Here is a 144179-nt window from a genome sequence, read left to right as displayed (position 1 = left end):
CATGGCAATGAGGATCAGTGGGAATGAGACAATAGGAGTGAGACAGGTACGTAGAGGAGAAAAGAGGGAATGTTGACCTGGTGATAGAATGTAGCTGGTAAAATGCAGACAGGTTACCTGGGGTTATCAGATGGCAAGCAGGTTATATAATGTGTCATAAATCCAATATCTACATTTACTCCATGATTTTTTGTATCCAGTAGATTATGAAGTGAAGTTTGTAGGCTTGTCTATGAAAGGTGTTTTGTAGATTCCCGTTGTGGATTAGAACTGAGACTGGAGAGAGGGTGTCTTGTGAGTAGTGTACGCACAAGTAATTGGGTATTTCTGTCTTTGATCGATTTTCAGTGTGCATTCATTCTGGTAAGCAGTTGCTGTTTGGTTTTTCCTACATATTTTCCATCAGGTCATTCAGTGCACTAGATGAGATGTATTACATTTCTGGAGGTGCAGGTGTAAGATCTAGGAATGGTGCTGGTTCTGTTGTGGAGTGTGGTTATTGTGGGAGTAGTGAAGGTGTTTTGGTAGGTTTTACATTTTTCGTCCTGCCATAGTCTGGATCCATTCAGTGTGCTCTGGGCCAGAGAAAATTTGCTTCTGGTTATGAAGTTGGCAGGGTTTGGTGCTTGTTTAAAGACTAGGATGGGTGGTTCTGGAAGGATCTCTTTAAGAATTGGGTCTTCTTCTAGTATGGGTTGCAACTGTTTGAGGATTTTTCGTATAGGTTCCAGGGAAGGATGATAAGTTATATGTCACTAATGGGGTGCGATTCGTGTGGATTTTCTTTTTTTACTGCAGCAATTCTTCATGTGGTATCCGGGTGGCTCTTTCAAAACTATGATTTCCATCTCTGGAGGAGTGTCCTTGTTGGGTGAAAGCCCTTTGGAGATTTATGAGGTGACAATCATGGGTATTCTCCTCAGTTCAAAATCAGTGTGTCAGAGGCCTTGGCTGTATATTACAGCTTTCTTGGTGTGTTTAGGGTGATTGCTGGTTCTGTGCAGATATGTATGTTGGTTCATAGATTTCTTGTATATGCTGGGTTTTATTGTTCCATTCTAGATATTGATCATAATATCTAAAAAGGAAATGTTGGTGCTGGAGTATTCAGGAGAGAGTCTGATGAAGGGGTGATGGTTATTGAATTTGAAATCAATCAAGATGTCATCTATATATATCTTAGGTATAGTATGGGCTTGATGGTGCAGTTCTTGAGGAGTTCTTCTTCTGGGTGGGCCATAAAAAGGTTGGCATATTGTGGGGCCATGTTGGTGCTCATAGCTGTGTCCATGGTCTGGAGGAAGTATTGGTTATTGAAAATGAAGTTGGTGTGTGTGAGGATGAAGTGTATGAGTTCAGTAATATTTTTAGGTCTGTATTCTGAGTTGTAATCTTGCTCTTGTAGATATGAAAGGCAGGCTTGGATGCCATCCTGGTGTGGGATGCTAGTATTTAAGCTGGTAACATCCGTGGTGGCTAGGAGGGTATTTCTGGGAAGGCAGATCTATGTTTTTAAAGTTTTCATAAAAAGCCTGTTGTGTCTTGGACAAAACTCGGTCCTTGGATGACAAGATATTTTGGGATAGATTCAATGAAATCTGATATTTCCTCAGTTAAGGTTCCATTGTTGGATAGAATAGGTGTGTCTGGGTTTCCTTGTTTGTGGATTTTAGGGACCATATAAGAAATCCCTGGATTGGGTAGTGGAGGGGAAGGGGAGGATCAAGTTCTGTAGTTTTTCTTGTAGTTCAGATGGAAATGATATATTGGTGGTTTTGAGTTTTAAGGTGAAAAGGGAAGTTGGATCTTCCACTAGTTTTTCATTGTAGGTGGTGTCAGAGGGTTGTCTGTTGGCTTCTTTTATGTAGTCTTCATGGTTCAGGAGAACTATAGCTCTTCCTTTATCTGCTGCTTTTATTACTATTTGGTGTTTGGATCTTAAAGATTCTATGGCTCTTCTCTCCGAGAGGGAGAGATTGTTATGGTGGTGTTTCTTGTTGATTATGTCATTGTTTATTCTTTCCCTGAAGGAGTCAATATAGTGGTTGAGGTTTGAATTTCATTCACTGTGAGGTGTCCAATTTGATGGGTTTTTTGGTGCTAATCTTTTCTTCAGTGTTGTCACAGGATGAAGTGTTCATAGATTCATAGATGTTAGGGTCGGAAGGGACCTCAATAGATCATCAAGTCTGACCCCCTGCACAGCAGGAAAGAGTGCTGGGTCTAGATGACCCCAGCTAGATGCTTATCTAACCTCCTCTTGAAGACCCCCAGGGTAGGGGAGAGCACCACCTCCCTTGGGAGCCCGTTCCAGACCTTGGCCACTCGAACTATGAAGAAGTTCTTCCTAATGTCCAACCTAAATCTGCTCTCTGCTAGCTTGTGGCCATTATTTCTTGTAACCCCTGGGAGCGCCTTTGTGAATAGAACCTCACCAATTCCCTTCTGTGTCCCCGTGATGAACTTATAGGCAGCCACAAGGTCGCCTCTCAACCTTCTCTTGCGGAGGCTGAAAAGGTCCAGGTTCTCTAGTTTCTCCTTGTAGGGCTTGGTCTGCAAGCCCTTAACCATACGAGTGGCCCTTCTCTGGACTCTCTCCAGGTTATCCGCATCCCTCTTGAAGCGCGGTGCCCAGAATTGCATGCAGTACTCCAACTGTGGTCTGACCAGCGCCCGATAGAGGGGAAGTATCACCTCCCTGGACCTATTCGTCATGCATCTGCTGATGCATGATAAAGTGCTATTGGCTTTTCTGATGGCTTTCGTCACACTGCCGACTCATGTTCATCTTAGAGTCCACTAGGACTCCAAGGTCCCTTTCCACTTCCGTGCCACCCAGCAGGTCATTCCCTAGGCTGTAGGTGTACTGGACATTTTTCCTCCCTAGGTGCAGCACTTTGCATTTCTCCTTGTTGAACTGCATTCTTTTGTTTTCTGCCCACTTGTCCAACCTGTCCAGGTCTGCCTGCAGCTGTTCCCTGCCCTCCGGCGTGTCCACATCTCCCCATAGCTTTGTGTCATCTGCAAACTTGGACAGAGTACACTTCACTCCCTCCTCCAAGTCGCTGATGAAGACATTAAAGAGTATCGGTCCTAGGACCAAGCCCTGTGGGACCCCACTGCCCACACCCTTCCAGGTCGAAACCGACCCATCCACCATGACTCTCTGGGTTCGATCCTCTAGCCAATTCACCACCCACCGGACTGTGTAGTCAAAAGATTTCCTGTGGCCCGTACGGGGATTGAACCCGCGACCTTGGCGTTATTAGCACCACGCTCTAACCAACTGAGCTAACTGGCCACTTGATTGTTGAAAGTGGATTTGTTTTGGTTATGGAAATATTCCTCAAGACAGAGATATTGGAAAAATTCTTCTAATTGCCCACATTGTAGTATCTTATTAGGGTATTTTTCCAGACAGAAATTAAGGCTTTTAGAGAGGATAGATTTTTCAGCTTTGGTAAATGTGTATATGGAGAGATTGATAATATTTGGGGGTTGACTGGTTCCTTCAGTTTCATCTAGTATGAGGTTGATAGATTGTAAGGTATTGGTGTTGTTTTGTGTCTGGGAAAGTTGTTCCTATAGCAATTGGCTCAATTTATTGTTTTTATGTTGGATGGATGTTGCAAAAACTATTTGGTAGTCTTTAGTAGTAGTATAATGTTTGGGAAGATATCTGGATTTCTCTCTTTTAAGTTATTGTAACGTGTTGATTTCCTTCTTGAGTTGATCTCTTTTGGAGTAGGTTATGTGGGGAGATGGTTTCTAAGTCTTTTTGAAGTTCTACATAGCTGTGAAGCATATTTGGAGTTGTGTGTAGTAGTCAGAGGATTGTAGATGTTCAGTCTGCTGGGCACGATGTTGCGTTTCTTGCATAGGCTTAGAAAATATGTCGCTTCCATGCACTTCAGGCATATCTACTCCATTGCTTCAGTACAGACAGAAGCAACAGTTTGGACAGCCTACTTCTGTGGCAGAACCTTTAGCCCTTATGGATTCATGGGCTAGGGACAGAAATTACATATACACCTGTGTAAGTGGTTAGAAAATCAGTTCAGGTGACTCACTGAGGCACAGGCCACGTGTCACTGGGGAGGGGGAGCACAGGCAATGTAGTGGAGGGGGCCACGGTGTGTGGGGCATGGGGTTGCAGCCAGGCCACACCAGCTCCAAAGGAGCCACCTCCATAGCCCGGTGGGTGGGAATCTGTGCGGGAGGGAATGCCGTGCCACCATGGCCACCAGGGTGAGATGCCCCTTGCCCACCTGGCAGCAGCAGGGGACAACTCCACATTGCTGCCGCTGCCATCCTCACTATGGTGGCATGATGCTCCCTCCTGCACCAGGTCCTGCCCACTGGGCTGTGGAGGCAGCTCCTGCCCGGATCTGATCTGGCCTGGATGCAGCCCCACACCCCAATATGGGTGCTGAAATCTCAGGGGGCTTGTGCCCCTCATGCCCCTTCCATGTTGCCTGTGTCCCCCACATGAATTGCCTGTGCCCACACCCTCCCTTCTCCACATTCCCAACCCCCTTCCTCACACACTGGGGGCTGGGGGCAGGGGGCAATAGGTCAGGAGTGAGGGGCACCCAGCAGGGCCAGGAAGCTGTGGCTTGGGAGTGAGAGGCAATGGCAGGGGCAGGGCACCGGCATATCAGGGCTCCCCAACACCACAAAGCAGCTGGGGGAACAGCCACAGCTGGACCAGTGTCCTAGTGAGTGAAGGGGGCAGAGGGAGCTCTGATTTACCATGATAAAAAAACCAAAAGCAAATGCCAAAATATATAGGTATTTAGAATTTATTGTATTATAATGATAGAGGCACTGGTAGGCTTCCAAGTTGCTTTAAAATGGTAAATAAATTGTAAATATCAATAAAGCATTGTGTTCAACAGATACTTATAGGTATATATAGTGGAGCTTCATTTTAATCACAGAAAAACATGGATTTTGGGGATTTTAATCAGAGACTTTGGGATTTTTATCAGAAAACCTGGAATGTTTAAACAGAAAAAAACCAGGATCCCTGGCTAATTAACCACCAAGACAAACTCCCAGGAGAAACAGCAGATTCTTTATCTCTCAATATTTTAAAATCAAGGCCAGATGCCTTTGTACAAGTTATGCTTTCCTCAACAGGTACTGGGCTCCACACAATCGACACGAGGCAAAACTCAATGGCTGAGAGTCAGACTAGGGCCTTGTCTATACTGTCCTGGGGAGCATGTATTAAGCACACCCCACCACCTGAGTCTGCTGACCTACTCCAAAGAAAACAATTTGCCAGTGGGACTGCTCAGACTCACCCCTAACACCTTCTTGAGCAGTAAGGGCTTGCTGGGAATGAATCCAGAGCTAACCCACTGGTGAACTTCCTGTTCTGGAGCGAGTCGGAGAACTTGGGTGGGTGGAGATGCTAAGCCCTGTCCTCCTCAAAACCTACCACTGCTGATATGGTACAAATGTGTCCTAGGCATGAGCAGGAGCCAGAATTTAGAGAAGTGGGGTATGGGAGCAGTGCCCGGCACTGCAGGTGTGGCTGTACCCTGGCTCCCAGCCTACCTGCACACACCAGGGTAGGCAAATCATGCTATGCCCTCCCTGCCCCTACTGCAGTTCTCAGTGTACCTGAGGGCAATGGTAGAATCATAGAAAAATGAGGGTTGGAAGGAACTCAGGAGGTCACATCTAATCCAACCCCCTGCTCAAAGCAGGACCATTCCCAACTAGATCATCCCAGCTAAGGCTTTGTCTAGCCAGGCCTTAAAAACCTCCAAGGATAAAGCCCACAGCATCTCTGGGTAATCTGTTTCAGTGCTTTACTACCCTCCTCATGAGAAGGTTTTTCTCTAATATCTAACTTAAACTCCCCTTGGCTCCAACTTGAGACCATCGCTCCTTGCTCTGTCATCTGCCACCGCTGAGAACAGTCTAGCACCATCCTCTTTCAAACCCCGCTTCAGGGAGTTGAAGGCTGCTATCAAATCCCCCCTCAGTCTTCTCTTCTCCAGACTAAATAAACCCAGTTCCCTCAGCCTCTCCTCATCAGTCATCTGCCCCAGGCCCTAACCATTTTCGTTGCCCTCTACTGGCCTCCCCTCAATTTGTCCAAATCATTTTTTGGGGGGGGCGGGGGGGGGAACTGGACACAGTACTCCAGATGTGACCTCACAAGTGCTGAATAGAGGGGAAGAATCACTTCCCTCAGTCTGCTGGCAATGCTCCTACTAATCCAGCCCAGTATGCCATTAGCCTTCTTGGCAACAAGGGCATACTGTTGGTTATATTCAGCTTATTGTCCACTGTAACTCACAGGTCCTTTTCTGAAGAGCTGCTGCTTAGCCAGTAGGTCCCCTGTATCAATGCATGGGATTGTTCTGCCCTAAGTTCAGGACTTTGCACTTGTCCTTACTGAACCTCATGAGATTTCTTTTGGTCCAATCCTCCAATCTGTCAAGGTCTCTCTGAATCCTAGCCCTACCCTCCAGCATATCTACTACTCCCCCCAGCTTGGTGTCATCTGCAAACTTGCTGAGGGTGCGCTCTATGCCATCTTCCAGGTCACTGATGAAAATATTGAACAAAACTGGCCTCAGGACTGGGGAGGTTTTTCTAGTGTAAGGGGAGGCTCCAGCACTACTTCTGCCTAGCTCTAGCTGGGCTACACATGGAGCTAGGCTCAGCTAGACACCATGCCGTTCCCTTCCCCCACATCTGGCTTCTGGGAGCACCCAGAGAGATCAGGCAGGGACAAGGAACCAGCCTGCTGCTGGTGTCCCTGGCTCAACCCAGCTCCATACGGAGCCCAGCTGGAGCAACTTTGGAGCTCCCCCCTCTGCCCAGTGGTGACATGTAGCGGGCACATGTACACCCCCAGAGAGCACCGGTGCACCCCCTGATGGCTGCGCTTGCCGCTTAGGCGATGGGCAGGGGGGCAGGTGGGAATGCCGACGCCCCCCTGCAGCGATCAAACAGTGCTTGCTCCCAGAAGCGGCTGCAGCCACTCACGGTCATCACGGGATCATCCAGGGCCACCCCCCGGACTGCAGAATCGCCCATGGGGGACTCCCCCCTCCAGTTGGTGGAACTGGTCACAGGGGGGCCATGTGCCCCCCTGACTAAGGCAGCACCAGTCACCCATGCCTCTACCCTCATCCCCAGGATTGCTGGAGTCAGTGGCAGCAGCAGGTGAGGGAGTTGGGAGGAAAAGGGAAAGGGGGTGGGGCTCTTACTTGCTTCAGGAACTTAAAAAAAAGGTCCCGGCTGCTACCCCCACCGCAGGATTGACTGAAAGAGGGGTGTGTCTGTGCCACTGCTCCTCCTGCATCCATCCCTGGTCCCTGGTGACCCAATGGCCCCTTCTGGTGCAGCCACTCTGGACTTAAGCTGGTGCATCTAGAGGTAGCAAGAGAAGAGGAATTGTCGTCACAACATTGCATTTAGAATTCTTCCTCTTCATGGGAAGAACGGCACTTTTGCTTACTGCGACCTGCTAGATCAGGGTGTTAAAGATACTGCCCACAGGGTGGATCCAGCCCATGGAGCCTTATCATCCAGCCAGCAGTGCTGCCCCTGGGTCTCAGAGTAGACCCACAGACTGCATGTGGCGCTTGCTGCACTGGCCCCATGCACTGCATGTAGGGCCAGGGTGGGCACTCATGCTTAGTGATGTGTGTAGGGCTGCAGCCAGAACTGGCGCTCACTGCATGCAGTGCCCAAGCCAAGCCAGTCCCTCACGCTGGATCTGGTATGCAGAACCAGACAACAGGCCCAATCTGGCCCGCGGATTGATGAGTTTGATACCCACGCAATAGATCAAAAAAGATACAGGTACTCCTCACTTAATGTCATAGTTACATTCTTGCAAAATTCCAATAGCAAAATTATGTTAAGCGAATACAGTTACGTCACAGTAGTTACCTACTAGCAGGCAGCGGCCAAACAACGTTATAACCGAATACTGCACAACTTTAAACCGGTATGTTCTCCAATAAGATCAACAGTATAATAACAAAACAACGTTAACTGGGACAACATTAAGTAAGGAGTACCTGTACTATCATGTCTCCAGCACAGCACCAACTGCAATATGTCGGACACCACAGTCACGTTTCTGAAGCCTGGCTTTCTGGGAATGGAGCAAACTCCTCATCTATCTACCATCTTTACTTGTGTGTTGGTGAAGCTGGCCTGGTTCAGGTGCTCCTTTTTCCTTTGTTGGCACAAATTTTGCTTCTGACTCCATCACTTAACGCAGCCCACAACCATTTTAAGAACTTCAACTGATGAACATGGACTTTTGTATCTTGTTTATGAAAGGACAATCATTTGACCTTTTAAAGGAAGCTTTACATAATATGCCCAGATTCTTAGCTGGCATAAGCCCACATTACTAGAGTGACTTCAGTGCTGCTAGGCCCATTGGGCCCCAGATCTTCAAGTTAAAGCCAAGTGAACTGCCTCCCAACTAGGGTCTTTACAAAGGGTGCTGTAGGAAACGGAGCTGTGCAAACCTTAAGAAAGTAGCCAGCAGTTCTATGCTATCAAGAATTTGCCAAGCGGGAGTTGCTCTTCCCACAGAGGATAATTATTCAATTTTGTTCTGCAAGATGCAGATGAACATTGAGGCGTTGCATATTAATTCCTGCTGTTTGTTTGCTCCGATTTGTCAGAACCTCTTTTCTGCACCCCCAGGCATTTTCTATATTAAAAAGCATGTGCAAAAATTCAGCCAGATCAACAGCTGCAAGGAGATATGGCTCATTATACTCCATAGCTATAGTAACCAAACCAGTCCTTGTGTGAAATTTCATCTCACAGGTTTCCTGAGAGATGAAGTAACTCCATAGCATACCGAACCCCCTGCCTGGTCAAAGCAATTCACAGAAATGGATTTTGGAACTTTACTAGAATCACAGGTGTCCATGGGATTTCAAGGTGATGGCATCCAGGAGGGAAAGAAGAGATTGCTTTCCCATGTCATGTCTTGCTTTTCCTCTGGAAAGATGTACTTTGGTGCAAACTTGCACTATAAATTTCAACTCCCAACAGGCACGAGTAATCACTGAAAACAGGCAAAATCTTCCAGTCTGTTTCAATCTTTGCAGATCCCACATATGCAGACTTGGTAGATTGGAAACCTGTAATATCTTGAACTACTTTGCTTCTGAAATGAAAGTGAATCCATATACCCAGGCCATTTTATACCAATAAAAGTCTAGCCTAAAAATTTCCAAGTGCTTAAGTGACTTTGGTGGTTACAGGCATGTACAGTTCTACGAGGGCAGAAATGATGGGAGGGTCTTGCCCCTCCAGACAGGAGGACATGGGCTGAGTGAAACTGTCTCATCTGTTTGTTCCTATCCCACCATGAGTGAAGCCAAGCCATAGTAATTTAGCACAAATGAAATGGAGAAATTACTGCAGTAACTACATGCATCTTAGGTTAGGTGCAAAAACAAAATGGATACAGATTCTTCTGTACTGTTACAAGCTCCCATGCCTTTTACAGGGTCCACCTAGTGCAGAGGCGGGCAATTATTTTGGGCAGAGGGCCATTTACTGAGTTTCAGAAAGTCATTGAGGGCCACATGACAGGCAGCCCAGGGCAGATTAATATTAATTTTCTAATTTTTTTAGGAGCCCCACGGTCTGGATAGAATGGCCTAGAAAGCTGCATCCAGCCCCTGGGACACATTTTACCCACCCCGATCTAGTGTCTTTTACTCTGGTCTATCCATTCCCATACCTTAAGCCTTACTTACAACAGAGCTCCTGAGTGCCTAAGTTCATTGATTTGCATGAGACTTAGGACCCAACACGCTTCTAACACTTTTGAACATGGCACTGAGGAGCCTGAGACCTTGAGTCACTAAGCTGCTTCCACCACCAGAAGCCCTAGTGGCAGATAGCAGACACCAGAGGAACACCACGGGAGTGTGCACGCACCCACAGCTCCTGCTGCAACTGCAACATTCAATACCACATGAGGCGAGGTGAACTGCGCTGTTTTGCGTGCAGTAGTATAAGTGGTGAAATGTGCGTCAGCATGCAGAAAATGGCAGCGGCGTGCTTTCAAGCTAAAGCACTTCTGATGTGTTTTAGTTCAAAAGTGCACCGCCGCCTGTTTTCTCAGCACTGACATGCATTTCGCCACTTATACAACTGCAAGCGTCGCAGTGCTGGGTGCTTTTCAAAGCACCTGGAGCTGCGGCACTTGAACGTGTAAAAATGACATTAGGCATTTGACCAAGTGATATAAGGAGATGGATTCTAACATCATTACTGGCAATAGAAGCAAGAAATTATGAAAATCACCTGCTCTATCAACTGTTAACCAAAGACCCAAACAGATGGAGACTTAAACAGCTTGAAAGTCAAACTGTTTATACAGGAAGCCCACAAGCTCCTAGAAGAGACTGGGGATGCTAAACCAAATCAGTGGGCAGCACTGGAGTAGGCCGACTGCTGGGTAAGGTCAGACCTATTCCTATAGCATTTTATACCAACGCCAAAGGAGTCCCCCATTAGGCACAACCTTGACAAAGAAGCGTGGGTCAAGCTGAAGAGACTGAGGTCTGGATATAGACAATTCCAAACAACACTTCACAAAATCAACATCTTGGATAGTCCCCTGTGTAAATGCAGTGTCCAACAAACAGCACAGCACTTAATCAAAAGCTGCAATCTTTAGAAGTGCCCAAACAGGATAGATGGGATCTGTACACTGAGCAATAATACCAGACAGTGGCTCGTAGATCTGGAAGTTGATATCTGAGGCCATATGAAAGAGAGAGAGCAGTGCTGGTAGGCCACTCAAGGTAGACAGAGCCGGTAAGGGGGACACACAGCAGCCTCGGGAAGGCAGTGGTTGCCTTCTGCTGGTGCTGAGTTGCAGCAGGCGCCTTACAGAAAGCTGAGTTTCACTGTAGTGACAGAAAGAAGAAGCCCTGCCTTCACAACAGAGCAGTGAGTATTCACTTTGTACCTAGAGTAGGCCCAGGTCATACAGCAAAGACCTCAAACAATGCCTCAGTTTCCTTCCTCAGCTCTCCACTAAGCCATTTGCATGTCATGACCGTTCAGACAAACATTCAGAAAAGAAAGTGGCAAATAAAAAGAACAGGCTGGTCTCTCTGGAATCAATAGCTGCCAAACAACCCTCCAATTCCCCTGAGCTTTTAAAGCAATCTAGGGAAAGAGTGTGTGTTGTAGGGGAGCGGGAAATCTAATCAAATATTAATTCAAAAATCAACCCAGATTCAAAGGTCCACAAACCTACCAGAGAACTCAGCACGGGCGTAGCCAGGCAGCACCACTGCCAGTTGCTGTGATGCTGCGGTTATGGCTATTTCTGCACCCTTCTGCAAATGGGGCACCTATGGCAGCTTCCTTATTCACTTCTCCCTGTGCCCCCTCCCCCCCCCCCCAGACCCCCCATTACTCAGCTACTGAAACTCAGCCTGGGGTTTATTTTCCTAAAGAGTGCTGACAGACATGCAGCTCCCCACTAACTCATGGCGCTTCGCAGAAAGCTTCTTCCCCCTAGCCCTGCCCCTCCCCTCCCAGCTCCGGTCCTGTCTTCAGGATGCCAGGGGGCAGAAGGGAGGGGAGGGAGCTCTGGGCTGGGGTTTGCCCAGCCTGAGCTGGAGAGGGAGGGGGTTGCAGGTGCTGCAAGGCAGGGGGCTCCAATACACCTGCCCCTCCAAGCTTAGGCTGTGCATACCCCACCCCAGAGCTCCCTTCCCTCCCATCCTGCAGACAGCACTGGGGGCAGGACTGGGCTGAATCAGCCCAGCCCTGATGGTGCACAGGGACTAATAGAAGTTAATGAAGATGCTCGTCTGAGCCCTCATTAAAGTGCTCTGCATCTGTGCACTTCTGTCAGGGCATGGCTATAGAGTACTTTCAGTGGGCCGATGACGTGACAAATGTCACTTCTGTCAGTGCCTGAACTTCATGTAAATCCTTCCCCAGAGGTTTGGGCTTCACCTCTCCAAGCAAAATAAGGGGCTCAGAAACCAAATGACCTTGTAAACAAAAACACCCAAGATGATTATTGCTGTTTATTCAGTGCTTGAAACTACTGCATGACAAACTCAACAGGGAATATTACCTGAGTACTAACTACTGAGTACTACCTTAGGGTTAAATCCAAACACTGCTGTTCAGAAGTGCCAAAAAATCCTCATTCTATGAGTTCTGTACATTATGATGCTTTTTCTTGCGTTAACTGAATTTAAGCCATTTTTTACAACCTGAAAATTGCTGTGAAAAAACACTTCAAACATCTAGTATAGCAGAGGGTTAGATGCAAACTGTGATGTCTGGCTCCCTTTATATTTGTATAATATAAACACTAGGGCTGCATCCAGACAAGTGCGGTATGCGGCACCGCAGACTCATCTGTGGCACCACACACCACACATTCAGGTGTTCTCTGCGCTGCAAGGTAGCAGTGCAAGTGGGGGTGTTTGGACTCCGGGAGATCCCGGGGTCAAAAAAAACCCGTACAAAAAAAAGTGGGACAGCACACATGGGGGCAGCATGCACTGGCCAAAACCAGAGCCTGGCCAGCCAGAGCCACACTCTAGCTGCCGGCCAGGCTCCAAGCAGCAGGACTGCTGTGGCTGCAGCTCCCAAAGGCCCCCAGAACCCAAGGTAAGGTTGCTGGTGCTGGCCCCAGACTCCCCTATCCCACCCAGGGTAACCTGCCTCATGCCAGAGGGTGCATGGCATGGGCATTCCCTGGGGTCAAGTAGCACCAGCACAAGGTATGCTGCTGCTTCTTGCCCCCAGGGATTCAAATGTCCATGCTCGTGTGGGCAGTTTGGGAGTGTTACAGTTAACACTCCTTGCTTTAGTGTTAAGAAAGCTGACTGTACATATCTTAAGCCATTCAACCAGTTGAGGATCATAGGAAAGCAGGACTGGAAGGGACCTCACAAGATTATCTAGTCTAGCCCCTCTGCTCAAGGCAGAATCATCCCTAACTAAACCAACCCAGCCAAGTATCCGTCCAGTCTGCTTGCGAAGATTTCCCTAGGTAGTTTGTTCCAGTGCTTGACCACACTCAGAGAAACTTCTTCCTACTCTCCAATTTAAATTTCCTCTGCTATAGTTTGAGGCCATTGTTCCTAGTCCTGTCTCCATGTTCTTGTGTTTTGTTTTTCCATACATTCATCAACCCTACACACCTTTGGCTGCTTTACACTATTTGGGATGAGATCCCAGTTCCCCATGTCTCCATCTTTTCAAAGGGTTTCATGTCCCTAATCCTTGCTTCTTATGTTGAATTTCCACAGCTCTGATTATACTTGCATTCAGTTCAGGGTAATTCAAGAGTTCATCATTACTGGAACTGATGAAGTGCCCCCAGTATAAAGTTAACGCAGGGAAGATCAGAAGCAGGTCCCGTATTTCTAAATCACATAATTACCTGGAAACCTCATTTCATTTCATTGGAACTTGGAACATTGTAGTTGCATTTATTAGACAATATGTAAATGATACCTGACTGACAATAAGCAATTGAGCTCAAATCACTTCTGCGTTCCATAGCTTTTCTCTAATGGCCTTTTGAAAGGCTTTTCTGACAGCCGGGTGGGCAATGACATAACTTTAATAATCCCCTCCTCTAGGCTCCAAAGTTAAAAATGAAGCTTTATAATCGAGCAACAGAAGTTCAAAGATACATTATCTTAATGCATTAATTTCTCTATTGTTCGTGTCCAGTGCACTGGAAAAAAAGACGCATTGTTCTGACATGCTTCACCACGAGTGTTAATGTTCTGTTGGCAGGATTGCCTTGGTGATAAGTGGAGTTTATGCATCAGGCAAAGATGGAAACGAGGCCTCTTGAAACCAAGCTGCAGTGTCCCCATCGAATCCAATTAGAATAATCTCACAAAATGGTTATGCTAATCCAAAGGCAGTCAGGAAAATAAAGACACCAACAGGCCTGACGTCTGGTGAGCCTGAGAATCAAATCACTCTACACTGAACAGGAGACCAACAATCTCTACAACAGGCTGAGCAAGCCCCCTAATTCCACCCCCCTCCAATCTCTGGGAAAATGTGGGTCTGGGTCCTAGCTTCGTGGCTTGGGGCATTTCCATCTGAAGTCTGTGGATCTGCAGGATCCTCCAGATTGGAGAAGGGCTCCCACCTGAAGCCCTACCAGTTTCAAGGAGAGTAGTTTGCAGGACAAGGCTAGAACAGGCAGAACCTATAGGCATTTAAATACATGCGCTGGGGGTGGGGGAGCAGGGCACTTTAATAAGAGCAGCTCTGAGAGCTGCCTTAATTAAAGCACCTAGAGAGTCTCGAGTATCAGCATTCCCACGCTTCAAAATGATGGCAGGGACGCTTTATCTGAAGTTCTTTAGACAAACTTTAGATAAAGTGTCCCCACTGCCATTTTGAAGTGCAGGAATGCTGACACGAGATGTGGAGGCTGGCTGGAGTGCAGTACTTACCACACTCCAGCAGACTCGATTAACTGAGTCTGCTCCAATGTGCTGTAATTACGTGCAATTACAGCACATTGGAGCAGCCTCCATCCTCATGTAGAGGCAGCCTGTGTTCTTAAAAGTTCACAAAATGCAAAACTCCAGAACTTTTGGCTCAGAGATGATACCTTTTATTAGACCAACTAAGAAATCACAAAAAAGAAAGAAAAAGAAAAAAGAAATATTTTTTTGTGATTTTGTTTTTGCAATTTTGGGGTTTTTTTGCGATTTCTTATTAGCTCTAATAAGTGGTATCATCTCTGAACCAAGAGTTCTGGAGTTTCGCATTTCTTTGTCTCAGACCAACGCAGCTACCAAATACATCCACTTAAAAATGTATAGGATTTATTAGTGCATGGGCGCGCGCGTGCACACACACACACACACACACACACACACACACCGTTTTATTATGAGCACTCCAAAAATAACTTAGGAATGGCAATAAGTGATTTTGTTGTATATTCAGCCAAGTCGTGCAAGGCACTGACAAAAATCACAGGAAGAACATTATTGCCTTGGAAGGGATACAGCATGCGCTGTGAATTATTGCATCCTGAGGAAGGAAGGGCCAGGGGCCATAGTGCTGGCCCAGCATTTGAGAGACTCATCTTCAGTTCTCAGTACCTTGTGTGACCTCAGACCAGTCACTTATTGTCTGTGATCTAGCTGTCCATCTGTAAAGCAGGGATAAACACACTTCCCTGCATCAGAGAGATATTGGGAGGGTAAATATACTGGAGACTGAGATACCTAGGGTGGCAATGGACATTGCCACCCTAAATATTGTTATGGTGGTGCAAATGCTGAGCAAAGGACAATCAGTGGCATGACACAGGGTGGTAATAGACTCTGCTGCTTTATTGCAGTGGGTGGCTATTACTTCTGTGGTACTTTTCTGGGCTGGGCGAGGAAAAATCCATTGTCTGCATTCCTTGGATCACCCTATAGAAGTCTTTAGAGTGGACTCAGCCCTCCACGATGCTATGTAAGTAGGGTGACCATACATCCCAGTTTGGCCAGGACAGTCCCAGATTTCATAGGCCATTCCGGAATCCCGGCGAGTTGGCTAAAATTGAAGCAAAAGCCCTGGATTGGTGGCACCACCCCACTCGCACGTGCCCAGCTCCTCCTGAGCAGCAACTGCAGGCTGGGGGGAGAAGGAGGCAGGCTGGGCTGAGCAAAGCATTGCTTCTCTTGGCTGGAGCAGGGATTGGCTGGGGCTCGGGCACCTGAGCAGGGAGAGCGGGGATGACCACCTGCTGTCAGCAGCCTCATGCCCTGCCACTGTGGCTGCTGCCAAGGCCTGGGTTGCATGTGGTGGCCTCAGGTGGCTGCCAAACAGTGGTGGGGAGGTACTGTGTGGCCGCGCAGCATGGGCTGGTAGAGCCCAGAGGATGCGGCAAAGGGGCCACTCCCAGCCGAGTCGAGCTTCTGTGCATAGAGGATGGAGCCTGGCTGCAGGCCTGTGTGCTGTCCTGCCTCACCCTCAGGAGTCCTGGGACCTTTGGGGTGTGTGCGTGTGCATGCATGTGCATATGCATCTCTTCACACCCCCCACCCCCTGTCCTGGATTTCCTTCAAAATAATATGGTCACCCCATTAGACAATTCATAAAACCTAGAGGAAAAACACTCAACCATGTTCCACAGGAGGTGATTCCTTGAGAGGTCAGTGCCTGCTAGGGAGGGAGAAAGCCACAGCAGCTCCTCTGGTGAACTTCCAGTTTTGGTGCACGACACTGCCGGCATGTCAGATGTGACCCAATGGCCTTCCATTAGGGGATTTACATTTGTTGAGTGCTAGTCATGTAGCTGGTCTCATACAGGACACCCAAACACTATGCCTGCTAGGACTATAATTATTATTTTTGTTGGACAAAACAAGCATGCAGCATCCGTAACATGCACTGGCAAATGACACTTCAGATGAAATGTCCAATGAATGTTAAGATATCTTCTTATATACTAAGATTTAAATAATGCACGAGATTTAAATATCATTGCTCTAATTTACATATTTCTAAAGTTCTGATCACCACAAAGTCCAAAAGCATTGGAAATTTGTAACCAAAAAAGTCTCTCATACTTCTAGAAAGTGATTCAAAAGTGAAGGGGCTACCTATGGGTTAGGAAGGGAAGAACAAATACTGAGTTTTAGCAAACAGCATAGGAATAGAGAACTCAGCCCTGCAAAAACTTGTGTATCTATAAGTATGCAAATAACATGGGACCCTTGTACTTCAATCTAAATTCATGTGTAATCCTTTGCAAGACTTTAGTTAGTAGGAAAAGTGACTGAATGAGCATAGAAAACTTGTGTGCCCTTTGCCTCCATGTAATGGTTTTCTGTGAGCCAATCACAGATCCTTTACAAGCATCAGTAATCCTAGGCTTGAAGTCAATGGTAAATCTCCCATGAACTTCAAATATTCAGGACCAGCTGTAAGGAATGAATCCTTAGGACTATATACAACTTTCCCAAACTTTGGCAACAATATGAATATCTTTACTTTTCAAAGCTTGAACTTCATCCCTTTTGTTTCAAGAGACCTAGCTAGTTCTACCAAGATAAATGTAGGGGATATTGTTGAAACATGGAGAAATGTTTAAGTACCACCACCATATTTGTGCTACATTTCCGTTATCTACAGGGCCAAAATCTGCAGGATGGGAGTCCAAAAAGCATTCACTAACTCTGCTCTTTTTGATTCCCAAGGATTTCTACGATTCTATGATTTAGGTATGTGCCCTCTTGAAATCTCACTCATGCAGCCACGAAAAAGCTGTTTAGGATACAGGAAGATCTGCAAGCTCAATTGCAAAGGACCATCATACAGCCCTAGAGACACATATCCTACCAATACACTGAAAACTAATAGATGAGATGAAACATAATGTTTCTTTTCCTTGTCTTTTATACAGTCTCAGGTATAGCATTTCGTTACCCTTCAAGTTTCCCTATGTGGGAGCCACTCATTAAAGTCCTTTCATTATTAAGCACCATCTGTAATGCTTTCCTTTAGACCTCAACGTGGTGCATAGGCTTTTATTTTCTCCACTACCTTTGCCATGAGTGAGAATCACAATGCCTTAAGCTGACACATTGCTCTGAAAACGTACCTTTTCAGTGGCTTCATTTCTAGGTTTCAGCTTGAATGGCTGTACTGGGATTTGAACAATGGATTCTGGTGTATGGCCTGCCACATGCTAGCTGCCAGCTATGGCACACTAACTGCTGCACTGACCCATAATTTACACATGTTTGTTTGACCTTCGAACATAATGGAATAAAACAAAAATTATTTTAGGAACAAAAAAAATAGGTAGTCCTCTGAAGCATGAAGTGTCTTGTTAGACAGCCAGATCTTTATAAATTAATCTTTGGTTTGGAAGTCTCTTTAAATGACAAAAGCATTTTGTTCTTATCAGGTCTCATCTGTCTAATCTGATTAATTCAGACATAACTCATAAAGTCCACTGAATAAAATGCACACTTGAGGGAAAGCAAAGGTGTTTAGCAACAGCACCATGAAATTGAATTTGTGGTTCCCTTTCAGTTAATCTGTATTGAGCAGGGGAGAAAACAAAATTGGCTCCTACGTGAACCTCCAGTGTAAGCGCTTAGAAAAAGCGGATCTTTTATTTTTGTGAAATCATAGCTGAATTGCAATCAGTGAAATGTTCCCGGTGGCATAAAAACATCCCTCAAAGAGAAATTCTATTTATGAAACTACTGTACGTGTGCGGTAACGGTTCTACACCTCCACGCTGGAGTGGTGACACATGCCATTGCTTTTGAAGTGGCAGAGCGAACAGCTACAGTGAAAAAGGGTTTGCTAAGCAACACTGCACCCACTCTCAGGTTGGTTTGTAAGAGGGTGTTCAAGCTAGAATGCAACAATAAAAGTGATAAATGCTGCTTTTGTGGGAGACATAAAAGTACGCTGTAACACGGGCTTTCAGCATCACCTCCGTGTGTTGGTTTTGGCAGGAACATAATGCATCAGCTTCAGTGGAGTTATAAAACTGGAGTAACACAATGGTGAATCAGGGTATTTTGATATTTAGCAATAGGTAAAGGACACCTGGACAATCACATCTGTCCTGCTTGCTATATTCTAATGCATTGTCCTGCTTTTTGTTGATCTTGGAAATATCTGGGATACAAACTGAGGTACCTCTTACCTGAGGGCAAGAGAGTATCCAACTGGTTGTTCCAACATGTTAACTAGCTATGGTTCCCAAAAGACTATACCTTTGGTTGACAGCCAGTAGAGCACAAGTGGCCACTATCCAACTCCCATGCTGGACTGGGATGTGGAGAAGCCAGCTGACAGATGACCCAGCTAAGCCAACGTTACATCAGCCAAGTGTTCCCCCATGCCAAGAGAATTGTTAGCTCGTCAGACCACACCAGAACCCAAACAGAGTGATGCAAAGTGGTCAAAACAGGTGAGAATTTGGCCCAATAAATATTACCCTGTAACACCAGAATAATATCTTCTTTCATGTAACTAGCTTCCTATTCCGAATAGGTTCCATACCTCTCCCTTCTTCCTCGTCTCATGTAAAATTGCTTACCATAAGTGCTGGTCTTCAAGGCTGATGCTTTCATACTCCAGGGTCTCCTCAGCAGGTATCTGACTGAATGATAGATTCCTTGCAGATGAGGCTGTTTGGTGGCCTATGAATTGACAACACACATCTCTTATAGACACCAATACTCACAGAAGTCTATGTACAGTACTTCCTATGTAAGTATGTTTATGAAGCTAATGACGGTTAAAAAAAACCTGCCGTGTCACATGCGCTGTGTTTTGGGGGTAAGGAAGGCACACTGGCTGAACACATAATCAGTTGTTTGTGTCACCAAAAAGCTGAGCAGAGAGTTTTCAGTCTTATTTTAGAGAAGGAGAGGACCACAATTTTCCCTTGTTTACAAACAAGCTGCTTTTTATGGGCAGGCATCATACCGTTGTCTAATAGGCTGCATGTATATCTTTGGGTAAAACTCCCTCACTTAATGGCATAGGCTCCCAGATATTAACATATCACACTGTGGTCCTGATCTCTACCATTGTATACTGCTAATCAACTAGTAGGATGGTTGAAGGCAGGGCAGAGTGACACCTTAGACACTAACTGGTTCAGACCAGCCTTCACAGGTGACAGCCTAATTCATCTGATGCTATAAAATGCCAAACAATTTTTCTACCATCTTGTCAGGTGCTTTTAAGACACTTGAGGAATGAGTGAGGTAGGTTTGCCCATTCACACTAGAGTGTGTGTGTGTGTGTGTGTGTGTGTGTGTGTGTGTACACACACACACACACACACACACACACATTAGTTTGATCACAGCAACAGAATAATGATCTGTATGGTCACAGATTGTACATTTGGCACTCATATGATGTCATGCACGTATCCAGCTCTCACTGGTTTAGCTTTGAGAGCCTCTGGATAGACGAGAGAGTTAAAGTGGCTATTTCCCCTACATATACTATCATTCATTTTGTTTCCATAAGGAGCAGGGCTTAGTTTTGAATCAGGGTTTTGCCAAATTAAAACCCCTAACATCATAGGCCTTTAACTTAAGGCTGCTTATTTCCCTGGGGCATTTTCTTGAATCCAAGGAAAATAGGATTAGTCCTGCAGGTTCCTTAAGCAATTGAACTGAGATGTCTTATGGCATTTCCATTCTTTGGCCTTCCTTCTCAGATTTTATGGAAAGATCACACACAGAATTTTAAGTTTAAACATTTTCATGGGGGATGGCTAAAAATTTTGTTCTTAAATTTAGCCAACAAGCAACTCACATTTTTCTGTTCTTGTGATCAAACTAACCTTATCTCAGACACAGAACATAGGTCTGCAGATGTCTGGATCCAGCTTCACACAGAGTGCTACCAAATTAACACATCACTTGGAAGATGCATTTATAAGACCAAAGCAACAAGGAAAATAGAAGGACCTGGTAGAACATTCGCAGGCTGAAAACCACTGTGTCTTTAAACAATATAGGGGAGGAATATATTACACTCAGAGAAGCCATTTATTTTTGGCACCCTGGCTGTGTCCATACTTGACAACACACAGAGAAAGGTCAATATTGAAACAAGCCCATATAGTTTTATCCAGTTTCCACCATTTCTGAAGCAACCATGTGTAATCTTTCGCCAGGTTCTGCTGGCAGTAAAAGGGGGCAGATCTCACCTGGGAATTCCTAGTAAAAATAAAAAAACAACACTACCAGCTTGAGCTGCCAGCCAGAAACCCAGGAAACTGAATTCTGTTGTCTGAATGCTCATGACGGATGCACCTCCTCTCAAGCGGTAAGTTCAAAGGTTTGGACAGAACTTTATTTGAGGTGTGAGGTATGGAACCCCCTTGGGATAAATCAACCAGTGTCTGCTTTAGGGTGCCTTGGCCCTACCCTTAACTGCACTCCTCCTCTGTAGTGGGTGTCTAGGGTAGCAGTCAGCAGCTGTCATCTGTCCTTTATTATGCCCCACAGTGCATTATTCAGGACTGAAAAAACTCTTGATTGTGGGGCATCTCCCACTCTCGAGACATGCTGTTTCAAGCAGTCTACCACCCATCCCACCTGAAGTAATCATAGCACTGGGGCCTGGCATGGAGGTCCTTCCTGAAGCCTTTCGATGAGGCTGATTGTTACATTACACCAAGAATTCACAGTTCCTGTTACCACCATGGCATTTCTGCTCACCATCTCAAAGCTCCCAACAAAATCATCTCAGCTCCTCAAAGAGGGAGCACACAGAACCAAGGCTTGATGCTGGAGAGCAGAGTCCTTGAACACCTTCAAGAGAAAATTGGATGCTTGTCTTGCTGGGATCCTACGACCCCAGCTGACTTCCTGCCCCTGGGGCAGGGGCTGGACTCGATGATCTTCCGAAGTCCCTTCCAGCCCTAATGTCTATGAAAGGAAGTCCTTCCTCCCCTCCCTTTGATTTCACTCACTTGCTTAATTCAGGGCATCTTTACCCCTTCATTCTAAACTGCAATTGCCCTTGGGGTCCCCCCCTGAGCCCCAGGCTCACTGATGTGGATAGCTTGTCCATTTACTATCTGACAGGGACAACATTTAGCAATCCCAATTCAGAACTTAACTGCATTGCTACAGAAGTGCCCAGGGGGGTCCTATAACTAAGCTGCAATTGAGGCCTGGCCCAGCCACTCTCCACTTCTCCCCTCTGCGGCCTGGGCTGGTTTGGAAGCCAGGGGCCACACTTCTTGCTCACCACCGGGGGGGGGCAGTCAACATTGAGTTCCCAAGGCTTCAAGCCACAGGCAGACTTGGAGAGCTGCCTCCACCTCACCTCACAATGTCCTGCCCATCCTGGGTACTGGAAAAGACTGTTCAGGAGGAAGCACATAGATTTAATCTGACTCTTTTTGTTCTGCTCAGCAAACACTTAGAGATAATAGCTTTTCCAACCCTGCCCAGAAAGTACCCTATTAAAACTTATTAAGGTTAGTTGAACAGTTATCCCATGAAGTCATGCTTATATGGAAAAAGAAGGTTTCAACACTGGAAAGTGAGTTATTGCTTATTACTGCAAAATCTTAATTTCATGCTCATGCTCTCCCTGCAATGATGCAGTTAATGCAGGATTTCCCACATTAGTGACTAATTGAAACCTGATCAAAAGGAAATACCAGGATGACTTTAAATGGCTTATTTATAGGCAGTGTTTTCCCTGGCAATTAAGCCAAACATTGACATTTAATTATTAGATTTCAAATCCCAATAATGGGGCTGAATATGGTTCCATTAAGTTATTTTCTTCACATTTTACTGCCAAGGATTTGAAATTGGTTGATATTTTAGAATGGGAAAGCAAAGCAGTTTTAATGGCTGTGGATTTATAGGGGATATTGTTTAGGCTAGATTAAAAGAAATGAATGGGATGGGTATTTTATGAGCTAATTTAAAGTAATCTCTTCTCCCAGGCACTGCACTCAGGAAGCAAGAATTAGACTCTGGGAAGTACTGAGCTTCTCCTGCAAGATACTCAGCACCTGCTCTTGAACAGGAGTTGTGAATATTTGGACGCTCTTAGGATCTGGCTCTGGACTGAATCAAGGGAATTGAAAGGGAGTTTGAAGCTCTCACATGGCACCTTCTATCCAGGAAGACTCCCAGTGCCTTTCACAGCCTGCTGTCCTTGTTTTCTTTAGGGCACGTTGGAATTTCTCACAAAGAAAAATGTAAAAGGGCAGTTTTTACATTTTTCTCAGTGAGAAATTCCAACGTATCCTAAAAGAAAACAAAGACAGCAGGCTGTGAAAGGCACTGGGAGTCTTCCTGGATAGAAGCAGAGGTGGAGGTAATAGTAGCCTTTGCTTGCTTGTCCCCCGTTCTCTTACTTTGCTAAATATAAGACCAGGAAACAACAAACAAAAACCAGTGAGAAGTCTCTTGTACTCATAAATTATTTAATACTTGGCCTTTTGGCTAAGATCAAACGTAGTACCTTCCCCCATATGCTGTGCAGCTGCAGGCCGCACGCCAGAGCCTGGCAACTCCGCCACAACGCTGTCCAGGACCGCCTGGTGAGGGCCATCCCGGCCGCAGCAGGGGAGATCTCCACGAACCGCACCGTTCCGGGCTGCGAGAGCCAGATGCGACCCAACATCATGATCACCAACAAAAAGATCAAGAAGGTCATGATCATGGACATGACCATCCCCTTCGAGAACCAACGCCAAGCCTTCACCGACGCTCAGGCTCGCAAGTGGGAGAAGTACGCCCCGCTGGCCGACATCCTGAGGGGCCGGGCTATGACGTGATGGTTGACACGCTCATCATGGGAATGCTCGGAGCCTGGGACCCCAGCAACAAGAGTGTCCTGCGTGCTGCTGCGTCTCCCGCTGCTACGCCAAGCTGATGCGCTGCCTCCTGGCGTCCGACACGATCCGCTGGTCCCGCGACATCTATGTGGAGCACTTCACAGGCCACCGCCAGTACTCCGACCCCAGCAGACTGACCACCGCCGGACCAGACCCAGAGGGGACCGCCTGCACCCCCTCTGCACCAGATGGACTTCACTTCAAGAGGAACCTTCAGCAACGGACCGCCCTGCTCCACCTGAAGAGGACCACCGTGATGTGACTCTATATGGACTGAGACACTTTCTTCGACCTACTTCCTCCATCACTGCAGACCGTTGTACGGGTTTGCGTGTATCCATCTTCTCTCTCTCAGTGTTGCGAACCCGCTCCCTCCCCTTTTCCCACCCCTCCTCCCCCAGCCCCAGGCTTAGTTGGCTAACATCGTATTTTCTGTAACATAGTTGCGCTCCCCTCCTCACCCCCATCCCTCGCTCAGGTGATGTGTATTGCCCTACTGGCTTTGTCATCTTTTTGGATTCACAATCCTAAACATCTAATAAAATTCAATCAAGCAGCTAGTGGTTTTCATTACATTACTTCAGTAATCAGACTCCATGAGCTGGCACAGACCTACATGGATACTCCATGCTAAATCCCAATTTTGTTTCACAGTAGAATACGAAAGCCCATTTATTTATCGTAGACCAGGAAAACCCGTGTTGTTCCTGAAAGGGGCCTATAGGAAGTTAAGTGGTTACTTAGGGAGGGTGTGGTCTTCTTTGGAGCACAGGGTAAGTTTATTCTTGGGGATGGATGACTACTGCCTTCCTGGTTAAATAAGGAGATATGAAAGAATTGCTGTAAAAGCTTACCTGAGCCTACTGCAAGAAAGAAGGTATAAAAGACAGGCCCTGGGAGTAGCTTCTTTATCTTTTGTTTTCACTTCTGCTTCAAGTGCCTCTGTAGTAACAAAAAAATTTGCTCTGCAGTTAAAGGAAATGAACCCCTACGTGACATGATGGGACTAAAACGACAAATCAAATGCGCCCCCCTACCGGTTGCTTTGTTACATTTATTATACAAATACTTTAAACAAAATCCCAGAGGTGTCAAGCGTTTAAAATATTCAGCAGCTCCATTCACAGGAGTCACCTTGTTGGCTTAGAAACCCAAATACAGACATCCCCCACTTAATGCTGTTTCGCTTAGCGCTATTTTGCTATAACGTTCATTTTAAATTGATACCTGGTTTCACTTAGTGCTCAGCAAGTTTCATTATAGTGCTCATGGTCACCATCTTGGGTCATCAAAAACAATTGCAGTCGCTATCTTGGATCATCAAGGATTTTCGGTTTCACTTAACGCGTTCCACTTGACACACGTTTTTTCAGGAACCGATTAAAAGCGCTAAGTGGGGGCTGCCTGTATACAGCAATGTTTTTTGAAGTACGTGAATGTTCTTGCTGTGATTTAGACTGGAAATCTTAGGAATTGATATATTGAAGGCTATACAAGAAGGCTGGGCGCCACACTTCAAGAAGGCTGAGCGCCACACTTCAAGAAGGATGCAGATAACCTGGAGAGGGTCCAGAGAAGGGCAACTTGTATGGTCAAGGGCCTGCAGACCAAGCCCTACGAGGAGAGACTAGAGAAACTGGACCTTTTCAGCCTCCGCAAGAGAAGGTTGAGAGGCGACCTTGTGGCTGCCTATAAGTTCATCACGGGGACACGGAAGGGAATTGGTGAGTATTTATTCACCAAGGAGCCCCCGGGGGTTACAAGAAACAATGGCCACAAGCTAGCAGAAAGCAGATTTAGATTGGACATTAGGAAGAACTTCTTCACAGTTCGAGTGGCCAAGGTCTGGAATGGGCTCCCAAGGGAGGTGGTGCTCTCCCCTACCCTGGGGGTCTTCAAGAGGAGGTTAGATGAGTATCTAGCTGGGGTCATCTAGACCCAGCACTCTTTCCTGCTTATGCAGGGGGTCGGACTCGATGATCTATTGAGGTCCCTTCCGACCCTAACATCTATGAATCTATGAAGCTTGATACCTGAATGCATTGTTAAATAAAATACTCATTTAACTATGGTCTGTTCTAAAACCTCAAGAGGTATGACATGCTATAGGTTTGGAAAAAGCGCCGTCTTGAAAGGAATCCTGCCACTCTTGGCCCTTTAGCAGAGCAGCTAATAAGACCAGCAACACTGCATGCTAGGAGACCCAAACTACCCAATGAACCCATAACAGTCATAGAATCATAGAAGTCAGGTCAGAAGGGACCTTGTAGATCTTCAGGTCCGACCCCCTGCCTGGGCAGGAAGAAAACTGGGCTCAAATGGCCCCAGCCAGGTAGGCATCAAGCCGCTTCTTAAAGACCCCCAGGGTAGGAGCCAGCACCACTTCCATTGGAAGTTGGTTCCAGATCCTAGCCGCCCTGACAGTGAAGTAGTTCTTACAGATGTCTAATCTAAACCTACTCTCCAACAACTTGTGGGGCGCTAGGGGAAACAAGGTCTCCCCCAAACCCTTCTGGTCCCCCCAGTGAGTTTATAGACAGTCACCAGGTCCCCCTCAGCCTTCTCTTGTGAAGGCTGAACAGGTTCAGGTCCCGTAGCCTCTCATTGTAGGGTCTGCCCTGATGTCCCCAGATCACGCAGGTGGCCCTCCTCTGGACCCTCTCAATGTTGTCCACATCCCTCTTGAAGTGGGGTGCCCAAAACTGGACACAGTACTCCAGCTGTGGCCTAACCAGTGTTGTGTAGAGGGGGAGGATCACCTCCTTGGCCCTACTTGAGATGCACCTACAGATGCACAATAAGGTTAGCCCTGCCGACCGTGACCTTGCATTGTTGGCCCATGTTCATCTTGGAGTCAATGATGACTCCAAGATCCCTTTCTGCCTCCGTGCTCTCAAGAAGGGAGTTTCCCATCTTATAAGTGTGCTGCTGGTTACTACTGCCGAAGTGCAGCACCCTGCACTTGTCTGTATTGAAATGCATCCTGTTTTTGTTAGCCCACCCCTGCAACCTATCCAGGTCTTGCTGCAGTCTTTCCCTCCCTGCTAACGTGCCCACCTCACCCCAAATTTTGGTATCATCAGCAAATTTGAACAGGTTGCTTTTCACCCCATCGTCCAAATCACTGATAAATTGAACAGTGCAGGCCCGAGGACCGAGCCCTGGGTGACTCCGCTGCCCACTTCCCCCCAGGTCGAATATGACCCGTCCACCACCACCCTCTGAGTATGACCCTTCAGCCAATTAGCAATCCATCTGACCGTGTAGGCATCAATGCCACAGTCACCTAGTTTTTTAATGAGGATGGGGTGGGAGACAGTGTCAAAGGCCTTGCTGAAGTCCACAAAGACTACATCCACGGCGACACCTGCATCCAGTGCTTTTGTGACCTGATCGTAAAAGGCAATCAGGTTGGTCTGACATGACCTGCCCCTAATGAAACCGTGCTGGCTGCCCTTGAGCATCACCCCCGATGCCGGCCCATCACAGATGTGCTCCTTGATGATCTTCTCAAAGAGTTTCCCCAGGATTGAGGTAAGACTGACAGGCCTATAGTTGCCTGGGTCCTCCCTCCTCCCTTTTTTAAAGATGGGGACCACATTCGCTGTCTTCCCATCATCTGACACCTGGTCCGAGCACCACGGGCACTCGTAAAGCCGTGCCAAGGGCCCTGCAATAACCCCTGCTAGCTCCCTCAACACCCTGGGGTGGAGAGCATCTGGACTTGCTGATTTGAACACGTCCAGCCCCTCCAGAAGCACTCTAACCCGGTCCTCCTCAACCTTAGTTCTGGAGGCATTCCCCTCGAGTCTGTCTTGAAGCACAGTGGGGGAGTCCCGGTCCCTGCACAAGAAAACGGAGGTAAAGAATTTGTTAAAGTCATTCAACTTCTGTCCTCCTCTCACATGCCTGAAGGTACCTGGTGCTTTACTGAACTTGTTTGGCTGGGCAGTAGCTTTTAAACATTTGTATCTTTTGACACTTCCTGAAATTATACCTTCTAACAGCATATCATTAACTGTCTCACTGAATTAAAGAAGGAAACATTGTTTCCTTTGTACTCCTCAGAACAATACGAGTTCAATCATACACGACACTTGGAATCTACTGTATAATCACTAGCCATGCGAATCAATAATTGTCTGAGGAGTGTCATGTACAGAAAATGGTGATAATATGTCTTTGTGTGTGTGAAATAGTCTGTGAAGTAATAACTAATTAAAACTGTCTGAATTCCACATTTTCTCATTCAAGCAAACGAAGAGTGTATTTTGCCCAATTTCAGTTTAATTTGAGATGCATTCAAATCAAGTTCGAGTTTTCAGATGTTGTGCAATGCAGATGCCTGTCCTCGTTCCAAAAACTGTCAGTGTATTATAACTTTATATCTTCAGCCATTCAGTCCAATCCAATCCAATCCAATCCAATCCATGTCATCTGTATTACAAAAGGACCTCCCCAGAAAATGCCTGGGATTGTCATACCAGTGGTTAGGGGCAAGAGATGATCACACTCCACTGTTCTAGCTGCAAGTCACCTAGTACTTTTGTTAAAAAAGACATCCGAACTGCATCCCTCAGTCTCTGTAGATAGAACAAAAATGTCAAACCATTATAAACTGAGGTAAATTAAATTTCAGACTACAAATGTGAATGGTAAAAAAAAAAAAAAAAAGGCAATGCTGCAATTCCTAACAACGGACTGCCGGCCTAGTAACCCAACAACAGCCCCTCCAAAGTGAGCCTGCCCACAAGCACCGTGTCAAACTGCTCAGAGCATCAGCACGGCTGCTTTGACGGCAATAAGACCTAGAGCCAAAACCCATGAGAGAAAGCAGTATTTCCAAGAGTGATTCCCTTACTAAGGCCTGATTTACACCAAAAGGTTTTTGCCCATGGATGTCACCTTTAGTTGCTACAGCTTTGTCTGCATCTACCCACACATTCCATCTACGCCAATAAAACCTCACCTTTCCATCACTTGACTAAAGCCACCTTCCAGAATGGCCTGAGCTCTCACCTGACAAACAGCAGCTGGCACAACACCAGCATGGGCCATTTTCTTGTCAAAACAGGGATCAGAAATGCGAGATGCTGACAGTGGTCCCTACCCTGACTCGCACATAAGCCCAACTACCCCATGCCAGCTACAGACAAGTTGCAGCTGTCACATTGGGGTGCCAAAATAAGAAACTTGGGGCAAGAATCAAAAGTCTGCCTCTGCCCTCACACATTCCCCTTATCCCAATAATCCCTCAGGAGAGCCTTCCCATGACTGCCACCCCTTGGAGTCCTGCAAAGAAGATCATCCTATCATAACCCTACCTCAGCACCCCAACCAACCAGACAGCCCCCAACTCCAGCTGCAGAAAAGTAAGAAGGCTCCAAACTCTCCTTGGCCAAGTTTCTCTCTGTTATGGCTGTTGCAGCATTTTTCTATACCATCTCCCTGCAAGGTCCAGGACTGCAACACCCAACTGCTCCTGATTCCACATGTCCCAGGATAGCAATTAGGCAGAACAGGAGGCCTACTGGCCATAAACCTCAGTGCTGCCCTCAGGTTCTGCCTCCATCTGGGGGAGTCTGAGAGCAGCTCTGGAGCATGTGGTCAGGACCCGTCTCAACCATCCATCCTACCTTAGCTTGGGCACAGAGAGCAGGAGCAAATGGACAGGACTTGGTTCTTGGAGGCAGTCCCGGGGCCTTAATACGAGGATAAGAACAGGGAGAAACAGGGAAGTCCTTCATAGAATTGCGCCCCAACCATTTAGTTATCACCAGTTCTTTGTCTCCCCTACCCACCTGCATATGATCCTCCCCATCACTTTCACTACTGACCCTCCATAGTCTCCTACAAATCTACCATTACTGACAACCACTGGGGCGGGTAAAAAGTTTAATCCATTGGCAGCTGACTGCTTTTCTATATAGGACCACAGGTGAGTTTTCATGAGGGCATCATGGCTGGCTGGAACCAGGGTGAGCAACCAAGACTGCACTATGGCAGTCAAAGCTACTACATACCAAGGTCAACATTCACCCCAGTGATAGCATGCACAAACCAGTGCAAATCAAGAAGTACAGCTTCATCAGCTATGTCATTACAGAAGCAGCTGAAAACAAGCACTTTAACTAAGTATCTTCTGTTCCATCTTTCATAGGTGCCCTGGTAAAATTATTTCAAAAGTATGGGCTACATTCACTTCTTTCCCTCCAGGTTGTTTGATCAGCATTTTAAAACTAGCAACACTTACTTAAGAGCACAGCAATGGGCTGAAACATCAATGTGATGCTTTCTGTTGAACTGTACACGCTGGTAAATGAAAAAAATTAAAGGGACTTTGGCATTTGAAAACAATACTTATTCCAGGTCCTTTGAATATGCATGACACTAAAATACAAAAACAATTGAAAAAACAATGTGATTTGAACATGGAATAGTTGAGGCCCACCACCATCAGAGAGCCTGAAGCAGTCAGAGAAGGATGCTTGAGGTAAAGGGAGTTAGAAAGTAACTGTGGTACTAATATTGCAAATGTTAGGGAACTATTTTTAAATATCCCCTGCCCCCTTAATTATTGTCCATCTTCAGAACATTGACAGAAGTCCTGTTTGAGGACTAACTTGGTACAGATTTTTTTTTGTTTTTTGTTTTTTTTAAAAGTGGACTGGAAAGCCTACAGAAGACAGAATACCTACCCCACAGTGAAAGACTGAAAGGAACTAACATCCATTTAGTTTATCCACTAGAAGGTTAAGAAGTAATTTGGTCTCAGGCTGGAAATACTACATAAGGGGATTGCTGATAGTCAAGGCCTCTTTGATCTAACTGAAAAAGACAAAAAAATCTCAATGGCTGGAAGTTAAAGCAAGATATATTTGGACAGGTGATAAGGCGCCGATTTTGAACAGTGAAATTAATTAATCAGAGGCACAATTCATTTAGAGATTTGCAATCTTCTGTTCACAGATCTTTCTTAAATACACAATTTATTTCAACTGCAAGTTACCAGGCAAATGATCTTTCCATGTATATTAATAGGCTTACCTGTTCTTTACAGGGCTATCTACACAATCCAATGGATCAGACAAGCTGAATGCCATTTGTAGATCACTGTGCCTCCATACTACCTCCTCTTCTGTAGGAGCCATGTACCAATGGCACCCCCCACCCCCTTGTGAAACCGCAGTCTCAGGGTGGGGAAAGCGAGCAGGACAGGGATGCAGAGTAGAGGCAGGGATGGCACGAGTAGAATGATACTACAAAGAGCAATCAACCTTGCTTTTTCCTCATCTGCAGAGCTTAAGGTGGGTTGAGAAGAAGCAAGAGTGCAGAGGTAATATCTGCTGTCCCATGTGCCCTGTCTTTTGCTCCCCTTTGGTCTTGGCTGTGGCTGCAAAACAAGGGGACACCACTACCACTGCAATACAAAAGTTTATAATGGAAACTTTGACAGAACCAGGGAACGTTAAACTACCAGTTCCACATTTTTCCATCACGGAGGTACCCTAATATTTAACTTGCACAAGAAATGGTATCTGATGACTGGAGAAACAGGGCTGAAAAATGGTATGTGGAATTTAGACTGAGGGGAAGGGGGCAGGGAAAAAAGAAAAGCCAACCACCTAGGAAACACTTCATTGCTTCTTTATTGAGATGCACCCACAGTACAGAAGCCTCTTGCACACGTGCCAGAGGAAGGTTACACATTTATAACTGGGAGCACCATTGAGTTTGTTTTGTTGATACCATTTTTAAGAAAGTAACTCATTTCCAAAGAACAACATTTTGAATCCATGTGTTTAAGACCTGCTTTACCCCGAAGGTGGAAGATTCTGTTTTCCTTGTATTATTACTTTGATGTAAAGTAGAAGACTTTTTCACAGTCTGGTTAGACCAGTCTATATATTTTCATATGCAACTTTTCATATATAAAAAAAAATGTTTCATTTTATTCCCCTGACCCACAGATAGTTTCTAAGTTTAAAAACAGCAATGGACCAGAGCTTTCCTATGGGGAGGGGGAGGGAGGGGATGAACGTCTGCTGCCCTCTCCAGCTTAAACAATGAAATGCTAAAATATCAAGACAGCTATGAATCTAATGCTAATTTAAACAAAAAGCATGACAAGTCATTCTTTATACTACAATCAAAAATAGGACAACAATAAGAAATGTATTGGTACTATTTATATTTGAAAAATCCTCATGGAGACATGAGGTTATGATTACATCTTATTTACAATAAGTGATCCAAAAACAACCCCAACAAAACCTGAATCCAGAGAGGTCATGATAAAAAGAGTGTCTGTTTCTCTTAAACAAATGCCGCAGCTTCTGTTGACAGGAAGCAACGCTGCATAAAACCTTCTTTTAAATTAAAAAATGAGTTGTTTTGCTCAAAATACACAATCCTTTTACAGGCTTTGAAAATGCAATATTGGGGAATATAAAACTCACTGCCAACACCACCTAGAAAACCTAATTTGTGACTCATTCCATATCTGATCTGGGAAGCAGGTGAGCCAAAATACAAAAATAAAATATTCACGTGCAAATAAAAACATTCGTTGATCATGTATGTTGTCACCTTTATTTTGTTAGAGGACTGTTACTTTGTGATGCAGCATTTGAAAAAAAAAAATTCTTAGCCAGTTCTACACACCCAATTAACAACAGGATATATTTTTGGAAGGGAGAATCTATCTAGTTTTCCCCGTCTCCTTTTCCACAAAACAATAATAAAAAAAAAGCTTTTAAAGCTTCTAATATATTTTCTTTTTCCATAGTGTAAGAGAGCCTGAGGCAATACTTATACATGTACTATACAAGTACAGCTGCTGCAACTCTCAAGCAATTTTCTTGGCTATACATCCTAGAATTTTCCATATATAGAAGGAGATAAAAATAAATTAAATCCTTCTATTTATGTTAACAAAGCCAAGATTAATTTACTATAACCCTGCCTGTGAATACTCCAATAGCATTAGAGTATTTTTTTTAAAGCATTCAAATATTTGGAAGAGACACAAAAACACTCAAAAGCAATGAAAAGAAAACCATAAGGGAAACTTGCAAGATGAAGAAAGCAACACGTGCTCAATTAAAAGTACCTAAGAGGAACTTTACTTTACAACCATTGTACCCCCATGGCCTGAAGCAATGCCCTAGTAACAAACATGTAGGGGAATGGGGGGAGTTTTTTGTTGGTTTTTTTGTTTTTTAAAAACTTTTACCTGATAACATTTAGTCACCTGAAACCAATATGGCACAGGAGATGAGCGACCACCCATCAACTACAGTGCTAGCAGTCTGTGAAAGACATTCAACAACAAAAAAGGTAGTTTCTGGAAATCATGAAGCAAATAAAAGCTTAATTAAAGAGATGCACGGATCACAATCAACTTGGGCCCATATACTGCCTTCATCTTTGCATAAAACTCCAACTGTTGCTCATGGGAGTCTTGCACATGGAACAGGGCAGAATATTGCATCTGGGTTGCAGCCAACAGTGGATCGTATGGGTGCTGTTGTACTACTGTGACAAGTGCTCCTTTAAGTACATCACACAGTGCAATTTAAGATTATATCAGCTTTTTAGTCATGTGACTAATATCACATTGTCTCATTCAATTTAAAGAAATATTCCTTCTTGGAAGTGATATATCATCTATAAAGTTTAGATATTCCCCATTCTCCCCACATTAGAGGTAACACAATATTGCAACCAGCTAGGTTCTCGTTAGTTTTGTATGATTAATACCAGGAGGTCACGCTGAAGTTAAGAATATCCATGAACAGTCAACACTCACCTCATCTCTAAGTACAGGACAAGGTACCTTTTCTAATTTCACATTGTTCTATTTCACTCCCATCAGGTAGAAAACATGGAATCATTGAGATTTCTTTCTTCCATAATAGCTCAGTTTTTGAAAATTTCTCAGTCTAGCCAGGCATATGTCTCTCTGCCCTCTCAGAACGCATGTTAACTTCAAAGGTAAAATTCACATTATCAACTTTAACTCTAATTCAAATTAAAAACAAAAGACTGTCAAAACCACAGGGCTAAAGGGACAGTATTTGTTATAAATTTATTTAGTCTTCAGTATTTAAGCTTGCACCTTTGCTCCAGCACTTTGAAAATAAAACGTTTCACCTATGACAGTATTTGCCAAATTAACACAGTCCCAGTCCATATTTAAAAGAAGCTTATATTAATCCCATTAAACCATGTTGTGTTTGGTGCTTCATGACTAGTTTACTTCTGCTTTTTCCAGAATTAACAGCGTCAAGATTTTACAAAGCTGTTCAGTTTACAACATCCATATGTGCAGACCCAAGTATACAAACTGTGACCTGATAATCCTGAAACAGTCTGTAATCTGGCAATTGAACCTTTTTCTTTCCTCCCCTCCCCACCCCCCCTTTTTTTTTGCACTTGGAAACAGTAAGACCTCAAATTCTACTGTATGTTTAAATGGTAGGAAGAAAAATATATAAGCTTGTATTTATATTGTATTTCTATCAATGGCAACAGGTCATAAAATTCATGTTTGCAACTATCACAAAGACTCAAGAACACCAAGTCAGCTTTATACTGTAAATACTGCTGGACTGATGGTTTAGGATTATCAACTCACTGTTGTCATACATCTATAACAGTTCAAAAGCATCCTGGAGAAAAATCCTGAAACACATACCTTTCGGTATATAATAATGCAACTGCATTAGCTAAATATATACTGTACATAAGTCTTATCAGCATTTTACCTACCAAAGATGTAAGATTCCACTTTTAAGTACAAAGTAGATAGCCAATAATGTATACTTATAATACAGTCCTCTTTTTCTTGTTGTTTTGTTTTAAACAATTTGGTCACAATGCACCTTTGATATAAAAGCATTTTAAACTTTATTATTAATACTCAGGACATTAGGATTTCCAGAATTTTTTTTTTTTTCAGTAGCATTTGTAGAACCACTTTTGGTAACAAATACAGTAGTTAGGAATGAGCATCCAGTTCAGAATGCAGGAAGTATATTATCCAGAATCCTTTCCAGCTAAAACCAAAGGGCTGGTGCTGCGATGAGTAATAGTACTAGAGTCACAAAAAATCACTAGAGTATGTTTTTCAGAGGCTACATCCTCTTTTGCTGGAATACTTTATAAATACATATTAAAAAGTAAGGCAACAACTCCAAACAGTCCAAACTGTTTGCTCAACTCTTTTCCCAATTAGATCCATGACCACTTGAGACCAATTTCAGGCTTGTACTGTTTAGCGTTTGTCTTTATTATTTCAAAATGGTCCAATAAAAACGTAGATCTTGTAATAATTTACCTATTAGTAACAGCTCTAGTATGTGTGTCCAATAGCATATCGCTAATACTGGTTAGGTACTGAACTCTGTTCGTGTTACCAGTGCCCATTTTCAAAGGATTCGAGACTAGTTTAGATTTGCAATAAATTGATGCATGAATCCAAAATCCCCTTCCCCTATGTTGATCACCTCTTTGTGTTTACTCAATGTTCAAATCAAAGGAGCACCAGTGCTTGACTGGTACTAGAAAATGTTTGCACCAGTAAACAAAACTTTATTAGGGACCTATATTTTCCATGGCCCTGATCTGCATGGACATTCAACTCATGAAGATGTGCAAAAGGAAAAAAAAATGTCAAAATTACAGTAAAGTTATCCAGAGAAGGAGGATGTTACACAAACTCATAAGGAAATGACAGTCTTTTTTTTTCCTCTTTTACTATAAATACATTTAACAGTTTAGCAGAAAGACAAGCTAAATTTAAGATTGTTCACATCTGAAAGTTGTATCATACTCTCTGCTAATGATAAATAAAGAACAAAGTCCTGACAATGGAATTCTGACATAGCAATTTTCATCAACAGATCTTTGAAGACTGGTTTTAAAGAAGGGTTAAAACAATTATTATGTTTGCAAAGTTCTGAGAAGTCCATCTGCTGTCCAAACTTTGGATTAAAGTCCTTATTATTCCTTTACTTAGAGACAGGTATATACAGTGCTGTTGTAATAATGAAACAAATGTGAAATCTACTGTAAAGTTGCACAATACAGAAAACTGTTGCTCCATCTTCTACTACATAAATGTGTGACTCCACAGGTTAATAATGTTGTTTTGTTTCTTTTGTTAAGTTGGAATAATTCCATCACGTCTAAGACCTCGCTTTAATTCCAAATCCTCCAGTTTTTTCCAAAGTTCTTCACGTTCCTTTTCCTTCTTCTTCTCACTGGCAGATGAAATAAAATGAAGTGTTAACAGCCAGGAAAATATAACAACATTTTTCAAAAAAAATTACTCTGATGCAAACTACCAGCACTAATTTTCCCAATGTTCACACATTTTTCCTACTTATTTTTGGTTTTGTTTGGGTTTTTTTAGCCCACAATTTCTGGGTTTTGTTGCATACATCACAACAACTGAAAAATACAGAAATAGAAAACAGAATAAAATTTAAGCTAAAGGCTAAAATATCTTTATTAATTATAAAGATATTTACAATCTAAGGCTAAACAACTTTTTAAAGTACAGTCAGCCATCTTATAAACTTACTTAAAATGCACTCGAATGATTTTAAAATAGTTTTTCTGAATCAAGTGTATAACATTTACAAATAACACAAACTTTTAGGGCCAAGTTCTATTCAATAATTTTCAACTTTGTGTATGGAGTTAATACAGACGTCTTTTCTCTTTTGCATTCCATAATGTAAAAGTCACCCTATTTTCCAGAACGAGTCTTCCATTACTATTTTAGGAGTAGACTGACTTTAGTACTGCTCCACTTGCGTGCAGGCATCAGCTAGCTCAAGTCAACTTGCAGGATCTGAAACTTCTGTCTATGCTTTTGTTTCTTTCATCCAGCCATATCCCTAAAAATAATCTGTGCAGTCACAGCCTGAACAGATTGCCCTGGAGGATTTGATGGAATTAAATAACTAACGTAGGAATTTCTTAAGTTCATTACTGTCTCAAAGTGCCATCTCTGCTGCTGATGCTACAAGATGCAGAGAACTTCCCATCTCTTTTTTTAGTCACCTTACAGCACATGAATGACTGAGAGCTAAGGATGCTGAATCTTAACTTGCCTGCCAACGTTTCTAAAAAATTTCCAGTGATTTCAAAGTTTTATTCTTATTCATCTTGCTTCATGCAGACTGCAAATATTTGGTCACAGAGCAGTTATTTTGGCTCATCTAGTTATATATCTATTTTTTCTGGAATCACTTTGACCATAACACATACACACAACAATTCATGAATAATGTTTTTTCTTGAGCATCTATTTTATCCTTAATTTCTATTTCTATTACATACAAAAAATATTCAAAATAAACCATAAGAAAAGGTGAAATGACCTACAACTTACCTGATAACTATCATCTAATCCTTGTACTCCACATGGTCCTCTTACTAAAAGCAGTCCAGTAGTTTATCTCCTTCCTTCTTAATTCACACATGTTTGAACACTTATCCTCATTGATACTGAAAACTGCTCTGTGAAGCTTTCTTATAACAACCATACTGCTTTTATTTTTATAAATTTTGTTCTAATAAGGCACCCAATGGACGTGTATTATCACTTATTTCTATTCTGAGGCCCTGATTCTATGAAGATGTATGTAAGTGGATAATCCCAATAAAGACAACGATTCATCTCTTCCATTTGGGGGGCGTGTTTTACCTTGGAATTTCATTCATAAGTTTTCCATATTAAGTAATGTTATTTTTTGAACTCTGCCACTTTTGACTACATGACACCCTACAAATACTAATGCACTTACATCAGCACATCAAGATGTTTGAACACTATGACATGTTTAACAGAGAAACCTAATGGTGTCGCAGAAAACAGTGACTGTTTAATTGTGAATATTAAAAAAAGGTTTAATATTTAAGTTATATATTCCATTGTATACATTTCACGATACACTTACACTTTACTTTAAAATAGCATTTTGTAAATAAATGTAGTAAAAGGATCAGCACCAGCCCTATTTAAGTTAGATGCAAGCATTAACTTAATGCAAGCATCAAGCATATGCTAGGAAAATTCTTCACACAGCTTGATTAATGCAAGTCACATCCTCTGCTGAGAGCCTTGTGTGGGATGTGTGGAGAGCACTTCAAGCAACAACTCACTTCACTAGCAGCAGTGGCTTCTTACCACCTTGATGGATCTAACTCCTTGTTTTAGAATTCTCTGGTCTCACTGATTACAAAATATAAAATGACTGCATCACCTGATTGGTCTATCTGATAAATTAAGGCTCATCTATTAGGGCCTACAAAGAAACAATCAAGTCTCTTGTGACTTAGCGCAGTTTTAAACCCAAGTCTTCAGAAATAAAATTATTATTAATTATTTCATCTAACCAATCCATCAGTTACTGATTGTAAATATAAAACTTCATGTTTGCATATCTAAAATCAAAGCAAAACAAGTGGATGGTGAACTATGAGTCTGGTCATTCAATAATATATCATGGCCTCCAAGTGCCTCCAGAGGCTATACTAACCTAACAAGGTTTGATGACATACAGTACCCTTCGCTTTGCTTGTGGGAACCCTGAGTCACACAAAAGGCACGACTTAAACGAGTCGGAGTTCCCGAAGTTTCCTCATTTTTTTCACCTGCCGCTTTGGATAAGCTGAAATTTTAGACAAAAGATGATGCACTATAATTGCAATATGAAAATTAAAGAATATAGACAAAACACATTTTACTAGGGTGCAACTAATGATTGTATGAATGGTGCCTCTATTGGATCCTGCACTCTAAAGGACTCAGATATAGCAAGATCTTTCAATAAGAAAAAAATGAAAGGGCTGAGAGGTGCCTCTCTGCTTTAAGACCATATCTAGGATAAAGCAAGCTCTCTGAATGAGTCCCATGTTGTGGTTCTCCCTTATGTCTCCCTTTTAGCCTCTGATGTGATCTTTTTAAAGTCTTTAAGCAAAGTGATATCTTTAAACCCTTGCGTTTTCTTTATTACTGAAGATCTTGATATGTTTAAGTCTTTTGGAATGTGGAGCAAAAAGGAGTTCTGTGAGGAATGTGGATTCACAAGCTACGCAACGGGTACTGTATTTCATAAGGGGAAAACAACCACCTGTACATGATATTATCAGGTATTTTGCAAGGACAAGGCCAATGAGCATGCAGGAAAAAAAAATGGGGCATTGCAATCAATTATGTGTGAAATTATGCAATTCCAGCAAAGTGTAAGGAAAACAATAAGCAGCAGGCCATATGCACAGCTGACAAAAAAGCTTTAAAAAGTTACCGCTGACGATCTGACTTGTAAGTGGCTGTCAGCTCATCAAACATGGTGCTGTTCATTTCCATAAATGCCTTCAACACATTGTAGACTAAAGCCACAATAGCCCTGAAACATGAAATGAAAAGACAAAGAAAAGACATCTATTAGTGTCAGATGAAATAGGAGAAACCAAAAATAACTCCTTTTACCCCAACTTTTCTTAATGGAATTAATGGAGCCGATTCTATTCTTTCAGCTATGATGATGTAATTCCTTTGACTTTATAGAAGTTGACTTATGTACTTGTATAAGGCAAAAATCAGGCTTTTCATCACTTTTTATTGGTTAAATGGAGCAAACAATAGTTAAACCACTTTCAAGGCAGTTAAACACATATATCTGCAGACTTTTCACTATAAAGTTCAACAATTCTGAATGCAACCAAACAACTAAAATAATTAATCTAGTTGACATAACTGAAATGCAATAATCAAATGTGGATGGTTCATAGAAAAAAGTATCAGCAAAAACTTGAAGACAAAAATAAGAGAAGCTAGACAACATAGCAGATTGGTGCATAATATAAGCCTGAGTTACTAAAAACTGTAGTAAACTAAAACATTAGCCCCTAAACATATACCCCACTTCATGCTGTACATGTGTTCCTGGAAAATGGTGCATAACTCTAATTCGCATAAAGGGAATCCACTTTACAATGTAACAAATAGGGATACGTTCCAAGACCTTGACTGTACTGACCACCAGATCCATTTCTACTCCTTCTCCAAGACAATTTTGGTGTTTACCAACAGCAAACAGTACACACAAGCACAGGGTGGCGGTGAATGTTTAGCTGGTGTGAAGAGGGTGGTGAAGAGTCTTCAGGGTCAGACTCCACCATCACTAGAAGGTACAGGCAGGATAACATCCACAGGAGAATCAACAGGCACGGAGCTCTCATCACCCTCCAACACAGGTGGGGTGGGGCCGGGGGTAATCAAGCAAAGATTCAAGAACTGGAACATCCACACAATAGGCTATATTTTGGTGTGCATCACTCCCACAATGCACTGCACACAGCAGCTGGCTGCGAGCTTCCACCACATCAATGGCGTAACAGTGAATTTACCTCACATATAATGAATTTTTGGTATAAAAAGGGTCATCACACAAGAGCAAATTTGCACATATAAAACCCGCATAAAGCAAGGGAAACCTGTATTGTATCCACCAAACCCTAGACATGCTTTGCAAGCCAGGCAGCAAACAGATGAGATGTGTGCGGAATAGTTTCATGAAAACTTTCTATTAACTTCCTTATAAAATATAAAATCCAGATTAACTGAAGAGTTGCATTTTCTTGATCACGTGAAGAGCCAAATATATTCTTAAAATAGTGTGTGGTAGTAGTTTTGAGAGCAGAGAGTTTTTAGAATAATAGTAAATAACCTGGATATCACATAGGGTAATTTAATTTGGATTTATGATATTTGATTACATTAATGTAAAAGACAGTGAATCTGGAAAAGTATGTGCATCTTTAGAAGAATGTAGCTGTTGAAGAATACTTGTTATAAGAATTATGTACCTACAACGATTTATTATGACCAAGTGGTGTTTCCTGGGTAACTTATGGTCCAATTCAGTGAGCAGGTTTAGGGCATAACTGCATTAACAGAGCATCAGAAATTCTTGGTGCTTGATAGCCTTCCTTGGTAAATATCTCATTTCTATTATTTTATAGTTATAATGTATAATAAACACGAGGTTTTAAAAGAGGATAAGGTTACTTGCAGTCGTTGCTCCTATATATTCTATCATAAAAATATCTACTTTGCTTTTGTTACATAAAATTCAGGCTTTTTTGAACTGCATTTTCTAAGCCAAGTTACGCTGCGGTTAAAATTTCACTGGCTTTAACCAAACGGCACCTGCTTTTGCCAACTCAGAATTTAGCTCTTCGTTATTTTCTTTATATGAATTTTCCCAAGTTAAAAAAAAAGACATTTTAAGAAGTGGAAAGGCTCCAAAACTTACGGATTCCAGTGTTCTTTGGAAATCCTATAAAGACTGGAAAACATGATAGGAAGTATAACGTTGGAGTTCTCCTCTATTAAACTCATGATGTATTCATTATTCCAATAATACAGTGCTCTTTCTGCCACCTTTGAGAAGAATAAACCAATTAGAAAAAGTTCAGGGACTGACATAACATGTAATATTTTAAAGTAATAACAAGCCACAAAATATACTGTGCCAGAACAAATTAGTGAAAGAGTACTATTTCTATAATGTAACTGCCATTTTAATCAGTTGTATAACTTACACTAATGTAAGAGACAGGGTGTGTGAAGCAGTCCACATTCGATTCAGACTTCGCCCAATTTGGCAGACAGTAATTTGATTAGTTGATTCAGATCACTGTCTCGATACTATTTGGCCGAATCCGAACCTGAAGATTCGATTCTGATTCAGAGAATAGGCGATTCGGCCATAGACACAGCTTTGTTTTCTCTACATACCTCGAGGTACCAGGAGTGGCTCATGAATGCTGAGATGTTGGGGCAGATGGAGCATCCCACAGGAGCATGGGGGGTGGGACCCTCACGTGCTCAGTGGTGGACCCAGAGGTGGACCAGAAGTACTTCCAGTCCACTTTCGGGTCTGCTGCTGAGCATGTGGGCCCCCCCCGACGCTCCTGTGAGATGCTCCATTCGCGCCAACATCTCAGCATTCACAAGCCACTTCTAGTACCTCGAGGTATGTAGAAAAAACATATAAAGCCGTGTCTACGGCCGAATTGTTGAATCTCTCTGAATCGATGCAGAGGATTCCGATTTGATTCAGAGAGATTAAAGGGTCTCTTGATTCAATCTGGATTCAGAGATTCGGCCGCCGAATGGGCCAAATCTCCACCAAAGCAAATCAGCAACTGAAGCTTTACACAGCCCTAGTAAGATAGTCTTCCAAGTATATTTAAAATAAGATTAATGTTAAAATTAAGGTACAAACATTCTGTGCTTGAGTTCCTTGCAAACTTTCACCTAGTTAAGAAAATGATTGACACCTAAACGCATGGCAGACACAGAGCACAATATGGAGTGCTCCAGGCTTTGACTTCCAGAGAAGGCAGAGACAGCCAAGAGTATGGATATGCTCAGTAACTGGCATGACCTGGTTCCTAAATCATTTGAGGCAAGATCCTCTCCCCCATTCTAAGCCCTCATAACATATAAGGGGCTGGAACAGGGAAAAGGGGCTCTTGAAGCCTTAGAGCTGCCAGGCAGAATCCACCACCAAAGGAACTCCAGAAGAGAGAGTCAAAAGACTGTCTTCCAAGAATCCTTCACAAGCCTCAGCACAGACAGTGCACTGGGAACCAAGTCAAAGAGCACAGCACTGCAGTGACTGTAAGCAATGCTGCCTGCCATATGACGCAGAGAGAGGCCAAGGCAGCTTAACGCAATCCCTCAGAATGGTCTATGCAAGGGCTCAGTCCTTGGTGGAGGTTATAGTCAGGAAAGCCCAATTGTGGCTTAAAGCCTCCTTTAAGTGGGTATCAGAGAAAACCCTATGGGAAAGGCTTTCCCTCCTTCCACATTTCAAAATCCCAGAGTTGAGGGACTGCTGCTATAACAGACTTTTACATGGAAGTCTGCAGATACCCCGAGAGCAAATGTGTTCTGATCAGCATGGTACAAAGTCGGTTCTTGGCATCTGATATTGCACATATATAGGATCTCGGGAAGTATGTAGATAAAAAAAACAAGATAAATTACTGGTCTTCCAGACCTGAAAGTGAGGGCTGGACACACACTTGGCAATTTGTTTAAACAAGGGCTCTTGAATTTTGACGAACTGTGAAGGTTCAATCACATCCAAGATCTCTTCTAGCTCCCCGAGGAACATGACCTGAAGGTAAAGATAAGTAAATGCATGAAAGGGTCAGGATAAACATACTTTTTAGCTGCTTTGAAAAGGGAAGGACAACTGCTGCTCAGGAGTATGCAGCAGCTGTTACAATCTAACAGTTACTATTGTGTGACCCCATAGCGATAAAATTAGCTAAATGGCCTAACACTGACCCTGAAAGAAGCACGGTTAAAGACAGAGTGGTCCGGCTATAGATCTGCTAAAGAATCATGCAGCTCCTTTGTCATAGCTTGTATCTAGGGGTCTACCTAAACGATGTTTACCAATTTTGGGAGTTGATTGTGACATAAATTTCTAATTCTACAGACATTTTGTGGCAGCCCCACCCCTTGGCACTGACTGGCAGGGAGGCCTGGGGGGAGGAAGGGCAAGGGGGTGGCCGCCACCTTGATGCTGGCTGCGCTTGGTGTAGCCATGCCTCTCAGCACCGACTGGCACCTCCCTGTCTTGGCAGCAAGGACTGCTGGCTCCCACTGGGGAGCAAGCATTTTATTTTTATTAAGGGTGGGGGGGTTTTGTAGATTTTGTGGACAATCCTGGATTTTGCTGAAACCATGAAATCCATGAAACTGTGAATTAAATAGGTCCCTACTTATAGACTTTGATACGGCTACGACTGTTACATCTGTCTATATCCTTATGGTCAGAACTCAACTACTGTAACTGAAATAGCTGAGTTTTGAAACAGACCTCAACTCAGGCTCTGAGTTTGCAAGCACAATGGAAGGCAGCTATGCCTTTCATTTATTGATCAAGTCATGTAGTTAGAGCATATAAATGTTAGCATTCCTGCATAATTAAAAGAAAAAGCAGAATTAGAGAACATTTTTTAAAAAGCTGGTACTGTGAAACTAAACAGAATTAAGGAAGGGGTCCTTTTTCTAGCTGGTTATCACTGCACTTGGATTGATCATTATATTCATACACACACACACACATACATATATATATATATATATATATATATATATATATAGGTAACCCATACAAATTCAGAGACCATATACAAACACCAAACACATCCTGTAATCCTGCAAGTACTTCCACTCATGTTTAACTTTATTCAACCAATCGGTCACGTGAAAGTCAACAATACTACTCATGTGTTGAAAGTTCAGTGTCTGAGATTTGTGAGATTTTAATCTGAAGTAGCTGCATTAAAGCTATGAACAATATAAAGCGTCATACTCTTTCTTGCATACAAGCTACTGCTACATTCCATGCTTTGAAAACTTTACTAGTATCAGGGCTCAACAACCTATGGCCCCCAGACTGGATCCAGCCAACAGTAGATGGGGAATTGGCAGCATGTACCCGGCACTGGCAGCAGTGTCCCCAGGGTCCTTGCACCTGCCATGTTCATGTCAGGTTTTTTCCTGTGGCAGAGGCAGCAAGCCCAGGGTCTGATTGCCAGGGGGTAAAGGGCTGAAGCTCATGGCAGGGGCTGGGTTTTGAGCAGCAGCCTAAAATGGCAAAAAGGTTGCCAATTCCTGTTTTACATGTATGCAATGCCACTGTTTGACAACAAAGGTCTAAGCAGGTATTGGAACAACTTTGGGATTCAGCGTCCATCTACAAAGCATAATGCAGGGCCATGCAGAGAGGCCTGAGCTATCGCTGAAAGAGCTTGCGTACATTAGTACAGCTCTCTTCCTCCTACCCTGTTCAATAACTTCTCTGTAGGGCTATTTAGTCCTGTATATACTGCTTCTTGCATCTAAGCTGGCTTCTTCAAAGCTAGCACAAGTGTTTCTACATGGCACTGCATTGTGCTATGTATCCTTCACAAACTTGCTTGAACTCCATATAACTGTGAAGTTTCAAAGAATATCTGCAGTAGTAACAGATGTCAAGGGGAGAGTGGCCAAAAGGGACTGGGGGAAGACAAGATTTCATCTGAGTTGAGGTTAAAAGCCTTGATCTGCAAGATGCTCTGCACTTAAGTCATGCTGACTTCAAATGAAGTTGAAAGTGCTTGCTATCTCACAGGATCAAACCCCAGAATTCTGGTATAAATGAGTGATTAATTCTAAAATCTCTCTCCTGTTATTACTTGTGGATGTGCCTAGTGGTAGATTTACACATAAGATGCAAGGGGGACAGATGCTGGCACTGGCTCCCCATCCTAAGCATCCCAACTGCTTGCTTTAAGGAATCTAGATATCATATCCGAGCTGAAATCTTTGCCTTGCTGAAGACAATGGCAAAACTCCCATTGATTTCTATGGCTAGAATTTTACCCGTAAAATAAATGACATCTTCACCTAACATCTATCGGACCCAACTTTCTAAGAAAACTCCTCCTGTGGTATAAAAAATTATCATGGTTTAAACCAGAACGTGCAAGAACAAATAAGATAATGTCCATCTGCGTATGCAATTACATGCTTAGTGGATACAAGCATGGTTGCAAATGCCAACTGCCAACAGCCTCTTTAGCCCGCTGCTCTTTAGCTCTGACACTTGCCTCTTTAGCTAAGTGACACTCATGCTCCTACAATTTTTAAACAGAATTTTTCCATATATGCCCACAAGATTCACTTTTGCTCCTAATATGGAAAAATCACTCCCCCTTGTGGAATAACATTTATATCAACATATGATTTTTATAACAGAGACCACAACTGGCATCAGCTTGATGCTTCACCTGAACATTCAACATTATCACAAAAAAGAAGGGTTCAAATATGAACAACCATAAGTTTGAAGAATATTAGCTAGACCAATGACCAAGTCCAGTACAGTGCTTAAGAGAACTGTGTGTCATATCCAAAGCCAAAAATCTAGAGGCTCCTCCATATATCTTCAGTTTTAATCTGTGGAATTAATCGGGTTCATTTCACAAACACATTTCAGTACAGACACACAACTTACCTCTTTCTGACTGCAGGTTTTTGGCCAGAATTTCATTAAGCCTCTAATGACCTAAATTAAAAAGAAAGCAAATTTTAATTTTAAAATTTTATAATTGGGTACAACAGACATTTCAGATATCAAAATACCAAATAAATATTTACTGGTTCTGTGAGTGAAGGATCTTTCTCCAAGAACTGTACTATGCAATATGCCAGCTGTGAAGAGGAGAAAAAAAAATTAGGACATTTTTCTCAAGGAACTCAAAAGAAAATATTCCATAATTAAAAATCCATAGAGTAAAAACTTATTTAAATTTAAATAAATATAGCTTATTTAAAAGTTATCCCATTTTAAACTGAAGCACAGGGGAATACTCCATCCAAATTCTAGTTTACAGTAAAGAAACAACAAGCTAGATATTATAAAAAACAAAAAGTAAAGAAAGAGCATGTCCAAGTACATTTTGGAACAATTTGAATGTTATGAGTTCCATCTGTACACCAAAAAACCAGTGTTGTGAAAGGCTCATTGTTCTGTGAATGTTTCTTTTACACTTTTGGCAGCATAGCATCATGACAACTCACATGAGATGACCTACTACAGCCAAAATCTGGCTTAATAGATTAAGCAAACAAAGCTGTATCAGCATTAAAATGAAGAGGGCACTTCCTGGTATCAGGGAGTAGGAAGATGGGCTTTGCTTCTACAGAACAGGCCTAAAAAAAAGGAGGCAGCTAGATGCACCAAAGGAGATTTTGAGCCTGAACAAAGAATGAATGTGATAGGTCTTCTGCTACTGAAACAGGCTCCAAAGAGAGTGCAAAGATCAGGACAGGTTTAGAACAGAAGTGCAGAAAAGAAGAGAGTGTAAAGAAGTTCCTAGGTAGAGACAAAGACTGGGGATTGGGGAAGAGATTCTGAATAGTTTCAGAGCTAAAACATTTGACATGTTTTACTAAGGGTGGTGTGAAACCTATGTTTTTTAACAAACCCCCAGCTACAGAAATAGGACATGCTTATTTGTAAAATGTTTCTTCCTTTAAAAACCTTTCCCTCCTATTTAGACTAATTTATTTAAGCAATGGATTTCCAAAATCAAATCAAGAGCACTTTCTTGTTCTAAACAAATAAAAAATAGCTGTGTAATTTCTACCTGCGCATGGAAGAGCGATAAACTCCTGACAGTATGTAAGGGAATCAGCACCTTCACCAGAAACTGTTTGTGCTCTGCCTTCAGAGGTAAAGCAAAACCATTGATAATACTAGAAAAAAGAAAAAGAAAAACACGTATTAGTGACATCAAAGAAAATTTACAGGCACTCTTGACAAGAGCTTTCTAAATAAATGGCTGCAGAATAGACTAAAGGTGTGCACAGAAGCTCAGGCAGCTCAGAGGGCTGTTGGACCACTCTTCTCTCCACAGTCCCCACACCCCCCGCCACCAGCTGGCAACCGTCAGCAGGAGCTGGGGGGGAGAAGGGGGATGGAGTGCCCCCCACTTGCCCCCCCCTCTAGCTACCCCTGCTGGGTTCCTGGGGGGAGGTATCTACACAGCAGAGAGGGACTCCTATCCCCCACCCCCACGTGAGCATTTTGACAGCATTTTGACAGAGGCTGTTGTACCTGTTGGGGCGGGAGGGGGAAGGAACAGAGCCCCCCCACTTTGTGGGCCCAGCAAGGCTACCACTTGCTGGGGTCTTGAGGGGAGCCAGGCTGGACCCATGAGATGGGGGAGCTTTGTTCCCCCCCCCCCGACCCCAGTTCCAGGTGCATCAGCCTCTGCCACTGTCAAGATGCTCACACAGGGGGGACGGGGGAGAATGGCTTCCATGCTACACATACCCCCACCCCACAGCTACCCCTGCTAGGGTTTTAGGGGGAGTCAGGCCAGGCCTACATGGCAGGGGGGCTCCCTTGCCACTCCTGCTCCCCATGCAAGCATCTTGACAGCAGCAGAGGCTGCCATAACCGGAACTGGGGAGGAAAACTGATCCCCCGCCACCTCCCACCTAGCCCAGCTCCCCCCAACATCCTAGCAGGTGGCTGCTCATCATGCTGAGCCAGCACAGTGGGTAGAAGGTGGCTAGGAGCTGGACCTGGAGCCCCAATGCAATGCAGCCAATGCATTGAATACACACTGTTGAGCTGCCCAGCTACAGGCTCCCCCCGCCTGGCTGGGCACCTGCTGCCCAGCATGCATGCCCATGGCATCCGTACGTTACCTGCTCCCTGGAGCAGCACAGGAGGAGGTGGGGGGAAGCCAAGCAGTACCTGGGCAGCTGTGGCAGCACTCCCCCAGGAAGCTGTGTATGCTGGCTAGAACTAGGACCAGGGTGCTAGTGTCTGATGGGTACAGGGCAGATGCAGGTGGAAGCACGGGGAGGGCTGTCCCGCACAGGCTTGGCCCCATGCAGTGCACCACAAGGGGCAGCAGAAGACCAGATACAACCAATTGACAGGCACCCGTCTGCAGGATGGATCCAATCAACTGGCGGGTTAAATCTGGCCAGCATTTTGCCCAACCCTGTGTTAGACCCTCATATGTGCTCAATATGCGTAGTTAGAACATCTGAAATGCAGTCTGCCCCACTGTCCTGGCTATGCAGCATTTAAGCTCTTACATGAGAATAACTCTATGAGCAACTGTACAACGCTGGTGCTCAATAGATATAACTTTTCCTCTTTGGTAACTGACTGTTGAACTGACCACAACTGTACTTATCCAAGATATAAATCTAACATGTTAATAACTATTTAGCTTGCTCAAACAAAACCTGCAAATATACAAGGCAGAACAAAAGGCACAGCTTGTACTGTAAGGAAAAGAGGCTTTCTGTAACACATGTGCAATTACAGTCTCTTTGCAAAGCAGCTTTCAAGATCTTAAATGCGTGCTTGAAGTTAGACATGGGCAAAAAAACCCTTTTTTTAGGCTGAGCTTAATGTAACATTTTCATTGCCAGGTCTCAGGCTAACTGACATTTTCAGAATGAATGTCTGATGCAAGTTAGGAATAAAAAGGTTCACTTACCTTCCTAAAATTTCCAGCAGTTCAGCTACACCATTGAAATGTTCAGTTTCATAAACAAACCTATGGGGAAAAAAGCATATTTAATACATACTTAGTCTTTTAAAACATCTACCAGCCAACAGCTATCTTCTCCCAGCACTTACCGTAGAAAAATATTGTTTATCTGTTTTCGGATAAATGCTCTAAGACCAAGAAATTTGCCATAAATTCTGTGTAAGACTGTTTTCAGGTAGTCTCGCTCTCGGGGGTCTTCACTGTCAAACAGTTCCAAAAGCTTTTGTCAAAACAGAAAAGAATAAATTTAGAGTTGGACAACTAATAACAGATAGTGAATTGGCTTGATTTTTAATGTATCCTTCTGCTTACATGCCATTAGATAAAGGTCCTGTATGTGCCCACACAGCTGCCATATATGTGGTGCCTTTTTCTATGTAGTGGGCTGTAGAGACGTGATACGCAACATCTAGCATGCACCCAAGTGTGTCACAAGCACTACGCTCATTGTCATCTCTGCCAAGACTACTTCAAACATTAGAAACCTTCAGAAGCAGATGTCATCTTATTAGTTTACTTGTCACCCATGCTCAGCAGTCATTCTCCTTAAAACAGAGTTATAACTTATATTAAACTAATGAAAATGAAAAGTAAAGTAATAAAACTTTTGACAGGAACATAATCTTAAAAAGAGGTTAATGAGCACTGGAAGAAGTCAGCCTACTAATCCATTATCCCTTGGGTCTGCAGATACTAGAAATTATGGTTTCCTCTTAATCTGTCCCCACCTTTCTATCACAAGTGTAGTTTAGCCATTGCTGATAATTCACCTAAAGAGCTCTGACTGCTTTTTAGGGCTCGTATGACTTACATAGCAGAAAGCCTTGTGAGCTCCCATGCACATGAGAGCTATGGTGGCTAGATCTGCTACCTGAAGAGCATCCCAAGCTGGAGAGGTTAAGGGACAGAGGCCAAATTAATAACCAAAATCCTCCAGATCAGGGAATGGGCACTGTTATCCCACAACATAAACTTCAATTGTTAAGGAACTCTGAAATGAACCCAGGAAAGAAAAGAAGTGAACACTGACATTTCAAATGAGGGAGGTGCATTCAGTCAACTACGCAAATACCAGCCAATGAATCTCATAGACGCTGTATGAAATGTATCCTGGAAGATTTGTACCTAACGTCACCATTGTCAAACCTTTAAAACAAATTAAAGCATTTATCAATGACTCCACTTCCTCCTGAGTAGCTGACCTAAACTGGCGATTCTCCAGAATGAAGAAAAACAAAACAAAACAAGCAAATAAGACTTAAGTGAAAAATATGAATACCAATGTATCAACACAGCCCTGTCTAGTTAATGATCAGATTCCTTAAATGGAGACAGGCATATGCTGTACCCATATACAATGCATGATTTTAAATGACTCATAGTTTATAAAAACTATCAGCTCTCAGGCTTTTTCCCCCCCTATTTTTTCCCCATTTCAAAGCACACAATACTTTTAATGGATGAGTGATTTTGAGGTCTATGTTGAAGAAACTGGTATTAAAAAAAAAAGAGTTGTTAACACTGTTCTCCCAAAGAGCTTTCCTTCCTCTTGTCTGCTGTCACATCTCCCATATCTGTAGCACCCATCCCCAAGGCTGTTTACAGGTTTTGTGCATAATTTATCTTATTTCAATTTCACAGCGGTTGCACTTAAAACTTGACATTCGAAAGGTTTGCCAACTGATTCTGGGGCTTACTATGGGATATATCCCAATATTATTCATGAATTTTTGTGAACGGGACCCCTTTGGAGTACACGTGTGGTGTTCATCTTTGTTGGGACCTTATGTTTCTTATCGGTCTCTAAAATATCATTTGAAAAAAAGGTGATGCCATAACAATAAATAGGTACATATGTAGAAGAGTTACAGACCATCTATTGTTAGCAACGGGAAAATGAAATAACAATGGAATATTTATACCAGTGATTTTCAGCCTTTTCAGAACTGAAGCACCCCATGTCAGACTTGAGGCACCCCTTGATGGCTTTTGTGAGTTGAGCAATGCCTTATTTAAAAAACTAATGTATTTATTACAGCGCTTGCCTCCTTGCAGACAGGCCAGGCAGCAGAGACAGGGCAGCAGCCAGGAAGGGACTGCCTGTGCCTGCATTTATCTCCCCGCTCTTCAGAGCACCCTTCCAAAGATCTTGGGGCACCCTGGGTGACAGTCACTGATTTATACTCTGTAAAACAGTAATCTAATGAATAGTTTCTTAAATTATAAGTGGGCATCTGTCAATCACAAAAGTTTACAGGCACCTTCAAAGACCCCTAAGAAAGAAAAAGAGGAACTACTATTCAAAAATCATGCTTTCTATGTGGTAAAGAGATCTGTTAATTAACTTGATTTAGGGCACGTTCTCATACTCTCCCACAGGGGGAAAAAAAGAGCATAAAGAATCACTGTCACCACTGACAAAAAAAAAAAGATGTTGAGGTCTGATTTCAGGAATGCTACATTCTTGTTTGTCTCAAAGATGCCTTTTTAAAAATTATGACAACAATTTTGAGTCGCTTACACTTGCTGTGAGGCTACAATACAACATTAGGAGCTCTGTCAAAACAAAGGAGGATTAGCAAAAGAAGCAAGGGAGTGAAAATAAATGTGTGTCAATCTGATAATCCAGAGCACTTTTAAGAATCCATTAATTTATTAGTTAATTAATTAAATCTTGTCAGTCACCACTTCAATTAAGGGTTCAATAGTTATCATACAAAGAGTAATCATAGAATCTTAAAAAATGAGGGTGGGGAGGGACTTCAGGAGGTCACATCTAGTCCAACCCCCTGCTCAAAGCAGGACCAGCCCCAACTAAATCATGCCAGCCAGGGTTTTGTCTACCCAGCTTTTAAAAACCTCCAAGGACAGAGACTCCACAACCTCTCTGGGTAACCTGTTCCAGTGTTTTACTACCCTCCTAGTGAGAAAGTTTTTCCTAGTATCTAACCTAAATGTCCCTTCCTTCAACTGGAGCCCATTGCTCCTTGTTCTGTCATCTGCCACCACTGAGAACAGTCCAGCTCCATTCTCTTTCGAACCCCCCTTCAGGGAGTTGAAGGCTGCTATAAAATCCCCCCTCCGTCTTCTCTTCTCCAGACTAAATAAGCCCAGGTCCCTTAGCTTGTCCTCACAAGTCATGTCCCCCAGCCACCTCACCGTTTTCGTTGCCCTCTACTGGCTTCTCTCCAATTTGTCCACATCCTTTCTTTAGTGGTGGGCCCAAAACCAACACTTTGATATATCCAATTTGTGTTCATGTTTCAACTACAAAACAACGATTTATTTTTAAGGACAGGCTAATGATCCCCATCATTTGCATGATTATTCTGATATCCTTATACCAAATATAACCAGGAATATGGAATACAAATTACTGAGTAGCAACCTACAGCAGTACATATGCTTATTGGGTTACTTGAATACTTTGTCTCTTAGCAACCATTGCCTACCATTTCAGGGTAGATGTAAACAGTCTTTAAAAAATGAACTGCCAAACTACAATCCAACTAATGATATATTGGGCTGGCAACATATTTACATATAAAAACACTAGCAAAAAAAACAAAAAATCAATTGGTATTTTTCTCATTTGGAAAAGTAATTCATCACTGGGAAGTACTTTATTAAAAAGCTTTTCAAAATTTAAATGCAAGTTCAACAAGAAAAATTTAAGTTGAAGACTATCACGTTTAAGCTATCAACAATTATATTAATAGTGAGTGAACAAGTTGAATTCATTAAATTTTAAATTCCTCTATACTATAAGTGTTGCATGATCACCTCATAAATCCTCATAAAGGTATGATAAAAAAACTTCTAGTATGGTACTGCTTTAAAACCCTTTTTATTACAAATTTAGGCTGAGCTTGTCATTCTGACAACACATTTACTTTAATTAATACTCATTCCATTTGAAAATAAATAGTTACCTAACCAACAAAGCAAGAATAACCTGATTCTCAACAGGCATCCCTTCATACTGGCTCATACATTTTTCAAATGAACATCATTTCTAGCCTTAAAACTCCCTCTCTTAACGGTTCCCTGGTTCATTTGACAAACCATACTAGTCCATTTAGCAGACAATCATGGCTAATTGGATTTTTAAAAAGGCCTTCTTCCTTTAGATCCACTAACCTCGCCTAGTGTCCCATTATGAAACTGCGATGGAGCAAGAGACCGGGCTGCTGTTGTGGTGCTGCAAGCTTTCCATCTACGGGTAGCGAGCATGGCAGCAGCAGCACAGGGTCCCTGGGGACTGCCATTCTGGTACCCCCTCTAATTTGGTGCACAGGACTTCCCCCCCTTTCCTAATTATGCTACTGGTTTGAGGCAGTCAAGGTAAAGCCTAACAAATGTAAGGAAGTCCCTTTGGCAGGATGAGCATGAAACAGAGACTCACTCCATCTGCGCAGTAGTCCAGAGGGGCACTCATAAGAGCTAACTTGGAGGAGGGGGGAAAAAAGCAAAGCTCTACTTCCTCCTCTGAAAACTTGTGTTCCTACAAAGCAAATGTTACAGCTTTGTGTTATGCAGAAGGTAAAGTAAGCCTGGCCTCCTATAACTCCAGCACACCGTCCTCCCACATGCATCTCTTCCTATGGAAGTTCCCTCCTAGTTGGCTGGGAGACTTAGGAACTTCCCCTGGTGCAAGAGCAAGTGGACTGAAGTTGCCACATACAAAGTCATTCCAGCCTCTGCTTAGTTCTGTCCTCTGTGGTTCCACATAAGTCTATAGAGGGAAAGAACAATACAAAGCAGAGCAGGCCTGCAGCTGGAAGTTGCAGGAAGGAGACAAAGGAGTTTATTTTCAAGCTATTTTCCCTTTCCTGCAAGAAATGCCCTTTTTCAGCCCAGCAACACATTGTTCTAGAGAGGTGGCTCTCAACCTCAGGGTACAACCAAAATCAGGGTCGCAAGGTGTCCGCCCCTTGCTCCGCCCATCCCGCCTGCGGGGCTCTTCTGGTGCACGGTCTGCGCAGCTCTCGCTGCCACTGCCCCTGTAATCCCAGCCCAGCCGGTGAGTCGGCAACAGGGGTTGTGACCCAGATTTAGGGTCTCAGCAAAAAAAGGTTTAGAGCCACTGTTCTAGAGCTCTGTTAAGGCCTGGAAGAAAGTGAGCCCGTCAGAAAAGCAGCACCAGTCACAGCTGCTGCTGGGGATGAAGCAGAGCACACGGGGAAGCCAGCCTACACACCAAAGAGGAGCAGCAGGAACTGAGTACAAGACTCCAGACTGACTACTGATCTGCATAACGAACAGACAAGGCCTTCCCTGTTTAGCTCTGCAAGGGAGCTTGAACTTTATGTGGCCTTTTGATTTACTTCTTCCCTGACCACTCCAGCACCACTGTTTTCAGACACTTCTGGGAGTTGGACTGTTAATCAACTTCTACCCCGTCTGCTCGCAAATAGCTATTGAGATAAAGTGGGGAGTAGTTCCATTGTCAAGAGAGATATTTTAACAATTTTTTAAGCCAGATTTGGAGCTTAGCCAGATAAACTGTCATTGTTTAACACTATGTTTAAACCCACACTGCATAACCTTTTTTTTTTTTTTTTGAACTGCTATAGTCACAACTGAGTTATATAACTGCTAAGTCAAACTTTTTTTGTTAAGGCACTTCAGAAATGGAGACAATACAAACATTAGCCCTATCTAGCTATTTTTTCCTAGAATGAAAAACTTTTATTACCCAATTACCTTTTATGATGATGGAGGAGCTAAACATTTACACATTCCACTTTCACAAAAAGTATTACTAGGAATAAAGTGCCGTTTGTGATACTAAGTACAGAACTGTCAACGCGCTTTTGAAAGAAAATTATCTGCTTACCTGTAATACAAATTTTTGATCTATGTACTTTTTGGCAATGCTGGGTTGGAATTCTTGGCTTTCCAAAAATCGTATGAAAAACTCATATACAAGCTGCAAGAAACAAAGTCACAATTCAGTGTATTGATTTTTTTTTTTTTTGCCTTTGTAAATTCTCTTCTGCTTTCTTAATTCCTTGGTACAACAAACGTCTGTTTTCAAAGACTTTACATAAAAGGTTTTTTTTCTGATTTGCCAGTTACCCAAAAGCTAGAAACAATTACGTGAACCTAACAAATTAGTCCTACTCATTTAACCTTAAGCTAGGGGAATTTCATTTTGGCTCCTACTAAAAACAGGCATTTGCCATGTTTGCTCATTGGCTTGTAAAGTTTTCTGGAGTGGCTGGCAAGCACAATCTAAGGCCCTCTGGACTTCTGAACTCATACAGAATAAAGCAATTATTATTTTAAGAGAGTTGGTGACAGTGTAGAAACATGTAATTGTAATCATAAACTGTTCTGAGCAGCATCCCGCTATAACCTGAAAAAGAGATGCTGAACACAGAATGGGATTTAACCAAAAATGTCCAACTTGATGGAATGGGTCAGCAAATAAGTATTCTCCAACCTTGGGGATCTCAGGGAAAAACATCTCTGCCCATATAATTGAGGGGAAAAGCAAATGACCATACCATTTGTGTAGCATGTAACAAAAAGCAAAAAAAAAAAGCAAAACAGAAGAGACACTCAAGTCCTCCTAGGAAAGTAGCTCTGAGCTGCTGCTAGTCAGCAGACTTGTACCAATTATTTCTCTCACACTTTTCCTAGGAGACCAACCATTTTAAAACATGTCCCCTTTCTAGCTTTTGTAACAAATGTTGGCACTGAAAATAAAATGCAAGCTAAAAATAAAGTTTAAAAAGCTGAAGTCTTTCTTTGCAATCTCCTCCGTATCCAGGTATTCTACACATCCTGCTTTCATTCAGTGGTTTCTTATACAAACAAACAAAAAAGGGAAAGGGAGGAGAAACCTGGAAGAAAAGAATTATTACTCTATTTAATTCTGCACTATGTCAAGGGGTGACAAAGTGTTAGCAGCCCTCTGACAGCTACGCAGGTTAGTTTTACTACCACAAAGGTAAAGAGCCAATTTAATACAAAATACCACCATTTGTTCATTTGCATGACTTATGTGAACTACAGCAATGGAAGCAATGAGGATAAGATGAAAAGACACGCAGGGTAGAACAGTACAGATCTTCCCTAAGGGTTTTAATATAGAAAACTATTTTTGTGTGATTTAATTATAAATGAGGGAGGAGACCTAATGCGTAAGTTTCTACTTCATGGAGGAATAATTGTTCAGCCTACTCCATCTCTCCCAGGTAGACCTGGGACCATGCATATGAGTGTTTCAAACCAGTTCTTCAGTTTAGAGAGGGACCAGTTATATTCCTGCATTTACAGAAATTCTCAGACTTCCCTTCCTGATGTTACAACTCTTAACTTACTCTAAATTTGCTTCCGGTGTAAGTCATGGTCCTCACTGATATCCCTGGGAGCTATACGTATTTTTGCAACAGATTCATTTGATGTAGCAGCTATTAATGATCTTGGCCCACTCTATAACATGAGTTTGTTTTCTCTGTTCAAATATATTTTGCATTAATTGTTGAAGACACACTAACATATCCCACAATGAAAGTATATGGCAGAGGGAAGAGCAACTCTTGAACAGCAAAGACGGGCAGAAGTGAGCAACTTTCCCAAGCCTCAGCTGAGCAAAGCATGACATTGGTTTTACTCCATTCCTGCTAAAGCTGCTAGAAAATGCTGTGTCAAGGAGCAGCAAGTACGCAACTCTCCACATGGGAATATTTTTTAATCAACTGGAAGAAAATAGGAACATGTGGGAAACCCTCAATCCTGTGCTGAATATAATTCCTTAAGTTAGGAAGACACTGAAAACTGCACAAAGATTTCTTCTGTTTTCATAGGTAACCCTGTTGTAGCAACAATGGGCAGGTAAAATAATGAGTCTGTTACTGTACTGTATGAACAAATTTCCACCTGATTCATAGATTAATAAAAGCTGCATAGAAACACCAGACATGTCAGGCAGTGATCTAAATCTGCTCTCAGATAAAAGTATTAAATACCTGTAAATGTGGCCATGATGCCTCAAGGGTGGGTTCATCTTCTTCTGGGTCAAATTCGTTGCTGTCACTAGGTGGGAGAGTTCTGAATATATTGCAAGATACCTAGAAAAAGTAAAAGCAAAGAAAATTAAGAGCTGCTTTTGAAATAATTAATTCTAGCTATCAAAATTCCGCACATTTATATAACTACTCCATGTATCTACCCTGGATATTGTACTGGTATCACTTCTTTTGCTTAATTCACATGCAAGGACCTTATGAAATGCTGCATTGCTAAGAAGTCATTAGCCAAGTAAATCTGCCACCTGCTACAGCATTCTCTTCCTCAAACATGTTAGGTCCTTTTTATTAGTCATGTCCTTAACCAAAACCTGCTGCCCAACTGTGCTCACTGCTGCCTCACCCTAGATAAACCAATCAGCTCATTACTAGGGGTCTACTTAATTTGAGTTTTGGGGTTTTCGCAGAAACTGCAAAAAACAGCACTGGCTGCAATTGCCAGAAAATATTGCATTGGCCATGATTTCCCACAAAATCAACCTAAAAACTTCCCCAGCATATTACTCATAGAATACGCTCTTTTAGAACGCCCCAATGCTTACCACAAGATGAGGACAATGTGACGATCACTGCAGCTATAGATCACATTACTGGAAGTTACCGTCTGCTACTGACATAAACTGTTTTCTCACCATCTTTTAAGACCCCTCCACCAATCAGCAGCAGGCAGGGTCGCTGGGAAATGCCTGCGAAATAGGCTCTTTCAGGCTGCAAAACCTGCTTTGTGTTGCCACAAGTTAAGCAGACCCCTACGCATTACCAGGGATCCTGGTTTTCTCCGATTTAAAAAAAATCCCCTATTTTTGGTTAAAAAAAAGTAACCCCCAAACCACGTTTTTCCAGGATTTAAATGAAACACCACTAATATAGACAGATAGACAGACAGATAGCAGTGCTTCGTTTTAGTCACAAAAATGTGGATTTGGGGTTACTTTTTTAACTGAAAATTGGGGATTTTTTTTAGATGATGCTATGAAGGTTTGCACAAAACTTAGCAGTCATTTTCCTTTGCATGGACAGGACGTTAACGAGTTTTGCCCAAGGTCTCACTTGTTACTTGTTATAGTTTCTACTGCTATGTACACATTCGGTCTCTGGACACACAGTACCAAATTTTTGTATTTGGCACACACAGCGAGCAATAAATAGTATTTAGTTGTCACTTATCCCATATTTTATTTCATGCTTCGTTTGCTTTACTTAATCTTATTGAGAAGTGCTTTGCTGAAACTGCCTGGCATTGATGCTAATAGCAAAAGGATTCCCAGTTGAAGTATCTTCCTGGATTATTTATACCACTGACTGTGGTTTCTATATTTTTGTGTGACAAATATGATAGACTGCAAAACTTGCTGTAGGGCCTTTATTTCCTCTTTGAAGGTAAAACTGTCCTTTCTTGGTCCAACTTCTCTAGCGTTTTTTCCAACCCTAAGTTGACTATCAACTACGAAAGAAAAGCTGCATGCCATGGGCTAGTCCAGTCTATACACAGCCCCTGTCAGCTCCTTCAAGATTCAGCGCAGTTCAGATGAACTGGGCAGAGATACTGTTGAAGCAGACACACACGATGAATCTTTCTTCAAAACATTCTGGTCTCTGCACCTGGGCTTTTACTCCTGTAATTCAGCAACCTGTCATAAATCAGCAGAAAGTTTCAAAGTATCTCTCAAGTTGTATTTGTTAGTTTAGCAAATGCGAACATCAAAAAGTATAAAAGCAAGCAAAGAACTATTAAAAAACCAGTCTGGGAAGAAGTGTATTTTATGGATCATAAAAGTAACAGAGATTCAAATACTATCCAGGCAATGGAGAAAGAATACAAGAGAGAAAGGAAGACAAGCTGGAATAACATGCAGCATAAATAATGGAAAAGGAAGAGAGTGACAAGAATGAGTGAAGGAAAGCACTAACAAGCAGATCAGCGAGTGGAGAGGAGGAAAACAGGAATGCTTAGATTTTTTTCTTCTTACCACAAGAGGGTGTATTTTGCTACAGTAACACTGGAACACATGGATTTTTACCAAAAAACTTACACGGTATTCACAAATCTTTGCTTTCAGTTACTCTGCACTCATACTGGCCAGATGTGTCGATTAGGAGCACACACCCTTGTTAAACACTAACAGAAAGCAGATTCAATTATCCTTACAAACATACTGGTTAAGAGGTTACTAATGTTTACTCCCAGGTTCTTTTCTCATTTCAGTACCATACAGATCGTCAATACAGTACAGATCATCCATGAGGAGGTTTCCAGTGTCATCTAGGCAATAAATCAAATGCGAGTGCCAGGTAACCAGAAAGATGTACTGCAGTCCTTTCCATCTGCAGAAGATTTCTGAGCTCTCACTACGGTACAAAGTCACACAGCTATAGATGAGGAAACAAGTCAGCAGCGAATACAAGGAGAAATAACCAGCACTAGAAGAGTTCTCTCTCTGTGACTGTCTATGTGGCAACGACAGGATGCTGAAATATATGCTGAAGCACTTAATTAATGGTTCGTGTTGAAAGAATCCTAGCCTTCTCGAGACTTGGGCCAGAACAGGGAAGAACTGCAACAAAAGCAAGTTTGCAGCTGCGGTTCATTTTTCTACAATCTTGTAGGATACAAGAAAAAACATCTTCCACAAATTTAATCTATATCCGGTTTGCATCAGTAGATCTGAAAAAGCATATGAGCTCAAACAGGCATAACCATAAAAAAAACCAACAACAAATAAAGATAAACTTTGCAACAGTCCCATAGCAGGACAAGTAATAGGCAGACAGGAGTTTTGACAAACACCTCAAATGAGCAAGAATTAGAGCTGCAACGCGGAACAGAAAAGAGACTGAAGTTGGTTAGTGCTGCTTCTTATAACTGCCATTTGTAATAATGCTTGAATCCCCATGATACCCCTTTCAGCGATGCACTGACAGAACTCAATAATTTTATGCCTCTTCTACCTGCAAGCTCACTAGACCTAGCTGAAAGAATACAGCTTGGGAGCATTTTGTTGTCTCTCAGTCAGCTTTTCTTTTTCTTTTGAGAAAGTTAATTCTCTTTATTTAGACAGACATTTGCAAACAAGAGACTAACAAAAATAGGTGCTGGAATCTAATTATTCTCAAAGGACTCAGCTCAAGTCAAAGCAAACGATATGCTTTCACCACTGCTTTAAGTGACAAATTAAAAATGGTGGGGGGGGGGCAATTAGTGTGGTCCTTAATTAATATACTATGCTTTTAACCAAAAAAGAAATTGTAAACATATTAAACTAAGGTTTTTCTTAATGCAGTTCCACTGATTTTAATGAATGGCATTAATTTGCTGCATCCCTGTTAGCCAACATACTAAGTTCTAATGTAAACTAAACCAATGTTTCTTGTGCAACTTGTTCAGAAATCTCTTTTAAAAGGACTTCTCTACAATCCCTGAACCAATTAAACCATCTCGGGTTCAACACAATGGCAATTCCTTATCAATACACTTAGTGTTTAAAGGTAAATCAACGGAGAATGTTGTGGGTTATGGGGTATTGAATATAGACCTATTTTTATTTAAAGTATCTGATTTCAGTTGATACAGTATCTTCAAATGTTTAATCAAGAAAAACAGCAGTCAATCTACTTGCCTTCTTATTAAAAACGTATTTAGGACATCCCTCTTTGACTAGTCAAAGCAACAGTCATTAATTGAAGGTGCATGTAGCGATGGGATGGCTTTGTTAGTCTCCATGGCCATGTGGTACGTGGCACTACAGACACATCAGCAGTGCCACATACAGCATGTTCCATTGTTCTCTGCACTGCAAGGAAGCAATATGGAGAGGTTTTTTGACCCCTGGATATCTAGGGGTCAAAAAACCCAAGGAGAAAAAATGCGGAGTGCGCACACGGCGGCAACGTGCACTACATGAAGCCAGAGCCTGGCCGGCAAGAGCCACACTCCACTGCTGGCCAGACTCCCCGTGGCAAGATCGTTGCTGCAGCCCCACAAGGCCCTCAGGACCCCAGGTAAGGCTGCTGTGGACAGCCCAGTGCTGGCCCCAGCCTCCCATACTTCATCCAGGGTAGCTTGCCGTGCGCCAGTGGACACGTGGCAGGGGCATTCCCCATGGACAACTAGGGGCGGCACAAGGTATGCTGCTGCTAGTTGTCCCTGGGGAACCAAACGTCCACGCATGTCTGGACACAGCCCGTAAGTCTATTCTAGTGTTATAGTAGTGTTTTCGCATACCATTATGCTTACTGCTGTCAAAAGTTATAGTAACAGGGCTGAGAGGGTCCTCAAGAGGTCATCTACTTCCTTATCCCAAAACAAGATGAGCTCTACTTAAACTGTACCTCCACCACTTAGTCCTTTATATATCTCAAAAGCTCCAAACTAATAAACATAAGCTGTGAACTGACAACACATATTAATAGGCCTTAAACTGCATTGTAACAATTCATCTGTCCTTCATGCTTTCACTTCTCTGCATGTCAATCTATTTGTCTGGTGGTTTGAAGGCCAATAACATGCTCCAAGGATTGGTGATTTTTATTAGGAGATATCAGGTGCTCTGTGAAAGAAGCCAGCATCAACATCCTCATTTGCAGATGGGACAACTGAGGTAGCAGGAAAGGAAGTAACGTGCCTCTGGTCCCTCAGCAAAGACCAGAACATACGTCTTTCAAGTTCCAGTCCTCTGTTCTACCCACCAGCCAATAAGGCCTCCAAAGTGGGACAGTTTAAATGCACCAACGGATGTAAATACTGTATTCAACACCTGCAATGGAAAATAAGTCTATTTATACTAAACGGAAGCCATCAATTTTGTTATAGGAAAAATATGGGTGTTTATTAACTTATTGTTCTTAAATAGAAGTTACAACAAAGAAACAGCAGACAGTACTCTAAGGCATAATAAGCAACTGTTTTGGTGCTGAATTCACACTGTTAAAAGATAATACAATGAAACCATCTTCCAACGCTTAAGTAACTCAAGACTTGAGAAGAGTCTGGGTAAAACTGAGTGCACATCTTACTAAATCCCTAATATAAACCAAGTGCTTACTAATTAAAAAATGGTAGTAACTTAAAACAGAATATACTCAGTTCCAGTATCAAAAATTAGCTGGAGACAGTGCCTGCTCATGGAAGCCCATTTGTTACACAGTTATGGAGGGCCTAATCTCTTTCAGTGATTAGAGTAGGAGTGGACAATTATTTCAGCTGGAGGGCTGAGATTTGGTCTGCTGGCAAAGGCTGCACACAAAATCTTTCAGAAAATAGCATTTTAAAAAATTATAGATTAAAAAAATCATATAATAAAAAATCAAACATCTACTATATTTAATTTTATTTTTAAAAAATAATGTCCTGATTTATGTGCATATTAGAGTGTATATTAGGACTGTGCAACATTTTGGCAGCCATTTCATTTCAGCGGTGTTTCAGGCCATTTTGGTGCCCGAAACACCGAATCTAAATCGAAACAGAAGGCTCAGAAACATCTCCAAAATGAAACAAGGCATCTGAAATGTTTCGGAAATTTTCAGAGTTTTGGAGCCGGGCTCGCAGGGAACCAGCTGTACGCTGCAGCCCTGCCGCGCGACTTAGCTCCACAGGGAGCAGAGATCCACACTGGGGGTCTCTTCACCGCTGCTGCCCGCCCTGCACTGCCCTAGCGACACGGGGTTGCATGGGGGAGGCAGCAGCAGCAAGGAGACCCCATTGCAGATCTCTGCTCCCTGCACAGCCAGGTCACGCAGCAGGGCAGTGCTGGTCCCTGCCATGTGACCTGGATCCACAGGGAGCAGAGATCTGTGGCAGGGTCTCCTCACTGCCACTGCCTGCCCCGTGCAGCCCCACATCATCGAGGCAGTGCGGGGTGGGGAGCGGTGGCAAGGAGACCCCCAGCGCAGATCTCTACTCCTTGCAGAGCAGAGTCATGCGGCAGGGACTAGCAGGCTTGCTTGCCACTCTGCATTGCTTCCCTGCCCTGCAACCCATGACAGGGATCAGAGATCCACTCAGGGATCTCCTTACCTTCATGGAGGGCAGCGGTCCTCCCCCTCCCCCAGATGAGCCACCCACAGCTCCGTCCTGCTCTCTGCTTGGGCCCCAAGCCCCACACGGCTGGGTAGGGCTGTGTGAAGTTTGCAGCCTGTTCAAAACAGATTAAGAGAAGATTCAGCTCTTCCAATCTCCAAAACAGATTCAGCCAAAACGAAACAGGACAGTGATCCGAAATACTGAAATGAATCACTGTCCTTCGAAATGGCCGAATCCAAAACTGAACCAAAACACAGCTGTTTCGCACAGCCCTAGTATAGATACAGGCAACTGCATAACAGCTCAAAATACAGTCCAACTCTTGTATATTGTGTTAGGGGGTGTGGGGCAGGTGCGACTGTGGAGGGGGTAGGGGGTGGGTGCAAACATGCGTGTGTGTGGGGAGCTGTTTGAGTGGTAGGTCTTGGGAGCTGGCTGGGGGTGGGGAGAGGAGGAGGAGGAAGGGCAGGAGGCGCATGCAGCAGAGCTCACCCAGGCAGTGCGGGACAGGTGCAGTCCACCCCTCTCGCCACCCTCAGCTGCCTCCACAGTGCCCCACATGAGGCCAAACCCTGCCCGCTCCCACCTGGGGTAGTCCACACCATACCCCCACCTATGCCTCCTAGCCCCAGCCGCAGCCAGTATGCATAGCTTCCCAGTGGGGCTGCTGCCAGTACAACTGCAGCTGCCTGGGTGCTGCTCAGCTCCTATGCTCAGTTCTTCCAGTGGCTCCTTCTCCTGCCCCTGCCGTTTTGCTTGGGGGATCAGGTAGTGCAGGGAAGCTGTGGAGATGCATGTTGGACAACAGATGCCCAGCCAGGTATTTGGTGTGAGGGGAGGGAAGGGGGAGCTGCAGCTGTGTGGCTCCTGCCCCAGAGCACAGGGCTCCAGCTCTCAAGCGCCTTGCAACCGCTCAGCCCATGCAGCATGATGAGCAGCTGCCTGTGGGCAGTCAAGTGGGTTGAAGATGGCCAGAGGCTGGAGCTGAAGTCCTACATACTGGGACAGGAGCCCTCTGGCTGCAGCTTCCACCCACCACCCTTCTCTATGATAACTGCTCCCCAGAGCTGCGTAGGAGGGGCAGGAGGAAGAGCTGCTGGAGGCAGGGGGAGCCAAGCAGTACCTGGGAAGCAGTAGCCCCATCAGGAAGCTGTACGTGATGGCCAGGCCCAGTGGAAGTGTGGCACAGGCTGCCCCTGGCAGGAGCGGGTAGGGCTCAGCCCTATGTGGAGTGCTGTGGGGCAGCCATGGGCTGAACTCAATCAATTGGTGGGCATGCCCCCTCAAACTGGATCCAAATCAGTTAGTGGGCCATGTTTTGTCCATCCCTGGGTTACAGGTTCACTGCTAAACGTGTCCCAAGAATTATTCATTATAAAGGACGATAGAACCGTATGGGTGTTTAAGTCACAGGTTAACAACCTTGCTGTCATGGGAGAACACTGAGCAGAGAACTTCGGCTAGTACCCACAGCCGCTTGAATGCCATCTTACAAGCATGTGGCCTCCCACTGAAACTCCACTTAGAGGTGGGCATCAGAGAGGGAAAAGACGACAGGCAGTCTGGGCAGCAGGAACAGGAAGTCAGTGCAAGCTCCATGTATACAGGGGCTGGGCTTTTAAAACAGGGAAAACAAATACTGACAAATTTATCCATGCAGATTCCAGGAGTCCCTTCCAACCCTAATTTTCTCTGACTCTGTTTCCATGATTATAAAGAATGACTGGGAAAGAAAGCCTTTAGCAACAATTAGTTAAAAGCCAATGCTGGTTCTGGAATACTATAAGCCTTGTTACAAAGCCATAATGATTTTGGGGGAGCAAGCAAAAACGTTAATACCAAAGTAACGGCCAGATGCCAGGCACATCAAAGACATTCAAATCCACTTGGACAGACAAGAAATTGAGCAGGCAAGAATCAACATGGAACAAATTAAGGGCACAAGTGTAACTGCAATGAATGTGCAATTCCTGTCATTTTATTTTTGATTTTCCACTTGAGAAAGAATTGCATGTTACCAGATGCAAAATAAATGTCTTGGTGAAAAGAACAGATGGATAATGTCAGCACGGAGTTACAGCACATGTTAAAGTAACTGGTATCTAAAGGTAATCCTAGCTTTAAAAAAATAAGGTATATCAATAGCATAAGCACCTCCTTTTTAAAGATCAACACTTATGCAATAACAGATTATACATCTTCAAAATACCATACATGGGCTACTACTGAAACAAAGCAGCAATGCAGTGCAATGGTGCAATACAATACAAGGTAGGGTCAATTCATACAATGCTTATTAACTTGGAGCTGTTGATATTTAATAACAGAACAGAACAGCTCCAAAATAGAGCAAGACAAAAAAAAGGGGGAATTTTCTCCTCAAGAAAAACCTTTTGTTGAAATTCCTCAAGCAGTACATTTTCTTACAATTTTATCCAACTTCATGTAATGATAAAAACAAGAATTATTTTTTAAAGTTTTTCCTCCATTAATAAATGTATAAAATATTGACCATTAGTTCTCAGTCCAGTACCTAACAACTATCCACGTGATACAATTGTGAGGGCACCTTAACAAGAAACAGCTTTAAAAAAATTGTCTGAATTTACTTGTTCAGTACCACAAGGTGCCTTTCTGACATGTGAGTTGAGTTTGCAAACCCCACTTCTCCCACTCCCCAAAAAGAGCATGAAAAAAAACAAAAACCAAACCATCTTAAGTTCCCAAAAGTCTTAAGAAATTTAAAAGCCCATCTGAGCCTGGGTGGCCCATCAGGCTAGTGTGGTAAGGGCACACCAGTTTCGGTAGCCTACAGAATCCAAGGGAGGGATGTGACCAGCATCATTCCTGATCAGTTCTGACTTCCCAGCCCAGACACCCAGACTCTCATTCACAGCTGGGCTGACAGGGAGAGGCAGCATTCATCAGGAGTGCACAGCAACACTTGCAGGTGGGATGGCATAAGAACAGTGCATCGGGCATTTATACCATGGGTTTAGGTCCCTTCCAACCCGATGATTAACTGGATTGACAGCAAGAGGCCTTAATTCCTCTGCCTCTGCACCCGCAAAATAACAAGCCTTATTTCATCTCCATGTTTCTCCATCTTTTAGCGCTTTTCTTCCACGCTGTTTTATCTTGAAGTGAATCGTCACGAATCGTGACTGAAATGAGAAAGCTAACTGTCTAAATATATTGCAACTGTAACAGAGCAAGAGAGCAGACTCTTCTGCCATTCATTCCTGGGGGATTTTCATGTTCCAGAAGGAACTGCATGTTTACACCAATTAGCAATACTTGAAGTTATCTACATAAATCCCTAGGTACAAATAAGAGATTGAAACTCAAAATACATACATATAGCATGCATGCCATTACTTATGTATGTGTCACACACACACACACATACACACACTCTACACTTAAGAGTATCCAGAGCCACTCTGACTCCGAGCCAACCATGCAAGTGGAAACAGCCTATTGAAATCCTTCTTCGTAGGCTATAAACCTTTTCATAATTTTTAGATTTCCAGACTCCAGTCCAAGAACAAGCTTCTCTGATCACGTAGTCTGACCTTCTGTACTTCTCACAGGCTATAGAATATTTCCCAGAAATTGGATTAAAGCATGAGCTTTTGAAAGATAATTAATGCTATCTTGTTGTCTTAAGGATCTCAAGTAATAGTGACTCCACTATCTTCCACTGTAACTGCTAGGAGATTACATCCTACTGCATGACTGAGCTTCTCTCTCCAACTTCCAGCCCCAGGAACTTGCTATACTTTTGTCTAAAAGGCTGAAAAAACCCACCAAGTATTGCCAGCCAAGTATCAGATATCTTCTGGTCAGGTTACCACTCAACCTCATCTTTAATAAGCTAAATAGAGTGATCTTCTTAAGCTTCATATAGTAGGCTTGTCTCCTAGCCCTGGAGTCGCTTTTACAGCTCTCCTTTCGTACTTCCTTCTTGAAATGCATTAGTTTGTTTAGTCCCGTTACTGCACTAGGACATCACGTTAACACCGTTTTCTATGACGTCCCAACACATTTTCTGAGTCTCCTATGGAAGTGAGGGCCAATGTTTTTGGCAGGCATGCCACAAATTAGCCCAACACCCTCTCTGAGTTCCATCTATGACCTCTTTCCCCTACCTGATCTGCTGCTCTGCTTTCTGCTCCCTGCCCTATCTGCAAGTGTGTTCCTTGCTCCTCCCTAATCTGCTGCCTGTACCAGTTGTGGGATGCGTGCCCAGTTGGTCATCTGCCCTATGTTATGGTACAGGCAGCAATCTTTGTCTCCAGATCACCCTTACAATTGCCTACATTCATGTATTTTGTTGGATGGTGACCCTTTAAATCAAGCAATTCTGATCACTTTGAAATAGCAACCCTTGCTTACCTGGCCTCAATCTTTGTGTTGTCTGCAAATGCAACTAGTAAAGGTTTTATATCATCACCTAGATCAGCATTTCTCAACCCGTGGGTCATGACCCAAAAGTGGTGAACAAACTTTAAAAATGGGTTCTCCTTTAAAGGAAAAAGATGGAAAACTGTGGCTTTTCCTTTGCAGGTTGTCAAGAGTTCCAGCCTGCAAGGGGCTGCTTGGGGCCCCTCATGCCCCAAACACACCCCTGGCTGCCCCACATACCACCCCCTGCCCCACACACTGGGGGGCCAAGGCCTGGGGGCAGTGGGTTGGGACTAAGGGGCACTGGGTCGGGACCAGCCATTGATGTTTACAAATGCGTCCTGATGCAAAAAATGTTGAGAACCACTGACCTAGCTCAAGGCTGTCCAACTCCAAAGTGGCTAGGGGCCACATGTGCCAGGATCCACAGTCCTTTGGCAGCATACCCCACACATGCAGGTGGGTGCTGTCCCATTCTACTGCACTCCGCGTAGGTACAGGCAGGTAGTTGTCCCTTGTGCAGTGCAGCAAAGCACCACACCCCACCCCACCTCACCTTCAGCTGCCTGCAGGTTCCCCTGTGGCACTGCACCACAGGGGCATTCTAGGCTGCCAGCTCTCTCTGCACCACAGGTTGTCCCATGCCTTACTGCCCTGCCCCGCACCCCGGGATAGAGACATTCAGCAGAAGCCAGGGGATGAAGGGGGAAGCCCTGAGACCCCAGATGCTTTCACAACTAGAGCAACATAGGCAGCAGCAGTGGTACGGGAGCCCCGGGGCCAAGTGGTAAGCCCTTGTATGCCATATGCAACTCACAGACTGCCATGATCTAGTTCAACCCTGATCTAGATGCCTAAACCAATCCCTGGGCAAACCTGCTATTAACAATACCTCATTGCTGTTGCTCCATTAGATAAATTCTGAGATGTTAGGTGGATTAAATACAGATTTGCTAAAACATGTGCCCTGTTAAGTCCATACAATGCACATTTATAATCAAGACATCATATGCAGTAAGTTTGAGAAATCCAAGTATACTATATCCCCAGATCTCCTTGCTGACGCACACTGAAGTAACAAATCTGAAGATACGCAAACTTGGGTTCTCTCAGATTTCAAACTGCGTGAAAAATGTTTCACTTCTGCCCACTATATTTGATCAGAAACAAAATGAAACCAAACTAAACCAAACTCTGGGAGAAAAAGGAGATGTTGACATGCTTTGTTAAAGTCCCTAAAGCAGATGAAAATCAAACCTCCTTTCTTGCCTCTCCCTCTCCCCCTTCCTGTCGCTGTTGGGCCCTGCTGGACATAGCCATTAGTGGCAGAAGAACAAGCAAGGGCTGTGCTGACAGAGCCCCACGCACCCTACAGCTGCCTGGCCCACTACCACTTGAGCCTCAGTGGCCTCGCGCATCCAGTCCAGGAGGAGCTCCATGGTCTAGATATGGCCTGGGGTAAATTTAACACCCCTGATATAAATAACGCAATTCTCCAACTCTCCCCCCACCCACCCTTTCCAAAACAGCAACCTTGCCAGGAAGAAAACACATAAAGCAAATCTTCAGAATTGCTCAGAACAGGCTTGCACCAAAACACCTGAGCCAAGACTACATTGAATTTAGGACAATTGGCAATGAAGTCCACTGCTGGCATAAGCATAATTAATGATAGTACAAAAATTTACACCTACCCTAAGACTGACTGCAACCTGCTGCCTCCTTAACACAGGGCAAGAGGTTGGATGCTGGCTTCAACCATAAATCGCTATTAAATAGCTCTCTTAAGATTAATAATTCTCAGAGTCAGATTCTGATCTCTTTTCTGCCAGTCTGGACCTAGAACGAAAGCAATAGAATCACCCTTGTCAGAAGAAAAGAAATCAGAATCTGGCTCTCTGGAGGTATTTTAGTGTGCATGTCTATGGTGCTTAAATTATTTACACCAGTTTTGCTCTTGCCTGTATTTAGCAGTCTCTTGACCACAGGTGACAGAAGAATCCTGACCTGAAGCTAGCTTTTGCCTATACTGATTATTTTTTTATTGTACCCGAGTTTTAATTATACAAGGTAAAAAGGACAGCTAGAGTACCAGAAACAAGTTTTGCATTTAAAACTCAGGTAAGCAGAGCCATATTTTACTTTAGGAACTAGATTTTACAGAGGAGTTTCATTAGTCAGCTAATAAGAGGCTGCTTATTAGTGACCCTTATTCAACTTGAAAATCATAGCAAATGATGTTTTGTGCAGGTTTTATGACTTAGGAAGGGAGGGTAACAATGTTCACCTACCAAGAAATTAATCCATACCTTTATATTTAATATCAAGTGATTTTTCTCATAGACTTTGTCTTCTTATAGGAAGAGTAATTTCTCTCTACTTGCTTCTTGCCCTCCAGAGTATATAGAAATCCAACTATGTGCACATTGTAGAAGAGTCCACAGATAATAGCAAACATTTATTTTATTCCACAACCAATGCTTAATCTCCTGGTAAAATAATCATCATGACTCTAGCCAAAGCCTGCAAATTTTGCTTCGCAAATGATTTTAAAATAAGCATCTGATTATTTGCTCAGAAAATTACATTAGTGACATATGCTTCTGAGTACAGTGTATCTTAATTGGTGAGAACCATTTTTCCTTACATCAGCCTAATTCTAAAGAAAGCAAAAGGCTCAATAGATGACACACCAAACACTGCAGGGGAATTGTGCAGAGTAAAATATACCCCTGAAGAGATCTGCTTAGTTCCATTTCCATTAATACAAATACCAGTCACTTTTCCCCAGCAAGTCTCATGGACGATCCTGGTAAGGCCCACATTGTTAGGTAACCACTAACTTGAAATTACAAAAAAAAAATGGGGGTGGAGGGGCATGGGAGAAAATCTAAGCACATTCAAGGTCTTTTAGCAGGTTGGCTAAAAAGACATGGCAACTATAATCAGCATGGATGAGAGACATATTTAGGGCCAGGCCCAGACCCAAAGGTGGCTATACAGGACTGAATTTAGACAGCTGACGTCCAAAGAGCAATCCAGATTTGCCCTTCTGAACTCCCCCTCCCCACAGCTCAGGGTCCTCATCACTCAGCTACAGAGTCAGAGTCCTCTTGCTTGCTTTCTTCTTGGCCTTATGACTTTTGGCTGCACAGTAGCCCAGCTTTTTCTTTTCTTTTTTTTTTTTAAATAAACAGAGGCACCTCATACCCAGACTTCTCTAGAGCCTGGCAGTTAAGGCACTGTTCTGGGAAGTAACTGATATAGGTTTGAATTCGCTCTGAAGGAAAAAGATGTATAACTTGAGTCTCCCACTTCCTGGGTCAGGGCTATCTTAGGTCAAAGAATAAGAGGACCAGTGCATACATTGTAGATAAAAATATAGATTTTTTTGTATACGAATGAGTTACACAAAATCCAACTAAAAAAAAATAAAATCAACTTCTCTCCGACAGCTGAAAGTAGCCTGCCACCAGACACCAAAATGAGAAAAAGGAGTCAAGTTTTTACAAGCAAAACGAGGAGGTAAAAAATAGCTTTCCTGTAAAGTACCTTAGAAAAGTGCTATATAGCACGTACAAAATACATGCTGGTGTATATACAATACAAACATTTTATTATTAGCACTCATTTGGAATGACCTGCAGAAATCATTCACAGATTCACCCCTCATGACTAATGATTCTCAGCATACTCATAAAACCTTCATACTCTTCGTCATAACATCACGCATACACAACAACCAACTGACAAGTGCATGTGTGCACAAGCATACATATTATGGAAAGCACAAGTAGCAATTTATACAGCTTGTTTGTCTGATTCGTCCCATTTTAAGAACTTGTTTTCAGTTGCCTTTATTTATTTTATTTTTTTTTACAAACTTTAGCCATTCAAACTGACATTTTCCATGCTTTGTCTCTGACGTGGGCCGAAGTTTCTTGGAAAATTTCAGCAACATCTACTCAGTCATTTCTTAGAACAAGGTCAGGGGAAAAAAGATGTTGTTTTCCCCATTTTAAAACAGTTTTGCCACTTCCCTGAGAAGCTGTAGCACCTCTGTGTGTGCCAAAGGGCAAGTTGGTAGAGTGGTTACCCCAGCATCAAGGATTTGTCTCTGGTAACCTTGTCATAATCCCCCAACTTTGGTCAATGAGACACCAAAAAAAAAAAATCAGTTCACATGGGATCAGTCAAGCTTTCTTGTTACAGCAGCAGATTCTCTGAAGATTATTTGAATTGAGCATGCTCCATCTCAGTGAAGCAGGGACTGAGCACAACTTTCCCTGCAGCTGCTCCTCTTGACAGCCAGGACCTCAAGAACCAAGTGCCATCTCTCCTGTGCTTGAAACACTCCCCCACCTGCACCCAGCTAGCAAGGAGCAGCTCAGCTAAAAGGCAGGGGGACAAGCACCTGAGCCTGGGAGCTGGAAGTAATGGAAGAGACTGGGACAAGGAACTAATGAAAGAGCTGGGGGTACCTGGTAGAACATATATAACCACTAAAGCATAACCCCTCCTCCCCAGAAGGAGAATACAGCTTTTCTCAACCCGTGGGTTACAGCCCAAAAGTGGGTCACAAGAATATTTCAAAGGGTCACGAGCTGCAGCAGGGCAGGGGGCAGTGGGAAGGTGCATGCCCCTTCCAGCATGGGAAGGGGGTGAGGGAGAGCTGTGCAGTCAGGTTGGCGGCACCGGGGCCAATGCCTCTGCTCACAGAGGTGGGAGGAGCCATGACCAGGCTGCCTGGTGTGGTGTGGCAGCCCCAGCGCAGGGCACGGTGGTACCACAGACCTCTCCTCCTCCCTCCAGCCTGTGCTGGGGCCAGACTTGCTCCACCGCCAACCAGATAGGTCATGCATGGACCTTTGCAAATGGGTCCCAGGGAAAAGGTTGTTGAAAACCACTGGAATAGAGTATCCCTATACCTCAATATTCCTTTGCTGTCAGAAAATCTCTCTTATATCCACCGGCTAAATGTGTGCTGCACCTCCTCCAAGTTGCTGTGCCCTGGGAGATAATACTCTCTCAGTGCTATCAGTTAACCTGTTTAGTCCAGTGGCAAAAGTCCATGTTGTGATCTAAAGATTTCAATCCTGCTGATGAAGTGGAAACCAGCATGCGTGGGATGAAACGTGCTTCTTCAGTTTGCTTTTTTTTTAAAAAACAGGAAACTATATGCAAAAACTACGTTACAAGTATGTTAAGTTGCTAAGTCAAGCATTCAAAAGCTAGGAAATGCAATATGAATTTAGGTTCTTAAGTATACGTGCATTACAGCGTTTAAAAATCTCATGATTATACATTATGTTTTTCATGGGACCACTGCCTCCACTCACTGAGCAGGATAGGCTATGCACAGAATCATAGAAAATTAGGGCTGGAAGGGACCTCATGAGGTCATCTAGTCCAAACCCCTGCTTAAAGCAAGACCATCCCCAACTAGATCATCCCAGCCAAGGGTCCAGCCGGGTCTTAAAAACTTCCAAGGATGGAGAGTCCACAACCTCTCTGGGCAGGTTGTTCCAGTGCTTTACTACCGTCATGAGAAAGTTCTTCCTAATATCTAACCTAAACGTCCTTTGCTGCAACTTGAGACCATTGTTCCTCATTCTGTCATCTGCCACCTCTGAGAACCATCTAGCTCAGTGGTTCCCAAACTCTGACAGATGGTGCACCACCAATTTAAAATGATACGACCTTAAGTACCACCAGCAAATTTTTGTCATATAAAGTAATTATAATAAACCTGTTAACACATACCACTGACATACGCGTACCACATTACTGGGACCCGCTGATCTAGCTCCATCTTCTTTGGAACCCCAATTCAGGGAGTTGAAGGCTGCTATCAAATCCCCTCTCAGTCTTCTCTTCTCCAGAAGAAGTAAGCCCAGTTCCATCAGCCTCTCCTCAGAAGTCATGTGCCCCAGCCCCCCCCCCCCCCCCCAACCATTTTTGTCACCTCCACTGGACTCTCCCCAACTTGTCCACACTACAGTTGGGGGACACAAAACTGGACACAGTACTTTAGATGTGGCCTCACCAGTGCTGAACCAAGAGTAACACTACCTCAAACACTGCTGCTAACACAGCCCTGTATGCTGTTAGTTTTCTTTGCAACAAGGGCACACTGTTGGCTCGTATTCAGCTGACTGCCCACTGTAACCCCCAAGTCCTTTTTATAGAGCGACTGCTTAGCCAGTCAGTCCCCAGCCTGTACTGGTGCATGGGATTCTTTTGCCCTAAATGCAGGTTTCACACTTGTCCTTACTGAACCTCACGAGATTTCTTTTGGTCCAATTCTCCAATTTGCCTAGGTCGATGGTTTTTAACCTTTTTTCATTTGTAGGCCCCTAAAAAACTTTGAATGGAGGTATGGACCCTTTTGAATTGTAAGTGTGGGTATTCACATACTTTTGACTGATCACAGTTATCTTCCAAGGACCCCTGGGGGTCCACAGACCACAGGCTGAAAACCACCAGTCTAGGTCATTCTGAATCCTCATCCAACCCTTCAGCATATCTACTACTCCCCACAGCTTGGTGTCATCTGCAAACTTGCTGAGGGTGTACTCTACACCATCTTCCAGATCATTGATGAAGATATTGAACAAAACTGGCCCCAGAACCAACCTCTGGGGCCTTCCACTTGAGACTGGCTGCCAATCAGACATCAAGCCATTGATTGCTAGCCTTTGAGCCTGACAATCAAGCCAGTTTTTAGGGGTACATGATAAAGACTTTTTGGCCGATACTGAAGGCCAATTATTAAACGAACCCTAATGGCCAATACTGATATGCAGTCCGGCAGCTTGGAGACCAGTGTCTGGATGGGAAGTCTGTGGGAGTGAAGGGGCAATTGGGGGGGGGGGGAAGGGGGGGACGGCAGATCAAGGACCCCCATGGTGAGGGAGAGAATGGGCAGGGGCTGCCCAGCTGGGGCGAGGTGCGGGACAGAGCCATGGGCAGCTCATCTGGGGAGAGCGGGGTGGTTCCCCGCTGCTGCACACACCTGTGGGGGAGGCATGGGGGGCATCTGCCCTCCCCCCCCAGGATCTGTGCTCAGGGCAAGGGCAGGCTGCTTGCTGCAGGCTAAGGGTTGGGGGCTGTGCTGGCCTCTTCCCAGTGGAGGGGCTGCTCTGGGGCTGCACTCAGGGTGGGCAGTGGTGACGCTGGGGGAGGTGGGGGGGAGGGGCTACAGCAAATTTTGGGGTGACTGTAGTGCCCTCATAGCCCCCCCTCCCAGTGCCACTGCCTCCCGCCCCAAGCACAGCCCCGACCCAGCCCCACCACAGAGAAGAGGCCAGGGCAGCCTGCTCTCACCCCACACACAGATCTGGGGGGCCACATGCCTCCCCCAGGGGTGCATGCAGTGGTGGTGAGCTGCCCCCCACCTCATGCCCCCTGGATGAGCCACCCATGGCTTTGCCCTGCACCCCCGCCCCGGCTGGGCAGCGCCTGCCCCTGCCCCATTCCCTCCCTCACTGTGGGGGCCTCAATCTGCTCTCTTCTCTCCCCTCACACAAGCTTCCCCCCACAGACTTACTAGTCAGATGCTGGTGTCCAAGCCGCCAGGCTGCATTCCTGGCTGTGTACATGCACGCAGCATTTATTGGTGACATTAACTGGCTCCAGGATAGGACTCAGAGTCATAGTGAACGGAACTGTGTCATCCTGGCGAGAAGTGGGCAGCAGTGTCCCGCACAGGTCGGTGCTTGGTCCAGCACTTTTCAACATCTTTATTAACCATTTGGATGTGGGGGGTAAAGAGCTCATTGGCCAAGTTCACAAACAACACCAAGTTATAGGGGAGCACAGTCACACTTGAAGATAAGCTACAGATAAGCTAGACAAGATAGCAAGTTGGGCAGATCAGAATCTGATGAAGTTCAATGTCAGGAAAAGTACCCCTCGGGATGAGCAACCCCCAACCCATCTACAGGCTTGGCGGCACCAAACTGACTACCACCATGAATGAAAGGGACCTGGGGAATAATAGATCACAGTATGAATATGAGAGACGCTGTAGCCAATAGGGCAAATAATACCACAGTATGCATCAATCAATGCACCTTCAGCATAACCAAGGAGGTGATTCTTCCACTCTACTCAGCGCTGGTGAGCCTGCAGCTGGAGTACTGCATCCAGTTCTGTGCACCACACTTTAACAAGGACATGTACAAGATTAAGGGAGTCCAAAGAAGAGCTGCTTGTATGATCAGAGTTTTACAAGGCAATCCATACAAGGAAAGGCTGAGGGATCTGGGTCTCTTCAGCCTGAAGAAAAGATGGCTGACAGGGGACCTGGTAGCAGCTTACCACTACAGTAGGGGAGTACATCAAGGGCTCTGTGAGCAACTGTTCACTAGAGCACCTGAGCTGAAAACTAGGAGTAATGGCCACAAACTACTGGAAGACCAATTCAGGCTCAACATTAGAAAAAACTTCTTCACAGTCAGGGTGTCCAGACTGTGGAATAAGCTCCCTCCAGAGGTGGTACAATCACCTACCCTGGAAATCTTCATGAGGAGACTAGACCATCACCTTGCTATGGTCACTTGACCCTCAGTTATGTTTCCTGCTTGGGACTGAACCCAACAATCTCCCAAGGTCCCTTCCGGCCTTACGATCTATAAAAGCCTTGCTAAAGTCGGAGGTATATCACATCCACTGCTCTCCCCACATTCATAGAGTCAGTCATCTCATAGCAAGCAATCAATCAGGTTGATCAGGAATGTCTTGCCCTTAGTGGATACATGCTGAGTGTTCCTAATGACCTAGTTCTTCTCCAAGTGCTTAGAAATGGACTCCTTGAGGACCTGTGCCATGATTTGTCCAGGGACTAAGGTGAGGCTGACGAGTCTGTAGTTCCCCAAATCTTCCTCCTTTCCTTTCTTAAAGATGGACACTATATATTTGCTCTTTTCCAATTGTCCAGGATCTTTCCGGATCACCATGAGTTTTCAAAGATAATGGCCAGTGGCTCTGCAATCACATTGGCCAACTTTCTCAGCACCCTCGGGTGCATCCTATCCAGCCCCATGGACCTGTATATATCTAGCTTTTCTAAACAGTCCCTAACCTGTTCTTTCACCACTGTTGGCTGCTCACCTACTCCCTAAACTGTGTTGCCAGGTGCAGTAATCTGGGAGCTGGCCTTGCCTGTGAATACTGACGTGAAAAAGGCATTGAGCACTTCAGCCTTTTCCACATCATCTGTCACTAGGCTGCCTCCCCAATTCAGTAAAGGACCCACACTTTCCCTGATCTTTCTCTTGTTGCTGACATACTTGTAGAAACCCTTCTTGTTATATTTTACATCCCTTGCTAACTGCAACTGCAGTTGCACTTTGGCCTTCTTGATTTCATCCCTGCATGCCCGAGCAATAATACTTCTATACTCTTCCCTAGTAGTTTGTCCAAGTTTCCACTGCTTATAAGCTTCCTTTTTGTGTTTTAGCTGATTGAAGAGTTCACTGATAAGCCAAGCTGGTCTTCTGCTATACTTGCTAGTCTGCAACACTTGCTTAGGGAATGATTTAGGGCTCTGTGATGAAGCAGACTTATCTTGACTGTTATTGTTGTAGTATTTAGAAGTGCAGTGAATGACAAATGGAACGGGAGGAAGAGAAACAATTGCTTACTGGTTAAGGAAGTGAATTCTGCCGTGGAGAACTCAACTCTGGCCTTGACTCTGTCACAGAGTGCCTGGGCAACACTTAGCAAGTGATATAAGCCATGGTCACTCAACCCCTGGCCTGCAGGCTAGATTTGGCTCACAAAGCCACATTATCTGGCTCATCAGATTTCTTATGGGTTCAAAGCGATCATCGCTTGCTGGAATTCATCATCCAGCACAGGGTGACAAGGGCCTGCAGCAAGGCGGTAGCCCTAGACCTCAAGAGGGCCAACTTCAACGAGTTGAGGAGACTGGTGAGAGAGGCGCTGGGGTTCTCGAGGGCAAGGGAACTCAGTGCCCAAGATGAGTGGTCGTTCCTTAAGGAGACGATACTCAGGGCCCAAGGGGTGATGATCCCAACAAGAAGCAAGGGGGTCAAGAGTGCCCAAAAACCTCCCTGGCTCACCAAGGACGTCCGGGAACGTCTGGTTGCCAAAAAAGCAGTGTACACCCGGTGGAAGGGCGGGGAGGGGGGAGGCTATCTCCAAAAAAGAGTATACCTCTACCGCTAAGGCCTGTAGGGGGGGCTGTTAGGAAAGCTAAGGTGGACATAGAGTTAGGACTAGCGTCCAAGATCAAAGATAATAAAAAGTCCTTTTTCAACTATATAGGGAGGATGAAGAAGGCAACGGGAAACATGGGGCCCCTGCAAGATACGCTGGGCAATCTGGTAGTTGTGCCAGAGGAGAAGGCAGACCTCTTTAACAAATTCTTCACCTCCGTTTTCTTGTGCAGGGACCAGGACTCCCCCACCGTGATTCAAGACGGACTCGAGGGGAACGCCTCCAGACCTAAGGTTGAGGAGGCCCGGGTTAGAGTACTTCTGGAGGGGCTGGACATATTCAAATCAGCAGGTCCACATGCTTGCTACCCCAGGGCGTTGAGGGAGCTAGCAGGGGTTATTGCAGGGCCCTTGGCACAGCTTTACAAACGCTCGTGGTGCTCGGACCAGGTCCCAGATGATTGGAAGATAGCCAATGTGGTCCCCATCTTTAAAATAGGGAGGACCCAGGCAACTATAGGCCCATCAGTCTTACTTCAATCCTAGGGAAACTCTTTGAGAAGATCATCAAGGAGCACACCTGTGATGGGCCGGCATCGGGGATGATGCTCAAGGGCAACCAGCACGGTTTCAGTAGGGGCAGGTCATGTCAGACCAACCTGATTGCCTTTTACGATCAGGTCACAAAAGCATCTGATGCAGGTGTCGCTGTGGATGTAGTCTTTCTGGACTTCAGCAAGGCCTTTGACACTGTCAGCCACCCCGACCTCATTAAAAAACTAGGCAAGTGTTGCACTGATGCCTACACAGTCAAATGGATTGCAAATTGGCTGAAGGGTCGTACTCAAAGGGTGGTGGTGGACGGGTCATATTCGACCTGGGGGAAAGCGGGCAGCAGAGTTCCCCAAAGCTCGGTCCTTGGGCCCGCATTCTTCAATTTCTTTATCAGCGATTTGGATGATGGGGTGAAAAGCAACCTGTTTAAATTTGCTGATGATACCAAAATTTGGGGTGAGGTGGGCATGCTAGGAGGGAGGGAAAGACAGCAGAAAGACCTGGATACGTTGCAGGGGTGGGCTAACAAAAACAGGATGCGTTTCAATCCTGACAAGTGCAGGGTGCTGCACTTGGGCAATAGTAACCAGCAGCACACTTATAAGATGGGAAACTCCCTTCTTGAGAGCACGGAGGCAGAAAGGGATCTTGGAGTCATCACTGACTCCAAGATGAACGTGGGCTGACAATGCGAGGTCACAGTTGGCAGGGCTAACCAGACCCTATCGTGCATCCACAGGTGCATCTCAAGTAGGGCCAAGGAGGTGATCCTCCCCCTCTACGCGACACTGGTCAGGCTGCAGCTAGAGTATTGTGTCCAGTTCTGGGCACCCCACTTCAAGAGGGATGTGGACAACATTGAGAGGGTCCAGAGGAGAGCCACCTGCATGATCTGGGGACAGCAGGGCAGACCCTACAATGAGAGGCTACAGGACCTGAACCTGTTCAGCCTTCACAAGAGAAGGCTGAGGGGGGACCTGGTGACCGTCTATAAACTCACTAGGGGGGACCAGAAGGGTTTGGGGGACACCTTGTTTCCCCTAGCGCCCCCCCCGGATAACAAGGAATAACGGCCACAAGTTGTTGGAGAGTAGGTTTAGATTAGACATCTGTAAGAAGTACTTCACAGTTAGGGCGGCTAGGATCTGGAACCAACTTCCAAGGGAAGTGGTGCTGACTCCTACCCTGGGGGTCTTTAAGAAGTGGCTTGATGCCTGCCTGGCTGGGGTCATTTGAGCCCAGTTTTCCTCCTGCCCAGGCAGGGTGTCAGACTTGAAGATCTACAAGGTCCCTTCCAAGCCTACTTCTATGATATGAAAAATTTGGCAGTGGGGGTGTGGTGGCAGTATTAGCTGCTGCTCCCTTGGTGCCAAACTTCTGGACCCATGGGGAGCCCAGTGGGCTCTGAAAACATGGCCCTGCATACTAAGTTGGGTGCACACAGCCAAATCTGGGTGCATGAGGCCCAATCCTGTGAGGGATCCGACTCTTGGACTGGCCCCAAACAACTCATCCAGCCCACAGAGCTGAAAGGTCAAACACCACTGATGTAAACTACTTTTCACAAGTGGCCACTATGTGTATGTTCCTCAGTTTCCAACCTGAGGAACTTGAGAGGGTTAGATTCGAATTTACAGTTGAACCATTCCAATTACAGTCCATGAGAGCTATGTACTGAATTAACAAATCACTGTTAACATTCTGATTTCTCTGACAAAGTAAAGCCATAAGAAATCTCTAATAGGAAACCCCAAATAGCATCCATTTGTATGTCTATGCATTTCCAAGACCCATTTGTAAAGCAGGAATAATATCAATCCTTCTGTTATGAAGACAACACTAATGTTGTGAAACATTCAGATGCTACACTGATGAACATCTCAAAAAAGCCCAGGAGAACATTGATAATCCTGCATTACAACCAGGATTTGAATGACGTATAATAAATAATGCATGGGGCCACACATGCTAAAATACAAGATATTGAATAGCAGTTCATTCAGTGAGCTGCTGAACTGAATACAGCAGGGGTACCATGGAAAAAATAGTATGTGATCTTGTCATTAGAACCTGTATATTAAATGTACACGTACAAGAGGGGGAAGGAATTGCCACTAATATGACATTTCCTAATTTTGAGTGCTTGACTATCTACCTATAACATTCTTTTAAGGCACTGTTTGCTAATAATTATAGAATAAGTTTGCATATATTCTAAATCCTAGACAACCACTCAAGTATTTATTTTTGAACAAGAAAGAATTGAGGAGTATACACACTGCAGTGCAAAATCTATTCGAGGTTCTTCAAAGGATGTAGCTATTATTGGATTCTGTGATCGCTCAATGCCATTATAAAACCAAATGCAACAAAGGTTCTGCTTGACTGTCTATTGCTCAGGTGGCAGTTTAATACAGAAAGTCTACCTTAAGCAGTAACAAAACTTGCAATGAATATCTTTCACTTCATGTCAGATCCTAGTTCAGTTTTTCTATTGAAGGTACATGTGGTAACTGATAATTTATTAATAACATTCATGCTGTATGGCATTACCATTGAGAACTCCTGGTGACCCCTTAATATTACTGCTATGAATCTACAAAGCCCAACGCAGCTTTTTTCAGGTTGATCCTATGTGACATTTTCACCATTATAATTTTCTTAAATTAATGCATCCCGTGTAGCTACCAATTTGTACTTAGTTATAATGACAAAGGCAACAAAAGTTCCCTCATAAAGAAATCATTACATTTAAAACTGTTTCTATCCTAGAAACACAAACACTGTAAAGAGTTAGAATAAAATCACTCTGTTTTAAAATTCTTCTCCACTTGAAAGAAAGCAACTGAAATTACAGCAATTCAGTAGAAGCAACTTGAAATATTCCAGATTTACCTTCCACGTGCTTTTTTACATTGCTGGCCCCTCTGATGTTTATTCAAATACAAGTGAAAATTTGAGCTTTAATTATTTTTGAAAAATTATATGCTAGTTATGTCTACTAAACCAAAGGACACACTTAATGCATTTACTCCAGGACTTAGTCATTCCCCAACACCAAACTGGAATTGCACATGTCTCTACAGAGTCCACGATAAGGAAAAAACTCACCATTCTAACTACTTCAGGGTAAGTCTGCTCTGTCAAACAGCCTCTGCTTATTGTGATGTAATCCACCAGTTCATTAAGAGTGGAGCGCTTGTATTCTTTCATTTTAAGGTCTGATAGTGTGTCCATGAAGTCAAAAATGACACAGCACTGTTGAAGTTTCTTTAGGAACAGTTCAGGCTGCTCTGAAGATGGAACGTCTATGGAACAAGAAAAGAAGTCTTCGTAAGTCTGTTATCTTTTTACATGAAACACTAATTCCTTTTGAAGTGCACTTTCAAAGGAAAGCAGTATCCGTACAGTTTTCATAAAACACTGCTCAAATTATCAACAACACCGCAGTAGGAATATCCCTAATATTTAACAGTTCATATCCTGGATACTGAATTTTAACAGTATTATTTATTCACCTGCTACTAAAAAGTAAGATTTAATCAAAAGAAGCCAAGACTTACAGAAGAATATAAATTCATGCACATAAACTATCTCAGTGGGTTTCAACCTTTTTTCATTTGCAGACCCCTCTGGAAATTTCAAATAGAGGTGCAGACCACTCTGAATTGTAAGTGTGGGAATTCACACACTTTTGATTGATCATACTCATCTTTTGTAGACCCCTTAGATACACTAAGTAAGGAAGAGCAGTCAGAAATATTACAGTTTTAAATGATGAATTAATCTTAATATTTCACAAAAAATGCAGTGCCATACTAAAATCCCATAAAAATAAATCTACCAATTCTGTTTTTCCAAACATTTCCACAGAGTTCATTCATTATTTTCACGTTGACAGTTTCTGTAATAAAAATCAGTTGTAATTTTGCCAGTAGCCAGTGAAGTTTTCAGCTACAGAAGCCCACAAAAGCAGTGGGATACGTTGCCTTTACTGTATGCTATCTGGTGTCTATATAACCAGCCGTTATTTTCCCCAGTGCTGGGAAGTATTCTTGGGTGGTAATGTAGAAAGTGTAATTGCTGCTTTTCTTTCTCTTGCTGGTCTTCCTGGATGAGTGGCTTAGCAAAACTACATTAAGTAAAAACAGACTAAAAGGCACTATCAGATATCTGTTTGAACAGTTTCATCTTACTTAGAATGATGGGCAGATACTCTACTAGTCTATCAACAGAACGGGTAGAAAATTCGGTTTATTTTGTTTTCATGTACACAGGGGCCAACAGTGATGGACAATTCTTTGAAAGGAATCTTGATTTTTATTACATTTAAGACACCAGGCAACTGCAAAGCTTCTCCCATTCCAACTCCTAAGTCTTTATTAAGAAAATGCTTTGCATCAGCATGAATTAGCCAAATGATCTTCAAAGAAGACTACAAAATGTACACGTTTATCTTATTCATTTGTTAAACTAGAAACAGAATAATATTCCACGCAAGTTTGCAATGTATACTGTTAATAATCCACAAAAAAAATCAATTACATCTATACTTTCCTCTCTCGGTGCAAGTTGTATATTCTTTTATATACATTCCAAATTTCTTGAACTTGACATGCATTAATGCACATGAGGACAGTATTTGACCAATTGTTTATCATCAGGGCATAGTAATCATCAGGTTAAAGAAAACTGGAGATAATAGGGATTTGCTAACTAACACAGGGTAGATAAAAAACAATGTTTTTTTCGTAAAAAAAATTAAACAATCAGATTTTTTTAAATTTAATTTTAGTTTTGTATTCTTTGTGAAGATACTTTAAAAAAAATAAACCTATATAATGGTAGTTTTAATTTAAGATATGTTAGAGCTCAAAGATATCATCATGGAATAGGAATTATAATTTCTAATGATATATTATGAGACAATATATTCATGTAACCTTTTTAGAAAAGTTTTATAAATAGGTCACAACAGGCCACAGACTACGATAGGGGCCCAATCTTATGGGATTCCCAGAGGCTCCTCTATAGATTAGTAAAGATTAAAGAAAACCACTCTACCCAATGGAACTCAGTTGCTCAGTCTAGAAGATCCCATTAAGCATCTCTGTGATGCTTAGTTTCAGCGCTCAAACTGTGGATGTGTGTATCCAGATAACACCCTTGTTAATGGCAGTATATCAAGATAAGAGAGAAAAGACTTGGTTACCTACCTATGAATCCTATTGTCTCTCTGCAAGTTTATGTACAGAGTCAAGCCCTTACCTCTTTCTAAAAGTATGAAGTTTCAAGAATTTAAAGGAATAGAGGATTGTTGGGGGTGGAGTAGATCTGGGCAAGGACAAGGTGTCTGGAGATAAATGCAAGGAGGGAGGGGCAGTAGAAACAAATCAGAAACATTGTAGGATAAAACAGATTTAGCTTTACTTTTCCTCAAATAACTAATAAGGCAAGCTCATGAAAGCCAATAAAGAGATTGAATCTTTTAAGTTTTGAGTACAAGGTGCAAGAGTCGCAAGGAACAACACTTCCATTATTTTTCATTGCCATAACCTTAGCAAGAAGTCAGTGAAGACCGCTGTAAAAACATACACGTGACCCCTATTCTGTAGTAAAATACAATTCTGACAAAACAAAGTTCAATGGAGTCTGGAACTTCTTTGCACATGCAGTGTTTCTGAGACAATTACAGACTTCACTAGATTTTCAGGGTACTTCTTATACAGAAGAACTGGTGTCTTGACTACGCTGAGTTATAGGGCCTGGTTATATGCTGCACTTCGAAATGCTCAAATGTTGATTGATGTTAGTGCTAGCTCTAGTTTGGAGCAGCCTAATGTTCAGGCCAGCAGGAGCCTTGAGGACTGAAAACTAAGAATACTTTTCCTTCCCCACCTATTCCAGGCTTTCCCCCCAGCCCTTCAGGGTTCCCCCCAACATCAGCAGCTTACTTTTGCCTGCAAGCGCTGTCTCAGGGAGCAGGAAGGGACACGGAACCCGTCTGCCTAGCCGCTACCACTGTTACTCTTCCCTGAGCTGAGTCCTACCTAGAGAGCTGTGGCAGCACCCAGGCAAGCAGGTTCCCCTTTCATGCCTGCTTCCTGGGACAGTGCCAGCAGCCAAAAGTAAGCCCAGGGGCTGGAGGGGTTAAGCAGGGATCTGGGGTGCTGTAGGAGCAGGCCCGATCCAAGTTGATGGGGCATGGGGATGGGGGGTGGCTGCCCAAATGGAGGGGAGCAGAGGAAGCAATGGGCCCAATCTGGGCCAGGGCAGAGGGGGGTGGGTGCAGTGTTTACGCTAACGTGTAGCCTAGAGTGCCTACATGTTAGTGTGACAGGAGCTAGGTATCAGAGATCAAAGATAAACCTAGCTTGGGGTGGTCTCACTTTAAGCTGCCTAGAGAGTTCTTAAAATGAGTTTCATGTGTTAATGTGTGGACAATCCAGGGGCTAAGAGCTCCAGGAGGCTCCTAAAACTAACATGGAACAAGGCCCATAGACACCTGGCTTTATTCCAGGTCACAAAATTCTTTCATACATTTCGTGAGCTCCACAAAAGTTGTCTCAGAGACAGAGAAGACAGATAGATATCAGCAGTGTTGTGCTAATACTGCAGCTTGTACCCACATCCTAGTCCTGGAGGTTTTGCATAGATGCTACATAGAAGAAGAAACAGAGACTGGTGTCCTACAAAACTCCAGAGAGAAGAACCACCCACCAGTAGGGACCTGCTAAATTTGTGGTGGAAATGGGCTGTGTGGCAGCTCCTCTAATCTTGCAGGCTCCCCCACATGCAAGCTGATTGGCAGAGGGGCCCCGCCGCTCACTCCTGATCAGTGGGGAAGTGAAAACAGCCATTTTAAATATGACACCATTATTGCACCCCCCCCGCCAACAGCTCCACTGCTTGCTCTTGACCGGCCAGGAGGCAAAAATGGTACCATATTTCAAACCACAGTTTTTGTCTTCCCACCGATCAGGAGCAAGCAGCAAGGCCCCTCTGCCAATCTGCAGCTGGGGGGCGCATGTGGAGGAACCTGCAAGATTAAAGGAGCTGCTGCACAGTCCACTTCTGCCACAAATTTGGCAGGTCCCTACCCATCAGCATTTCCTGGGAATTATTAGACAGTACTGATCCAAGGTAACCTAGAGCCATTACTTTTCCCTTTTCTAACTTACAAAGCTGTGCCAGCAACCCCCCATGAGGGTCTGATAACAAATCAAAGAATAACAGCAAAGAGATCTAGCCTCTGGCTGGTGCATTATGATAATCAACAACTTCCACTCCAAACAAGCTGCCAGTCTGCAATCCTACTGAATGACTGAATGAGGTCAAGGACTGGGGGATGAATGAGATCTGGAGTTATGTAACCACCTTCTTGATCACCTTTCCCAAGAAAAGAGAACTTCAGGATTGGGAGTTGGTTGATTGGAGCCCAGAATTTGCCTTATTTATTTAAAAAAAAAAAAAGAAAAAAAGAGGCTTACATGTGGAATATTTGAGAATTTCTGTAACCCTATCACCTCACAAGCAGACAGTAACTCTCAATCACATGATCTACGGTTGCATCCAGGAAGAGCACACGCCAACTGCTGAAGCTTCCTTAGCCTGACGAAGGGTTTTTGAACCCGAAAGCTTGCTTAATAACTATTCTCCAACCTTTTGGGTTGGTCTACTAAAAGATATCAAATTCACCCACGGAACCTTGTCTGCCTATGGTTGCAGTGATTGTCACGTTGTCTTTGCATTGTGGTAAGCATTGGGACGTTCTAAAACAGCGTATTACGCAAATAACTAGCTGAAACCTGCAAAACATTTGCAATTACATTGTTATTGCAAAAGTATTTATTTAAATACAGGATTTTTAGTTATCCTTTGACCGAATACTGTAACAGCATCACACAGCCCCTGAGCTGCAGAGGACCCCAGTGCTTCCCTCTGAAGGGGTGGCGCCCCCCAGGCAGCACCCACCTGCTGGCACTCTGACTGGGCAGCCCCAAGGAACACCGCTGCCATGGAGGGAAGCACCAGTGCCCAATGCAGCTCACCCCCCAGGAGAGGCAGGCAGGCAGGGTCCCCGTCCCACCACCCCGCATCTGGCCGCCGGAGGTACACTTATTAAAAAACATGAAAATATAAATCTAAAAAATAATAATTTAATAAGTGACTCTAAAGTCCTAATTGGATGGATATATATCCAAGTTCAGTTAGAAGCAAGTTATATAGCGTATCTAAAAATTACGACCATGCTTGTTATAACCCTAACCACATCAAAAGTAGCTAAAGGGCAACACAATTACCAAAACTCAAAAGTTTTGTTGATTAAAATTGTGGGCAGAAAATAAAGCAATTTTTTCAAACAGAAATATCCCAGGAATCTAGGTGGAATTTCCTGCAAGCCACACTACATATCTGCAAACCACTCTAACCCTGCCATTGCAAGCTTCTCTCTTGTATATACAAGTTATGAAAACTCCTGGATGTATATCTCTTCTTTAATAAAAGACACCAATTAAGCACTGAATTAAAGCAATGATTACTCTTTTAGAAAAAAATGAAATGTAATACAGTATTTAAATTTATTCTGGGGTTACATGAGGAATGGAATGATACTTGAAACCCATGTTTTTCCAGTTGCCAACAACTGAAAGACTGCTTGGCCAGGTACAAAAATTACACTTTTACTGGTATAAGTGATCAGAAACTGGTCTATAACCATAACAGAACAGAAGTTCAGCATACAAAACCAATCTAGACCTGTAACAGAAGACAGGTTCAGCACACACAGACTGGTTTAAAAATCATGGAACAGGGTCTATGATTTGCCCCCCAACCCACCAAAGAGTGAATCTGTGTTCTCTTCACTTGAGGTAGAGGTAACAAGGGACTCAGGGAAGCAGGATATGCTCAGCATGGGAGAAAAGGGATCCACAAAAACTGGCAAATCAATCTTCTATGTTCTCTTGTGTCAACTATTTTGAAAGCTTTTAAGCATCTTTTCCTCATTCCATACCTTAGAGATAAAGAGATTACATGGAGGATCTCTGAACCTCTCTTCACAAACTGAAATCTTCAGCATAACTTACATAATCGAAACTGAACCAGAATAGTGGGAACTGGCAATATAAATTGATATTCAACCACTTAATCTTTAGAGCTAATGTTACAGGCAGCCTTTCTCTACCAATGTATCTGTAAATCCAGTTTACTGTTTCCATCACAGCCACTAAAAAGAAAACCGTATCACAAATAAAGGATGATCATATTATTGTTTCCACGGCACAAACCGCATTACCTATTTCTAGCTATAAGTGCATGGTGTTTACTTGAGGTATGCTGACATGCATAGTGACACACTTTGGAAGAATGACTATTACAGTCAGTGCAGTGGATGACTTTTCTACATACGTGTAATAATCACATCATAATGAGATCAAAGGGAGAGCTTAGAACCACTACAGCTAACTCGTTTTAATTCCTATACCACAACAAAGAAATCAGAAAAATCTCCTGCAAAAAAGGAAGGTATAGATGAGAAACAGAAACAATAAATAACATTTAACAACTAAAACTAAAACAAGTTCCTCTACAGCCAAGTTAAATCTCTAGAGCAGTGGTGGACAAAATATGGCCCACAGGTCAGATCCAGCCCACCAACTGACTGGATCCAGCCTGTGGAGGGGGTGCCTGCCAACTGATGGGATCTGGCCTGAGGCTGGCCCCGCAGTGCTCCACATGGGGCCAAACCTCGCCCGGGTGCAGCCCGAGCCACACTCAAGCCCACGCCCATCATCCCCAGTCTGGGCCAACGCATTCAGCTTCCAGCAGAGCTGCTCTTGGTACACGTGACCAGGTGCTGCTTGTCCCCTCACCTCCAGCAGTGGCTCCTTCTGATCCTGTTGCGCTGCCCTGGGTGGGGAGGAAGCTTTGTAGCAAAACCCCGAGTTTTTTTCTTTTCTTTTTTCTTTATTTTAAAATGCATTCCCTCCCCTTCCCCAACCATTTCTGACTTTTTCTCTCCCTCTCTATTCCCTATAGATAAGTATAAGTGAGCTCAGATTTAGGATAAGCTTTAAACATTTTTATTCTGGTAGCAGGTTTTTGGTTTTGGATATCCACCATTTTATATTGTATTATTATTAGGCTTGTATTAATTTTTACTGTTGTATATTGTATTATCATCATTTTCGTATTGATTTTTATTGTTTCATATGGATATTGTATGGTTTAGGACTGTGTTTGTAAGTGAACCAAAGTCATGTCAAGCGTCCATTTTTTTATGTCAAGCCTCCATCTTCTGTCCTCTGCCTGGGCATCCCATGTTGCAACTGTATGAATCACGTACCCCTCCCATGTAAATTGGTTCCCCGATAAATGAGTGTGATTGGGAATGACAGAAATACAATGGTAGCAGGCCTCTACTGAATGGCCCGTAATGACTGGGCCATCACCTCGCATTGATTCACCCAGGAATCACGGACCTCACCCAGGAACATCGACAAGACCAGCATTTGAAAGAAAAAAGACCCTGCAAAACCAGCAACTTTCACCATTACAGACACCTGAAACTGCACATCCCTGCATGGAGCACACATGTTCAGCATGCCAGGGGCTGACCCTTGCCTGGGCATGCCTCCTGTCAACTAGGGTCACACAAGGTCTGCCCCTATAAAAAGGGGCAGTGAAGACAGACCCAGTGGGAACGCCATTTCCATCTGGACCAGCACCATGCCACATCACCTATCCACCCAGAAGCCATGCCGGGACCCCCACTGGACAACACCTACTGGACAAAGACCCCTTTCCAGCCTGGATAGGTAGATATTACCTGCACACCTCCTCCTACAATTTGGACTCTCTCTGTCTGTCTGTCTCCTCATGGATTTCAGTGGACTTCAGCCCCTGCACCAAGCCTCTTTAACCCCTGCTGCCAGTGTGTGTGTGTGGGTGGGTGGGGGTGCAAGGGAACCAATTTGGCATTGTGTCACCATCTCCCCTGTTCAATAAAACCACTGTCATTTGCAACCCCAACTTGGGTCATGTTTTACTGAATCCCAGTCCTTTCCCTACCTTAAATTCCTGCCTCATTCTCTCTCTCTCTCTCCCTCAGCTCCAGTTCCCACCCTCTCTGCTAGTTTCCTGATCTCCTCCCAATTCCATCTCCCCTTTTCTGCCACCTCTCAGCCTCTCCTTGCTTTCCTGCTGTTCCTGCTGCTTTTCCTCTGATTTTCTGCTGTCTGTCTCTCTGTTTTCAGGCTTCCCCGCACCTTCTGTAATCCTCCTCCCCCCACCCCCCCAACTTCCCAGCTCCACTTACCTGTCTTGCAGTTTGCTCCAGCTTCCAGCACCTACTACTTCTCTAGCTGCCCGGGAGCCATCCTCTGGCTCCCCACACCCAGAGCCCCTCTTTAACACCCACACTTTCCCTTAGTCCCATTTTTCCCTCTCCCCATCTACCTTTTCAGCTTCCTGGTAGCTCTGGCTCCAGATCCAGCCTCTGCCAGCATGCTTCCCTGTTCTGCAGGCTTTGGGCATTGTCTTTTAATCAATTAAGATCAATTAACCTAAAGTTACCCCCAGCCTCAGTTCTTCAGCCCAGGCACCTCTGTCTACCGGTTCTAATCCCGGTCCCGGTGACTTTCATTTCCAGTAACTTTAACTCCCTACACTTCTACTTTCTTACTTTAACCTTTCCCCAAGTATCCCAAGTACACCAAGCACATGCATACATACACATCACAACACCCAACTTAGGAACTCACCTGCGTGTGTGTGTGTGTGTGTGTGTGTGTGTGTGTGTGTAGGTGGGTGGTATGTGTGTGAATTAGAGAATACCCATATATACTTATATAGATATTATTGTGCATGTGTGGGGGGGTGTATATGAATTAGTAATCCACGTATGTGTACTGGAAGTGCAGGTGTTGGTAACTGATTCTGTCTAAATCTGGTGTGTGTAGGTTATTTTGAACATGTGTGTATCTGAGTTGCTAGTGTAAGAGAGAGTGTGTGTGTGTGTATGATATGGTGTGCATGATATACGAATTAGTGATCTGTGTCTAACTTTTGGGGTGTATAGTGTATGTGCTTAAATTGGTGATAGGTATGCATGTGCCTAGGCTAGTTTGGATGTGTATGTGCCTAGGCTGGTTTGGATGTGTATGTGCCTAGGCTGGTTTTGTGTGTGCGTGTGTGTATGTGTGTGTGTGTATGTGTGTGTGCGTGCGCACACGTGCGCGCAATTGTGTCTCACCCTCCTGTCTAACAGCGCAATACTGAGATCCTGAGAGTTGGCGTGACCCCCCGGGGCAACAGCTTCCCCTGGGAAGTTCCTGTCCCAGCAGGCAGGGCTCCAGCTCCAGCTCTGGCCCGCCTTACACCACTAAGCCTGCCTGGCACAGGAGGCTGAGTGGATGGAAGGCAGCTGGGAGCTTCAGCCAGGTAGCTCCTGCCGCCGCACATGGGGCTCCGGCTCCTGGCTCCCTTCCGCCTGCCTGGCGCACATGGCTGAGTGAGTAGAAGGTAGCTGCAGCCAGAGCCCTGTGTGCCAGGACAGGAGCTGCTTGGCTGAAGTGGCTTCCTCCAAGCCCAGAGTGGCGCAGTAGGAGCAGGAGGAGCTGGAGGTGAAGGGGGCTGAGCAGCACCTCGGCAGCTGCAGCCACACCAAAAGCAGCCCCGCCAGTAAGCTGTGTGCTGGCTGTGACTGGGCCAGCAGGCATGGGCTGGAGCATGGCATGGGCTGCCCCAGGCAGGACTTAGCTCCATGTGGAGCACCATGAGGGCATATGTGGATCACAAAACCCGGGCAAGCTCTGCTGCACACTCTCCTTGCTGCCTCCTCCCTACCCTCATCTCCGGTTGACTCCTGGGACCTAGCAGCAAGTTGCTGCCCACACATATGTCAGCACCCCCCCATAGGGCAGGAGTATGCAGGGATTGTGGCTCTACCCTAGGCCCCGGCCCTGTGCTGTCACCACTCCACAACCCCACAACACTCCCTGCCCTCCTGCAGCCCTGTCCCACATAGGAAATTTTGGTGAGTTGTTGCAGTGGCGAGGGGATGAGGGGAGGTTGCTGACCCGGCCCACAACATCTCATTAAAACTCTCTGTGTAACCCACCCCCCCAGGCCCAAATAATTGCCCACCCTTGCTCTAGGGTCTCTATCAAGGTGGAGGGGATAAAGATCACCCCAGTTTGACCAAAGTGGCGAGCAAAAAACCTGGTACTGTAGCAAATTTTTCTAATGGAATCAACCTACATTTTCCTTTGAGGCAAGCCCATATTTTTACATGTAGTGCACTGAGTCCTATGTCCATGAAGGCATCAGGAATCAATCAAGTGTGAATGCAATGTCTGCTCACGGTTCCAGGCCTCTTCCAGCTCTCATTCAGCTCCTCTCAGGGCCACAGGCCCAGCGCTTGTTTAGACTGTTTCCTTAACTTTTCTGTCTCTGTTTCTTTCACGTGCTTTCTGGCCTTTTTGCCTGTCTTCCACAAATGGATATAAAAACCTTCAGAAAGCTCTGCTGTACATGACTTCACGAACTACATGCACCCTGTATGTATTTCTGGGCTGAGCAGTGACATTCATCTGCTTTTGGGGTGGAGGCCACAATTGTTTCAGGTTTACAGACAGTAACAGAACAGGTAGCTGGTTCTCTAAAAGGCTCAGTTTAAATGAAATACAGCAGTTATGGTCCACTCAGAATATTTTGCAATCTCCATAAATAAGAACTAAGGCAGAGAACAAAAATTAGTTTAACTGAAGCCCAACAGACAGAAGTCCCACTGTTTGCATGGAAATTTAATTTAAAAAAAAGTTCTGTGAAAATTTGAACCCCTAAAAGTTGTACCAAATACTACAATGCTTGCTTATTTTCAATTATTAACATTAAGTTACCCCAGAAAGTAAGATGATTGTGATAACATGTGAGTGTAAAACATCTTTACAAACCAGCACATAAAAATAGGAATGCACGATACAACCAGCACATCATAAGCTTAACTTAGGTTGAAGGCATATCAGAAGTTAGTTTTAATAAATATATCACTTTTGTGAGTCATAGTAGAAATAGTCATCTTGAAATTTCCAAGACAAAGGCTTTTTTTGCAAGAAAATTAATTTAAGTGCTGCAAGTTTGACCGTTTCTTCTTTTGCTCTTCAATAAGTATAAAAATTAAGTTACTTATCAGCCACCTTGATTTACTAGCATATGTTCACACTGAACTAACTGGGCTGAATTTTATTCATAATCCAGCTGTAACAAAAATAAAGGTTTCAGAAATCCAGCTGTAACAAAAGAAAAGTTTTAAGAAAAAAAACAATCTAACGGAAGTGTTTAGACAAATTTATCAATAGATCTCATTAGTATTTCTAGAAAAGCAATTCTAAAGAGTTAATAATTTCAGTTTTCCTTCAAGTAATCCTAACCAAAGTCTGCATATCTCTGCTTGCCATCCTCATTACCCTTGGCTACTCTTCCCCCCCGCCCCATAAGGCCATCAAGATATGACAAGATTAATGTGGACACAGCGGTGCTTTACAAAGCACATGCAGCACAGCACCTTCATTGTTATGCAATACGGTCACTGTAATAAAAACAACAAATTTTATTAATGACTTAAACATTTACTTAAGGATTAAGTTGAACAAAAAAATATGTGTACTAGCTGTTCACCTCAGGAAAGCTGGCTTCAAGCCTTTCATAAGATCACAGACAACAGTGTAATCACACCTATACAAATTCTGTGCTGAGCACCCAGGACCACTGCTGAGAAACAAGCCCTGCCTGCTCACTCCTGCTCCACCAGACCTGGCAGTTCAGAGCAGTGGATCTCTCAAAGGGATCTTGAACATGTGCCTTAACACAGCTCTCAGCACCAGAGAGACTGAGAGTGGTGCTATGACATGGCCACAGCACTGTGTAGTAGGACTCTGCAAAATTTCAGCAGCTGTTTTATTTCAGAAGTGTTTCGGGCCATTTCAGCACCCGAAACACCGAATCCAAATCAAAACAGAAGGCTCAGAAACATCTCTGAAACGAAACAAGACATTCAAAACATTTCAGAAATGTTATGGAAAATTTCCGAGTTTCAGAGCCCGGCTTGCAAGGATCCAGCTGTAGGCTGCTGCCCTGCTGCGCAACTTGGCTCCGCAGGGAACAGAGATCTGCACCGGTGGTCTCCTCACTGCTGCTAGCCACCCCGCACTGCCCTGGAGATGAAGGGCTGCATAGAATAGGCAGCGGTGGGAAAGAGACCCCAGCACAGATCTCTGCTCCCAGCGGAGTCAGGTCGCGTGGCAGAGCAGTGCTAGTCCCTGCCATGTGACCTGGCTCCGCAGGGAGCCGAGAACCAGGGCTGCAAGGGGCAGGCAGTGGTGGCAAGGAGACCCTGGCTTGGATTTCTGCTCCCTGCAGAGCCTGGTCGGGTGGCAGGAGAGTGCTGCTCCCTGCCGTGCGACCTGGCTCTGCAGGGAACAGAAATCCTATGTCCTGCTGGAATTTTCAGTTCTCATTAAATAGATGTTCTCCTTGAGACAAAACTCAAACTCTTCTATAATACTGGCTCTCATCAGTCATGCTATCCTTTTCATTGATGGTTTTGTAATGCAAGAATCTGCTCCTGGGATCTCATAGACATTAGGGCTAGAAGGGACCTCAAAAAGATCATTGTGCCCAGCACCCTGCCCAAAGGCAGGAAGTCAGCTAGGGTCAAAGGGTGTCTGCCGGGTGACAGCAGGAGCTCCAGGCCCCACCCACTCCCACAGAATCCCCGCCCCCAGGGTCCAAGGCCCCACCGGCCTGCACACACCCCTGCCCCAGCTCCAGGCCCTGCCATTCACTCCAGCTCTTCCAGAGCATGCAGCCACACTTTGGCTACAGCATGTCACCATGACTCCCTGTGGCTACCATATGGCCCCCCATTGCGCTCCTGCTTCAGTTGCCTGGCCAGGAGTGCCCCCCAGCGCTGCCGCACATATGCAAAGTCTCTCGGCCCCTGCACTACATCTCCTGGTGGGCGCTGCAGCAGCACGTGACGCAAAGGTGGGACCGGGAGAGGGGTCTGGGCCGGGAAGGAGGCGTCACATCCAGTGGCAGGAAAAGCACAGGCTGCAGGATCTTGCTCCCCGCGCAACCCCCAGCCCTGCCAAAGGGGCCCTCAGCTGCCAGGGCTGCAGGGCCAGGGACCCGGGTCTGCAGCCCCCTGACCCCAGCTGGAGGCGGCAGTGGATGCTGCAGCAGAGCAAAGCCTGGCTCCCACACCCCTTGCCTGCTTGGGCAGGGGTGAAGCCAGCTCCCCACCCCAAGAGGCAGGGGAAAAATTATATATTTCCACTGAAAAACTAAAATATTAATATACATTTAAGTAAGTTTAGACAAATACAGAATTATGCAAATTATAAAGCACTATATAAAAGCATTAAAACCATTTCTGAACAACCCAAGTGCAATTTTATTCTGAAAAAGTGACTAAAATGGCACCAATTCTCTCTCAATAGTGTCCAAATCAAAGGTGCTCAATTTGCATATGAAATGGTATTTTGCTAACTACCAGGCTTGTGAAATTTAAGAGACTGAAAAGCACAGGTAGGTTTTTCCTCTTTTGAACATCACCACCAGTTACAAGTGTTCTGTAGAACAAACATACCTGTCTACAAAATCACTTTTATCAACCGTTTTGCCTGACTTAACTGCCTGGCCCAGCAACTGGAACTTAGGAAACAATTCTATTGGTGATAGAAAAAAAAGAGCAGAATACAAGAGCTGTCAATACTATGAATGCCTTATGGAGTCAATAATCACTCATTTATAACAAGCTATTTATCAATCCTTGTTCTTCATATTTAATCATTATACAGACAGAACAGAATTTAGGCACAGGGGCCCAAAAAAGTAGGGTTCAACTGGCACCAGCATTACTTTCACAGATATATGAACTAAGGGCTAAACTCCCTTTCTCCTGCCTGCACATAAAAGGAGGTCTGAAACTGCAGCACTGACAGACTGTTCCTAGTTTTCTTGATATCTGTGGTTAGCCAGAAGTGTAGCCTAAAACAAGTTCTGCCATTGTCACTGCCTCCGCAGATAATCAGTGCTGAATCCCACAGCTTCAATTAGAAAGTTTATTCTCCTGAGCAAAACGCATTCTCTGAGCAACTTGTGGTTTCTGTCTTAAGCGTAAGTTGTGAATATAGCAAGGATACCCAGGAAGTTACAGGACTGAGTCTCTCCCCAAAACTTACTGAAACTCCATGAACACTGCCTCTTTTCCCACAAAATATTACTTTGCAGGTATGAGATGGGCGCTAAGGTGGCAGCAGTATTGTAGACCCACACTTCCCTACTGAGTTCAGAACCTCCAAATGGTATGCACAGATGTCACTGTAAGAACCTAGTCCACTCCTGGTCCTCTCATAAAAGCAATAAAAACGCAAAAAGTAAATAAGAAAAAACTTTTTTCCATAAATGGTCAGTATTTTTTAGCCCATTTTAATCCAAAATCCTCTACTTACTAGAACAGCGTTTCTCAACCTGTGGATCGTGAACCCAAAAGTGGGTCACAAGAATGTATGAAAAGGTCATGAACAAACTTAAAAACATGGAGCAATGAACTTTAAAAATGGATTCTTCCTTAAAAGTAAGAAAATGTGGGAAACAGTAGGTTTTCTCTTGCAGGCTGGCAGAGTTTCAGCCTGCAAAGGGCTGATTGGGGCCCTCCCTTGCCCCAAACATCCCCTCTGTCCCACACACTGGGGGCTGGGACCTGGGGATGGGGTCAGGAGTGAGCGGCACTGGATATTTACAACTGGGTCCTGGTACAAAAAAGGTCGAGAACCACTGGACTACCAGACAGCAGCCCCCATAACAGGGCACAAGCAGCAACAGTTTTATTTTCCTGCATTCGCCAATGTGCCTCAATTCTGATACATAGCAGTCCTATTTAAAGTTGCAAAGATTTTTCTCTGTCCATGCTTAGTCTGCTGAGACTTGCCCATGACAGCAATACCTGTGCTGGTGACTACTGTATGGTGAACATCTATCCACTTGGAACTGGACTAAAACCACCAGCTCATTTGTCATTATCCACTAAAGAGCCATAGTGAAATTTCTTATACCTTACAAAGAGCACATGGTTCAAAGAAGTGTGTTAATGGAAAGCAACAGAGAGATTAAGTGCTACCTCCAGGCTAGTGGAAAGCTGCCAACATGCCCCTGGTTTGCCAAGTTTAGATGCCCTCATTGATCCTTCACTTAACATGATGAAGCCGTTATGGTTGAACTAACACATAATAAGCTGTTCAGGCACTGTTTAGAGGGGCAGAAGGCCTTGGGGCCATCAGCTAAACCAAAGTATTGGAGCAGGGGTTACAAATCTCCATCTAGGGTCTAGTAAATCCAACTCCAAATTCTGTGCTATAGCTGGCTCCACAGTACATTTGCCCAGTTTTGGCAGACAGCACTTCTGTTTGAATGACTATGAGCCCAAAAACTGAAGTTCAATAGTGTAGGTAAATCTGAACTGTTTTATCCTATCAGAACATAACATTTTTCAAATTCTAAATATCGTAGGGTGGTAGAAGGGGGAAAAGTTAAATCATGCAAATTCACCATGCTACTGCAAAAAGTTGTGTGGGGAAAATTCATTTATATGGAATCTACATATACAATATAGCCATCATATTCCTTCATCACGTATTCCTTTGACCAAATTTGAATTACCAACAGCCTTGTCTACCGCACATCACCACAGTACCTTAAGTAACATGACTAACATCTGTCAAGCCTGTTCTCTCTTCTTTTCCCTAGGGGAAGAAGCATATTAAATGACAAAGAAACAGTTGTTCCTCCCAAAGATCTTATAGTTTTGGGAATTGCTGATATAGCAACTTCTTCCTGTGTGTTTATGTCAGAGAATGAGAGATGGTGAAGTTAAGTCTCTAATGGAGTTCATTTGAGTCTTGGGCCAGTCCCCAAGAAAGCACTGTTTCTTTTACATCTGAGGTTTATTTAGTACAGTAGATTCCCTCATGCCAGAGAAGTAGCTGATCTTGGCCTTCATCATTTATTCTGTCTTTCTCATGTCCTGAATCTAAGCCATTGAGCATTTTAAAGATAAGGATGGAGACCGCAGTCTTGATGCAGTATTTTTTGGGAAGCCACTGGAAGGAGCACAAAATAGTTTTGCCCATAGTCAACGCCAGTGCAGAAGGATGCTCCAGCCTTCCATACCAGTTGGAGTATATACTGCTGCACCCTCACATATAAACATAGCTGTATTCCTGCCACGAGGTGATGAAAGCATGAAAAACTAAAACCTGGTTGTTGCTTGCTAAGACAGAATGGAGTTCCCTAGCTAACAGGAGACCGTACAAAGGATTCATCACAGGTGCTGTTATATGAGAGCATAGCCTTTGCCAGGAATCCATGAGCACTTCAAAACTACCGACTTAATTATTCCATTGTGGTTGTTTGCATTCAACAAAATAAAAAACAGACTGTGCTGTGGCTGCAAACTTCTCTACCAAGTGGTTTGTTCTGACTACAAGTGAGACTTATCTTGTTCAGCTTCAGCCAGCTGTTCCTTCATTCATGGTCATGTATAAGGGCCACACCACACTATTCAATCTCTTGTGGTGGGATAACTCCTCTTAGATGAACAGACTTATTAGTAAAGCAAACAGCCTTTTTCATGTCAGCCAACCTACCAACTTAATCAGTCTGGGTTATTACAAAAAAAAAAAAAAAAAATCTACTGCAGAGCATCATTTTCCTCCTTGCAAGTATTGTCTGATTTCTTCCATATTCACTGATGCTGAGAAAATTATCACCCTGTACAAGAATAATACAGTATTTCTTCAACAGCTCTTTGACTACTTTCTGCACAATGAACTCAGTGAGACCTTCTTCCAATCTAGTTTTATTCCCCAGTAGAGAAAAGTGTCAAATACTGAAGTATTTGTCAGTCATCACATTCTTATATTTTCTATTAACTTGCCCAGTTAATTTTTATTGTAGGTGTCATTTGTTCTTTCTGTATTATATTTCTAAGACATCCACTGTTCCTCTAAAAGTAGCATGCATCTCCTCTACTCTCGCCCAGTGAAGCTGCTCAAATGACAAGTTTTAAAACTACCTACAGATAAAAGAATCTACTACTAATGCTTGCTTGCAATTAGATGTAGTTGCTATCTAGTATCTTCATATTTAGAGTGCTTTTGCTAAAAAAATTCAAATTCTGACTCAATTAGAGGATCCAACTACTGTATTTACTCAAATAGACGATGACCCCGATTATAAAATAACCCCCCCAATAATTAGATTCTATATATGGAAGATGTATAAAGTTTGTTATAATTTTCCAGGTATAGAATCTAATTATTGAAGGTTTGGCTTGAATGTGTTCCTCTCCCACTGCCACCGCAGGGAAAATAAATCCGGGGGGGGGGGGGGGGGGGGGGGGGTCAGATAGCCCCTTTGCTCTGTTTCTTCCCCATTTCTTTTTCCCTGGCAGCCCCTTCCCCCTATCATTACTGTCAGACCCTGCTCTCCCTGAGCACATGGAAGTGATGAGCAAATTTGAAAACAATAGCTTTGAAATAAACATGGCTGTAGCAATTTGCATATAATACCCAAGCACTCAGTTTCTCCAGAATTGATTCATGTTACCTTTTATTGCAACTGCGGCAAGTTTTAGCACAGGTATGCCATGAACACACTTTTAAGCAGCACTTTGGCACCTATTTATATGTAGTACAAACTATGCATGATGTTAGTCCAGAGTCAAAGTCTTGTGATTTATCACATAGTTCACAGGGCTGGGCCCCACCATAGTCACCACGGCATTTCAATCCATGGTGACCCCACAGCTCAGCACTGCTCAATGTGTGTACGTGTACTGCAGACATCCCCGACAAAGGACCCATGTGGTAATTAGCCCCACTCATGACTGGAACCAGGTGTTTTTCTCACAAAACCTGGGGTGCTCCAAAAATTTATATGCAGATGAGATGCAGAGCAACCTGGTCCGACTTCACCTCACAAAGAATGGGGCCACACTAATCGTACGTGCCAGGCTGAGAGAGGCGAGTGAGAGGGATTCTGGGTTAACCGTATGCAATAACATGGCTCATCGCAATGTGGAGAAGAGTCAATAGTGAAGGGGACTGCACTTAATGGGCACTATACCTTATTCAAACGGCCTGCACTAACCTATTCTTGTGGTAGGTTCCCGTCAGCATGTTTGCCCAATGTAGGCCATGGTTTGTTGGGGGGGTTTTTTTATAGTCATGCTCAGTGTTGACTACATTTAATCAAATTCACAGTTGGTTTCCAACACTGAGCACATGCTGTTTTTGGCAGCAGTTTAATGACAGACAATGTATTTAGCGAGACTTCCTTGTATGTGATTATAAGACAAAGGGTTTTTTCCCCCCATGCCAATTGGAGGGAAAATCTTTGCCTTGTATTTGCGTAAATACAGTATATCTTGTGTGATACTGCATTATACATTACATCTATTTTCACTACCACTTTAAAACAGAGCTTTGACCTAATTTCTGAATACTTTTATTTTTCTACAGAATTATCATTTACAAATCCAAAAATTACCTGATGAGCATGGGAATCTCTTTCATATCATCTCTATCTTCAATCCTTTCAACAGATGCTGCAAATCCCTGAGACAAAATGTATTTACCTGTACATGTCTGTACATGCATCAAGCACTACATTTTTGTCGAGAAGAATTTACAGGTCTTACTGTGCAAATAATTTTGTGGTAATCATTATACCTTGGCAGCTGTGAAGCTTATTGTAAGCTGTTTCTACTCCAAGTCAGTAACTGTGCCACTGGGTCCCCTTTACTACTCTAAAATAAAGAATTTACTAAACCCACTGTAATATTTTTATTCATGAAATGATTATTATTTCTTTATTTTTGGTGTTAATTATTTATTTAAGAATTCTAATAAATTTAATTCGTGGAAATTAACTATGTTATTACTGGACACTTGGAAGCTCCATAGACATACATGCAGATACATCCAATGTCAACCTATTACTGTTACACAGCCAAAGATCTCACCCTTACGCACACAGGTTTTACACGGCAAAATAAAGATAAATCAATTACTAGTAATGGACTGTCAGTTGCGTGTCAGACAACAGATCCAGTGCCATTAGCCTTGTGAAACAGTATGGCGATAAATTTAGGTATCATTAACAGATCAATACCTTGCCCTTTAATGAAATAGGAAGATGAAATTTCCCAAACCTAAACAAATCAAAATCAGACCAAGTCTTTGCCACAATTACCGATAACAAATTCACCAACATTGGGATCTCGCTGCAGACATATGCTGAGCTAAGACAATCATCTAAATCAGTGGGCCTCAATCTTTTGGCCCTGCAGGCTGAATGAGCGGTGTAGAGCTACTCCATGCACTAGGATCAGGCTCTGCACCGTCTCAGCTGGCCCCTACGTGCTTGGATCAGCCCTGTTCTGTGCCCTGTCTCTCCACTCCCCATCTAGCACAGGGCCAAGCTATTCAGCCTGTGGGATTCCCCATGGGTCTGTAAATGTGGCAGAGGGGAGTAGCCACTGCTCCCCTACCACCAAAGGTCTGGACGCAGGAGAATCCTTATGGACAAAATGACACAGCTCAGTGGGCTGCATCTAGTCCACAGACCGAAGATTGAGCATCCCTGAACTAAATGAATACAACCAGACTGAACTGTGGTTTCCAAACACTATGCACTCATAAATACAGAACCAGCCATGAATACTAAAAAGCTACCCTTGATCTTCAACTGCCATTCTCCCTAATTAGCTGCTAGCAGATTCACTCCCATATGGAAGATGATCAACTTTGTGTTAGGTGGACATCACTGACAAGGATAATCCTGCCTCAAGTAGGAGGCTGAACTAGATGACCTCATGAGGTCCCTTCCTGCCTGAACAGGGTGGTCTGATCCTTTAAGGAGGACCAGTCAGCCCTGTTAAGAAAGCCCAGCTGCAAGGCACTTAGATAAGTAGGGAGTATCCTGCTAAGAGCTTTAAAAAGCTCCCAGAAGAGCAAGCAGGAGAGGAGGAAGCAAGCTGTGAATCTGACTGCTTGTTGTAAGAAGGGGGTTGGGCTGCTGTGCTGGGTACTAGAGTCAAAGGGCTCCTTCTCAAATGCCCAGGACAGAGCAGAAGGGTTTTGTTTCGTCCGTGCATCTGTTGGCTTGTTTGCTTCCTAAAGACAGAGTTACTTGGAAGGACTGGCTGAGGAGCTCTGCAGGGAACAAAAGCTCCTGCAGAACCCTGCAAGCTAGGTAACCCACTTATACAGCCCAACTTTACTACGATCCTATGACAATACACACACATCTGGCCAGAGGCTATACCCTGGCTGCAACATAAGTCTTTGGTTGAGGTCTTAATCCAACTGAAATCAATGCAAGTATCACCAGTGACTACAACAATTACATCTGCTTCCCAATGAAGTCTAACCGGGGAAGCCAGCTGCTTACTAACTGTGCAGAGGAACAATAAGATAGCTGAAACCCTCCCAGAGAAATAAATGTAGAAGAAACCTGGCAAGAAAATCTACATTTATTGTTTCCACATGTTAAACCAGAAAATGCCTCTGAGGAAAGCATGTTATCCAAGTACACTTTTGATGAATTAATACAAACAACATCAGAAACCAAATTTACAAATGCAATGCACAGGTTAAAGCAACATTTACCCAACAAAAAACATATATGCTAGTCATATCCAAGAAACTGAGGGCTTTACGCTCAAATTGGTAACCTCAGGCTCATGCATTCTGCAGCCCACCTACAAAACTCAGAAAAAATCAAGTACATCAGCAGATATTTCAGCAACATTAACCTGCACACACATATGCTTAACATATGAAAATAATGGCACTCCCCACTTTTAGCCAAAAGTCCAAAAAAATTCTACTAAGGTCTCATTACTAGTCTTTGCTGTTTACACAGAACAGTGGTGCTAAACTTGTGGTCTGAATCCACTAAATTTGGCTGTGACACATGGGATCAGCAGGAAACAGCCTGGCACATCCCCTCCTCTTCCTTGTTCCACACCATACCATTCATCCCCTCCACAGCATGGAGGTAAACTCCCATCTTCTCCCACTCTCTCCCCCCCAACCCCAAAATTGGCAGCCACCTCCTTCCCCTACTGGAAGGCCCATGGTGCACCTGGGATGCACACAGCCAGCCTGCCACTCTAAAAGGTTGCACTCCACTGTCATAGAACATTTCATTTCCTGATGTATCATGTGAGAGAGTCAAATAAAAGATACAACTGTAAAAAATAAAATTGTTTTAAAGTTCATCCTGGTGCAGGGACAGCATCCTTTTACCCTGTCACTGAGGCTACACCACTGTTGTGGGCCTCAACACCACCCATTGGTCAATATGCATTCAGTGTGGGTTAGCAAAGCAGCAATGGGATCTAAAACTGCACTATTACAATGGCTTAAATGTCCAATAACAATGCCAAAGTGGGACTCTGAATGCTGTTCCAGCATAGGGTGAAGCTACAGCTACAGCATAAATCCATGTCATGGAGCCAGGGTTAGAGTACGAATGGATTTCACACGCGCACACACCCCCTTGAACCCCAGTTCCCTTGTCATCATTTGATACAAAGGCTCAGTCAGTGATCTAAGCACCACCATATTTCTGTCCTTACCCTCTCTTCTCTGCCTGGGTCACCAGGGTTTCAGCCATCCCAAGTCTAACCAAAGCAGAAAATCTCATGGGCTTTACACCAGGCGTCTAGGTCTCATCATTTCATTATAAAGCCCACAATTCCCCTCTTGAGAGAGGAAGTCACAAATCCTTCTCCTACCCTCTCTGCTGCGCTCCAGCTAGCAATTTGCTGTTAGGCAGCTATGGCCCGCTCTTTAAGAACCCCTATTACTTCCTTGGGCTGCTCCTCCCTCTGCCTATGCCCGAGTGTCTCTCTCAATGGTATCCTGCAATTCTCCCTCTCTCTCTCTAGAGCAGCGTTTCTCAACCTGTGGGCCACAACCCAAAAGTGGGTTGCAAGAATATATGAAAGGGTCACAAAAACTTTAAAAATGGATTCTCCTTTAAAGGAGAAAAACATGGGAAACCATGGCACTTCCCTTGCAGGCTGGCAGAGCTCCAGCCTGCAAGGGGCTGCTTGGGGCATCCCCATCCCCATCCCCCCCCCCCCCCCCCCACACACACTGGGGGGCTTGGGGCAGCGGGTCAAGAGTGAGAGGCAGTGGGTCAGGACTGGCCACTGATTCTTACAAATGGGGCCCAGTACAACAGAAACTGCCCATGCACATGTTTTTACCACGCAATAATACATGCGAGGTCCTTTGTCTCGCAATGACAGTCAGAGAAAATACCTTGCATTTACCAGAAAGTAAGTGCAAGCACACAGATAGTTAGCAGAGTAGCCGAAATACTGTAAATACACGTTTCAACTTGCCACACGATGACCCTTTGTATAGTTTAGTGTCCACAGCTGGAGAAGTGACTGGCCAGTCTACTAACCTTATTCTGGGCTGCTACCCTATTATATTTAGGCTTCATATAAAAAAAGGTTTGTTTCACTCACCATATGTGCCTACTTGCACAAGTCAGTAAGTGTGAATGGGCCTTTCGAAGATTAATGTAAATTAGTCCAGTATTATTGGTCTCAAAAGCAGTTAAAGATTATAGGGGGTTTTTTATGCAACATCATTTCTACAGAAACATTTTATACAGTTATATTTATAAGTTAAAAGATCAGATCACTGTAAAACAAACCACCATTTTCTAGCTTTTCACTAACATTCTGCTTACAAGTACAACCTAGCCTGTATATTAATTTATAAGAAGCCTGAAACATATTTAAACAAATCTGTAAAAGCTGAGATTTAAAAAAAATTGAAGCGTACACTTCCAGAAACAAAAACAAGCAATCAACCAATTGAGAATTAAGTGTCTTGTCACAAAGATCTCTTTCTTATGTATATGATATGGACCATCTGCCTTCATAATGTTATTAACAAAGTTCACAAAATTACAAAGCAATGGTTTAGACAGCTCAGGGAGCCTCAATGCTAAGACAACTGGATCTAAAGTATCAGCGTATTTCTTCTTAGCTATTGAAGACATTATTGTGTTTCCCATGTGATTATTAGTAAACACAGGTTGTCAACCTAACAGGAATTGGCCTTGGCTGAACGAACAGTTCGCAACCAGGAAAAACTAGATCAGCAAGTTTTTCTGGGGGATAAAAAAAATGGTCCCCAGGAAAAAAAAAAATTGAACAACCCAAATGAACCAAATAATCTAAGCAATTTAAAAACTGCTGTAATGCTTCCGGTACCATTGGGAAAAAATGAAATAATCTGAGATAATATAAAAACATATTATTTATCAAAAAATATTATTGTATTTCATACAAATATGAAAGCATGCATTTTCATATAATAAGTTGACTTGGTTTTACTAAACACATAGTTAGCTGTGGTAGTCTGAAATCAAGCTGAAGGCAGGGTAGATTTGCACCTTATAAATCATCTCTAATATAGTTAGTCTATAACATAAACTGGAGCTCATTTAATCAGATACTGTGAAAGGATGTGCACAGACCAATGCATAAAATTGAGTGATCTGAATACAAAGGTAGAAAGGGAGAGCAGGGCCAGGAAAAGCAACAAGCAAAGAACCCGTAAGAAAAAAGGCATCACAAAAGCTAATCCAAGTAAAGGGATAAGAATCCGTAGTCTCTGTTTAAACCACATTTAACATAATGCAGTCTGTTGATGACTTCTTGTCCCACAATTTTCCATTCAAATCAGTTTTCAAAAGTTTTCTGACTTTGTGGTTTTCTAGAATTCAAGGAAGATCGGTATTGTTTCATTCTTTCATGTAGAGATTGCCCTGTCTGTCCAATGTAGGCTGCAGGAAGGTAAGCAGGTGACAGAATATACATTGTTGGCAGGGGTGCAGGTAAATGAACCCTGGATGGTATAATCAGTGTTATTTGGTCCAGTGATGATGTTGTCTATAGTGATGCTGGGGTACAGCAGGGTATCACAGCCCATTGCAAGACTGAGAGAACACCATTTGAGGTTGGACAAAGTGGGGAGTGGGAAAGGGGAGAGGCCAGGGGAAGCTGCCTGTAAGCCAAGACAGGATGCCCCATGGCTACCTTGAGACAGTCAACCTTGTCCTGGAAAGGTTGGAGGTCATTGATGATATGTCCAAAACATGAACGACTTGTGCCCCCGGCAGCTGGGGGGCATAGCGGCAGTGGCGGGAGCCCAGTGGCAGTAAGCAGGGGAGCTCCCACAGCCACCGCCAGCACGGGGGAGTATGGGAGGTGGAAAGCACCGACCAAGGGTTGGCAACCACCTGCAGGCACTACCAGCAGCGGCGGCCACGGGGGGGGTCACAGACCACCTGCAGACACCACTGGTGGTGTCAGTGGCAGGGTGGCGACCAACAACCACCCACAGACACTGCCAACACTGTCTTTGTAGGGGGTGCACCTGGCCCAAAATGTTCAAGCTGGGGGCTGCAGATGACAACCAGAGGGATTTTGTTGCCCTTGTCTCTGAGCTGGTATTGTAGCAGGCCCATGGCAAAGTCCAAGTATGGCTCTGTTAATTTGAGTGGCTTCCATTTTGTGATTGCACTGTAATTGCAGGAATACCTGCTCCAAATCCTTAAGGTGTGCATCCCAGTCAGTGGGATCGTAGCAGATACACGTGTAATGTAGAACTCGGCTGTAGACAGTGGATCTAGTGGTGTGGTTAAGATGAAAGCTGGTGGTGTGAGGGTAGCTGTAAAGGTCAGCTGGTTGTCTTCTGATACAAAGTCATGGCAACGAGGCCATCCCAAACTTTCACTGTAGTGTCTAGAAAATAATTAATTTTCTCGGTAGAGTATTCCAGAGTTAATTTGAAAGGGCAGTGGAAGCTCTTCAAGTTGTGATGAAATTTCTCTACAGACTCTTTTCCACGTGTCTATGTCTGAGGTATCTTCATTGTATAGTGATAGTAGATGAGAGGGCAGAAAGACACAAAGGCCTGTGGCAGAACACTGTAACTTCCCTGGAAACTCCATCACTGACTTTTGGATAGCTGTGCCTGGGCAGCAAACCTTTAAAAATGGACTTGAACCGGAAACTATGGAACACAAAATCACCCACAGACTGGATTGTGTTACGTATGGGTTAAACAGGGACTATGGATTCCTATCCCATTACCTCTATTAGCTTTTGTAACCCCATTGTTGCTATGGATTTTTTGCTGGTTGCCTCTTCCAGCACTGCCCCCCACCTCCATTCATCTCCCTCCTCCCACACCCCCTTTTAACTCTCCCTTTCTACTTTAATATTCAAAACACTCTCCATCTTATACATTGATCTGTGCACATCTTTTTATTGCAGCTGATGAAATGAACTCCAGCTCATGAAAGCTTGAGCTACATTATATATAAGTAGTTATATGCAGTGCAAATCTACCCCACGTTCTGTTTGGTTTTGCTAACCAAAGGGCGAGATTCCATAATAGAAATAGGTAGACCATCTCTAAAGATCCTGGCTGTTCAAATGCCTTCATTGAACACCTTCAAGATGAAACTGGATGCTTATCTTGCTGGGATCCTATGACCCCAGCTGACTTCCTGCCCTTTGGGCAGGGGGCTGGACTCGATGATCTTCCGAGGTCCCTTCCAGCCCTAATGTCTATGAAATCTATGAAATCTACTGACCACAAGCTCCTTTATCAAGTGTTCCCAAATATTTAATGCTTATGTAACAAAGAGAGGTGTTAAACACTATTTCCTCAAAACTAAAAAGTAGAGCCCTCTGACAGTGTTTGCCCTGCATCCATTTAAACTATGGGAGAACGAAAAGTCTTCGCTGGTAAGAAAGAAGGGATCCTAAATCCACTTCAGAAAGTCTGCATGAATTGCCAAGCCCGAGGGGAAGATGCTCACCTTAGGGATAGCCATAAAAAGACGAGGATTTTATATATAAAAATGAAAAAGAACATGGAAAGAACCTGCAGCCAATTACTCTGAAGCTACAGAGCTGGATGTGTAGGAGACTACTTGCTTTGCTACCCTAGTGAGAAAAGGTCAAATCCCGTTTTAATTTGAGCCAAAAAAAGAAAAATACAGCACTGTGGGAATGCGACTGCCAAACAGGACAGCCTTTTATTATCCCTCTCAAGACTAGGTGGTGAATTCCAGCCTATCCAGGTGAATCTAGGGCACTCCTGGCCCTTAGTAATCTTCCACCTCCAGCATGAGCCAGAAGTCAACATTTTTTTTCGGTATGTGTAAACAGAAATAATTTTAGAAAGTTTTGTATACAGCTGTGTACAACTGGCCCAGGCAATGACCACAAACAAGAGGGGAAAACCCATCCTGAAACTTTTATGCATAAACCCCATACATAAAGTTTGCTTCCTTTTTTTAACATTCAAGGAAGGCCTCAAGACCAATGCTTTTTCTGTCGGGGCAAACACAAAATAATAGAGTTTAATAAACACGGGCAAGCACAAAATAATAGAGTTTAATTTTTTTCTAGAAGGAAATAATATCAACCCATCCTCAGTTTGTAAGGGTATTTTTATATTACAGGCTGCAGGGCAGTGTAGAGTACCTGAACTAGCTGGGGTTTCAGCAACAGTCCTTCACAGCAGCACAAAGCTCCATGCAGGCTCACTTACCTAAATCAGCCCATGCGGATCTAGATGCTATAACTGGTAGACATCTCGCAGTACTCAAGCTATCCCAGTAATTCTATGCTACATGACAATCCACAGTACAGGCACACCATACTCCATAACTAAGGCAGGGGTAGGCAATTATTTGGGCCCATGGGCCACATAGGGAGCGGTGGGCAGCTGTCACAGGTTGGGTCATCACCCCACTCCAGCTCATCAAACCTCCCTATGTGGGATGGGACCGTGGGTGGGCAGGCAGGGAGCGGGATCCGTTGTAAGCTGTGAGGACATGCTATAGGTATGGGACAGTTCATGGGGTGGCAGAGACAGAGGGAGGCGACTCTGCCAAGGATGAGTGGTGGCAGCTGGTGCTGGGCGCCAGGAAGAAGCAAGACCTGGTGGCAGGAGCGCACACTGCTGCCGGGGTCCTCCTAGCTGCAGCCACCTGAAGCCCATATCAAGACTGCCCTGCAGTTCTCTCCTGCCACTGCCACCCCGTGCCACATCCAGGCTGCGTCAGGCCCACATCAACAGGGAGGAGCCACATTTTTTCCACAGCATGGCCAACAAGAAGTGAGGTATAACAGCTATTTTGGAGTGACAACATGCCAAAAATTGCTTGAAAATATTCAAAGACATCATAAAATTAAAATGTCTTTTCTAATATTTCTCCAACCACCCAAAAATATTCTGTGCTGGGATGAACCATAACCTATAAAAATTCAATTGCATTGGCTTCTTTTTAGCCAAGTATCAACCATTCCTTTTTTATTATTTGTAGTACACAGATGTTCCTTAAATGCAGAATTATATTTTTAGCTAAGCAGTCAACATTTCCATAGAGAGAAAACGTGATATTTAGAACAGATGAACAGTGGGAAAGCTTCTGGATTTAGAATTTTGGAATCAAGTGTCTGGAAAACTAGAATTTTACACTGCTTTTAAATAGCCAGTTCTGTCTTATTTTGCCCCTGAAAATAATGCTGAGGGAGTCCTTTTGGTATTATTCCATCTCTAATTTCTGAAGGAGGGCAGATCCACTCCTTGCCATATTAAATAGACTTCAAACCATGTCCCAAAATATCAGCAAAAAGTTTACTGAAAAAGATCATTTATTTTTCCTTGCTAGAATGAGAAATTAATTTAGTACCACTCATGCTTAAGTGTTCATCTAAATTTTGCCTATAGTAACATGCAGGTTCCTTAGAACATCTTAGAATAGAAATCAGCTGCTGCCTTTCAATGCTACCACAAAGCGCACACACCAGAATTAAGAACAGTGAAAAGAGGTCAATACGCACTTATTACCTGCATTAAAAACCAAGGGTTCAAACCAGCAATCCCCCATCAGACATAAACCACAACGTAGATTCACAGATGCCAGGGTTGGAAGGGACCTCAGTGGATCATCGAGTCTGACCCCTGCCAGGTGTTTGTGAAAGAGTGCTGGGGTCATGTGACCCCAGCCAGGTGCCTGTCCAGTCTCTTCTTGAAGACCCCCAGGGCAGGGGAGAGCACCACCTCCCTTGGAAGCCCATTTCAGATTCTGGCAACGCTAACCTTGAAGAAGTTCTTTCTGATGTCCAACCTAAATCTACTCTCCATCAGCTTATGGCCGCTGTTCCTGGTTACTCCAAGAGGTGCTCTGGTAAACACAGCATCTCCTATTCCCTGTCCCCCCCCCCCCCCCCCCCCAGTGAATTTGTATACAGGAAGTCCTCGACTTACAATGTTTTGAGTTACAACATTTCACACTTACAAGGTTCCTAAATTGACACCCTGTTTCAACTTTCTGAGGTCAGTTTCTACTTTATAACACTTGACCTGACGCCAAGCCACGCCAGCAAACAAATTCACTGAATCACCCACCCACCTCCCTGGAGAACATCTGTCCAAACTTCCTTGGACGCCTTCTTAAAGAAAGCAGACAAGACTCCAGAAAAACCTGCAGCCAGGACTCCTGAGAAGACCTTCAAAAAGTCCAACCAAGAAGCCTTCAAAATGTCCAGCAAAGTCTCCTCAAAGAAGTCCTTCCAAATCAATATGATTGCTATTTACAATATAAATACATTAATGTAGATATATTACTCATCTATAATGGCTTGAGTACAAAATTTTGGGTTATTTTTGGTGAAAATAGGGTATTGGGCCTTGGTTCAGGAAGCAATCCCCCATTTATAACATTGTTTCCTATGAGATAATCAGTTCCGAGTTACAACATTTTGACTTAAGACGTGATTTTCAGAAACCAATTGTTTAATAAATCTGAGGATTGCCTGTACTGCCACAAGATCCCCCCTCAGCCTTCTTTTGCAGAGGCTGAAAAGGTCCAGGTCCCTCAGCCTTTCCTCATGGGGCCTTTCCTGCAGGCCTCTAACCATACAAGTGGCCTTCCTCTGAACCCTCTCAAGGTTGTCCACATCTCTCTTGAATTGTGCTGCCCAAAACTGGAAGTGGTATTCTATCTGGGAGTTGACCCTGCCCAAGGAGCATCCAGACTGGGGCTGCCAGGCACAGATTGCCCTACAAAGGCCAGCCCTGCCCCTTGGCACCACCCTGCCCTCAGTGGCACTTGCCTGCTCCCTGAACCACAGGGCACTGGGGGTGGGCAACAATGAGCCCAGTTACAGCTCAGGGCACGACATGCACACATGTCATGTGCATTAACATAATTAACTGGGAGTTGTGCCTGAGGAAGGACAACAAAAGTTAGACTATAATGTTTAAGCACATTGTGCAAACATCTGGATCCTGCATTTTTCAGATGCTAGAACTTTTCAAGTTGCAGGGAAATTTGCATATACAATGAATGTAGGATCAGGCCTCCAATTTGATGCAACCTTTTCCCCCTCTCCATGACACTCATGACATACATGCAAATAAAACAAGTCAATAAGCTAAGCAAGCAGTTAAAGGCAGAGAAAACACATCAGTGGTCAGCTTTAACGTCAGAAAAGAAAGTTTCAAACAGAAAGCAAAATACAGCCGTATTAGCTAGCAGAAAAAAAGATATATTAACACTGTTGTTGTACCATGGGTGTCAGAGCAGATTAATAATTTTGCAGTTGAGAAGCAAATTTTACTGGGGCGGGGGAAATTGATTGTCACCCCCTTTGAATTTTTAAGGCCGTAATCTGAGATCTCTATTTTTTGCCCCAATACTAGCATGCACAGGTACATTCATCATTCCATCAAGAAGGGACAGGCCACAGCTAGCTTATACACAGTTCTTTTAGCCATGCTACTGCATGACAACAATAACCCAAATCATTTAAGGAAGTTGAGAATTCTTTCAATTTTTGCACATACTTCCCTTCCCAGTGTAGGCCACTGAGTGCAAATATAATATTCCTAGGCCCTTATACTGCAATTTTAGATGCAACAAGACTGGCGTGCCGAGTATGCACGATATCCAAAAGCAGCAATGCGCAAAATACCGCATGAACCCACACCTTACACTGTGAAGTTTAAATAGCAAACAGTTACTTAAATAAACTAACGTGCATGCACACAAGAGATGCTACATACATCATAGTCTTCCAGTAAGATTAGTGGAGGCAAAAAAACCTAACTGGCTTTCAAAAGAAACTGAAATATTTTATGTAATGGTCTATTGAGATGTTTGGCTTAAAAGAGCAGGGGACTGGACTCGAACCCAAGAGGTTCTATCAGATGTCAAAATGTACTTTCTAGCTGCTACACACATCACACCTGAAAAGACCACCTCCACCCAAAAGCACATACTTTAATTACCAGGATTACCATATGCCACTGACAAAATACAATGGAAAGTTCTGGCTCCTGACAGAGATGATCTTATGTATCCTTAGGCACAAATCAATCTTGTACATGATGGTCTACAATTAGTCTAATCCAGTAATTCTCAAACCAGGTGCCACTGAACCCTGGAGTGCCTTGCGAGCCTTTCAAGGGTGCCACAGGGTACCGCACAATTCACTGCTAGATATGCACACATGATTCATAACATGAACCCAGAGATTTCAAATAGGAATCCACAATGTTAAATCCATTCTGAACTGTTGCGCTCCAAGTTCTTTGCAACAGAAAAAAAAATATACCTCTTTACACCATGCTTTCAGTTAACGTAAAGTTTGAGTCAAACAGAGAAAATGAAACCCACTGAAGAAAAATCCAAATTCAAAGGCCAGATATTAAAAATTTTAAATACCAAAACAAAAACTACAAAGTAAATTGAAAAGGCAATAAAAAAGTAGCCCACTATGAAATTCCACACAAGATTAGCCACCCACTTCTAAAGAAAAAAAGGAACCTACCTAAAGATATTCTTCAGTATCTTTAAGGTTAAAGGAAACTACAGTTAAATATATAAGAAATTATTTTTTTTAGGCCTCTCCCTTTCAAGGAATTCACATTCCTCATCTTAAAAGCACACTTACAGTCCCAGTCTGAGTATATTAAGACATCATAGTAAATAATATACCAACATTGTATTGATTGTACTTCCTTTTAGCAGAAGTACTAAGTGGAGGTGTGTATAGTAACAGACACATCCTCGTGTAATGAATTTCATGCATAACTCAGTGGTGACTAATGTGAAACAGTCCTTGCTTACACAAACAGGATGGAAGATATTTCTTTTCAATTAACCAGTTGTTAAAGTTGAAACCTTCATGCTTTTAGTCATATTCAGCCTCAGCTTCCTCCCCACCCATTCTACTTACATTACTGTTTATTCATGCAGCAACACGAACATGGTGGCCACTTTGAGATGAGACACAGTGTCTATCCAAGAGAAGGGAAAGATTTGTCTTCAGGAAACACAGCATATTTCCTCAACATTTTTCCAGATCTGTGTTTCTTTTCTTTTTTCCTGCCTCCCCATTTTTATTTCTTAATCAGGCTCTCAAAATATCTTGCATAGTGACTGGCCCCTTCTACTCCAAAAGTAAAAAATACTCTAGCACACTAGACAGAAGAAATGGCACCTAAAGCACACACTTATAAACAGCATGTCCCAACATTTAGGAACAGATGTAGAACTAATTTTCATTAATAGAGTCATGGATACCAAAGTCAAGGACTTGGAAAAAATTCACAAAATGAGAAAATTGAAAGAAATTACATTTCTAGTTCAAATTGTATCTTATTTATCATTCGAGCAAATCTGGATTTCAGAGAAACCACTCAGCTGGAAATCAGGTATTCCTTCCTCATCCCAACAAAAAAAAAAAATGTATTCTCTTTGAAACCCAACATATAAACAAAAACAGCACTATTATCATAAGAAATAAATCATTCTGAGACCTTTACTTAGATACAGACTAGTTTGGAATATTAGTTAAAAACAGTGTTGTTGAGCATTACTCACATGAGGGTGCATCAGATGAAAACAAGAGATATCAAGTTTCTGCTTACCTGTATGGTTCTTTACATATTTGATGACAGGAGAAACACAACTGTGATCCTAAGTAGAAGACTGCTTTCATACACGCTACTACTGTCTCTAGCTTCATTCAAGTTGTTAGGATGTCAAGATAGGCTAGAATGAGACCTTCATGATCTGCATAATCCCAGCCCACTTGATTACAGTACGCCTATGCACAATACAATATTTCATTCCTGGACTACATTGACCCAGATTATGAATATGGGCAGTGCTGAACAAGGACATTAAAACAACAAAACATGACAGGACAGGAATTGTTACTGATTACTGCCTATAGGTTGCTAGCTATGAGGCCGATGGCTACATGCAGGCAAGAGAAGCAAAGCACGATAAGGACATGGACTTTAAAAAGTTTTTAAAATAGAGTAATCTTTTGCTCGTTGGGCAATTCAGTTTTTCTTCTTCTTTGACAATGTGTAGTTTAATTTTGCATGTTACTGCTGTAAAAAAAAAAATTCTTCTCTGAAACCACTTTGGGAGAATACTTTAAGAAATATAAAAACTGATCTTCAAGCCTCTTATTAGAAAACAAAAGGCTAATCATGGTCATAGGATAGGCTGGTAAGCTTTCTCTCTTAGTAATTTATTACTCATATTAAAGTGTTTCAGGCCCTCACAAGTATAATATTTAGTTGCGCACACAGTCGATCATATCAAATTATTAAAGCAGTAAGTCAAAAATCAGAAGCGACATCTGCAGGTATACAGTGGAACTGTATGACATTCGTTTCACTGGGTCGAAGAAAAGGGGCAAATGCAGGATTTTGTCGAGGGAGGTACGGAAGCAGCAACCTGCGTCACAGGGATGGCTGCACCTCCACTCGGGGTGGGCGGACCAGCATGGGAGCATCAGCAAAGGACTTAAGTCCCCAACTCAGGTAAGAAGCCCCCCCTTCCACCTCCCCTCTCTTCCCCTCCATGCTCACTAGAACATCCCTTCCCCCCTCCCCCTGCCACCGTCTCTGGCTTCCTTAGAGGCAGAGAAAACTCCAGAGCTGCTCCTGCCTTGTTCCAGCCAGGCTGCAGAGGGAGCTGGGTTTGGCTGGGGACAGTGGCAGCAGCAATAGCAGGCAGGTTCCCCCTCCCTGCTCCCAGACTGGCCAGGAATGCCCAGTGAGACCAGGCAGAGAAGAGGAACCTGCCTACTGCTGCTGCTGCTGTCCCCAACTGAGTCCAGCAATTCTAGAGCTTCTCCTACCCCTGGGGCAGCTGGAGACAGCAACAGCAATGAGTGGCAAAAGAAGGAATGGGATGGGGCAGGGGAAAGAGAGGGCATGTGCCACTAAGCATGGCAGGAAGCAGGGAAGGGGGGAGAGGAGAGTCTTATAAAAGGGGGGTATGCCCATAGCATGGCACCCCTTCTAGATCCACTCTTGTCATAGCATCTGTAAGGTTATATTTTTACTTTTGTAAGGAAAGCCATACACTTATCCCATTTAAGACACTTTTCCAGGGGGAGGAAAAGCATAAAAGGGGCAGAAATTCATTAAAAGGTGTTTAAAATATAAGCACAACATGCAACTATGTATTATACTATAGGGTCAGTGAGAAAGCCAAGATGCAGGAAAGCATTCGCCTATCCCAAACAGCCATAATTTGGGCTAAATAAAGAAAAACAGGTTTGAGAAACTAGTAGCACCCAATCTTTCACATATGTAATCAGGGAAGGGAACGCTATGATTCTACAGTGAAGTCTAAACCCCCATGATACGAAGCTTATCTGCATGAAAGAAAGTTCATTAAAAACAAAAAGCAAAATGCAGCACTTTGCATGCATTTGTAGTAATTTGATGAAGGTTGTAGTGTGGGAAACAATACTATTATTTACAGGAATGTATATAATTATTTACAGTAAAGTAGTAATAACAGTCTTGCTATTGCCCTTGCAAAAGTCTAGGACCTAGCCTTGTTTTTGTCCTACCTCGTGAGGAAGTTTATGCTGCCTCACCCAGACAGTTGCCCAGGATGCCACACTTCCTGGGCACTGAGACAGAGTAAAACTTCTGAAAACAGCCACAAATTTGAAAACCTCTCTCTCTCTACATTCTGCCTTCCAAAAAGACACTGTGCATCTTACTTGGGGTATGTGGTATGCAATAAAAATACGACATTCAACAATTCAGAATTCAGGCAGAGTAGTTATGACATCCTACGCAGTTGGAAGCATTCATTGTTTCTGCAAATCAGGCCTTAAATTCTCAATTGGCAGCAAAAAAAGAAGGAACACAATCAATGACCACCTCTGAGAAGTTTGATTTAAGTAAACTTGTGAACCATCACACAAATGTAGGGGCAAAGGCCAGTGCATTATTTCACTGCTAGAACTGTAAGACTACTTTTTCTTCCAGACACCTACAAGTTCCTTCATCACATGCATTCCAACTTGGAAACAAAATCAAAATTCAAAGCCAGAAGGGATCATTAGTCTCATCTCCTGAATATCACAGGCTGTAGGATGAATCATGCCCAGTCCGTCCAGCAGTAGAAGCTGCAAGGAGCTCAAGCATGCTCAGTGAAGGCAACATTTAGAGATTTAGATGTTAACCCTATAGCACATGTAAAAAAATAATATTTGTAATGCAGTCAAATCTGGACAGCTATTCACGGATATAACGAAAGGCACAAGCAGCCACCTTCTACCAGACTTTAAGTCTATAGTCTCTCCAAATCTCAGGACATTAGACCATTTCAAAGCAATATTGTCAGAACTTTTTACATGGGCAAAACAAAGCATTTTTTCCCTGGCCTCTCTCTCAAGAACAGCTAAGCAGTTTTTTACTAAAGATTTCCAAAAAATTCAGCCTGAGGCAGATACCAACACAGAAAATTTTAGCAGTTAGTCTGGCAGGGTCAAAAGCCACTGAAAACAGGGTCTTATAATGGGAAGTGTTATACAATCTTCAAAACAGACCTAGAGCTTTCTGCAGATTTCAGAAAATACCACTGCATTGGTTCAAATTCTGCTTATTTTTATAACCATAAGGGAATAGAGGTGGGAGCCAGACACTGTGCTGGCCCCAGCAGTATACTAGTAGCCCAGCTAGCAGGGCTACTAGCTCTCAGGAATTTCTGAGGCCCCTTCCATCCAGAACCTCCTCCTGAGGTTTTGGTTGAATTTCGACCCCCGCCTTTTTGTTTTCAGTCACCCCATCCAAGTCCCGGGACCTCCTGGTCAACCTCCTCCTGGCCCTGGCAAAATGGGCCCTGTACTAGACCAGGAAGATTCTGGGCAGGAAGGTGACCAGAGACTGCAGAGCTGCTTTCCTCTTGCTTGTCCGTGCACATTTCCAGGCAGAGCACCAGTGCATAAGTGACTGGTGCCTCCTGAATCTGGGGGGGCACCCACAGCGACCACCCTGTCGGTGGGGGGGGCCACCAGCCCTACCAACAGCAGTGTTGGCCATTGGGGGGGCGCCAGCCCCTTCAGCAGGGGCATGTGCACCCCATACCAGTCGCCTATGCACCAGTGAGCGGTATCCACTGGTTCCTTAGATGCCTTTGAGGACCAGTATGTATGGCCCAGGAGACTCTGCTCGGTGTGCCCCTCAGGCCCACTTATTTTCATATTTTGACCCTTTGACCCACACAACACTCCCATCCTGCTGTTGCTTTTGTTGTTCCAAGAAGTTAGTTGCATCTTTCACTTTTTGGCCCCACGAAGGGGCTATTAGTTAGCTGGGTGGGCCTTAAGGCCCACGTAAATATGGAAGATATAAATAGACAGGAGCTTCTGAGGCCCAGCCAGTTGGTATCTGGGGACACTAGCCCCTTGTGCCAGCTGAGTACCCCCTGGTGCCAGCGGAGCTGCTGAAGCAGCCCTAACTTAGAGTGGCCCCTGCAGCCACTACCCACTGCAGCAGTCTGACAATGGGGGCTGCTGCCTGGCTGTCACCTGCAACAGCATCCGCCCCCTTGGACCCACAGCCCCATGACTGCGTGCCTGCCAGACCCAGACAGGGACCACACTGCTGCCTGGGCTGTGGTATGGGCACTGCGGCAGAGCTGCCTGCACCTCTGGGCTAGATGCCAGTGGGCTGTGGCTGCACAGTTAGCCTTTGGACACCACTGCTGTCATGTCTTCTGGTGTCCCCACTCTGCCATCTGGGCAGCTCTTGCCCCAGAAGATGTGCTCCTTGCAGTGACTCACTTTGAACTGTCAAACCATGCCCTCTCAGGCATTTGGAGATGAGCCACCTCATCTGCCCTCCAGCTGGGTCCGTGGTGCTGGCCCTGGGCGGGCTCCTCTGCCCAGGTCCTACCACTTGTCTCACAAGCAGAGATCCTAGTGTTCCCTGTTTAAAAACTGCAAATTCTCTGATTAAAAACCCCCAAATTTTCTCATTAAAATACCCAAAATCTGTGTTCTTCCACAATTAAAATGCAACACCACTATATATAGAGAAATCAGTTGGGCAATGTTTTATTGACATGTTTACAATTTTAAAGCAATCTGGAAGCCTACCAGTGCCTTTATCATAATAATAAAATGAATTCTTAATATCTATACACTTTGATTATTTTTTCTTTTAATGATAAAAACCCAAAAGCAAAAGCCAGAGTTGCTCCTGCCCCCTTCACTCACCAGGACATAGGGCGCTGAGCAGCACCCCTCACTCCCAACCCACAGCCTCCCCAGTGCTCCTCACTCCTGACTTACAGCCCCTGCCTAAGCCCACTAACTCCCTCCCAGCAGCAGCTCCATCCCAGCACCAGGACATGAGTCCAGCTGCAGTTGTTCTAAGGGAGCATCTCTCTGGGGGACCCAGCCTCCGGTTACCTGCACCGCTTTTTTCCAGAATCTTATTTTTTTGGTATCAAATTTAGAGTCCATGCTGCAAATATGCCCCACAGGGAACAATTTTTTGTTCCCAGCATGCCTCTTGTGGCGTTTCAAACTGGTTTGAGGCACTGCAACAGGCACATGTTCACTCATCTAGATGCAGCCAGAGTGTCTAAGAAGCATCACAGGAAACAGTCTGCCACTCCAGGAAGTTCCTAATGCCACACTTCTTGAATACTTGACATTCCTGGAGGACTTATTCGGTCATACAGTTGGCCACGACTCTGGAAAAGTCCTTTTTCCTACATTTTGCCTTTCAAAAACAAGGTGTGTGGTTTATTGGAGGAGATGGGGGATGCTGTATGCAAGAAAATATGGTAGTGAGGATGCACAAATTTCTGACTTAACATGAAAATCAACTCATAGTCAGAAAGTAAGTACATTTCTTAAAATCAAAACAACTCTTGTATTTGTTACATTCTGTTCTGTAATTTTTCCAGTTGCTAAAAGATTTCATGCAAACAGCTGTTGAATGTTTCCAAGCCATTTTGGTCCAGGTAGCATCTGCAATCTCCATCCTATATTTAGTATCCACCCACAACAAAAGAACATTAGCAACCTTTTCTATTGATCCTTCTCAGTGACTATAGTGTCATTGCTTTCATGCAACTGCAATTTTATAGCTCATGGCTTGGGATTACAGAAAGCACAACATGAATGCATGCAGCAAAACAAATATTTTGACTGATTACTTTGGGTTGTCCAAAGGGAACAGTGCAAATTCTGAACTACGTCGTCTTAATGTCCTTTAATGTCATTTATTTTGAAATGATGCCACTTGTACACAATTGTGTCATTTTTTTTAAAAGTGGCATAAGTGTGTAAATTTTTTTTGTGAATTACACCCCCTTGCAGGATTTTGAAAAGGATACCAATCATACAAATGTGTGATACCTAGCAAAACCTGTGCAGCTTCTTTTACCTTCTTTTACCCAACCATATAATACACAAATAGTTTGGTTTTTTTTAAATATATATACATATTTTTGTATACCCTATTCCAGCCACACGTATGGAAAGCAAACATTTTTAGCATAGTACAAGCTAACAGAATCACCCTGCCAGGTGGAACTCCTGCTCCAAAACCAACTGATCTGTAGCAGCACTGATATTTCTTTTTAGACAGCTAAAGAGTCAGTTGATTTAATGGCTCATTGTTTTTCATTCCACCGGTGTTAACGAACTTGATGTTCCACTAATCAAGTTATCCTTTCTTCTGGCCACTTTAATGTCTACTGGCTACTCCTGGTCTCTCTCTCTCTCTCTATTTCACAGCCTTGCAGAGCCTTTAGCTCTGCCCTGCCTCTGTGCAGCCGTAACTCTGGAAAAACCTTTTCTTCTTCATTCTGCATTCAGAAATACAAAAAGCACATTTTTTTCTAAGGTATATAGGATGCAAAAAAATATGGTATATTTTTAAAGCAGAAACACCCTGTTTCCTGAAGTTATACATCTAAATATCAACTCCAAAATAATGTATTCCTTTAAGCACAACTGCTCATATTAAGAAATTCTTATTTTGCACCTATCTCAGGTTATACTCTTTGAAAAAAAGAATTGTCTGCTTAAAAAATAAGGTTCATTTTGGCTCTTTCTAGGTAAGCAATAACAGATTAAAGCTCCCCCTTCAAACAAAAGTAGCTACCTTCCCTGAATGCTATTCTTCCACAAAACGTGGCACAGAACTCAACAATACTGGAGTTAATGCTCAAAGTTAGTAGGCCAATTAAAGATGAATTACATTTCACAAATGTGAAATGCTGAAAAAGTATTTACATTTGGATCAATTTTACAGTAACTAAAACATCACTAGGATTGAATTGCTTTACCTAAGGCTTTATTTTTTTTCTTCTATTTGAAATTAATTAAGAAATCCTATGTTATGCCTTATTAGACATGGATGCTGACTAACTCCATTTCTAATGTCCTAAAACTTTATAAATGACTTATTGCACTATGTTCTCTCCTGTCCCAACACAGTTACCTAAAAATGAAGTTGATTAAAACATATTGAGGATTATAGATTATACAGTAAAAAAAATCCACAGCCATGTAATCCAAATAGCTGACCCTAACAGAAAGACATTACATTTCTGTTCTGAAGGTAGTATATGCAAACATTAAGAATAATGTGCACTCCTGTATTTCAGAAATTGTATATAAATAACACAAAGCTAAGAATCAGAAGTGGAAAGACAGTATATCAAAACCAATATCAAATTCCTGTCAAGTATTATGAGAGAAATTTCAATTTATTTATTATTTGACTAGGCTAAAACAATTTCTTCTCTTCCAACATTAGAAATGAAGTCCCATGAAAGACTTCCATTTTCCAACAAAATCCTAGACATAACATTAATTCAAGTTGGTCTGAACAGAAAGAGAGAAATTCAATAACCTGAAACACCTTAAAAGGATAAAAGTAAACAGCAACATAGCCTGGGAATAGGCTACTAGGTAAGGTACTCATTTCAAATAAGGGCTTATTTTAAATCCAATCATTATCATTCTTAATAATCTAAAGAGAGTAAAACATCATATTAATGAAATATGCAAATGATGTTAAATTAGGATGAATTTTGAGCAGAACTGAAGTCAGAATACAAAGGCAGCTAGGTTAATCTCTTACATGGGCAAAAAAAGTGAAATTCTGTCTGGGAAAAATAGCCTACTAACAACTATACCCAAGGAAAAATAGCCCAGACTTAAGATTTTCAATAGGACAAAGAAACCTGGAAAGCAATAACGCAGAAACACTTTTGGAACAGCTAACAAGATTAGTTAGCCATATAATAGGACAGCAAAAGACCGATGCAATTTTACACTGAATACAAAGAGGCATCATATCACAAAAAAGGTAAACAGTTCTTTTTCTGGTAAAAAATCTGCTGTGGCCACACCCTGTATACTATGTTCATTTAAAAGAGTTTTTAAAGGACACAGCCAAACTGAAGCAACATCAGAAAACAACAAAAACCAACAAGAGAGAGAGAAGGAGACTGATTTATGAGACTATTCTGACACACGTATAACCACATCATGTAGCAAAGAGACACCTGGAAGGCTGGGTAGAGATGCCATGCTAAAATACTATGAATATTAGCAAAAAAACAAGCATACTGATAACACAAGCAGATATAACTAACAAGAATGGACTAAAATTAAGAAAAAAAAATTTAGACTGGCTCTTGGGAACGCTTCTCACACTGAGCCTTTTTTGGAAATAGAATAGTCTCAACAAGAGAGGTGAAATAAGCCCCAATGCTTGTGGCATCCAAAGAAGTAAGCTAAACACACACTAATGACTACACCTAAGCATTTAAGTGAAATGCTCTGGTGAACCAGAGACTAAAAAAGGAATACGTACATCAAACAGCAGCACTACCTACACAGAAAGAAAATCCTCTCTAAATCACATGCGTATTAGCATTCTCTATCACATGCTCTCATTGGATTTTTCCATGACCCAGGTTTAAACTAGGTTTGTTTGGGGGGAGGGGGAGGGTTTAAATGCTGAAATGTAACATTTATCTACAAGCCAAAAAAATATTTTTCACTTCTTGCACATTTGCCTTTTATTGACCAAGAAATTTCAGCACATCTCAGCACTAGTAAAGTGTCTCCATGGGATGGAAAAGCACAAAGAAAGAGCTGGGATTTATACACTAGAGCTTGCGTGTTGGCATCTACCCGAGAGATCCATATAGATCCAAAATATGATAGAGCTTCTTTGGAAGCCAAAGTTTGGGACAGAAAGATGGTAACAACTCCTGGTGTTCAACAAAAGGCAACGTGGACCTCATGAATAAAGACACTTAGTTTTAACAGAGCTCTCTTATGTGGAAACATAACTACCACGCTTTGAGCTGCAGAGAGGGGCCCAAATGGTCTCTCCTTTTGCCAAGGATTACCCATCAAAGTGAGGAAACATCTGCAGGAAAGGAAGAAGCTTGCAAACAGAGGAATCTCCTTTGTGAGTTAAAGGTATGAAGACAGCTCATAAGATACGAGGCCAGCACTGAATTTTTATAAAATGGCCAGTCAAAGGGCTGATGAAGAAAAAGAGTCCCCTCTCCATTGCTTGCAAAGGAAATGTCAAACAGTACATATTTGATGATACGCACTTCTTTCTTAAACAACTCACGGAAATGAAAGGTCTACAGATGGGACTTCAATCTTGGAGTAGCCTCTGCTTAAAACCGTTTTTTCAGACCACGTGCCAACACCCTGGCTGAATGCATAAGCTCCAGCATCTAACAGTCAACAGCCATCTGGACACAGGAATCAGGTGGAGTGGTATAAAATGACTGCCATGTTGCTGTGTCTGTCTTTCTAGAGCTGGCTTTTCTGTCCTTGCAAGGACCAGTAAAAGTCATAGGAACAGGAGCATTCAAGTAAAATTATGGTCTGATGAAAGGGAAATCAAATCCAACGGGATCCACATCCTAAAACAGACACCTACTCAGGAGCCACTCTCAGGGAAGCCAGCCACAGAGCAGACACTGAAGATGCAACCCTAAACAAAGGAGAGCCACCTTATCCTGCCCTACGAAATCCAGGGCCTCCTACACCTTTGAAAAATGACTGAGGCAGGCAGAAAATATATTTGAAAGATACTAAAAGAAAAAGTAACAAAACAGCAACTATGCAGACCAAATTGCAAGACATCAACCTCAGGTAAACTGCAAGACTTGCTTCTAAACTGATCCAGTTTGGATTTGTTTCTCTAAACTAATCCGAGTTATCCATAAAGACAGGTGATCTAATGGGCCTACCCCAGCTCCTTATGCTAAAGGGGCCATGGAAAAGGCAGCCTAAAAAAAAAAAAAAAAAAAGGCCTTCTGCTAGCAATAGTGCAGAACCCTTACATAAACCATGGTATTTGGGGTCCCAGACTGACTCATCAACACCAAACTCTCACGCACCTCCAACTACAAATTCTCGGGCATCACTGTACACTCTTGGCTCTGCATTGCAGCCTCGTGCCAAAAAGTCTCCCAGCAAAAATGAGTCAGTATTCCTGATACTGGGGTAGAGGCTTTCCCTTGCTTTATGCTGTACATGCGTTCCTGGAAAACGGGATATAACTCGAATCTGCATAAAGGGAACCCACTTTACAATGTAACAAATAACAACGTGTTCCAAGACCTTGACTGTACTGATCCCCAGACCCATTTCCACAGCTTTTACAAGACAATTTTAGTATTCACCAAGAGCAGACAGTACACACGAGCACAGGGTGGGGGTAAATATTACCATAATGGGGATGGCAACTACAGAAACATGCGTTGCAGACAACCAGCGAGGAGCACAGATTCACACAGGAGACTATATTTTGGTGCATGTCACTCCCACAACGCACCACAAAGCAGCTGACTATGGGCTTCCACCACACCAATCGCATAAGAGTGAATTTACCTCGCATATAATTAATTTTTGGTATAAAAAGGGTCATCACATAAGAGCAAATTCACACATACAGAACCCACATAAAGCAAGGGAAACCTGTACCTGTGCAGCCCCAAAGGATACTTTGTTTATTCCAGGCCCCAAGGGACAAAGATCTTCATTATTTTCATGGAGAGTGGGGTGCGAGGGAAATACTGAGACACCTAAAACCATTGCAAAAACCAAGTCAGAGAGGAAAATTCCCACCCCCTAACATTTTACCTCCCATGTGATTATAATTTCTGGGATATCTTTACATATACTGCCTTTAAAAATGGATTATTTTTGCTCAGTATTTGCTTGGGGATCTCCCCTCTCTTCTTTGTTCACAACTGACTGCTGGTTTGTAGGAATACTCATCCTCAGCCCTGGTCTCTCCCACCCACCCCAACAATACACGTATCCCTGTGGTCATGACTGCTGTTCTGGACAAGCTGAATGTCTTATGCCAGGCAGTTCCTGAACCTGAGCATTGTACTGCACCTACCGCAGCTCCCCTTAAACACCTCTTACACTGAGGATCAGATGTGTCATCTGGCAGTTCCTACAACTGCTACTCTGGCCCTTGTGGCAATGGAGAAGTGGGATGTACAGTATGTTCCTTCTCTCTTCACGCATGCACACGCACTCCGTCTTGCAAGCTGCCAGAGCTTGGCCAGAAATGTTTGTTTTGTGTGTTGGGCTTTACTTGTTTTCCAGGAGAGAAAAGAAAGTGCAGCAAGAGAAGCTACAGGGAGTCATCAGTTCTCTTCACACATTTAAATTCAGGAAATATAGCATGTTATCTATGTTTTAAATATTATTTCTACTTTGCCCTAGTCTCACTTTGGCAATCTTACTACCTTTTTGGATAAAATCAAATGTATGCAAGTAATTTGGCTTGTCTCTAGATTTCATGTGAAACATTTTCCTCCCAGATCTGGGCTGCACGCTTGTTACCTGCTTTTGCATGGTCTCTGGTTGGGGTTTGGTTTAGCAAGTCATCCGGGCAAGGTGAACATGGGTTCTGTCCTATCCCTGTCCTGCTACAAGACCTCAAGTGCCTTAATGAACACCCTTACAACTGGGACCACCTCAGAGCACAAGTTTTTTTCTTATTGGAAATAATGTTATGCAAAAGCAAAACAAAATAATTTGCTTGGGATCTGGAGAACGGGCTACAGACATAGCCCTCTTCTAAATCTCAGATCATTGCCAAGAAAAAGTGTATTTTGAATTTTAGCATCCTTAGAAAGTGTTGTTGGGAGCCCCATATTCAGCTTCTCTTCCATCACTTGCCATGAGATCTCAGGGAAGACATTTGGTAACACTGCCTAAGGGCAAGGACAGTATTTCCCTGCCTTCTAGGAAGCTGCTACAGCTAAATACATTAAAGATTGAGAAATGCTCAGATGCTCCAGCACCAAATACCAAAGGTAAGTATATAACATGCTTGTTCATGCTAGTTTTGGGCAGTCAATTCAAGGAGAGCCTGTGATGATACTCTCATGTCACTTCAGGTTACCTCAAAGTGTTAAGCTTCTTCTGGAAACCATGCTGCCACCACTCCCCCACTACCAAATTTCTGGACCCCTGGGGAGCCCCACTGGTTGGATGACAGATTTGGCCTGTGAGCCGGATATTGAGATGACTAATGTAGAACATACACTTTAACAGAGCATGCTGTAAATCCAGCCCAGCATTCCCACCTTTACAGCATCAGTAACGAAGGACTAAGAAGAGCTCTAGCACAACAGACAGAAAGGAAAGCATAAGGAAGATGACAAACTGTGTCCAAACCCTTCATACTCTGTTCAGAGGCAACTGGCTCCAAAGTTCAAGTTCTCTGGCTCCATCAATGCATGGAGTTGTTTAGTGCTGGAATTGATAACTATTCCTCCAGCAGCACCATTTTTACTCTTCACCTTTCCTCATTCTGGAGTAACCTTTGCTTACCCTGAACTGCATGCCACGGGCCTGGATTCCGGCCATAAGAGATACAGCTTTCCGTCAGGGATGTATTAGAGAGGCCACCTCTCCTGCCTTCTTCCTTTGCCTCACTCTGTCCACCACTCTCTGCTTGATATGGAGGTGCAAGAGCTTTGGCTTCTGCGGTGCTTCAGCTTTCCAGAGAAAAGGCAACTGTTTCCTCTGCCAAATTGCAAAAAATAAATTGCAAAAAGGCGGGGGTAAATATTCCATTAAGGAAAAAAGAAGCCCTGAAGCAAGGGGGTCTTAAACGACTCGGATTCTGTTCCAGAGGCAGAATGAAATGGCCAGGCTCTCCAGCAGGATGGACAAAACCTTCCCATCATGTCTGGCCCCATCTCCAAAACTACTAGTGGACTTCAAGACTCACTGGAGCATTTGTCTCATTAAAACAGCTAACGTTATTACATCAAGAACTCTAAGGCCAGTCTAATCTACCCCAAGTGCTCACCATGGGGAATGCCATTGTTCACACGTGTATGAGCATATCACTCTCTAGATGCTTCAACTGAGGACAAAGTGGGGAAAGAGGCAATGCCACCCCCGTAATAAAATAGGAAGGATGGACAGATAAATGAAGAAAGACAAAAACAGAGGAAGGGAAAGATAACTAATGTCAGAATCCCACAAATCAACACTGTTCTATATATAAACTAGTTAATTTAATTGGCAAAAGAAGTCTGCTGCTCAAAACCTATCCCTAAAGTACCATTTGAAAATGCCTCAAATAACAAGACTGCCAGATTTACCCTCTCCTCACTAGTATGTAGTCTTTGCAAAATCCAGCAATTAAATTAAGTTTGCTGCACTGGCAAAACGTTGTCTGGTTGTAATGATAGGCTTTTCAACCCTTGCCTCTGCACGGGAGGAAACATATAACCTCCTACAGTTTAATATGGTGGATAATCATTCAAAATTTAAACTGCAAATATTTAGAGAAGTATTTTTACCAGCAATTCTATCCAACATCTAAGCCATCATATAGAAATGTGAAGTCTCTAAACTCTGAAAGAAAATTAAATTTAAATGTATGCATTCTTATTTGAGATGGAGTTTCTTCATAAAAACAGAAATATTTCTTTCCTTTGACCTTCAATCATCTTTGTACCAGTTTCTGACATACCCCAAACACCAACTGTTTTTATACAGTCTTATATCAACTCTCAACAGCCTTTCATACACACTATAAGCCAAATGATAACATTTACAAAACCCTTAAAGCAACAAATACAAGCAACCACACAACTTTCATTTTAAAACCTGAAAATTCAAAGGGTCTTTTATCAGCAAACAAAGTACAAACAAAGTACGGAACAAGAATTCAAGCCAGCATGAAATGTGATCCATGACAGACCAGATGTGGCAGAAATCCCTGGTAACAAAAAAGAAGAAAAAGAGACAGGTTGGGGTGACAGTCTTTGTGAGAGATGGGAACCACCTCCAGAAAGAGGTCACAACACACATCTATCTCCATGTCCTCCACAAGCTCTTCCATCAACACCACAGAACCTGATCTGATACAAAAGACAAAAGGTTTACTTCTCTCTTCGTTTAAAATTCTCTGCCCCTTAGGTCTTTTTCATACACGCAAACCCATTTTAAGATCCCTTCTACATCAGATTTAAAGTTGTCACACTTTCCTCAGCAAGAGTGGACGCTCTTGGAGAAAAGGGCTTGGGGTCCCAGAAGAAAGTGTGTTTTATGCCTCCCCTTAGCTTAATTTTGCAATCTAGGTTTTAAATACACTGCAAATTACATGGCAGCACAATTTCTGCTGCGAGATCTTCCTAAGCATATTGAAAAGAAGAGCAACTTAAGAAGTACGTTCCCTGCCATAGAATAACAAATTCAAACCTCTATATCTAGGTACTGTTTGCAAGAAACAACATGAAATGGAGACCCATATAGAGCTAATGTATATTTCTCCTTTAATCAGAAGCTTAAAAATATTCTCTGGCTATTATACAATTCCAAATGATCATTTTGTTCATATAGTGCTGGCAGCAGATTTTTTTTCTGAATAAAATGTCCACATTACTGAGTTTAATCCTATTCCCCAATTGGGAAGTTAGCCCAAAGATTATATTTGGACATTGGGAACATAATGAAATAACAGTTTCTCATCATCCCTGAGATTCACTTCAGGTCTCACTTTGACTCTTACAGGCCAACAGTCAACTAGGTTCACTGGCTAAGTCAGAAGTCAAAATTAAATTTAACACACCCCAAAACAACAATACCCCTCAAACCAATGATTCAGAAATGTTCAACTGCACGCAGAACTAACTTGGGTAACCATGTTACCTTCTTGCATTTACCCTTGTTCTGACATCTCTTTTTTGTCCAGTCTTATGTTGTTATACTATGAGCTCTTCAGGGCAGTGATCATCTCCTCTAACATTTGTAAAGCAAGTAGCCCAGCAGAGTCAGAAATAAAGCAATGTTGCTCAAGACTCTACAGGGACATGCTATTTCTATCTTTCGTTTTAAGAAAAAGGAGAAAAAAAACCTCTCTCCAATTTGCTAGGTAGAGTGCAACTAGACTAGACTGTGCTCTTCATAATAAAAGCCCACAAAGCCTCAATCCTGTATACACACAGAGATGTTAATGAAGGTTCTCCAGCAAATCTGTTGCAGGGTTAGGCCCAAGTGAAAAGAAAGATTTGCAGGAAGAGATGGGGTGATGCTGAGTTTCCTTTCATCTACAAGTCAAATTGACTCTCAGAAAAAAAGGAAAAGGACACAAGGCAAACATCTTAAAAGAATACTGTGCCTAATGAAGTAAACAGCACAGATGGCCTTACCACACAGTCATTTAACCAGTTGTTAAATGGAGTATCCCAATGTACCTATTTGTGAACACAATGAAGGCTGAAATACATATAATTTTGGTATCTTAAATGTATCTCATCAACCAGAGATATATAAGTTTACATGATAGAGATGGGGGTTTTTCCCTCCCATCTCACATGCAATTACAGGAGGTGGCACTTTGGCATCATACACCAATTATTTGGTAGGCTATAAAGCAATACAAGAAAGCGTAAATAAAACAAAATTGTTCTGGATCAAAACCACTTGGGGGAAGGATTGTAAATGGACTGTGTTACAATTTTCCTATACACACAGAGGACTGGATTTGCATGTAGACAGCAATTTTTTTAATGTTATGAGAGAGATGCATACTACCAGATTTGTATATAATATGGGCATTCTAGAAAAGCAAGTTATGAAAAAAAACTCTGAATGTAGTGATGACAAGTCAGTTTGGTTTAATTTAAATGAAAGGTTAAATAAGGTGCTTGTTTACCAAAAAGGTCAGTAATTATATTTTAAAAGCCAAATGTTGAGAAATTAAAGGAAACCAAGTAGTGAAGTCAATTGGACTGAAGAGCTCAGGGATTTAAATGTGGAGGAGTTGTGAAAGTTTTTACACCTGTCTTAAAAACATATCTTATGAGGCAAATTCTAGAACGGGGCGGGGAAGCATTCCTAGGGAAGGGCTCCTAACCTAAATGGATGAATAATCATCAAAATGAGGCTATTAAGAGCAAGCCAAGGGTTTATAAGGAATAGGAAAAGCTGCTGATCAGCAGAGAAAGCTGCAACCTGAAGGTCAGAAAGCGCAGGGATAATTAGTGAGAGTAGTTAGGCCTTGCAGAGAAAATCCACACAAACAGCAAAACACACTTTATCTATGTAAACACTTGGAGCGTGTCCAAATGAGCACAGATATTTTTCCCAGGGGACAACTAACAGTGGCAAACCTTATGCTGCTGCTACTTGTCTCTGGGGAACACCCATGCCATGCGTGTTCTGGCGTGTGGCAGTTTACCCCGGGTAGGGCAGGCAGCCCTACCTGGGGTCCTGGGGGCATCCCAGGGCTGTAGCCGAAGGAGGAAGCTTGGCTGGAAGCTGGAGTGTGGCTCCAGCCAAACAGGCTCTGGTTTTGGGCAGCACATGCTCCTGCCACATGTGCCACCCCAGTTTTTTTGGTGTGGGTTCTTCAGCCCCAGGATCTGTCGGAGCCAACCCTCCCTCCCCTCCCACCCTCCCCCCACACTGCAGGGCAGCAGCATAGGGAAAGCCTGCATGTATGATGTGTGGCACTGCAGATGGGGCAGCGATGCCACATACTGCACATCTGCACATATAGTGAGGATTGGCAAGAGTAAAATAATCTTGGTAAAGCCCAAAAAACTACATGAATACTTTGGTTCAGTCTTCAGTAGGGACAATGATGGTGAACATGGAAACAAAGGCAAGATTACTAATGATAATGAGGTACATAATAGAAATGGAAGATGCAAACAAAATTCAAAAAGCTAAGTATACTGAAGTTCTGGTAGAGGGTGAGGTGCTGGGGATGCAGAGGGAATCAGATGTTTCTATCCCAGAATTGTGATTGCATGTACTAGATGGCTCAGAAGTCTGCTAGTTGGCACTTTAAAACACTGCAACCATGCACTTGATAGATTTAGCTGGAAAAAAGAACAAAGTGTAATAATGATACATATTAGAAAGAGAAGAGAAATTATCAAGGCAACTACAGACCCACTAATCTGAGTTCAGCAGCATAAGTAGTAAGAACAAAATTTGAAAGAAATTATAGTTAAAGTCAAGGAAGCATTTTATCTTGCTTACCGTTGTTAACACAGGCTTATCAAACATCAATCAGGCAAACTAAGCTAGTTATCTTTCTGGAATATTTTTTTTAGAAGGGAAATATAATAGGTCTAATCTAGCTGGATTTCAGTAAAGTGTTTGATACACACCCACATGAAAAATGATCAGCTAAACTGGAGGTGATGGAAATTAGTACAAAATGTTAGGAAGGACAAGAAACTGGTTAGAGAGGAAATGGCAACAGATTACACCGAAAAGGGAATTATCATTTGAGAGTGAGGTCATTAATAGAGTTCACCCAAGACTGATTTTAGGATTACTTTTACCTAGTATTTATTTTCTTTAGCGAATCCAACACAAGAGGCACAAGTGCACTAATTAAATCTGCCTGTAACCCAAAGTTGGAGGCTCATTGCCAATACAGGAGGAAGGCAAGAATATCATGAGGGAAGAAATGAACAGCCTTCAGGACTGTAGTAACAGAAGAGAGATAAAACACATTTTTGCAAAACAAACTCATGCATTTAGAGACTAATATCAAGGATTTCAGCTATAAGCTCCTGGTTTAGAAATGACTGGGTAGGAGAAAGACCTATGCATACTGACCAGTCACAGAATGATTATGAACCACCAACGTGACTCAGACATATAAAAGCAAATGTGATCAATCTGGGTATGAAATCAGGTGAGGTATTTAGGGTAGAGATGAAGTAGTATTACTGTTATTGTCGAGTGCTGTGTACAGTCCTACATTTGAACCGGAAAAAGTCCAGAGAAGGGCTACTAGGAGTTTCTGTTGAAGAAGAACTTACCCAGCAAGAGAAGACTAAACAAGCTCACCTAAGAAAATAAAGGCTGGTTTGGGATATCACTGATGTTTAGAAATCCATCAGAGGTAAACACCAGTGAGGAATAAAAGCTATACAAGCTATTCAAGGACAATGTGAACACAAGAACAAACAGTTTATAAACTGGCCATGAATAAATTTAGACTGAAAATGAAGATAGTTTCTAACCATCCAAAGAGCAGTGGACTGGCACTGGACAGCCTGACGGTAGGAATAGTGGGGGTAAACAGCCTAACTCCATTTTAGCTGGGGCCTCAAAAGTTAGTCAACCATTGCTGATAATGTTGCCAACAACTGCAGAAGAGTAGATTCAGTGACCTCAAGGACCCTCCCTGTCCAGTATCACCTTGCATTTTTAGGCTTTTATGTAATATTTCTACGAGATACCAGGATAACAAAAAGCAAGATCAGGGAGCCAAAGTCTCAGAGTTATAAATTTTGGGGGAGCTAATGTGAGCAGTAGAATTGCTGAGAGCAGGAGCATACCTAACAGCAGCTAAGAATAAGGAACCAGCACTGAAAAATTCTAATTCATGACATTACTTTTAAGTTACTTCTGCTTGGTTTACATGTCCAGCATTACGTTTCTCCAAGGATAGGGGCCTGGGAGCTCCACTGTAACAAGAGAAGTTATTTAAACCATGAACTACTTGTAATCCTAACTGTGGACGGAGAGGGTATACAGTACCTAACTAACTAAACGGCTGATCCCTGACTGCAGCCTCTAGTTGCTTCTGTAACAGAAACGATCTGTCCTTGATACTGCAATAAATCCCATAGGAGTACATGTAGATGCCCATAGAGAGATCACAACAAGTTCAGGACCTTAGGCTACAGACCCTCTCATCACTCTAGTCTCCATTTATGTATGCATAGTTAACTGAGAGAGTTAGGTAAATTCTGACTTGATCCCAATATAGTCATTCGACTTCTTGCAAATCCACAAATCAACAGAACTACACTCAAAATACAGCAGGAAAGTAACCAATACCAAAAGTTTCAAAGAGAGGTAATTCCGTTAATCAATGGAACATTTTGAAATCATACACATTTGGAAAAAAAACAGCTGATAACTTTTTTAAAAAAGTAATGAAAATAAATTCCATAATCTTAACCAAAAGCAAAAACAGATTGAGCCAAATGCATCAAGAAGCACTACCCAGAACACAAAAAAATAAGAAAAGCTTCATCATAAATTTGGAGAGAAGCAATGTCCATAAAGTGAAGGTTACCAGCATTTAAAAAACAAACAAACAAACAAAAAACTTAACATTCAAGAGACAGGATAATTCTTCCCTCTTTTCACAGGACTGCAGCCACAATCCTGCAATCCATGCATACAGGTAGACCCTTTTGATTACAAAAAACCGTGAAATCACAAAAGCTGAACAAAAGTGGTATCTATTAGACAGCTCACAAGAAATCCTCCCACTCTTCCAACTGTACACCAGAAATATGTACCTATCTTATACATGGTTTATTGATATTTGTTAAATGTTCCAAGATCTTCAAGTGAAAAGTACTTTATAAAGCTAAGTAGCCGGCCCTCAGTGAATTAAAAAAAAAAAAAGATTACTACCAAGAGTAAGGGTTCCAATTGTTTTACTTCTCACCACCTAAAAAACACCAAACAAGTATCAATATAAATAAGGACTGGACAACTGGGGCCTATGAGAGAACAACAAGGGAACTTAAACAATTTTATGATAAAAAAGAAATAAAGATCAACATTGCTCATTTGAAAATGAAGGCCCAAATCCTGCTGTCTTTGCTTGACTAAAACTTTCACTGAAGCTGATGAGATTTTTACCTAAACAAGAAATTTTAAAAGGTGGGATTTCATTAAGAAAAGATCCTAAAAGGCAACCCAAAAGAAGACAGAATTATCAAATACATAGCCAAAATGGAAAGATCTGCTCCTTTTTGAATTATACAGTGCTGCTTTGTTGCTGTTACAAAAACTGTTTAATACCATGGAAACTATCTGATAAATGTACTAGAAGCTCTATAATTTTATAATATTGTGGTAACAATGTGATGATTCTTTTTGAGAGAGGATTTTTCTTAAAGGCCCTGGGATCTAGGGGAAAGTAACTTTTCCAAAAATAAGCTACCTTTTAAGCTGAAATGTTTCAGCTTCAGCCTAAATGCAAAAAAGTTTTAGAGAAATGAAAAGCAGACCAAACAGAATTGTCTTAAGTTATTGCAAAACACAGGAGATGATGGATACAGAAAGTATTTTTCCAAGTATAAAAGTTCACTGAGGTATTTTGCACAAGTCCCAGTAACACAAAAAATAGCTAACAAATCTGCCATTTTAAATCTATGTAACTAGTCTCCACAAAGCAGCACTTTGTCTAATTTAAGAAAACCCCACAGGTTATTAATGAGAGGAAAATTACTGTGTGCACAACATTATTTTCACGTCCAATCTCAGGGCACACCATTCAAGACTTCCATGTATGTTCTCATATAAGCATATAAGCATTTCAGACACCTGCATGCATACCTTCACTATCTGAACTCTTTCAATACTAAGTTTTTTTGCCTATGCCTCTGAATTCCCACCACCACTTTTAAAGACAGTGTAGGAAATAATCTGGAAAGTATGGCAGCATTTTGGTTGGATTCTGGAGCCTAATGTTTAAAATATATAACTTTTACTCCATCCCAACAATTTCCCTATAGGCAGATTGCATGCCGGCTGATCTGGAGGTACTTTACAGTAAAAAATATAATAAATAAGCCAACTTAATTTTAATGAATGTTAAATACCTGCCCTCCAAAAGACAACTCTAGACACCACACACAAACACACAAAACCACTACTTCTGTCATTAAGCAGATGTAACGAGAGTCATGTCCTGAAGGTTAAACTAAAACTATGTCGGACCAATAGGTTAAGGTGGGAATATAAATTCCAAAGCCAAGGGCCCTCCACTACTGAGAACCTAACTAGTCATTCTGTATAGCAGGGGTGACAAACATTCAGCCCGCAGGCTGGATCTGGCCTATGGAGCTATACGATACAGCCTGTGGAGCACTGGACCAACCCCATACACCAGTCCCAGCCTCACACACTGCATGCAGCACGTGAGCTAGACCTGGCACCAGGGGTCAGTCTGGGATGCTGCGCGCAGCCTAAACCCCAGAGCCCCTGTGCCACGCACAGTGAGCCCCAGAGTATAGCATATGGTGCACACAGCGCACAGGCAGGGCTGAACTAGTTGTGTGCACTGCACCCAGCACGTGAGGCCAGCATCAGTTGTGCAACTGCCTGCAAAATGAGGACTGAACTCAGCACTTTGGATGCTCCACAGTCCCAGGCTGGCTCACAGGCCAGCTCAGCAATGCTAATCTGGCCTTAGGGGCCAAATGAGCCTGACATCCCTGCTATACAGGATGCAATGCACTGAGATGGCCAGCGCACACAAACACTGAAGTGAACTTCAGATCTAGGGACCATACATTCAAACTTAGTTAAGGGTACAGTTATTCAAATGTATGACAGCTAGATCACACTTTCACACCTTCATTTCTCTCTTCCCATTTCCCCTCACTTGATACAGAGGAAGGGAAAAAAAACAAGTTAATTCAATGTTATACAAGAGATTTTTGCCTCATCAAAGAATTATGCAGTTCCAAATAGGCTCAGTTACACCAGTATAAATTCAAAGTAATGCAACTGTCCTCCGTACTTTAATTTACACCAATAAAACAGCTAACCGTGGTTTCTAAAAGGCACAGCTTCCGAGCACATGAACTGTACACAGGCGCAAAGCTAGACCTCGTTTTAACCACCAGAAACATTACTATTTTTAGCTGTGTTCAACAATTTCATTTCTTCACATGTTTCTACTGGAAAAGCAATACAGGAGACGCTGCAAATCCTACTCATTATATTTTAGTTCCTGAATAGAGGGTCATAGTTCAGAGTTGCATGGAATTCAAGGACAGCCCCTCCTGCACTGCATACTCTCTTCTGTTACCTGCAGTAACTCATTTCTATTTGAAATGCTTATTGAAAAAGAACCAATAATAAACCACCCTATCAGCTTGCTTTGGTTTGTGGACTCCCACGTTTCTATGGTCGGGGGGAGGGAGGGGTTGGGAACCAAACTTAAAACCCTACAAAAACAAGACACTTCACTGCTCATACTTTTCCCTCAGGGGAAAGAATGAGAGAATAGACCATGTATGACAGATGTGCAGTCGCATCACTTATTTCACTACTCCAAGGTACTCAGGTATTACTGTAACGAATGCACCGTAAAAATGTACAAAGAACAGAATGGACACTGTTCTGCTGTTCTTCTTACTCCATTCTTGTAATTAAGGAAAGTTTTGAGGCTTATAAGAAGCGTGTTCTTGGAGAACAAGCTTTCTGTAAATGTCAATGCCTTACATGCTTAAACAAAGGAGCAGAGGGATGTATCCTATGCATATGTGCACCTGCAGCCACAATTCTCCCTCCATCACACACACAAAAATAGCTCTCAAGTTTAATTTTGAGCCTATCAACCTTGAAAACTTTCCTTTTGCATACAAATGTTATGCTTGAAATACAGTCAAAATAATGAGAACTAATTTTAGGAACTACATACCCCCAAATCCCTCTGCTAATTTTTGCAGCTTTCATAGTGGACATTTCTAAAAATGTTTCTCTTTCTTCTGTGCCTGTTTGAAACACCCCTACAAACAATATGGGAAACTGAGACTATTCATGTGTTAAGTATAAACCTAACATTTTTGTTTAGGGTTACAACTTTAAACAACTACCCAGGAGAAACAGCACAAAAAAGACTGCATGTAGAATCCTGGCAAATGCACAAGGAAAATAAAACATAGTTTTCCAGTTTCTTAAGGTTATATTCTCATTACTTTAGTATTCTGAGGTAATACCTTTAATAATAAAAAGCAAAAAAATTCCAATGTTTCTAGTTGATCTGGAAAAGATGTACAGTACTCCAGTAAAGATATATACTACTACTAAGGTGTGGATATTAGGCTCACAAATTGATCTACTCAAGTACATCCCTGTATCTCGTTGAATCCCTCATTGAAGTCAGTGGAAGGGAGAAAAATAATCGTAAGAGCAAATCCTTCATTTGGAAGCCAGGGCACTGTAACTCACAGTGGCATTCCAATATTCCGTGTTCCCTTCCATCTGTTTGTTACATCTTATGCAGCCTTATGCCCCAAACACATACGCACAGGCTCATCTTTACTACTACTGAGTGACCTCATTGATTTCAATGGGACTATGCAAAGGAGACAAACTCAAAACATACATTATGGGGAGCCTACATTTTAGGAGCCTACCCAAATTCATATGCCTCACACTTGCTCAGAAAACATGTGCCACAACATTATATGCATTTGCAGGATCAGGGCCTCAGGCAGTAGGGATCACAAATTCTTTGATCAAAGTCACTCACAACTGTTTACTTTCTGAGAATTTCCACTTTTCTGAACTCAAGCTATACGAATTTTAAAAGGAAAGTGTCAAAAGTGACAAGCTGCAAATGTAATCGATCCTTACATTGTTGAAAGCATACCAAAATCCACATCAGCCCCACTAAAAGACACTGTTACAAAAGTGAAAACTCAGTAGTCATCCACTAATAACAAATCCCTGAATTTATCCTTACCTACCTGGCAACCAGATTTTATTTGAATTAAATGTATGAAATGTTCTATCTGTTTTTCTTCCATCTTCCAAGGAAACAGAAGCATACAAATACCCCAGAACGATGATTACAAGTCCATTTTATGTTTCAATGCTCTGACTAATTACAAATGAATCAGATAGGCAGAGGAAAGAGATGGGGGAAATGCATATCTGCAAATCCAAAAGGTAACAGACCTAATATTAAGCCTCCTAGCTTCAATATTGTCTAGAATTAGTTAAGTCAAGTCCAATATCAATGACCAGAATAATCAGCTAGAGCATCAACATTAGTTATCTGTATTGACATTTTCTTTGCTCATAAATGAAAGAGACTGATGACATGAAAAAGATTTGCACGCGATGCCACAAACCCCTTCAATGTGTAGTATTCAAAGACGTATTTCTGGACCTGATTCTGGGAGCTGCTGCACCCACACACTTGCACTAAAAAGAAAAGTCAGTGAGTTGAGGCGACATGGCCCATTCAGGGAGTGCTAAGCCTATTTTAGGAGCCTACCCAAATTCATGCGCCTCACGCTTGCTCAGAAACCCATTAAAAACTTAGTGCCACATTAAATTAAATGTTGAAAGTTAAAACTTAGACAAAACCTGTCTGCCTGCAGAGCCCAAGAAATGGTTCTGTTCATATTAGCATCCAGACCTTCCACAGGTATTGCTAACAGTTACCATACGGCACAGAGGCAAGATTTCCACTTTAAAGATAACAACTGATGGCAACATTTTTGCAGAGTTTGAGAAGCTGGTTTGTCATGAACCTTTTCTCACATTTCCTCTCAAATTTCTGGCACAACAAAACTTTTGAGCACAATTTTGAAGTCAACTGTAAAAAAAAAAAAAACCAAACCAAAAACTTATTTTAATCGCACACAAAATCTTGAGCCTTACCTTTTAGCAGAGGCAGAGGCGTTAATTCAATAGGCTTGCCCTGAGACCTAAACTGGGAGGAGCTTTGCGACCTCTTCTGCCTGGCTTTTCTGACGGACTTCCGAGAAAATCCGTCTACTTTATCCACTGACGGAGGAGTGGTTGGTGCTGAGGACATATCCCTACTGAAAAGAAACAAGTGTTATAAGCGTATTCCCAATGCCCAGAAGTAGGTAAAGATTAAATGAATTTGCCAAGAGTCACTTTTGACCTCCTTCACATCCCTCCTAAAAACTCCTATCACCCACAAGGACTTGAAAAAATTAGTGGGCCAGATGGATAGGAGAGAGATGGTCTATTCATTTATTTACAGACTTTAAAAATAAATTCCTGGTACTATTGCAAACCTTTCATTTCCTCTCTCCTATTTTGTAGAATACTCACTTGTTACATATTTGAACTTAGGCCCAGATCCTGAAATCGGATCCAGGCAGATCGATTGCTGTATTGACATGGGGACCTGTTGGCTTCAAAAAGAGTCCATACAAATGCAGGGGTGATCTGTCAGTCAGCAAAAATCTGCCTACAGGACCACACGTTCTTTGGGTTGCCACAGGATCTCCTTCTTCCTTCCCTAAAGCACCTCTTCCTTAACACAGGGGTGGGCAAAATGTGGCCCAGGGGCTGAATGCGACACGTCAGGCCACTCTGTCTGGCCTGCGGGGCCTCTAAAAATTTAGAAAATTAATATTTATCTGCCCCTGGCTGGCTGTCATGTGGCCCTCGATGGCTCGTCAAAACTCAGTAAGCAGCCCTCCGCCCACAACAATTGCCCGCCCCTGCCTTAATGGGTGCACAAGCAAAATAATTAATTTTACCATCAAAACCATGGATGTTTAGTAGACAATTAATATACCATGGAGCACAAATAAAATAGGCAGACTGCCTTCCATAAAAATAAGTTGAAAAATGTATGAAAGTTTAGCCAACCAACATCATTAAGCTTCAAAACATCAACGAAACGTACTAAGCTTGACAGACTTACTACATTAGTCATTTATTCTCCACTTTAGAAATACCCAGCTTTTACACTGTGAATCTCTTTGCGTATCTCCAGTTTCACGTTCCAGTATTCCTGAGCAGATTCCATGCTACTTTTACAAAATTACAAGGAAATACTGAAAGAGTTGATTCAACAACCAGTCTCTTGCTTTTTGCCAGCCTTGCTGTCTTCTCTGTCAAAAAGTCCCGTGGTATCTTCTCAGTGAAAAAGAAAGATGTAAGGGGAAGAGATTTAGATATGAATCCTACCAGTGCTTATGTACGTTTAACTTTGCTGCTCTGAGCAGTATTTCAATGGCAACACGCACGGTAATCGAGTGAAGCTTACATGTAAGCACATGCAAAAGTGGGGGCTTAAAGCACGAGCTTGGAAGGTGTTAATCACCCCAAACGACTGCTGGCTTCCATTTATCAGAGGGTCACCTACTGCTACTGGGAGCCGATGTTACAGAGCACCTTCAAATAGCTATTGTGTTGAGGGACCGGTCTACCGCAGACAAATACAATAGATTTAAATCAACTCGTGTGATTTACGCTTTAGAAGGAGGCTCTTATTATTTTCTTTATGACGGTATAAGCGTGCGTAGAAAGACGACGGGTTTGCTGCGAGGCCGCGTGCGGGCACGTAACAAAGTCCGGGTCCGCCGAAAACATCAAACTCCTCGCTTCAAAGGACCGAGCGGCATCCGAGGATGCCAAGCTGGGACGCTGGCATCATCTTTAAAAAAGAGACCATTTATCCTCTTTCGTTTTTTGCCCCCGGGGCGGGCGCTGCTTCGCGACCGCCCCGACGGCTGCGCCCTGCATGGCGCGCCCGGGCCGTGGCGGGCTTCGAGGCTCCGAAGAGATGCTCCGGAGACAGGTGCCGCCTCGCCGGGATGGGCAGGGGGTCTGCCCCACGGTGCGCTCGCCCCCTGGCCCGCCGGCCCTGCCAGGGGAAGGGGACCTGGGGGCTCCCTGAGGGGCGGAGGCAGGAGGAGCCGCCCTCACCTGGCCCTCGCCCTCGCCTTGCCCCAGCCTCGCCCGCTCCCCTCCCCGGCGGGCCGGGGGCGTCTGCAGCTCCTCCCCCGGGGGCAGCGTTACCTTGGCCCTCCTGGCAGAGAAGGCGGAGGGGGCGGCGCGGGGGAGCGGTGCGGTGCGGGCCGGGCCGGGCCGGGCGCGGCGGCGGGGCGGGAGGCGGCGGCGGCGGCGGCGGGTGGAGGCGGCAGGCCTGGGCCCGGTGCGGGAGGCGGCGGCGGCCTGGCTGCGCGGCCCGCGGCCTCTCTCACATTCCCGGCGGAGGCTGCGCGCGGCGGGGGCGAGGCGGCGGCGGCGGTGGCAGCGGCGGGTCCGGGGCGGGCGCGGGCTCCTATTGTCAGCGGCGCGGGGCTCCGGCCATGGCACTCGCGCTCGCGCTCTCACAGCACCCGCTCCTCCTCCTCCCTCCCCCCGCCCGCCCGCTCGCTCGCTCGCTCACAACCCAACGTGCTGCCGCCGCCGCGACGTGACGTGACGTGACGCCACGCGCCGCCTCGTTGACGCCCCCGCCATGGCCGCCGTGGGGCTGGCGGCGGTTGTCTTCCCTCCTTGCCCGGCGGCCTGTCCGCCCCAGGCGCTGGGGCCTCCCTGGGGCTGGAGGAAGTGGGGTCGGCCCGGCGCTGCCTGCGGCTCCTCCGTGCCCCGGCCTCGCCGCCCCCTCGGGCGGGCACTTACGCCGGGCGCAGGGGGTCGCGAGCCGGCCTCGAGCCGGTTCGTCCGCGGGCCGAGACGGAGCCAACCCTGGATCGGGAGAGGCAGGCGCGTGAGTGCGGTGGCCCAGGCCGGAAGCCGGGGGGCGCTAGAGCAGCCTCCCTGCTGGGCTGGAGCAGACGAGGGGCGGCTGCGGGGAGGCGCAAAGCATCCTGGGATGCTGGGGGACTGCGAGTTAACTTGCCTCTGGAGGGGATCGGGGACAGACGTTCAATAAACCAATTTAATCTAAATCCGCCGAGTCTGGTGTCGCGTCTATCCGCGTTAACTTTCACTGGTTTCAGCCGTTTTTTTTAAAGCGATTTATGTGCCCTGAACTTCAGGGCTAGGGACGGGCATGACACGCAAACCGGTGTGAATGATCAGAAACTGGTTTAAATCTGTAACAGAACAGATGTTCGGCGCGCATAAACCAGCTTGAAAATGGCGGAAACTGGTTTGAAATGAACCTAGTTGGATGTAGTATCAGACTTAACTGATTTGGCTCAAACCTGTTTCTGATCCCTTAAACCGGTTTACGTGTAATGTCTGTCCCTAGCTCCAGTACACGATCACCCTACAGCAGGGGTGGGCCAGATGCGGCCCGCCAGGCCACTCTATCCAGCCCACAAGGCCCCCCAAAAAACTTAGAAAATTAATATTTATCTGCCCCTGGCTGCCTGTCATGTGGCCCTTGATGGCTTGCCAAAACTCAGTAAGCGGCCCTCCGCCCGAAACAATTGCCCGCCCCTGCCCTACAGTCCCTCTGCAGCTGCTCTTTCTCTTACATCAGCTCCCGCAGACGCTGGGGCTAGGGACAGACATTACACACAAACCAGTTTAAGGGATCAGAAACTGGTTAAAACCTGTAACAAATGTTCAGTGCACATAACCCAGTTTGAAAATGGCTGAAACCAGTTTGAGATGCAGCTGGTTGAATGTAGTATCAGACTTAACTGATTTGGATCAAGCCAGTTTATGCAATGTCTGTCCCAGACCCCTTGCTGGTTTAAGATAAGCCAGACAACCCCAGCATGCTCTGGGCTCCATTGCAGAGCTAGCCTCTCCCCTCTGCTCCCTGGCTGGAGCTCAGCACAAACGTGCAGACACAGATTTTTGTGTCTCTTGTCACTGGTGTAACTAACCCCATCTAGCTACAAAGGTGCAATCCCCACTTAAATCAACTTTGTGTCCTGTGGTACTTTGCAGCAATAAGGTAAACTGGTTGAGTTTGCCCTAAAAATGTGATCTGCTTTAGTTGTGTGCTAGACCAGTTTTTCACTTAATGCCCTGTTCTGTGAATCAGTTACATATGTCACTTAAATTAAGTTCTCCAAATTAACCAGATTTATTTATTCAGTGTCCTTCATACCAAGATTGAGCTAGATTCCTGTGCACACAAAAGCTACATGAAACACAATCTGTTCGTGAAGGAAGATGTTCTGGGTTGCTTAAAGGGTGAAATAACATAGACTACTATTTAGAGAACCCTTGGCCACTGGCCTACTAGGTGACATTTGACCATTTATTTGAAATATTCCTGCCTCAGTATCCCCATCTAAAAAGTGGAGCCATGTATTTACCTCGTAGTGTAAAGTGCTTTGTGATGTATAGATTTGAAGTGCTATGTAAATGTTTGTTGCTAAAAAAAAAAAAAAAAAAATAAGTTCCTACTGATAACAGGACTACCAAAATGCACTTTTTTTCAGGTGCTGATTCTACTAATCTTCCTGTCGTGCCATTTTTATAAAATTGTTAAAGAGCTTATTGCTACAAATTTACACCAGAAAGTGGGTAGATGCTTTATATACATGCCATTTAACAAAACACTATGCATGATGATGCATTTTAACAGCAACAGGCATGTTTCTTATCAAATGACTTCTTATAATACTCAAGATGTACCGATGAACCCTTCAAGAATACATGAGTCTTAACAGGTTTTGGTTTTTTTTAATTTTAAATTTTTTTTTTTCCCTTTTTGTATCGTCTGGTCAGCAAACTTTCTACCACCTTGGGTTTTTTGTGCTCAGATTGTTTTATTGCTAATTTTCTGGTCATTTCCCATGACTACTTATATTCCTTTAACAGAAGAAGTCTGTATTCATTCACATGTTTAAGGGGCATTCAGTCTGTAGCTGGAGAGTCCCACGCTCATGAAAATCTGCTGATATTTTAAAGGGATGTTACTTCTTTCTCCTCTTCAAACCCTTGGTCAACATTACAAAATGTATTGTTTCTGAAAAGCTGAAGTGTACGGCCTTCAGGCAGAAGGAAGTAGAAAATTTCACAAATACATGTTCGTTTGTTGAGTGTCATGTAGCAAGAAATAAAATGATTTAACTCAACAAGTAATGCTCAGATGTCATTAACGCTTCAAGGAAAAGCTTGTACACATGTATAAGTCTTCCAATTGTCCTCCAAGAATTAAAAAAAGCAAATGGATGCGTCTTGGGACTGTAATTTAGAACATTTACAATGTACCAGGTGATAACCCAGTGGGGAACACTAAAACTACTGCCCAGAAGGGGCTGCACCGTCTGGGAGCATGAACAAAACCAAAAAACCCTACATACTTTCTTGCTGCCAAGTTTAACTCTCTACTAACTTTTAAAACAGATTTTCAAAGAAAATGTTTAAAAGAGCATTCCTTAACACCAGATTTACAAGGCACAAGTGCTCTATTGAGCAGAATCTGTTTATCTCAGCACCCATAAAACTAGAAAAATACTGGTGGGCTCTTCCCTACATAGAAACTGTTCTGCACCAGTGAGTCCCAGGTGTGGTCCACCTCAAGGTTCAAGAAAGTGGCTCAAGAGGCATGCTTTAAGGTTTACAGCCTCATCTGTCATTCAGAAAATGTGTTAATAGAAAAAAAATGAAGCCACAGAGCCTTTCTTCCAAGCCTGGCACAAGGGACAAACACCTTGGTGGTCTTTATGTAGAGACTTTTTAAAGACAAGGTTGCTGGATTGATAAGTTTGTGAAAGTCTTTCTGTTGGGTAATAAACAGAATTTTATTCAGCTGGAGCTTGTGTTGTCTCAAATGTGTGTCTATAGTCCGAGTTATTTAATGGTTTACTAAAGGATCTTCAATACGCTGAAAGGAGGATGGTCACTGGGAATTATTTGTACATGTCCTGCTTACTACTACTTACTGGAACAGCGAAAGACTTGATATCCCCAGGGAACTAATGATTCGGACCATCAAATAAAAGACTAGAAAGAAAGTGTCCTCCAGGAATCAGTAACATCATCTCAAGAACTGAATCAGCATGTAAACCAGGCACTTCTACACGACAACAGAAATTGCAACAAAGGTAAACAAACAGTGAAAGAGTGCTCTCTTAAATAATTAACCTGCCTTGTCAATTTAAGGGTACTAGTACCAAGGAGTATTATTTTAGCATTAGGCATCTTGAAGCAAATTCATCCCTAGAGTTGGGCAGTTGTAGTTAATCTTCTTACACCGAAGATGACTTGCCCCTTATATTTTTAGTTTTGACTTTATTCTGGAGATTTGTTTTAGTGAGTGTTGCACCCATTTTTTTAATGTGTGTTATTACAGTGTCTTGTTTCCATCATGATAGATGCAGTAGAAGCTGCTGTGTGGGGTTCTGAATACAGCCTATACCTGCCATTTATACATGTGGAGCGGGCATTTGAAGAGTATAGCTGTCGCTGGCAGAAGTGCAATCAATGCCTAATTGTTTTGGGGTTTTTTAGATACTAGGAGGGAAGCTTATTCCTATACAGTCAATGCAGTGAGGTAGGAGATTGCTCACCTGTGTGGCTGGATGTCCACCACCTTCTGTCTGGACACTTCTCTCACTTTCTAGATCGTACAGTTTCTTATGCGGAACCCTTTTTTCTCTCTAATTTGATTCCCTGCTTCTGGCACTCCTCTCACATTTTTCCATTTCTGATTAAGTTTCCTTTTCTGCCTGTCGTCTTTGTCCTCGTCAGGTTCTGCTGAGCCTTCTTCCGGCCTCCTCTTCTTCTCACCTGTCGTTCTTCAACTGCCTCTGCCTCCAGCATTTCAGTCCTTCTCTGGCCTAAAAGATGCCCCTAAACAGGTCAACTGGCTGGTTGAAATCCCATATGGGAAAAGAATACCAACCCATATAATTATGTTCTCCCTTATTTATTACTGGAACATGTCTCGATTGCAATTGAAACAAGAGGCGATCTACACTTT

The 144179-nt window shown here is 43.3% G+C and overlaps 1 protein-coding gene across 5 annotated transcripts; it reads right to left on the bottom strand.

Moving 5' to 3' along the window:
- Positions 1 to 31023: 31023 nt before the first annotated feature.
- Positions 31024 to 140105, bottom strand: PPP2R5E (protein phosphatase 2 regulatory subunit B'epsilon). 5 transcript variants are annotated; one of them, XM_059723324.1, is made up of 15 exons: positions 139967 to 140105; positions 137234 to 137397; positions 80884 to 81080; positions 56545 to 56646; positions 54405 to 54497; positions 48655 to 48785; positions 48512 to 48571; positions 46634 to 46742; positions 45642 to 45695; positions 45499 to 45549; positions 42484 to 42603; positions 40729 to 40856; positions 38716 to 38817; positions 37948 to 38079; positions 31024 to 35658 (listed from the first exon to the last, which is right to left on the bottom strand). In XM_059723324.1, exons 2-15 carry the CDS (start codon positions 137388 to 137390, stop codon positions 35559 to 35561), a joined length of 1536 nt encoding a protein of 511 aa, XP_059579307.1. In that variant the 5' UTR covers positions 137391 to 137397; positions 139967 to 140105; the 3' UTR covers positions 31024 to 35558. The 5 variants fall into 5 exon arrangements, with proteins under 5 accessions (XP_059579307.1, XP_014454274.1, XP_019335538.1 ...); XM_014598788.3 differs by lacking the exon at positions 139967 to 140105 and adding an exon at positions 139358 to 139685; XM_019479993.2 differs by lacking the exon at positions 139967 to 140105 and adding an exon at positions 139358 to 139685 and having other exon boundaries at positions 137234 to 137394.
- Between the last annotated feature and the right edge of the window lie 4074 nt (positions 140106 to 144179).

Source organism: Alligator mississippiensis, chromosome 2 (assembly GCF_030867095.1).
Source record: "Alligator mississippiensis isolate rAllMis1 chromosome 2, rAllMis1, whole genome shotgun sequence".
Classification (NCBI taxonomy): Eukaryota; Metazoa; Chordata; order Crocodylia; family Alligatoridae; genus Alligator; species Alligator mississippiensis.
This window is presented reverse-complemented; position numbering and strand designations above follow the sequence as displayed.

Excerpts from the sequence above, each read along its gene's own strand:
- PPP2R5E (XM_059723324.1), bottom strand. The coding sequence starts at position 137,390 with ATGTCCTCAGCACCAACCACTCCTCCGTCAGTGGATAAAGTAGACGGA. Across the intron at positions 56,647-80,883 it reads ACCCTGAAGTAGTTAGAATG|GTATCTTGCAATATATTCAG; the intron begins GTGAGTTTTTTC and ends TACTTTTTCTAG. Across the intron at positions 48,572-48,654 it reads ATAAACAATATTTTTCTACG|GTTTGTTTATGAAACTGAAC; the intron begins GTAAGTGCTGGG and ends TTTTCCCCATAG.